General features: G+C 47.2%; 17 protein-coding genes and 1 long non-coding RNA gene across 47 annotated transcripts in view; 7 read left to right on the top strand and 11 right to left on the bottom strand.

Annotated features, from left to right (window-relative positions):
* Positions 1-1,139, top strand: part of LOC133489926 (stanniocalcin-like) — a 3,008-nt gene extending 1,869 nt beyond the window's left edge. The window contains exon 4 of the mRNA XM_061799229.1: positions 695-1,139. Within this exon, the coding sequence (XP_061655213.1) occupies positions 695-992 (298 nt within the window). The 3' untranslated portion in view covers positions 993-1,139. The remainder of the gene's footprint in view (positions 1-694) is intronic.
* An 84-nt stretch (positions 1,140-1,223) lies between these two features.
* LOC133489921 (fibroblast growth factor receptor 1-A-like) lies at positions 1,224-10,394 on the bottom strand. 7 transcript variants are annotated; one of them, XM_061799213.1, is made up of 17 exons: positions 10,100-10,394; positions 9,691-9,793; positions 8,908-9,042; positions 8,423-8,607; positions 7,828-7,951; positions 7,223-7,410; positions 7,002-7,146; positions 6,722-6,906; positions 5,841-5,965; positions 5,402-5,523; positions 5,214-5,324; positions 4,790-4,980; positions 4,405-4,527; positions 3,710-3,780; positions 3,450-3,587; positions 2,568-2,673; positions 1,224-1,600 (listed from the first exon to the last, which is right to left on the bottom strand). In XM_061799213.1, exons 2-17 carry the CDS (start codon positions 9,773-9,775, stop codon positions 1,526-1,528), a joined length of 2,109 nt encoding a protein of 702 aa, XP_061655197.1. In that variant the 5' UTR covers positions 9,776-9,793; positions 10,100-10,394; the 3' UTR covers positions 1,224-1,525. The 7 variants fall into 7 exon arrangements, with proteins under 7 accessions (XP_061655197.1, XP_061655200.1, XP_061655195.1 ...); XM_061799216.1 differs by lacking the exon at positions 7,828-7,951 and having other exon boundaries at positions 7,223-7,381; positions 10,100-10,389; XM_061799211.1 differs by lacking the exons at positions 8,908-9,042; positions 9,691-9,793; positions 10,100-10,394 and having other exon boundaries at positions 7,223-7,460; positions 7,828-8,014; positions 8,423-8,901.
* Positions 10,395-16,017: 5,623 nt separating this feature from the next.
* On the bottom strand, positions 16,018-38,217 carry LOC133489918 (multidrug resistance-associated protein 1-like). 3 transcript variants are annotated; one of them, XM_061799206.1, is made up of 32 exons: positions 37,863-38,217; positions 36,902-37,081; positions 35,970-36,095; positions 35,755-35,892; positions 34,189-34,308; positions 34,049-34,110; positions 33,059-33,193; positions 32,429-32,620; positions 30,890-31,067; positions 30,173-30,334; positions 29,960-30,052; positions 29,692-29,895; positions 29,259-29,405; positions 29,105-29,192; positions 28,948-29,030; positions 25,907-26,020; positions 25,480-25,656; positions 25,248-25,415; positions 24,222-24,408; positions 24,065-24,137; positions 23,885-23,990; positions 23,385-23,592; positions 21,824-22,134; positions 21,555-21,754; positions 20,849-20,975; positions 20,499-20,600; positions 20,287-20,433; positions 19,313-19,471; positions 18,786-18,952; positions 17,635-17,829; positions 16,678-16,818; positions 16,018-16,575 (listed from the first exon to the last, which is right to left on the bottom strand). In XM_061799206.1, exons 1-31 carry the CDS (start codon positions 38,001-38,003, stop codon positions 16,710-16,712), a joined length of 4,599 nt encoding a protein of 1,532 aa, XP_061655190.1. In that variant the 5' UTR covers positions 38,004-38,217; the 3' UTR covers positions 16,018-16,575; positions 16,678-16,709. The 3 variants fall into 3 exon arrangements, with proteins under 3 accessions (XP_061655190.1, XP_061655189.1, XP_061655191.1); XM_061799205.1 differs by lacking the exon at positions 16,018-16,575 and having other exon boundaries at positions 16,605-16,818; XM_061799207.1 differs by lacking the exon at positions 16,018-16,575 and having other exon boundaries at positions 16,605-16,818; positions 34,073-34,110.
* Positions 38,218-38,354: 137 nt separating this feature from the next.
* On the bottom strand, positions 38,355-47,761 carry ythdc1 (YTH N6-methyladenosine RNA binding protein C1). Of its 3 annotated transcripts, none has more exons than XM_061799219.1 (16): positions 47,538-47,761; positions 46,414-46,515; positions 46,029-46,324; positions 44,775-45,189; positions 44,651-44,698; positions 44,486-44,580; positions 44,170-44,278; positions 43,979-44,096; positions 43,831-43,915; positions 42,459-42,613; positions 40,334-40,473; positions 40,227-40,263; positions 40,097-40,136; positions 39,379-39,444; positions 39,115-39,306; positions 38,355-39,039 (listed from the first exon to the last, which is right to left on the bottom strand). In XM_061799219.1, the coding sequence occupies exons 1-16, from the start codon at positions 47,563-47,565 to the stop codon at positions 38,869-38,871; spliced, it is 2,097 nt and encodes a 698-aa protein (XP_061655203.1). In that variant the 5' UTR covers positions 47,566-47,761; the 3' UTR covers positions 38,355-38,868. The 3 variants fall into 3 exon arrangements, with proteins under 3 accessions (XP_061655203.1, XP_061655206.1, XP_061655204.1); XM_061799222.1 differs by having other exon boundaries at positions 40,397-40,473; XM_061799220.1 differs by having other exon boundaries at positions 44,775-45,186; positions 47,538-47,760.
* Positions 47,762-48,785: 1,024 nt separating this feature from the next.
* Positions 48,786-49,839, top strand: ufc1 (ubiquitin-fold modifier conjugating enzyme 1). Its single transcript, XM_061799230.1, has one exon. The coding sequence runs from the start codon at positions 49,290-49,292 to the stop codon at positions 49,791-49,793; it is 504 nt and encodes a 167-aa protein (XP_061655214.1). The 5' UTR covers positions 48,786-49,289; the 3' UTR covers positions 49,794-49,839.
* Positions 49,840-51,371: 1,532 nt separating this feature from the next.
* Positions 51,372-59,769, bottom strand: prpf4 (PRP4 pre-mRNA processing factor 4 homolog (yeast)). 3 transcript variants are annotated; one of them, XM_061799225.1, is made up of 15 exons: positions 59,677-59,769; positions 58,393-58,574; positions 58,141-58,327; positions 57,902-57,989; positions 57,735-57,814; positions 57,549-57,642; positions 57,371-57,465; positions 57,237-57,295; positions 56,128-56,251; positions 55,968-56,057; positions 55,766-55,888; positions 54,243-54,350; positions 53,941-54,059; positions 53,212-53,318; positions 51,372-51,527 (listed from the first exon to the last, which is right to left on the bottom strand). In XM_061799225.1, exons 2-15 carry the CDS (start codon positions 58,562-58,564, stop codon positions 51,441-51,443), a joined length of 1,533 nt encoding a protein of 510 aa, XP_061655209.1. In that variant the 5' UTR covers positions 58,565-58,574; positions 59,677-59,769; the 3' UTR covers positions 51,372-51,440. The 3 variants fall into 3 exon arrangements, with proteins under 3 accessions (XP_061655209.1, XP_061655208.1, XP_061655207.1); XM_061799224.1 differs by having other exon boundaries at positions 59,570-59,716; XM_061799223.1 differs by lacking the exon at positions 59,677-59,769 and adding an exon at positions 59,271-59,383.
* Positions 59,346-61,258, top strand: cdc26 (cell division cycle 26 homolog). Its single transcript, XM_061799231.1, has 3 exons — positions 59,346-59,487; positions 60,836-60,931; positions 61,045-61,258. Exons 2-3 carry the CDS (start codon positions 60,851-60,853, stop codon positions 61,237-61,239), a joined length of 276 nt encoding a protein of 91 aa, XP_061655215.1. The 5' UTR covers positions 59,346-59,487; positions 60,836-60,850; the 3' UTR covers positions 61,240-61,258.
* Positions 61,259-61,403: 145 nt separating this feature from the next.
* On the bottom strand, positions 61,404-71,267 carry fer (fer (fps/fes related) tyrosine kinase). Of its 4 annotated transcripts, none has more exons than XM_061799209.1 (21): positions 70,762-71,257; positions 70,132-70,254; positions 68,219-68,350; positions 67,984-68,157; positions 66,916-67,009; positions 66,648-66,831; positions 65,737-65,874; positions 65,545-65,664; positions 65,058-65,180; positions 64,783-64,981; positions 64,599-64,697; positions 64,053-64,259; positions 63,846-63,968; positions 63,715-63,771; positions 63,521-63,639; positions 63,209-63,303; positions 63,011-63,134; positions 62,768-62,922; positions 62,513-62,656; positions 62,125-62,247; positions 61,404-62,048 (listed from the first exon to the last, which is right to left on the bottom strand). In XM_061799209.1, exons 2-21 carry the CDS (start codon positions 70,201-70,203, stop codon positions 61,912-61,914), a joined length of 2,619 nt encoding a protein of 872 aa, XP_061655193.1. In that variant the 5' UTR covers positions 70,204-70,254; positions 70,762-71,257; the 3' UTR covers positions 61,404-61,911. The 4 variants fall into 4 exon arrangements, 3 of the variants coding, with proteins under 3 accessions (XP_061655193.1, XP_061655192.1, XP_061655194.1); XM_061799208.1 differs by having other exon boundaries at positions 66,910-67,009; positions 70,762-71,252; XM_061799210.1 differs by lacking the exon at positions 62,513-62,656 and having other exon boundaries at positions 66,910-67,009; positions 70,762-71,214.
* A 1,175-nt stretch (positions 71,268-72,442) lies between these two features.
* si:ch211-202f5.3 (uncharacterized) lies at positions 72,443-75,068 on the top strand. 3 transcript variants are annotated; one of them, XM_061800185.1, is made up of 2 exons: positions 72,443-72,597; positions 74,131-75,068. In XM_061800185.1, exons 1-2 carry the CDS (start codon positions 72,497-72,499, stop codon positions 74,375-74,377), a joined length of 348 nt encoding a protein of 115 aa, XP_061656169.1. In that variant the 5' UTR covers positions 72,443-72,496; the 3' UTR covers positions 74,378-75,068. The 3 variants fall into 3 exon arrangements, with proteins under 3 accessions (XP_061656169.1, XP_061656171.1, XP_061656170.1); XM_061800187.1 differs by lacking the exon at positions 72,443-72,597 and adding an exon at positions 72,698-72,803; XM_061800186.1 differs by lacking the exon at positions 72,443-72,597 and adding an exon at positions 72,830-73,437.
* A 1,347-nt stretch (positions 75,069-76,415) lies between these two features.
* On the top strand, positions 76,416-80,790 carry rnf224 (ring finger protein 224). Of its 2 annotated transcripts, XM_061800182.1 has the most exons (4): positions 76,416-77,109; positions 77,438-77,625; positions 78,163-78,336; positions 80,321-80,790. In XM_061800182.1, exons 2-4 carry the CDS (start codon positions 77,572-77,574, stop codon positions 80,654-80,656), a joined length of 564 nt encoding a protein of 187 aa, XP_061656166.1. In that variant the 5' UTR covers positions 76,416-77,109; positions 77,438-77,571; the 3' UTR covers positions 80,657-80,790. The 2 variants fall into 2 exon arrangements, with proteins under 2 accessions (XP_061656166.1, XP_061656168.1); XM_061800184.1 differs by lacking the exon at positions 77,438-77,625 and having other exon boundaries at positions 76,422-77,109.
* pisd (phosphatidylserine decarboxylase) lies at positions 80,514-88,036 on the bottom strand. Of its 7 annotated transcripts, none has more exons than XR_009792153.1 (10): positions 86,624-86,840; positions 85,477-85,618; positions 85,259-85,393; positions 84,655-84,756; positions 84,364-84,487; positions 83,652-83,861; positions 83,379-83,539; positions 81,881-82,081; positions 80,751-81,025; positions 80,514-80,652 (listed from the first exon to the last, which is right to left on the bottom strand). XR_009792153.1 is itself a non-coding variant. In XM_061800180.1 (10 exons), exons 1-10 carry the CDS (start codon positions 87,972-87,974, stop codon positions 80,957-80,959), a joined length of 1,224 nt encoding a protein of 407 aa, XP_061656164.1. In that variant the 5' UTR covers positions 87,975-88,036; the 3' UTR covers positions 80,645-80,956. The 7 variants fall into 7 exon arrangements, 6 of the variants coding, with proteins under 6 accessions (XP_061656159.1, XP_061656164.1, XP_061656162.1 ...); XM_061800180.1 differs by lacking the exons at positions 85,477-85,618; positions 86,624-86,840 and adding exons at positions 86,847-86,980; positions 87,066-87,109; positions 87,931-88,036 and having other exon boundaries at positions 80,645-81,025; XM_061800175.1 differs by having other exon boundaries at positions 80,643-81,025.
* Positions 88,037-88,683: 647 nt separating this feature from the next.
* wdr36 (WD repeat domain 36) lies at positions 88,684-96,751 on the bottom strand. The gene is made up of 22 exons (XM_061747296.1): positions 96,451-96,751; positions 96,278-96,305; positions 96,098-96,198; positions 95,901-96,018; positions 95,587-95,719; positions 95,349-95,403; positions 94,422-94,554; positions 94,023-94,195; positions 93,820-93,940; positions 93,684-93,749; positions 93,416-93,505; positions 93,190-93,332; positions 92,995-93,112; positions 92,753-92,918; positions 92,000-92,108; positions 90,865-90,944; positions 90,681-90,788; positions 90,369-90,606; positions 89,905-90,015; positions 89,744-89,828; positions 89,475-89,662; positions 88,684-88,910 (listed from the first exon to the last, which is right to left on the bottom strand). Exons 1-22 carry the CDS (start codon positions 96,598-96,600, stop codon positions 88,761-88,763), a joined length of 2,664 nt encoding a protein of 887 aa, XP_061603280.1. The 5' UTR covers positions 96,601-96,751; the 3' UTR covers positions 88,684-88,760.
* An 898-nt stretch (positions 96,752-97,649) lies between these two features.
* Positions 97,650-102,978, bottom strand: slc25a46 (solute carrier family 25 member 46). Of its 2 annotated transcripts, XM_061800281.1 has the most exons (8): positions 102,492-102,971; positions 101,476-101,518; positions 101,348-101,405; positions 101,198-101,275; positions 100,339-100,439; positions 100,202-100,258; positions 99,354-99,411; positions 97,650-98,718 (listed from the first exon to the last, which is right to left on the bottom strand). In XM_061800281.1, the coding sequence occupies exons 1-8, from the start codon at positions 102,757-102,759 to the stop codon at positions 98,107-98,109; spliced, it is 1,275 nt and encodes a 424-aa protein (XP_061656265.1). In that variant the 5' UTR covers positions 102,760-102,971; the 3' UTR covers positions 97,650-98,106. The 2 variants fall into 2 exon arrangements, with proteins under 2 accessions (XP_061656265.1, XP_061656264.1); XM_061800280.1 differs by having other exon boundaries at positions 101,198-101,405; positions 102,492-102,978.
* A 1,610-nt stretch (positions 102,979-104,588) lies between these two features.
* slc31a1 (solute carrier family 31 member 1) lies at positions 104,589-109,372 on the bottom strand. 2 transcript variants are annotated; one of them, XM_061800282.1, is made up of 5 exons: positions 109,143-109,372; positions 106,462-106,595; positions 106,313-106,385; positions 106,062-106,230; positions 104,589-105,428 (listed from the first exon to the last, which is right to left on the bottom strand). In XM_061800282.1, exons 2-5 carry the CDS (start codon positions 106,591-106,593, stop codon positions 105,227-105,229), a joined length of 576 nt encoding a protein of 191 aa, XP_061656266.1. In that variant the 5' UTR covers positions 106,594-106,595; positions 109,143-109,372; the 3' UTR covers positions 104,589-105,226. The 2 variants fall into 2 exon arrangements, with proteins under 2 accessions (XP_061656266.1, XP_061656268.1); XM_061800284.1 differs by lacking the exon at positions 109,143-109,372 and adding an exon at positions 108,218-108,351.
* A 1,518-nt stretch (positions 109,373-110,890) lies between these two features.
* Positions 110,891-113,115, bottom strand: atp6v1g1 (ATPase H+ transporting V1 subunit G1). Its single transcript, XM_061800285.1, has 3 exons — positions 112,976-113,115; positions 112,546-112,646; positions 110,891-111,312 (listed from the first exon to the last, which is right to left on the bottom strand). The coding sequence occupies exons 1-3, from the start codon at positions 113,055-113,057 to the stop codon at positions 111,139-111,141; spliced, it is 357 nt and encodes a 118-aa protein (XP_061656269.1). The 5' UTR covers positions 113,058-113,115; the 3' UTR covers positions 110,891-111,138.
* Positions 112,974-119,862, bottom strand: fktn (fukutin). Of its 3 annotated transcripts, none has more exons than XR_009792169.1 (11): positions 119,624-119,862; positions 117,915-117,974; positions 117,668-117,850; positions 117,447-117,593; positions 116,243-116,373; positions 116,030-116,162; positions 115,837-115,966; positions 114,643-114,776; positions 114,416-114,540; positions 113,632-114,342; positions 112,974-113,229 (listed from the first exon to the last, which is right to left on the bottom strand). XR_009792169.1 is itself a non-coding variant. In XM_061800279.1 (10 exons), exons 1-10 carry the CDS (start codon positions 119,723-119,725, stop codon positions 114,126-114,128), a joined length of 1,362 nt encoding a protein of 453 aa, XP_061656263.1. In that variant the 5' UTR covers positions 119,726-119,862; the 3' UTR covers positions 112,974-114,125. The 3 variants fall into 3 exon arrangements, 1 of the variants encoding a protein (XP_061656263.1); XR_009792170.1 differs by having other exon boundaries at positions 112,974-113,215; XM_061800279.1 differs by having other exon boundaries at positions 112,974-114,342.
* A 1,815-nt stretch (positions 119,863-121,677) lies between these two features.
* apc (APC regulator of WNT signaling pathway) overlaps positions 121,678-133,541 on the top strand; it is a 20,968-nt gene continuing 9,104 nt past the window's right edge. The window contains exons 1-8 of one of the 2 annotated variants that reach the window (XM_061800277.1): positions 121,678-121,889; positions 125,767-125,925; positions 128,809-128,896; positions 129,972-130,167; positions 130,256-130,364; positions 130,740-130,853; positions 130,941-131,003; positions 131,083-131,139. In XM_061800277.1, coding sequence (XP_061656261.1) covers positions 125,788-125,925; positions 128,809-128,896; positions 129,972-130,167; positions 130,256-130,364; positions 130,740-130,853; positions 130,941-131,003; positions 131,083-131,139 — 765 coding nt within the window. In that variant the 5' untranslated portion in view covers positions 121,678-121,889; positions 125,767-125,787. Of the gene's footprint in view, positions 121,890-123,184; positions 123,520-125,766; positions 125,926-128,808; positions 128,897-129,971; positions 130,168-130,255; positions 130,365-130,739; positions 130,854-130,940; positions 131,004-131,082; positions 131,140-133,541 lie in introns of those variants that run through there. The other variant, XM_061800278.1, reaches the window with a different exon arrangement.
* On the top strand, positions 131,150-133,027 carry LOC133490339 (uncharacterized). Its single transcript, XR_009792171.1, has 3 exons — positions 131,150-132,749; positions 132,834-132,878; positions 132,969-133,027. It is a non-coding gene; the product is annotated as an uncharacterized LOC133490339 (long non-coding RNA).

Raw genomic sequence — 133,541 nt, 5'->3', positions numbered from 1 at the left:
TATCTGTTATGTCAGGGTCCGTTTCGTCAAGGTTCCACTGGACTTGTAACGTGACTTGTGAGATGTTACAAGTGACTTGAGAGGTTTGGGGACCCTTAACATGTGACACGGAATGTTACTTGTGAGAGTTGTAACATTCAGTGTTGGGGAGTAACCAATTACAAGTAACGAGATTTTGTCATTTAATTAAAAATGTCCGAAAGAATGATCTATTGTTTAAATCCACTTTTTAAGGAAACATGCAAGGGCCCTGTTGATATATTCATTGAAATGTAATTAGTTATACATATTACTTTGAGGACGTGACTATTGCGACATTTTTAACAGCCTAACTAGTAATTGTAACCAAATACAATCCCAAAATCATCTTCCTACACTGGTCACGTTACTCGTAACATGTTAATGTGCTACTTATAACACATTACACGCTACTTGTGACTTTTAACATGCGACTTATGACATTACTTGTAATACGTCATAAGTCACAGGTAACGTTATTCATGACACAACGTACGCAACAAGTTCATTGTGACGTTGTCATGACAAATAAGGAGTGTCGCCTCCTGCTGGTGTGGAGCTTCCATGTTTGTTCAAGTGCAACGTTCTTTTTTATTTTTTTTATTTTTTTTTTTTTTATAGCTAGTAGTATACCGTATACGTAGCGCGTACATCGCTGTATTTGTTCGCGGCGCAGGTACTACAGCACGCTGCTGCAGACGCTGCAGGCGTGCGACGAGCAGACGGTGGCGGCGGTGCGTTCGGGCCTGCTGGGACGTTTGGGCCCCGACATGGAGACCTTCCTGCAGATGGTCCAGAACAAAGAGTGCGACGCGGGCCAGGCCGCCGCCCCCTTCGACGACCCGTCCAGCTGGAGGAACGTGCCCGTCTTCAACATCCAGCCCGGCTTCCGGGGTCGCGACCCCACCCACCTCTTCGCCCGCAAGCGCTCGCTGGATGAAAAGGAGGCGGGGCCCGCCGGCCCGCGCCAGTAGACCCCAGATCGCACCCGAGATTTCCTTTCTTCTCTCCACTAATTTATGCGACAGCAGCCGACGACGTGCCGGACGACACTTCGCGCTGGCCGCGAAGTGTCGCCCGCGACAACATTTGGCAACGTAATAAAAAGTTTGATGCATCCAGATGGGCTTCATGTGATCCATTTGCAACTCCCACACCAGCCACCAGAGGACGACAAAACACTCAAAAAAACCACTCCACCATGATCACGTTGACAAACCAAGAAATCTTCTATTATAATGATTGTCATTCTGCTGAGCTGGAGTGACTCGTTGACAGCCAATGTCAGAGCGCATAATCAAAAATAGTGGAACTAAAAAGATGAAATGATTATTTTCACTGTTACAAACTCTTCAAAACACTTTTTTGGGGGTTCCTTTTCACAATTATCAACAATATTTACACGCGTTATAAACAACAAACACAACGGACCGAGACGCCTCATGTACTTCCTGCTTTGAAGCTCCTCCTCCTGGATGATGATGATGATGACGATCCAGGAGCGCGTCTACGTGGAGCCGGTTGAGGGGCTGGAGCCCAGCGGAGGATTCTGGATGAGGGGGTTGGACAAGTCCAGGTAGTCCTGGGGGAGGCAAAACAATGACCCTGCTAAACGCTAACAAGCTAACAATGCTACAAGCGGTAGGAAATGAGACCATACGTTCGCAATGCGATCATCATTAGCTGTTGCTAAGCAATGTTAGCCGTTAGCTCGTGGTGGGCAAGTGAAGCCTCATGAAGCGCTGAGGCTTTCGTAACAATTGTGCCGAAAACACAATTGTGCCGAAAAAGATTCAATAAATGATGATATCGTCATGACAATAAAATATGCAGATGCTCTCCCCCATATTCTAAAACACATTCCAGATGAACCCAAATAATTAATGCTAATTATATTAAGGCTTACATGTTGGTTGGTTGTCATTGGCTCAGAATGCGTTGAAACGCCATGAGCCAATGAAACGTTTCGAAACAATTTGAAGGAATGAAACGCGAAGCGAAACAGCGACCATCTGTCACGTGACACTGGTGTTTTGATACAAGCTTTTCGAATCGTTTCGTTTCGAATCGCTCCGCTTCAGGAAGAGTGACACGAGCTCCAAAGCCTCGGTATAATTTGCCCAGCACTACCGTTAGCAATGCTAGTATGATTATATGTTAATCAGCAATGCTAGCATTAGCAAAGCTATCATCATTAGCTGTTGGCAATGCTAGCATTAGCTCATGGATAATGATGTTAGCCATTAGCAACGCTATCATCATGAGCTGTTGCTTAGCAATGTTAGCCATTAGCAATACTAGCTTTAGCTCTTGTATAGTGATGCTAGCCGTTAGCAATACTAGCAGTATTAGCTATTGGAAAGCAATGTTATCCATTCCTAATGCTAGCAGCTTTAGCTGTTGCTTGACAATGCTAGCAGCATTAGCAGTTGCTTAGCTATGCTAGCTATTAGCAATGCTAGCAGCATTAGCTGTTGCCTAACAATGTTAGCCTTTAGCAATGCCAGCTGTTAGCAATGTTAGCAGCATTAGCCGGCGACCGCAACTACCTGGTTGGCGAGCGCGGTGAGCATTGCGTCCAACCGCCGGACGAGCGTCGGGAAGGTGGGCCGGCGGGACGGGACGTCGTGCCAGCAGTCTCGCATCATCACGTAGCTGACAAACCACAGCAAGGTAGATTGAGCAACTCATTTATAGACAATACAGAGCTACTATATGTGTGAGAGGCTGTCAGGAATACACGGTAATTCAGGCTTACCGCTCACACTCAACGCAAATGTTCTCATTCTCTACTGAAACGTTCTCACAGCCACAATGGAATTTTTTTTTCAGTCACACATGCTGCTGAAATGCTCTCTCACATACAAATGAAAACACTCTCTAACACACTACTGAAACACGTACACTTGAAAACGTTTTGCTCACACCTCTTGAAACGTTCTCTTAAACACAACTGAAACACTCTCACACTACTGAAACACACACAAAGTGAGATGCTCTCTCACACACGACTGACATGCTCCCTTAACCACACTTAACAATCTCACACAGACAACGGAAATTATTTCACTCATAATATTGAAATGCTCTCTCACACACCGAAACGCTCACACGCACAACTGGAAATATTTTCACTTGCTCTCTCAGTACTCAAACACACATGCATTTAACTCTAACACTCTCACGCCCTACTGAAACACTCAGGCATGACTCAAACGCTGACACACATCATATTGAAATTCTCTCACACATTTAAAACTGAATGGCTCTCACACGCACGCAACTGAAAAGTTATTCAGTCACACATACTCACACGGGACTGAAATGCTCTCATATAATATACAGAAGCGCTCTCACATCCCACACGTGTGTGAGAGCATTTCAACAGAGTGTGAGAGCGTGTCAGTTGCGACTTGATTCATGCTACTCACAGCTGTTGCGTGGAGGCGTAAGGTTTGTCCAGGCGGTGACCTTCCTTCAGAAGTTTGAAGAGATCCTCCACGGGGACGCCGGGATACGGAGACGCTCCCAGCGTGAAGATTTCCCACAGCAGGATGCCGAAAGACCACCTGAGCCCACAACAAAAACCCTTGGACACGTTCCACTAGTGGGCGCTAGCTCCGAGCGTTTGAATTCTCACGTGTGCTCGCCGGTTAGCGTACGTTAACGTTATGACAACAAAGAGACTCACACGTCACTTTGGTGCGTGTAGACGCGGTCAAACAAAGCTTCAGGCGCCATCCACTTGACGGGCAAAGGACCCTGAACCACACAAACACCACAAGGTTACCAAGGAACACATCTCATCCACTTACAGCTTCTTTTCTGGTCTGGACTGGTTTACTGATTCTGGTCTTGTCGTTTTGTTAGGACTGTTCTCAAGTAATCTGATCTCTTCCACACTGTTTTACTCTTGTCTGGACTGTTCCGGTCTCTTCTGGACTATTCTGGAGTATTCCAATCTGCACCGCTCTGGACTCTTCTGGAGTGTTCTAATCGTTTCCAGATTATCTGTTATGTTATTGTCTGGACTGTTCATGTTTGTACTGTACTTGTCTGGTCTGCACTAGACTTGACTGGACTGGTCTGTTTTGTACTGAGAATAGTTCTATTTTGGTTTGATCTGTTTAGGTCTGGAGCATTCTGTTCTGTTCTGAACTGCACTGCTCCAGTTTGGACCCATCCGGTCTGTGATAATCTCATGTAGCCTGTCCCAGTTAGGACTGTTCAGGTCTGTTCTGGACTGGTCTGATTTGGACTGGACTGTTTGGGTCTGGACTGTTTTGCATTGTGCTGGAATGCCCCATTTAGTATTATTCTGATCTGTTGTAGTTTGTGTGTTCTGGTTTTTGATTGGACTGTTTGGATTGTTGTGGTGCTTCTCACATTGGTAGTTTTCTTGTAGTAGTCCACGTGGTGCACGTCTCTGGCCAGGCCAAAGTCTGCGATCTTCATGACGAGGTCGTGCGTGACCAGAACATTACGGGCCGCCAAGTCTCTGTGGACGCACTGAACACAGAAGAGCAGACAGCAACACCGGGTGAACAATCACTCACTCGTTCCGTTTTTTTTCTTTGGGGTTGGTCAAAAGGAGAAAGTCTTCTGGATCAAACCAAAGACTTTGGAAGAACTTGAAGGCCAAACGCGAGAAGTTGGCTTCTCTCCCCCGAGGGTTCCTGGTGAAATCAGTTAACGCCATTGCTCGCCGGCTCGAGAACCTGCTAGCAAACTTCGGTGCCCGTAGCCAATGTTGACGATGTCATCAAATCACCTTCTTCGATGCCAGGTACGCCATTCCTCGGCCCACCTGGTACGCCGCCGACACCAGCTCTTGGAGATCCACGCCGCCTGGCGGCCCCTCAGCCGAGCGGCCCCAGTACTCTGAGTCGGGCGGGCGACGCGCACGGAGGTGCTCCCTGAGGTTCCCCCGGGAGGCGTACTCCACCACCACGTACAGGGGCCCTGCGGAACACCGTCAACGACACAGATGGGATCGAGTCTCAAGTAAGACCCACGTCGTTGTCTTGGGCAAGCAAGGGTCACGTTGACAGTGGTGGGACGTAGCAAGTGTATTTTTCTGGTATCTGCACTTCACGTGTGATTCCTTTTGCCAGGTTATTTGCAGGAGAGATGGGGACTTAATGCTTCAAATCCTCATCTATGGCAAACACTGTTCAGCCTGAGGACTGGCTCACCGTCGCGCGTGCAGGCGCCAATCAGGTTGATGATGTTCTTGTGGCGACCGACCATCTTCATCATCTCCATCTCCGAGACGAGGTCCATCAGGTCCTTCTCGCCGGCGTCGGCTGCTCGCCACACGAAGCCCCGCGTCAGCGTCGGACAACGAGGAAGGAACTGAAGTGTACGGCGGGCGGCCGCTCACCTTTCACCGTCTTCACCGCCACCTCGGTGACGCACGCCGGACGCTCCTTGTCCAGGCCGACGACCTCCGCCAAGGCCACCTGCCCGAAGCAGCCCTCGCCCAGCGGCTTGCCCAACGTCAGCCTAAAAACACAAACGCGCCGTGAGACCACCGAACGCGGAGCGAGGCGGCGAAACCGGACGGACCTGGACCACCGCAAACAAATTCCACTCGGGGACTGACTTTCACACACATACTGATCATTTCTCATCGGGAAAGTGGCCGGAGTCTATCCCAGCTGACTTTGGGCGGGAGGCATGGTGGTGCCTCGCCAATTGCAGGCAACATATAGACAAACAAACATTCACACCTAGAGAAAATGTAGAGTCTTCAATGAAGCTAACACGGTAACAGGTTTTTGGAATGTGGCAGGAAGCGGGAGTACCCGTAGAAAACTCACCTTTCACGAGGAAGTTCCCACCGAGGATCGTACGGCAGCGCGCAGTCGGCAGACACGGCGGAGGGACGAGACGGACACACGGAAGACAAATTGGACCGGCCGGACCACGACGACCCCAGAGACACCTGTGGGGACGCTGCCGGCTGTTAGCGTGGCGGGCTACGTGGCAATTAGCCACAGGTCAAGTCAGACGTAAGTGGCCCATCTTAGGACTTGAGACTTGCTTGGCTAACTAAAACTGCTGAAAGACTCTACTTGACTTCGACTTGAACTACATGACCGGACGAGTCTTACCCGTTTACATTTTAACATTTCAATGTAGTGTAGCATTTTTTGTGAAGCTGACAATGCAGTACGCTATGATGCGGCGTGCAGAGGCCACCTCATGAAGCCAGAATTGCGGAGGGGGATCCAAACCTTAGTCCATTTGGATCCAAGGATTGTTTTTGATCAAATGGGGAAAAAGACGATGGCAACGTGCGAGGCTTGCAACTCAGAGATGAGAGACACAACAACTACGACGTCCAACTTTCATCTGTTACTATAAAAGCCACAAAGACAGGTCAACTCAGTTAACCTGAGCAAACATCAAGTAAGACAATGACGAGACAGTAACAGAACATTGAAAAAAATGTGATTGTGAAAGTGTTTGTACAGCTAACGCAACACAAGTGCAACGCCAACATGTGACTCTAAGTTGTGATTCAGCAAAATTGCATCACTTGACTTACAACTTGCTTGAAAATTATTAGGGACTTCACTTCCCTTGCTTGATTTTTACCACAGTAACTTGCTTGAAACTTTTCAGTTGGGACTTGAGACTTACACGTGACTCCCTCCCACCTGCGCTATTAGCTACTATTGCTAACGCCGGCAATCACCTGTTTCTTCAGCGCGACGCTCTTGGCGAGTTTGTGGACGGCCGGCGGGCTCCCGGGAGCGACGCCCTTCCTGGGGGCGGAGCACAGCTTACAGATGATGGCGGTGAAGGTCAGCGTGACCGCGATGAAGAAGCCGAGGCAGTAGAAGAAGATGTGAGCGTAGCTGCGGGAAAGGGGCGGGTCTGCTGGGGGGACGGTGACAAATCAAAACACCAAGGCGCTAACAGAGAGGAAAGGGCAAGAGCAGGAAGGTGTGGAAGCTAAACGCAGCTTTGCTTACCCTCCAGCACGGTGAGCCAGGCCGATTGGTGCGAGACGCCGATGGAGTTGGCGGCCACACACGCATACTCGCCGGCGTCTGCGGCGCTAACGTTGGTCAACGTGAGGCTCGCCAGGTCGTCTTCCGACGTGTTGACGCTCCCCTCCTGAACGCAAACACGAGTGACCTGCAGCTGGCTGGCGGTAGAGCAAAGCACTCGGGGGCGCCATCGCACGTCGCACCTTGACGACGAGGCCGCCGGGGCGCCCGTCGGGTCCGACGGGCTGGCCGGCGTAGTCGGCCTTGATCCACTGCACGTGAGGCTGCAAGTCGCTGTACACGCGACACGCGAAGCGCACCTCGTCGCCCGCCACGGCCGTCTGATTGGCCGGAAGGCCCGCCTGGAGGATGGGCCTGTGAGTGGGGCGCTCTGCCCACCGCCACGTCCATGTTACTTGCATAGCCTCGTCATTATGTGGGCTTCGTGCGATGTGATCAATTTAGTCATAGTTTAGCTCACCGATAGCTTATCGAACACGGACATCGGTTATGTGTTTAATTGTCAAGACAATGTAGAGCAAAGGGCCTATCTCGCCGGCGGAGACCTCGCCGCGGAGACCAAAGAATTGCTTGCGGAGACGCGGCGACGTCTGCCCGGCCGAGACTCGAAAAAGTCTCCAGAAGGTCTTGGAAAAAAAAATCCAACATGTTTGAATTTAGCGCGACTCCCTGGCAACCCGGGCGGGGAGACTCGAGTCGCCGTCGGGTCGCCAACTCGTCTCCAGGCCAGTGAGCTAGGCCCTCGATAGACCGACGGATTCGGGATGTGGCGGTCATGTGATCTTACCGACGACGTCGAGCGTGAAGCGGTGTTGAATGCGCCCGTGCGTGTTGTGTGCGACACACGTGTAGTTTCCTTTGTCCGAGGGCAGCACCGTCGCCAGGGCGAGCGTCCACGCGTGTTCTCGGATCTGAAGTCGGTCCGCACCACAGACGACATGCAGACTTGTTTTCAATTGAAGATCTCAGGTCAACTGTTTGCATGTGACGTGATCTATTACGATCTGGTAATAGATCGCTACGCCGCTACGTTTAATCAGAGCAGCCGATTCACAGAGCCGGACATTTTCCTTTCCCGGAGTGTTTTTTCCCCCCTCGGAGTCCGCCTCCAGGCCCCGGAGCGCGCGAGCGCCCCGAGGCGAGCGCCGAGTGGGCAAACGACGACGTCGGCGGGCATTTACGTCGAGACACAACGCGGCCTCACAACATTCCGATTCATCGTTGACATGACAAAAAAATACTTTTTGCTGGTCTGTGAAACCAAATCCGATTTTCGGCCTGTTTATCCTGATTGAGGTGTTTACACGGAGCATTTTCATTGGCTTTGAATATGAGGATCCACGTGAACCCGGCTAACGTACGTACAGTATGAATCTTCTGACCTTGTAGCCGCCGATCCGTTGCTGTCGTGTCACGTAATTTCCGTCCTTGTACCAGTCGAGCGTGGGGGCGGGGCTTCCCGTCGCCGGGCAACGGAACTTGACCGTTCCGCTGGCGGGGACAGCGTACAGCGTCCGCCTCATTTTGTCCGGAGACGACCAGCGAGGAGGCGACGCCAGCGACAACGCTAACCAGGAGAGACCGCGGCGGTTGAACGAGCGTCTTGGTTTCAGGGCGCCGGGAGGGACGGAGAGAAACAGCGGGAAGAGGAAGAAGGTGAGGAAGAGAACGGCAAGGGGAAGAGAAAGAGGGAGAGAGGGGAAAAGGAACAAACGGCAAGAGGAAGTGCATGAAGAGGGACAGGAAAGAGGAAGAGGAGAGGAAGAATAGAAGAAGAAGAGAAAGAGAGGAGGTGAAAGAAGGGGGAGGACAGGAAGACGAGTGGAAGAGGAAGAAAAGAAGACGAAGAGCACGGTTGTCGACTCACGTCGTTGCCGTGGTGGTCGTCGTTTGCTTTCGTTGCTCTTCGTCACGTCGTCATCCTCGTGCTTGCTTTCCTCCGATGACGACTCGACTTCATCTTCATCCTCCTCATCCTCAGACGACACGGTCGCCGGAGCGACTGAAACGAGAACGCGACCTTTCAACTCTGCCGTTCTCTTCCGCTTTTTACGTTCCGGTCGGTGCTTTGGATGACCTTTGAAGGACTTTTCTTCCTTTTTGGATGTTTCCTCGAAAAAGGCCATTGACGCCATTATTTCCAATAATAAAGTGATAAGGAAAAATGTTTGTGTTGCATTATTCGTGCACAGCGTGCGGGGAACACGAGGCCATGCTGACCTCGTGACAAATGTGCACAATTTATTTAGACAACAAGTTCGACCAAAAAGTACAAAAGGATCACGATGAAACTGCTCCAAAGTCGCTCCGAATAACTCTTTGATATTCATATGATTTCTATGTACATGCATATCATAATATAATCTTATATAATGATGAATACTTAATGACCTAGCTGTTTTCTATCTGTCTCGGAGTGCAACAATACACGTATGTGTGTGGAAGTCCCATTTGACTGCGCACACATTGTGAAGGCGCGTGTACAGGAAGTTGAAGAAGGCTGGGTTTGTCTTCTCGGGGGAATTCGCCGGGTGGCGACCTATCCCGGCTAACTCGAGCGTTAGCTACAAATGTCGCGTCGCTCAAACGCCTCAACGCCAAACGAGAATAGGACTGAGGAACCCTAGCGACCAGTCCGGGGCGGTCTCACCTGCGTCCGAGCGGTCGCCGCGGGCGGAGGGGCGTGACCCGGCGACTGGAAGTAGCAACATGAGGACCAATGGCAGCAGCGGCATCTTGCGGGAAGTCGCAATCTAAATGTCGTCCGAAAAAAAACAGAATGGACTCAATTCGAGTTGGAAGCCTTACGTCAGGCCCCCCCACACACCGCGGAGTGGGCGGGGCCATCCGCAGAAAGATTTCCTCCGTGCCGGCCGACACACTTCAAACTTTTGACAGTCGGGGTTTAGTGCACGTGTGACGTCATCACGACTGACCAACGCGCGCTTGTGTGTCGCCACGTGACGTGTACTGGCGACACGCGACAAAGTCCAACAAACAAAAACACACAAAACCTCTTTGTCGGAACCGGACGGGAGTCAAAACGTTCGGAGTCGTACCGCAACCTCGTCGTCCAATCAGCTGCGAGGAGCACGCGAGGAGCACTCGTCCACGTCTTCTTTCAGTCCTGCGCCGCACAGATCGTAGTCTTCGTCATCTTCATCATCAGCAGCTCGACTGTCAGGGGAGAGAGCGCGGGCATGCGCTCTGTGGCGTGCACGAGCACCTCCCTGGGGGAGGGGCTAACTTTCTCTCAGTCTCAAATTTATCCATCCATCTATCTATCCGTGGTGTTGCCTTCAGGGACAGTCTGAATTTGCAGATGTTTCCCAAACAGAGCGATTCTGTCTAATCCAATCGTATCTTGGATATGAGATGTCAGTGACGCGTGCAGACGCACAGAGGACGATTGTGGGAATTCCGAGTACACCAAAGACGCCGGGAAGAGGACACGGCAATCATTGTGACGTCATCAAGCGGCGACTGTTGTTTTCCTGATGGTCGACATTTCAACAAAACACATTTGACATGTTAATAGTCCATATTCACATTGTCTCATATGTCACTCGGTCTGTGGATGATGTGCCGGGGACACACACACACACACGCACGCGCGCTGTGGGTGGGTCGGTCCCAGACCGGAATGCGGCGCATCTGGAACATTCCAGCGCACCAATCCCTGACCCACACTTCCTGTTTGCTTCCCCTACGAGGTCACAGTGCGGCTAGCGTCATGTACCAGTATGCTTTGTTCTCACCAATAATTAACACATTCGCTGCCATTGACGGCTTTAGAAGTCAAATATCCATGTTAACTGGGAAGACTGGCAGCGAACGAGTTAAGCGCACTTGGAGTCAGGCAAAACTGCACTAGTTGACACCTGCGTGCCACTAGTGGCATTACAAAATTCGACTTGTTCAAATCGAGCACTTCACTGGTAGCACTAGTCAACTTTTAGCTCTAGTTCAGCTTTTTCACACACACTATTTGTTTCTAGTATGTTGGAAGATAATTGCTGAAAACGTACAAAAGACCGAGAACTATATTCCACTCAATTGTGACGATCTAACTTGCAACTGTTTTTCAGTATTTCAGTTTTTAGGGCGTGGCTAAACAGCTCGGCCGCTTCAGAGCGCCTCGTTGTCGGCCGCGAGTGTCACGTGGTGAAAGACGAGGGGGAAATTTCGACATCCGGCGCGGGACTTCGGGCCTTTTATGTGTATGGGTCTTTTACATATAATTTGATCAACAACTTGTAATTTAGCAATTTTTTGATGCCGCCTTGGTTTTGGACGGCGGCCACGCTTAAAGTCCTACTTGCAAAACGTTCTTGATGATTTCCGAATTTGAGGCATCTAGTCAAAGCAATTCTTATTGACAAAGCAAATGGTGCCGGCCCGCTGAAACGCGGTTCTTTTTATAACGGTAAAGACATCAAAATGGAGCGAGTTGCACAATTTCCATACGTTGCCTTTCAAACTCTGTGGATCTTCTTCATACAATGCTGATAACGGTAAAGACATGCAATAGTTGCGACATGTTCAAATTCATTCCTGTTAAATATATTGTAGAAGTTATCATTTATTTGCTTAGCTTGCATTAGTATTATGGACCATTTTGAGAAAGGAAGATGTCTCGCCTTCAAGAAGACGACTCAGCAGGAATCATCAGAGAGAAGGACGTGGCCGGGACGTGGCAGGTGTTGGTCCCATGTCTTCACCTTGAAACCCTACCCTTAGCGTGTTGTGTCTTGTAAAACCTCCCTATTTTCAAATAAATACAGGAGCGACGGGAGAGATTGTTTCGAGCGTGTTGAGAGGCTGTCATCTGAACAATCTCCCGTACGCCCTCCTCATGAGAAAAAGAAACCAGCGTCTTCATTCCTTTTGTGCATTTTTATAACGTTGGGTAAGATCAATCCAACATTTAATTGGTCCTTCGAGCCGGATGTCAATGCAACCGAGGATTCCAGTTGTGGAGCCCACATCCAGTGAAGAGACCGTGGCCACGGCAATTGAGACCCTTTCCGGGACTGGTCTTCGTTCTCCTCAAACCGGGATCTGAAGGTTGACGACAATCCACAGGATTGAAGACGACTCTGGTGAGTTCAATTTGACATTTTTTATTTTTTTTTTAGGAAAAAGGCAAGTAAAAGAGGACGGCGGCGTCCGACAAATTCCGCGAGGACGGCGGAGTCCTGTACGTACTTAAATTCCGTGTTTTCGTGTGTTTGTAAAAATTGTACTCGTATCGTGTGAATGTGTAAAAGTATGAATGTATAAGACTGGATTGTAAGTGACAACTGGGTTTGGAAGCAGAGGCAAGAATCCTCCGCCCCGTGTGGGTAGAAGCTTGAGGGTTACCGAAACTCAGACATTCATTGTCACCCTGTCATTTTGAATAAAGTCAGTATTTAGGTCACTCTCGGTGCAAATAAACTGACTTCCAAATTCACAAAATAGGAAAAAAATAACAGTAAAACGGATCCAAAAGAACGCCTAACGTGTAAAGATTGGAAATATGTTCAACTCCAAAACCCTTCCAAAATAGAACATTTAAACACGTGGATAACCAAATACGGTTTCGCTGGCCAGCTAAATTCGCAAAAATTAGGTCAACTTTGAAACTATTTTGGTCTATAGGACCTGGACTAATGAGGATGTGAAAAAGGCCGTAGCCGGCATCACACCCTACCAAGTAGACATTGTCCAGTTTGTTGAGGAAATGGAAAATCTTAGACAGTCCTATCATTGAAATGGAACAGAAACTCAACAAATGAGGAAATGGAAAATCTTAAGACAGTCCTATCATTGAAATGGAACAGAAACTCAACAAATTTGGATGAAGCAAATCTTGCGGAATGCCCATCTTCGAAGTCCCGGAGTGCCCTGTGAATTTGTTGGGAAGAGTTGCCTTATTCCAACTAGGACTTGTACTCATTCCATCATCAAATGGAAATATTGTAGTGAAACCAAAACATGAATTAAAAAGAGAGGACCTCTATGTGACACCGGAAAGCAGAGAAATCACATGCTATTACACGATCGATATCCCAGACAAACCACCGTTAAACATGGGAAAAGCCCTGTTGTCTGCAGCCTTGCAGCTTATCACGGAGGTAGAAGATAATAAATAAAAAAAGGTGATGAGCTGCATATAACTCTGTGGTACAAAAAACGCACCAGGGCCAGACCCAGGATATTCTGCATCATCTAGCAGAAGAGGGAGATAAAATAAATTGCAATGGTGTCAAAGGCAAGTCAAATATCTAGGCCATCATTTCAGTGGAGGAGGAAGGACTATATTAGAAGACAGGAAAGCTATAGTCTTAAAAAATCCTAAACCACAGACGAAGAAACATATAATAATCATATTGTAGAGCATGGATTCCAAACGATGCAGAAATTGTTGCATCATTCTCAAAATGAATGTTTGAAGACAACCTTCAAATGACATCACCTGTTTCATGGAGTACAGAGGCGGAAAAGGCCTTCTGCGACATTCAACAACATTTGGTGTCCAGTGCTGCGCTGGGCCTTCCCAAATTTAATGAGAAAACATTCATTCAAATGGTAGATTGTGAAATCTCCCGTACGCCCTCCTCATGAGAAAAAGAAACCGGCGTCTTCATTCCTTTTGTGCATTTTTATAATGTTGGGTAAGATCAATCCAAACATTCCTATCTCAGGAATACCAGCATTTATTTTGCTGTCTGCCACATCGCCGCTCCCTCCGGTGGCGTTAACGCAAAAAAAAAGGAACAAAGTTTGTCAGAGAAGTCAAAAAAAACGAAGGAACTCTTTGGACACCAACACGAACGAACGCCTTTGTGTGCGTTTTCGTGGAAAAGGAGAACAAGGCGATGTAGCCAAAAACGTCGTCTTCATTTCCGACAACCTAACGGTAAAGACGTGTCGGCATCAACAGTTTGAAAAATGAATATTTTTGTCTTGGAAACAATGATGACCTTTTTGATGGATACCAACTGCCGATCATTCCAATACTCCTATCGATAAAATGAATTGATTTGCCAAAGGAAATCGAGTGTCTTCACCGCTCTTGATCAAGTAATAGCAACATGAGCCATATGTTGTCAGCCGCCATCGGGCGAAATCGGTCGGATTTCATTCGTGTGTTGTGTGTCGCGTGAACTTTTCACAGTTTTTCCCCGAAACAACGAAAACACTCATCAAAAAACACGAGTTGACTCCCACTCAATCACTCCTTACTGTGGACGGCCTTTGTGTGCGCGCGCGCGTGTGGGCGAGTCCCAAAAAAGCCGGCGCGCGTGTGCACGTGGACATTCCGGGACTTGCGGTGCGTGCGTGCGCGCGCGTGCGTGCGTGCGCTTTCCTGACAAACACATGATGTCGCTTGACACATCGCCACGCGCACTTTGTGATTTATTGCGAAATGATAAACGTCAACGCTGGATTTGGACGAACAAATGCACATTTTCCCTTTTGTGTCACGTGACCTCTCGGCTGCGGGTGTGCTGGTTAAAGCACGTTGTCATGGTAACCAAGGACGCGCCGCAGTTGTATTTTTAGCTCCGAATTTTACACGACGGAAGTCGACTCTTGTTTTTGGTACGCACGATTTCAAGTCTCACGTCAACACACACGCGTACACACACACAGACGTTCTCCACTTGAGGTTTGTCCTCTCATGAGCCCGTAGGATGCAACGAGACCGCCCTCTGCCGCCCCCTGCTGCCCCTTAACGGTACCGCATGCAGCAAAAGCACTGGGGGAGTTTGACTTCCGAACTCTTTTCAGTAGTTCAAATGACGTCATCAATGCGGATTGTTATGCATGAGCACGACATGACTAAAATGGTCCAGATAATATGCGTTCATGTAAGAGACGTTAGCATCATAAGAATTTGAATAAACGTTAGACGAGGAAGCGCAACAAACTTTTGACTGGGCTGGACATCATAAACTTGTCACGTGTGTAAAAATACAACAGTCACCACATTGGAACACATCCGTCAATCAGCCCTCAGGGGGGGGAGTCACGTGCACAGCCCGCCAGCCAATCATAGCACAGCTTTTTGTTAGGAAACAATGCTATGCAAGCTTATTGCTGACAGAGCAATTTCTCTCCATATAGCGTAATAAATATTTCCTTGAACACAAGTTCACAATGAATTTCACATTCAAAAGTGATTAATTTCCCCTTTTAACATGATAGGTTTCACGTTATAACACATTTCAGGTGAACGTGAAACTTATCACATTAAAAGGTGAAATATATAACTTGTTTTTTTCCTCGTTTGGTTCTACGAGGGGCAGGACACAAATGTGGCGTAACGAATGTTTCTCAAAAGATCAAGTGAATGTTTGTAAACTTTTCATCTCATTTAGTCAAGTGTGACCAATCAACGTATGTTTTTTGGGGGGCAACAATACGACGATAAACAGTGGCGAGCGCCAAGTCGAGCGGAGGAGTGTCATACACGTGTTGTCCCGCAGGGGGGCGGTGTTGACGACGTTAGCATCTCCTCGAAGATGGCGCCCTTCACGTCGGAGCCGCGTAGGTTGGCCTCCTGAAGGTCGCGTCCTGAAAGGTCGCAGTTCACTACACACGCACATGCGCACACATGATTGTGTGTGCGTGCTTGTGGGACACAAACACAAAGGAAAACACACAAACAAAAATACGTACAAACACAAACGATCACACATCGGGGGTTACGCAGGCACCTTAATTGAACTGGTAACGTAAACGTGTGTGGGCAGGTTGAAGGTGTGCGAGCAGTAATCCGCCATTAGTGAGTCCGCAAAGAGTCACTTGGAGTTCGCAGGTTCTCGCGTGAGTTCGATGTGTCCCGATAACTCAGAAAAAAATATGTCCGAAAAACAGGAGTTGTCTCTTTTTATCCAAGTGAATGCAATACGCTTCCGTAAATATGCACATACAATTGATGGATGACTAGTTTTGAAATCAGAAGTAAAAATTAAAACGTAAAAGGTTTGTTTGTGCAAACATTATTCAGTTTATTTTGCAAAGGGAGAACGGTTCCAAAAAACGATTGCAATATCAACGTTATTAAAAGTGAAGACAATTTACAATTTTGGTACTTTAGCAGGAAACGAAGTTGACGCGCATTATTTGCTTTTGCGGGCCACATTAAAGGATGCGGTGGGCCCGATCTGGCCCCCGGGTCTCGAGTTTGACACCTGTGACATACATGTATGCGCATGCAAACACACACACACACACACACACACACACCAACCCAAAAACAAATAAATTGTGTTTGCATTTATGTGCGCTGTAAAAAAACAACTGGGGTGCAGCATAACCATCGGACCGATATCGGGAAATGAATGACATCACGCAGACGGGTCCGATATCGCAAAACCGGACCGAGAACAACGACCGCCTCGTGTGGCGGCGCCGCATTGGCTCAGGACATTCGTGGATATTTTGGACACAATTCTTCGCCTACCACACCAAATGAGTCAATATCCGCAGTACGTGAGCATACGGTCGCCAGCACTTGCCGAAATTGTCATCAGTCGAACTCCTACAAAATCAAACGAGAGCCTTAAGAGGTTTACTGCACACTCAATTTAATGTAAATACTTCCCAAAAGCGGTATTCCTTGAAGCGCTACGTTCACGCGTACGTCGTGTCCGTCCGCGTTGGGCTGGCGTGCGCTCAAACTAATCCGGCCTGCTGGCACATTTGGTAGAAGGCGCCTCGCTGCTGGATGAGGCGAGCGGGCGCGTCCATCTCCACGATGGCGCCGCGCTCCATCACCGCGATCCTGACGGGACGCAAGATGCAACATTCAATGGTTCCGCACGCCGACGGGCCGCAAAAGTGCGCTACCTTGACTCACCGCTTCCGAGCTTGCAACTAAACATCGATTTCGATCCCGAATAAGCGGCGATAAACAACCAATAAGGGTTTTCGGGAGTGCATGCTGTCATTTTTTGGGGTGCTAAAATAAACCCTTCCTAGCCTAAAACATTAAAACTGCAAAAAAAAAAATAAAAAAATATGAACACACATTACAATGAATAAAATGCACATCGTATACGGTGTACTACTGTTGAGCAGCAAAATGTGCATTCAATTGTGACAAAAACGGTTTCATGCTTTTGAATTCAATTTCATTATTTCACGACTGTATGTTTGTATGAAGTATAATATTGTACATTTTTTTTTATCATGAAATAAAAACCTTGCCATATTTAGCCTCATATTCTTCCAAATATGAAGATATTTTCCCCACTTTTAGCTTCTCTCAGCCATCGTTTGCAAGTTGGACCATCGAAAGACGTTCCTTTCGGTGGAGAAGAGCCAAAAAGGTCTTCAAGGAGAGGCCGAGTCGCTATGAAGCCTTCCGGCCTCGCGAGCGTCTGCAGGCCCGCGGGGGAATTTGCTCATTTGAATGAGCTTGCGTCTTCAGTCCAAAGTTGAAGCAAACAAACCCTTTTGTATTCTTTCGTTCCCTCACGCTACGAGAGAATCGACGCACGACGAATCGGATCGATAAGCGCTATCGGTATTGGAATCGGAACGGCTCGATTCTTCCCGTAGCGCGAAGTCAAGGTAGAGTGCGCTTGGGGAACCTGACCTGTCGCAGTCCAGGACAGTGTTGAGTCGGTGCGCGATGGTGAGGACGGTGCAGTGGTCGAAGTGAGTCCGGATGGTGGACTGGATCAGCCGGTCCAGCTCCACGTCCACCGCCGCCGTGGCTTCGTCCAGGAGGAGGATTTTGCTTTTCCTCAGCAGAGCTCTCGCTAAGCACAACAGCTGCCGTTGGCCCACGCTGCACGCACGCACGCACACACGCACTTAGAAAAAGGGTTTTTTTGCACCCGAGTCGGGCGCCAGTTGCACAAGGCAGATGATAACTGCCTCCAAATGCGCGTGCATCCCGGATGAGAACGAGGCACAAACTACCACACTAAAGAAAACGGCCAATCATTTCTGCTGTTTCTTTCTTTTTTTCCTTCCCATTTTTTCTCATGATATTGCAACTTTCTTGGGGAGAAAAAAAAAAAAAAAAAAAAAGTTTGCCTCATAATATTCAGTGTTATTTCTAGTCATGTTAATTTTCTTCTAAATATTTGCAATTAAATTTTCTAAAAAAATTTTTTTTTCTCATATTTTGTAAATGTATTCTTATAAAAATGACAACCATTTCATGGGATATTGTGATGAAATTGGAAAATTGCAACTTTTTTCCTCGTAATATTCCAATGTATTTCTGGTAATATATATATATATAAATAGCAAAATAATCCTCATTCTATTGCAACTTAATAAAAACAATCTAAACAATTTCCCATAATATTTTAACTTTACTCTCATAAAATATTGATTTTTTCTCCGTGTGATATTGTGATGTTATTAGAAAACAAATGTTTTCTCATATTTCAATGTTACTCTCATAACAAGAGTACCTTTTTTTTTTACCCCCTGGAATAGTTTCATCTTATTAGAAAATGACAACGTCGTCCTCGTAATTCCTGAAATGGTCGAAGGACACGCTCGGGTTTGTTTCCTGACGGTGCCATAAAAGGTTTTGCCACCCGGAACTCGTGTAGGTCGGTCTCCCTCTAGTGGTATGCAAAAGAGTCACTGCCTAAGTGCAGTTCCGTCGTATAAAACTTTGAAGTTGAATACATTTGGATTTTATCTTTCCGAACGCCTTTCTTCAGGTCAAATCTAGCGCCTATGATCAGCTGCAGCGCCGTCGGCGTCGTCGTTTTGGCGGCGTACCTGAGGTTCTCGCCTCCTTCGCAGCATTGATGCCGCAGCTTGTCGGGCAGCGCGGACACGAAGCCGCCGAGATGAGCGAGTTCCAGCGCTCGCCACAGATCGTCGTCGGAGCAGTCGTCAAGCGGGTCCAGGTTCATCCGGAGAGAGCCTGAAAACAGCACCGGATCCTGGAGGGCCAAAGGTCAGCGGTCACTTATCATACTGCCCCCCAGATGGCCAAGGCACGCACACCAGAAGGAGCAGCACAATGGCCATTACATTCCAAAACTGTTTCATTTCTTTACAATTCTATTTAATTAGGTCATTACGGTAAGTTTTTATTAAGTACAATATTACAGTGTGTTATTTTTCTTATGAATAAAAAACACTACAAACTTACCTCTTGTTATTAGTGTGGTATAAAATGATTAGAATATTGCTTGATAGCTTGTAATGTTCACATTCATTTACAACTTTAAATTTAAATTTAATTTTGTACATTTTCAACATTTAACTGTTGAATCAACTTGATCGTCGACGATTGTCACCTGAGGAATGATGGTGATCCTGGAGCGAAGGTCCCGAAGGCCGACCTGAGCAATATCCACTTCATCGATGTAGATCCGCCCGGTGGCTGCTTCCAGAATACGAAAAATTGCCAAAGCTAAGGACGACTTCCCGGCTCCCGTCCTTCCAACGATCCCTACCTGTCGACGACAGTGCCGATAGCGCGAGCATTAGCATGAGCGCTTGAGCCAGGATAGGACGCAGAATGCAGTACGTTTAGTTGAAAAGACGCTAGGTCCCGCTAACCCTTCCCGAGGCTGCGGTTCTTTAAAGTTGGGTCCTATTTTGCCACCTTTTGTCATGGTTCTCACTTAAAGTGTCCGGGAGCCGTTTTGTTGACGATTTACAGGCCTGCGTTCTACGACCTTCTGGCACGGCACTTTCGGTCTGGGAAGCAGTTTGAAGCCGAGCACAGCAAGGGAGCTTCATTCGAGACTGCCGAGGCCACAAACGTGCTCCAAAACTGCCCCGTGTCCATATTTCTTCCGTAGAAAGCCTTGACAGACCTTGATCTAAACAAGAGAAATGTGAGAGAGCCCATCTAAACCTAGAGGGGCAGACTGGCATCCGAGGTAGACCGCAGCCCGCACAGTATTGCTCCTTTGAGCCTCCGGAACTCGGCAGCCCTGCCCCCAACCACATAGACCGTGAGAAAACCTTGCAAGAACTGAATACAGGGGCTGGGAAATCCCGGTGCGCCACTGCGTTTCAGGTCAACGGGGCTGCTGTGGTCGCAAGGATCGTAGCGCCAACCTAGCAAGGCATGCTACGTACTGCTTCCCCTCAGCCAGTCGTGGCAAAAACCGAGATACAATCTGACACTGGATAATCTTTAATGGAGAGTGAAGGACCAGCATTGAATGTTCTTTCATGGGTTGAATGTTAAAGATGACATTGAGCATATTTGACAAATGGTGACGAATCAAGCCAATCCAAAAGTTTCCCACTTCGTCACCTTCTCTTTTTCTTGGATGCTGATGGAGATCCCCTTCAAGGCCCAGTCCAGACCTTTCCGATACTGCAGCCCGTAGTCCACGAACCGGATGCTTCCTTTCGTCGGCCAATCCGCTGCGAGATGAGTGTTCTCCGTTAGCCAAGCTGCCTGAAGAAGAGATGCAAGTCGGTCGGAGAAAGCAACCAACACAACACCTCATGCCACAAGCAAACCTCTTTGGGCGTGTTGGCGTACTCCTTCACTCTTTCCACCGACACAATGTTGTTCTCCACGTCAGTCCAGGATCGAACAATCCAGCTCAGGATCCCCGTCACCTGCGTCACAAAAAGCAGATGTGATTGCGGCCTCGGTAATAAAACAGCAATGTGACTGGAACGTTAAAAGTGGCGGTGAAACCAAACGCTTTCTACTGCTGATTACTAAAAAAAACCGGAAAAAGCGAGAAACGAACACGATATTCTGAGGGTCTTGAAAGATCAGTCAAAATGCTCTAAAACGGTTGCTGGCAGTCAATGAGTTAAATGTTTGTCTAGGTGACTTATCAGTGGATGTGTGTTTAAACCTGGAGCGAGTGGGACAGCGCCAAACCCACGACACCCGGACTGAGCTCGTCCCGACTTCGCACCGACAAGACAGCAGCAGCCAGAACCAGAAGATTCCCCAGAAACTCCAGATTGACCGCCAACCATCTGGTAGACCGGTAGAAGCTCCGTTTAGGAATGTAATCTAAAAGAATAGACTTTTTCCATCATGTTTGGAAACAACAGACGCTTGCAGGGAACTTCTGGGTGGCAGAGATGTGATCGCTACCAGCCTACCACTGACCTGAACTGAAACCATGACCAAAACTTGCTGTTTTTGAGGTTTCACCTCCGGCAGCTGGTAAAGCTGAAGCTTTTTTTTTTTTTTTTTTTTTTTCTCCACAAGAGCACTTTGAAGCGGTAATCTAGGCCGTCATCACATCAAGGCTGCATTCATGTAATGCACTTTACTTTGGAGTCAGCCAGTCCTCCCTCCAATGCCGCAGCTCGTCCCCTAATTGGAACACATAACTCCTGTCCTGGCCTCCTTCCGTTGGCTGCCTGTTCACTTACGAATCCATTTCAAGATCTGGCTATTTGTGGCCTTGGTCAAATGCCACTTTTTTGTTTGGTTTGTTTACTGTGAGAATTCTTGAGTTTTTGCCACCCAGAAGTATGTGTGATTAAACTAAAGATGTAAATGTGAAAAGAGTAACTAGACTTGGTACGATTTTGTGTTCAATGCACCTGGTAGCCACAAATCGTGGGAAATAAGCTTCCTGGTTCTTGTCAATGCGAAGATGGGCCTGCCGTACAAAACGTTTCTGTTCGCCGAAGGCCCGAATGACGCAGACGCCCTGCACCGTCTCGTTGAAGTGACTGTAGAGGGGAGAGCGACTGACCGCCTCCAGTCGCCGGAGTTGACACGACGCCGCCACGTAGAAGCTCTGCACAGCGACACAATGACAAGGGCGCTCTCCTGAAGAGGGCGGCGACAAGGACTAAAACAAGGTCACCTGTATGAAGATGTAGAGGCAGGCGAGCGGGAGCAGCACCAGGCCACTGAAGGGAGTGGCCACCAAAACGATGATGCACACTTCCAGGAGCTTGAACAGGTAGCCCAGCATCATCTTGAGGCCTTCGGGTATCATGCAATCAATGGCGTCGATCTCCTTGGAGAAGCGGTTCAGGAGGTTTCCGCTGGGCGTGGCCTCGAAAAACGACATTGGCGAGCGCAGGACGTTGCAGAGCAGATCGGCGTGAAGGTGGCGCGAGGCTACGATCCCGCCCAGAGCCACGGTCAGAGTGGTTCCAAACATGGCCAGACCTGATCAAGCGTCGAGTCGTTGACCGTCAAACTTTTGAATTGGAATTTATTTCGTGACATTCTTGACAGGACACTTTTTGGGACGGATTTGCTGAAGTTTTGCAACGTAGTTTTGGAGCTTGTGAATGATCTAGCAGGGGTGTTAAACTCTTTTTTTTGTCACGGGCCACATCCGACTTATGGTTTACCGCAAAGGGCCGTTATGACGGTAAACTAGAGATGGGCGAGTACCGATACCAGGTATTGGTATCGGAGCGATCCCTTATACCAGGTATTGGTATCGGAGCGATCCCTTATTTCACGGTATCGGGTATTCGTGAAGGCTGCCGATACCAGCTGCCAAAAAAAAAATCTTCCATCGAGTAAGTCCACCTCGCCAATAGTTGCAGCTATACTGCGGTTTGACACATCATGTGGGTCAGTAAGAAAGAGAGGGTTTCCTTCAACATGATCTGTTATTGTGTTCATGTCAATTTTATGTATCAAGAGTAAGGCCCAACCGATTAATCGGCCAGCCAATTAAATCGGCCGATATTAGCCTTTTTCAAGTAGGCCAATTTTTTTGCTCACTGTGGTGTCACTGTCGCTGTGGCGGGCTGGATCTGGCCCCCGGGCCATGAGTTTGACACCTGTGATCTAAAGGAGTCATGCCATATCAGCTCTGACAAAACTCTGCATCAACTTTCATTTCCTTGCACTCTGACAATTGGTTCTGGTCGCTCCTCGAGCAGTTTTCCGAATGTGCTGATGCAAGTTTTCCAGATGGGCAACATGCGCTCCATCTAATTCCCATAAAAATTGAAAAGGCAATTTTTTTGTGCTTTCTGGCTCCCCCAAAATGATCGTAACTCAGTAAGGGTTAGTTTGTCTTCCACTAGCACCTTCAATTCCAGCACTTCAAACTTCATTTTACGCTTTCGGCGCTCTTTCAAAATTTCCCATGGTGAAAACCATCAGAGCTACCTAAAGCGCAAAACTGGCTTTTGAATACGCCGCTCTCCACCAGTTTTACACCTATTGCCAACAGCGCACAAATGTTAGTGAGTCAAACGCAATTTAGCGCAATCTGCTCTTTAGGATCTGAGTAAATCAGGCCCTCTGTCTGTTCCTAGGACTTCAAGGGTCTTCCCCACATTGACACTCAAGACAGAAAATGTGAAAAAGAGATTTTGTCCTATGCTAAGATCTTGCGATTTTTGTTCCTATGCCGCCACTGTTGATCAGGTGACAAATTCAAGAAGCCTTCAGACCTTGAGTCAAGCCCAGAGCTCCGAACACGCCGAGTCTGAGCACATGGTCGATCTGGGTGCCGTTGACGGGACGGTCGTCGGCCCAGAGGCTGAGCCAGTAGCTGTAGGCTAACGAGGCGGCCTGCTGGAAGGCGCACAGGAAGACGATGGTCACGATGAAGGTCAGGCCCACGGTTCGGAAGTATTCGCCGTATACTTGCAGCTTTACCTGACAACGAAAGACGCGGGTCAGTGTTAATGTTTTCAATGTTAACTCCCCGTCTGCGCCTCAGTGTTTTCATGCTGATTCTTGAGGGTCTAGCACCAAGTCAAGGCAATTCTCACAAGCTTTTAGCAGTTTAGCTCTAAGCTCCAGTGAACTCCCGTCTATTTCCACAAGTTTGCTGAGCTGCTGTTCTAATTTCCAAGCGTGTGAGTTTTCAACTTTGCTCATGAAGCCACGTCTCCTGTTTTTAAAGGCACAGACATTGTAGTTTTGCAGTGAATCCAAAAGGACTCACTCTCCCAACGTGAGCCTTGTCGGGCTGAGTGAGTTTGCCAGAAAAATCCGAAGGCAAGTCTTCATGGAGCCCCACGACCTGAATGCTCGCGCCACTCATGTCGCAGCTGAAACGAGGGAAGCGTGACGAGTTAGGATGCGCGTGCCATGCTACGTGAGTCAAACAAATGCGCGTTGTTACCTGATGAGCTGCTCCTGAGAAAGATCAATCGAGAAGTCAGCGAAAGTCAGGCGGGACAACGATTTCCTGCTGACTGCGAAGACAAAACAACGTGACATATTTCAGCGAAGCCGTGTTCTCAGATGTTTTGGTGCACCGTGCCGTTGTTCTTGGTTACCACGTTTGTAGGCGGAGCTTTCGCTGGGCTGGTTTCCACTAAAGTTCTGAATCAATTTGGCAAAAGCTGCTTTGCGGTCTAACAGTTGCGAGTACGATCCCATCTCGGAGACACGACCCTCCTCCATCACCAGCACCAAGTCGACCCTGGACAACAGGCTGAGGCTGTGGGTGACCAGCACTCGCGTCTAGACAAAACAAAACAAAGCGTATGCTCTTATGCGATGGCTCAGAGGAACCACAACACTTTGGGCCTGATTTACTTAAGGTTAGCTTGAGCAAAAACACGTGCAAACGAATGTAGAAGCCAATCTATGAACCAGGCACACCCAAGATTGCCTCGGTCAAATGTGCAAATAGCAACGCAGTCCATTTTGCAATTAGATCCATTTAGGAAGCGCAATGCGATTCATCAAACCTGAGACCAATTGCGCCGGCTGATTTTGCGCTTTTGAAAAGTGCAATCCGGCAGCGCTGTGCATCGCCGTGCCTGCGGAAATGCCAGAACCAAAAACGATTGTGACATGATAAAAGCTATTCAGCAATGTAACTTTGGAGCTTTCGAATGATCTATGTGGCTGACCTCTTGGGAGTCCGTCACAAGAAGGTGTCATGTCATATCACCTGTGGCAAAATTCTGCATCAAGTTTGCATTTTCCTTGCGTCGGGTCTTAGCGCAGTGAAAATCGGTCCTGGCCGCTCCCAGAGCAGTCTTCCGGGCGTGCCGTCCCAAGTTTTAAATGCAATGTTAGACGGGATGGGCACAATCAAACGAAACATGGCTTTCATACGCTTGCCCACTTCTCTGAAATTATTGTCACGGTAGTTTCGATGGGTTTGTTACCAGTCACCTTTTTTGCTTGTGGTTCTCTCCCAAATTTTCCATGTTGTAAACAATGAGAGCTACCTAAAGCGCAAAACCTACTTTTAAATACGGCCGTCTCCACCACTTTTCCACCTGTTGCGTTCTGTTAGAGTGAACATGCATTTTCGGATCTTGGTAAATGATCAAAGATGACTTCCCCACCTTGTTCTTCAGAAGTCCTTTGGGTCCAATGACTCGGTCAAAGATGTGTTGGCCAACATGCGTGTCGACGGCGGACAGCGGGTCATCCAGCAGGTAAACGTCAGACTTCCTGTACACAGCTCGAGCCAAGCTTATCCTCTGCTTCTGACCTCCGGACAGGTTCAAGCCCTGCGGCCAGTCGACGCGTCATTCCTCCTTATTCCTCCTGGTCTCACACGACGCGGCTTTGTACCTTTTCCCCAATCTCGGTGGCGTCTCCAGCCGGGAGGACTTCCAGATCCGGCCACATAGCGCAGGCTTCGAGTACGCGATGATACCAGCTCGCCTTCCTCTCCAGCCCGAACAAAATGTTCTCCTCCAGTGTGGCATTCTGAATCCAGGCCTGCTGAGGAACATATGCTACGGAACCCTGTGGAAGTCGGCGCAAACCGGAGGAGAATCACTTGGACCTTTAGGCAAACTAAGTGCCCTGCATTGAATAGCCAAATCCGCGAGTAATTGATAACTCCCAAAAAAGGTTTGTAATTGCCGGAAAACAATTTGTGAATAGCGAACCACAAATATGCAGCGATTCACTGTATTATCAAAGAGTCCGTTTCTAGTCCTGAAGACTGGAGCGGGCCCAGACAAGATCCGGCACCTTTTTGCGTCAAACTCACCCCGACCAGGACCGAGCCGCTCCTCCTCGTCATCTCTCCCAAAATGGCCGACAGCAGGGAAGACTTTCCTGATCCGACGTGGCCGACCACGGCCACCAGTGTTCCGCTCTTCACCTTTGAAAAACATTCAAATATTTGCATTGAGTGAGTTCAGGGTGCTTTCGGTGACCTGATGTCACTTGTGTACCTGTTGACGCATGAGCGTGGATATTACGCACATTGCATACGTTCTTTACATTAGGATTAAATCAGAAGTAAGTTGACGGAGATTCTCTACGGCAGACTTCGCTAAATTGCTTGTGAGCTAAGGAGCTAACAGATTGCACGTGCTGTTGGTAACAGGTGTCAAAGTGGCGGAGGCTGCCATATTTTAGGGAGGATTGTTACGCTTGAAGTCGCTCTGACGATTTTAACCACGGAACATTTGGGAGGACATCGCAAGTGGAAAATTCAATTTGAAGGAATAGAACTGAAAGTGCAAGCGGAAGACAAAAAAAAAAAACATATGACTGAGTTACAGAAAGGAAATCAATCGCTCTGATCATTTTGGTGATGCCAGCATGCGCAGAAAAGCCATCTTTTGCTTTATTTAATTCACTCAGAGTACGTGGGATCTGGTTGTATATGCCCATCCTGCGTAATATATTTGGGACAGTAGATGTAATCGAAGAAGTGCTCTGGGAGCGATGACCCGGAGACACGGATACGCAGAGTTATATCACAGGTTATATAACCCACCTCAAGAGCGTCACAGGTCCCCTGCTGGACCCCCTCCAGTTTGCCTACCGAGCCAACAGGTCTGCGGATGATGCAGTCAACATGGGACTGCACTTCATCCTAGAACACCTCGACGGCGCGGGGACCTACGCGAGGATCCTCTTCGTGGACTTCAGCTCAGCGTTCAACGCCATCATCCCTGAACTCCTTTCCTCCAAGCTTCTCCAGCTCAGCGTCTCGCCTGCCATCTGCCAGTGGATTGACGGGCAGGACACAGCAGGTGAGGCTGGGAGAGACCACCTCATCCACACACGCAGCATCAGCACTGGGGCGCCCCAAGGTTGTGTCCTCTCTCCGCTGCTCTTCTCTCTCTCTCCACAAACGACTGCACCTCAACGCACTCGACTGTCAAACTCCTGAAGTTCGCAGATGACACCACTGTCATCGGCCTCATCAAGCATGGTGACGAGTCTGCATACCAACAGGAAGCGGAGCGGCCGGAGCTGCGGTGCGGCCGACACAACCTGGAGCTGAACACGCTCAAGACTGTAGAGATGATCGTGGACTTCAGGAGGCATCCTTCGCCACAGCTGCCCCTCACGCTGTCCAGCTGCCTTGTGTCAACCGTCGAGACCTTCAAGTTCCTGGGAATTACAGTCTCTCAGGACCTGAAGTGGGCGATCAACATCAACTCCGTCCTCAAAAAGGCCCAGCAGATGTACTTCCTGCGGCTTCTGAGGAAGCACGGGCTGCTGAGGCAGTTCTACACAGCGGTCATCGAATCAGTACTGTGTTCTTCCATCACAGTCTGGTTTGGTGCTGCTACAAAAAAGGACAAACTCCGACTGCAACGGACAGTCAAAACTGCTAAAAAGATTGTCGGTACCCCTCTACCCGCACTTGAGGACTTGCACGCTGCCAGAACTAAGACAAGAGCGTGCAAAATCCTCTCGGACCCTCCGCATCCCGGTCACCGGCTCCTTCCCTCAGGTAGGCGCAACCGATCAATGCAAACTAGAACTAGCAGACATTCCAACAGCTTCTTCCCTCTTGCCATCAGCGTCTTACAATTCCATTACAACATGCTGCCAATTTTTTTGTCCGAGTTTGTTGTCATATTTCTGTGGGGCCAATTATACATTACTCGTGCACTCACTGTAGTTGTCTCGCCACGCTGCACTATTTGCATATCTGTTGTTGACCAATACTGGCTACTCATGCCAGAGTAGCATCTGCCCCACTTGCACACTGACTGAGGAGTATCTGCGCCATTTGCACAATCGTCATTGTCCCAGATGATCGCGCTACTCGCTTGAAGTCTCGGCGCCCTTCGCACAATGCTCATTGCACCGGACTATTGCTATATTAGTCATTCGAACTGCTCTAAGTGCTAGAGGAATCTGCATCTTTTGCGCAATTGTCCAATTTTTTTTTTTTTAAATGTACCGGCATAACCTTTTATTGCTCAGTGACTGTTTTTTCTCAATGTCTTTACGTCTCCAAGTGTTCTCTGTCAATTGACCGTCTGTTGTCGTACTCGAGCGGCTCCGACTACCGGAGACAAATTCCTTGTGTGTATTTTTGGACATACTTGGCAAATAAATAAAGATGATTCTGATTCTGAAGGTGATATGGCATGACTCCTTCTTACGACTGGCTCCAAGTCCGCCCTTAGATCATTCACAATCTCCAAAATTGCATTGCGGAAGAGACCACGTCAACATCCGTTTTGTTTCTGGTGTTTCAAAAAGGTTGACCCAAAGGGAAACGTTCTCCTCGCTGCCCCTCATTCTTCACCGCTCTGAGGCCGGTTCAGATGCGGTATTTGAAGACGCAAAATGAACCACGGCAATTGGGCTCAAGTTTGATAAATGACTTTGCGTGCGCGAAATTCATCTATTTGCATAAACTCCCCTGCAATTTTCTCATTTCTGCTTTAGCCTTTTCAGAATATCAGCTTCCACATCTGATTGTGTACACCTTAGTTAGGCAGAAGTGTGACAAGGAGATTCCAGGACTTGTTGCCCTTAAAAGAAGAGGCTAACGAGGAAGGTAACACGGACGAGACGACAACATCAACAACGTCGGACTCATTGTGGAATACAGACGGGGACAAAGACGACTTTGAATCCTACTCGGAAAGGTCGGACGTGGATGATTGCAATTGGCGACCCGGACGACGGAAAGGTAAATAATGAGCCTTCCTAATAGTAATAGGGGCCGATGCAGACAGAGTTTTGAAAAACTTGACGAACCCGACTCGAAAACATATCAGCAACACTAACCGCGAAGGGTTCGGCTTTGAGAAAAGATTGTATTCCAACCTTCAAGTTGATTCCCTGCAAGCACGGCGCGCCGTCTTGGGACCAAGCAAAATGTCCGTCCTGGATCAGAACTCCGTCGCCGTCTGAAGAGGACAAAGTGCTTTTGTGTGTCGCCCAGGACCTTTGAGAACCGGCGAGCGAGCGAGCTGCTTTGTACCGACGGAAGGGGGAAGTTTTTCCACGTTGTCCGACTTCAGCTCATCTTGGCACAGGAAGTTTCCCAAACGTCTGAGTGAAACAAAAGCCTGATCGGCCCAGACAGTCAGGCATGACTTGTTCTTTGGACAAGCGTTTTGTGACCTGCGACTTGCCTGCAATGTGGTGTTCATGGCAAAAGGAAGCTGACTCAAAGGAGTCTTCAGGATGTTGATGAGCGCGACGGACACGAAGATTTTCTGCGCATCCAGAACGTTCTGCTCGTCAATCAACACGTAAACCGCAAACACGGCAAAGGCGATCTGAGAAGAGAAGTCGCAAGACAAAGGATGAACAATGACAAGATTCAACATCAAACGTGTAGATTGTTTTCTCCCACATTGCAAAAACATGTTAGCACGTGAGCTTCACCCACGACTCCAAATTGTCCGTTGGTGGGAATGAGAGTGTGAATGCTTGCGGTCTATGTGGCCCGCGACCAGTCCGGCACGTACCCCGCCTCTCGCCCAAAGTCAGCCGTGATAGGCTCCACAACACCTGAAGGAAATGGATGAATAAATGACGAATAAGCTGGAAGCGAGGTCTCACCAGGAAGGAGGAGGAGTTGAAGGAGGCCAGCGAGACCGAGTAGAGGACTTGAGACTTCTTCAGGGCGTCCAGTTCGCCGTCTCTCAGGACGCCAATGCGACGCAGGAAGGCGTCCTCCCAGGCGTAGAACTTGAGGATCTTCACTCCGCTCACGATCTCGTTCATCAGCTTGATGCGACCGTCCATGAAGTCCATCTGCACTTCCTGGGGGAAGCGTTTTCCGGTCGGACAGTGTCGCCGGAGCAATGACGGCGCCCGGCAACCTCACCTGCAGCTTGCTCCTCAGCTTTGCGATGAGACCGTTCAGAGGGAAGATCAGGACGACGGCGCTGACGCCGGCCGACGCCGACAGACCGAGCAGCTGCCGATCAGCCGGCATCTCATTGGTTACTTGCATCGTGACTTCAGGCTAGGAGAAGCTTTTTTGGGGCTTCTCCATATACTGTACAACAACAACAACAACAAGACGGGTTTCTCTTACATTAGACAGGAAGTAGAAGCACAGCGCAATCTCGATGGGCGCCACCCACACGCTGTTGACGTAAACCACAAAGTCCATCATCTTCTGGGTGTCCACGGAAATCAGGTTGATGATTTCTCCCACCGTGCACTGACGGCGAGCGGCACTGCTCATCACCAGACACTGCGCCAAATGCAAAGGTCCAACAAATAACAAAAGAGCATTTGAAGACCCGCAGAAAACGCAAACGGCGGACAAAAACAGAGTCACCGCGCCGACTCGCAGACCGCTCGGAACAGCATCGTTCGATGGTGTGTAGGCCCGGTACACGCATGAAGGATTTTTCCTTTCGTAAGAGATTGTTCATCTGTGACAGACCCCACACATAAAGATGGAAACAAATCTGGCATTTAACAGTTTTGGCGGCGTTGCGTGTGGTGTGCTCCGGTAAGCTCGACACGGGACACCACGCGCATCGAGATTCTGCTTCTCCGGCAGTCTCAAAGCCTGCCGTGATCTCACAGAAAGGAAGACGAGCAGGAACGGAACGGATTAAGGACATTTTCATTCATTTCAACGGGGAAAGATGATTTGGAGTTACAATCTTGGTTGACGAGCAACTTCATCTCGTAAGCCAAGGCACGAGAGGTGCTTTTTCTCTCGATTCGGACGGCGGTCCCGCCGACAACTCCAACAAAGCCCGCAGAAAAGGACAGGGAAGAAGAAGCGTGCGCGTACCTTGCGGTAGACGAGGGCCACGACGGCGCTCTTGAGCCTCATGCCGAGCGTGAAGCATCGGTACATGTACTGATGGTTGAGCAGCGACTGCAGGCAAGAGAGCAGGAAGAGCAGGCCGGCGAACAGGAAGCCTTTCCACGGGGCCGCGTCCTCGTCCCGCATGAAGCCCAGCAGGAGGCTGCGCACAAATAGCCTTAGCCTTAGCCTTAGCGTGTGAATGCCATTCACGCATACCGTGTGGCACATTATTGGACAACAACAAGCGGAATTATTATTATTATTATTGGGGCCCGACTGATATGGATTTTTTTTTAAGGCTGATTCTGATATTTGGCTGAATACAATTACAAAGAAGGATTAAAAAAAATATATCACGAATAACATAATTCAGCGGGCCGTTAGTCGACGGAGGGACTCGTCAGACGCGGCGAGTCGCCGTGAGGGCGGGGCATCATCCGTGGCGCACGCGGGCCCGTATTATAAAATGTATAAAATGGAACGTTTTTTTTCCATTTGCCTCTATACCTATGTATAATGTGCACTATAGACTTTTAACAATTTGGGGGGGGGGGGGTAAGAATGCGCAATATACACGAGAAACTAGGGTACTTAACTTTATCAGAGGGGGAAAAATTAAATCTTTTTTTATTTTTATTTGAATGTAATTATCTTTGTCTTATGTTGTAAAGTGTTCAAGTGTAAAATTTGTCCAACGTTGAATTATTGTGCCAATATTTTGGTCCTTCCACATTTCTCCACCGATTCAAACTATTCCAACCTCAAAATATTCCTCTCATTCGCGACATTTACTGAACAATTTATCACATTCCCAAGATTCCAACATTTAAAAATACAATTCCCAAATTGAGAGAGAGATTTTCCACATTTTTGGAGCGATTCCAATCATTCCACGTCTCAGTCACCATTTCGACAACCAATTAATAACATAGCATTTCAGATTCACACGCAATTTTGACACAAATTGCATTCTTTACTTTGGTTTTGTTAGGCCGAGACTGTATTTATTTACTTTTTTTGAAAGTTTTTATTCCACGATATTTTCTGGCTTCTCACACCTGACAAATGCCCATATAACCCCCCCCCCCCAAAAAAAATAATGAACTAAAAAAATGAGCATTAAAAAAGAAAAACTACTCAAAGTAGAAAACCTCTTCTAAAACCTGATTGAAACGAAGTGAATTAGACAAAAAAAAATAAAACAATTTTTTTTTAAAAATCGATCGTCAAAATGAAATAAAAAGTAAATAAAACAAACCAACAATCCAGACTAACTCTTGGTGGGGGTTTGGGGCCCAGCCAAAATTCCACCAGTAAGTCAGTGACGACCCCCAAAAAACTGTAATTGCCTGTATATGCCACAAGGTGGAAGAAAGGACTACTTTTGTCCAAATGACGCAACTCAATTCAGCGCAGACATGCCACTAGATGGCGCCAGAGCAATTCTGTTCTTACTCGAGCGTGCGCACAAAAACAGCAAAGGTAAATCGATCGGTGAATTTGTGAGCGCCGGTGACACACCTGAGCACCTGCGGGACGGCGAACATGACGGCGTCGTGCAGGAGCAGGCACAGCGTCCCCGTCAGGAAGTAGGGTCCGAAGCTCCGCCCCAGAGCGCGCAGCAGGAACCCCACGTGGTTCCGCCTTTTGGGGGGCTTCGTCAGCAGCTGCGTTTTTTCCTCTGAGAAACGCTCGAACGCCGCAGACGTCGTCCTGCGCAAACATCCCGTCGGCCATTAGCGTGGGAAAAGAGCTCAGGATGACGACCCCTCCCTTTAATTTGAATGCTCTCCGCATCCAATTAGGCTGAATTACAATAAATGATTGGTCCCAAAATTGTGAATTTAATAACGCGGTGTATTAGTGGGATGTCTCCTTACAAAGGTTTGATTTTGCTTAAGTAAAAAAAAAAATAATAATAATGCTTGATATCTTGTAAAAAAATAAAAAAAAAATGTAAAAATTAAAAACCCAGTGTACTGGGACTATTTATCAATGTACGTTTGTTCAACAATCCGCGTCAGCGACGTAGATCGTCTCGCGACGGGCCGAGCGATGAAACGCTCTTCCGCTAGATGGCAGAAGGCCGACCTGTGAATTCCCAACGCAAACTACGCAGCTTAAAGCGCGTTTCAAGCATTTGTTTCTCACCGCCGCTCCGGCCACTTTTGCTTTTGCGTCCAGGCGGCTTCCAGCTCGGACGCGATCCGCTCGGACGAGTCCCGGTCCCGCAGCGTCCACAAGTCGGCCGCCCGCAGGGGGCGCCGGAAGCCCCGAATCGCCAAGCTGGTCGGCGGAAAAAGTTCAGTGGCAACCGCACGTTCTGACTAGCGTTTCCTCATCCAAATGTTTAGCATAAGTCGAGAAGAACAACACTTACAAATTGTGGAAGAATGCTGAAGAGCGCAAACGAAACACTGAAATGTTGAAATGGGATTTTAATACAGACGTCAGTGTGCAAAGATCTTTGGCGACGGTGATCGTCGTCCAGACGTCTTGAAGGAGCAAAACATTTTTGCGTGACTTGAATCGCCGAAGAAACGTGGACGGACCGGGTCGATGTGTAGTACAAATCTTTTTGTATTAAAAACAGTTGAGGAATTGGGGGAAGCGGTTCGTTCCACGATGTGGTGAAGTCGAAATCGTTTGAATCGGCGAAGTAATGTTGGAAGGAAGAGGTCAACGTGTAAAAGTCTCTTCATTTGGGAATTTGACTGTGGAAAATAGTTCCGAGATCTTCTGAAAGAGTTTCAATTTGGAATGGGAAAGCTGTGGAATTTCTTCAATGAACTTGATTTGTTTGGTGTGCAAAATTGTGAAATTCGGAGAAAAGTGGGAAATAATGCCCAACAGGTCTCCAATGTTTGGGAAATGTTGAAGTTGGAATCGTTTGAGTCGGTGGAGAAATGTGGAACGAGTAGAATTGCGAAAATCGGCAGCACCTTCAATAACGATTTTTTTATTTTTTTTTTATTTATTTATTTTTTTTTAAATGGGTGGTGACTAAGTTGCTGTTCAGCATTCTCACAATTGTGAGTTTCCAACTGCGTTCGCTCGGTGAAAAGTGCGACGCATTCCGACCGGCGTCCAAATTTGAGTTTCCGGAGCGAAGCGCGAGCGTCCCGACGACGGCCGTCGTACCCGCTGAACCAGAAGAAGAAAAACCTGGACAGGAAGGAGGCGTCTTCCTCGGGACACGTGTTCTGAAGAGACAAACGGCAAGCGCACGTCTGAGAGCGAAGCCGCGACAACGAGCGGCGGCGCCGCCGGGTTGCGGGTACCTCGGCGCGGCGCCCGGCGAGCGGCCGGCGCTCCGAGAAGCCGCTCAGCACCACTTGGGCCGCTTGCAGGGAAAAAGTCAGGAAAAAGGCCACGAAAGCGACGGCGTCCGAGGAAAAGCCCTGAAATGGGAAAGCAGAAAGACAGAAAAGAGCGGCTCAAAAGCCTTCTCCTCCTTTTCATTTGCATGTCACGGCAACGCCGCGTATGATATGATATTCCCAATCCAAATCAGAATCAAATGCTCGATTGCGTGACAGAAAAAATAGGCTAGTCTGCATTTTTATTTATGAACTCAAATATTGACGAGATAAGCTGAAAAATCTTTCGGGCTGGCATATTTGTGAACGAGCCCGGCAGCGATTCATCGATGAATCGACAACGAGTCAATTGGCAAATGAATCGACATCGATGAATCGTTTCGAGACCTCGTTGCGCTCCAAAACTGTCCCATTTCTTTTGTCCCTCACATTTGCAGACCAACGATCTTTTATGTTTAGTCAATATCAAACATTTGGCCGATTTTCTGCCGGATGTTACGGACCAAATCATAAATCGTAAATCGTACTATCGACTTCATCATAATCAATTTATGTTTCGGAATTTTCTGCACTGTCAATTGGAAATAATGTCCTGTTTTTCAATAAAGAGATGGAAGCAGAAAAAAGCTTCTATTCTGACACGTGGATGAATCCAAAATGTCTTCCATCGTTCCCACCGACATGAATGTAATCCCGTTAACGCCTTCCAGCCTCCGACAAAACGAACGAAAACCCATTTTGTGGCTCTTGGAATCCTTTGAACGGCCTTTGTGCCGCTCCTTGTGGTGTGCCTGCCTCGGCCACCCGGGGGCAGTACAAGACAAACTGTTCAGGCTCCTCGCAAAGGGTCAAGAACGTGTGTGTGTGTGTGTGTGTGTATACACACACACACAAGCTAAATGATGCAGTTAGTCATGCCGGGTGGCGACTAATCGCGCACGGGCCGCGGAGACGTGCCGGACTTGGCGGCGACGTGTCAAGAGCCCGAAAAAACCTTTGGCAGCCCCACGTGAAACCAAAGCCGCAAATTGCTCATCTGCCCGTGACTTTTGGCAGCTGACAGAAGAGGAACACGCCACCGCGAAAAACGCCTCGACAGCGAGCTCGGGGTCACGCGGCGGCGGCTGTTGCCTACCGCGAGCCTCGTGCTAACACACGACGCAAAACGAGATAGGCGTGCTACCAAACTCGCGTCGACGTCGCGGGAGCTAGAACTCTTCAAGCGACCGAGAGTCAAACTGAAAGCGGACAGATAATATAACAATATTCTCTCGCGTACATTCTTTATCCTCTGCAAAAAAAACAAAAAACTAATATCACTGCAGCTTACTGCCGAGTTGCGACCGTCTCCACGTACGTCTGTGTTATATTGCCCCACGGTGGCCAAGGTGTGCACAGCGGAAGGAGCAGCACAATGTCCACTGGATTCAAGCAAAAAAGCTTTCATTCTTTGCATTTGATTTCATCATGTCATTACTGCATGATTTCATAAAGTTTCAAATAGTTTTACGAGGCCAGCCCAAGTACCTGATGCCGGATCTGCTCCGCGACCGCCTTGAGGGGGACGACGGCGCAGAGGAGCACGAGCGTCCAGAAGACGAAGAGCACGACGGACGAGCGGCTGCCTTTCCTCCTCTCCGCGTGGACCACGAGCGCGGCCAGAACCTACAGGAGGAGGACATTTGCCAGAAAGCGTCTCCGGACCGAGCGAGCGACTCCGAGGCGTCCGAGCGGCGACGTACGAGAGTGAAAGCTCGGACGAGCGGGCCGAGCAGGAAGACGGCGCGGCTGCCGAGCTCCTCGCTCTTCTTCAGCAGGACGGAGAACATCTCCAGGAGGCTCAACGACGCCAGGCTCAAAGTGAGAAGCTGCCGACGACATCGACGCCATCGTCGTCAGTACAGCGGACCCCCGAATATTCACAAATTCGCCTGCTTGCGAATTTGTGGAAACGTATTGACGGGTTGTTTTTTCATTTGTGTGTTGACAAAATCGTCCGCTTCTTCACATTTTGGGGGGATTATTTGTATTTTTGTGCAAAAGAATAAATAAGTACGTTTTTCAGAGGAGGTCAATGATTCATAGATTTTTCGTTATTCGTGTTTTTCTGAGCGGTTAGCACGTCCGCCTCACAGTTGAGAGGTTGCGGGTTGAAGTCCGGCCGCGCCTTTGTGGAGTTTGCGTGTCGTCGCCGCGCCCGCGCGGCTTTCCTCCCACGTCCCCCAAAACACGCACGGTGGCTTGATTGAGGACTCTAAATTGCCCGTAGGTGTGAATGGTCTGTTTGTTCCTCTGCGATCGGCCGGCGACCAGTCGAGGGCGTACCCCGCCTCTCGCCCGCGACCCACATGAGGAGAAGCGGATGGATGGCCGCTTTTTCGCTTCTTTGTTGTTGTTTTTTCCGTACAATTCTTTCCGTGTTTGTTTGTTTGTTTTAACATGTGGCGATGACGAGAGAGCATCAATCGTCCCCAGTTTTTCACGTCTACAAGAGTGTCGATTGTTTTTTTTTTTGTTTTTTTACTCGGTACCGTGCTTGTTGACACATATTGTTCGACGGAATAACCTTTACATGACAGTCATCAGTTGTTCGCAGATTTGTGCCATTTTCCTTGACGAAAGGCTCGCAAAGGGCTGGCCCGTTTACGGTTTACGGTTTGCGGTCAATGCTTACCGTCTTGGCGCAGCACAGCCAGGAGAGCGGCAGGGGCCGCCGCGGGGGGCGCACGTGCAGGTAGAGCAGGTAGACCGGGCAGCAAGTCCACAGGAAGACGCACGGCGAGCAGACCAGGACGGTGCGCTGGAAGCAGCGCGTCAGGTCCGGATCGCGGGTGAACCACGTCACGTTCCAGTCCTGGAAGCCACGCGAGTCAGTCGTGCACGGACAACGTCGGGAAATCGAACAAGCTCAGCTGCAACTGCGCGAACGCCGAAATCCGACATCCGACATCCGACGCAACGTCGCACCTTTTAGCCTTTGCAAAAGTTTTTGAGGACATATTTTCACGCTGTATAAGTTCCGTCTGGGGCTCGCTTGATTTTGCCCTTTTCTGCTCACTTTTTGGCTTTCGACTTGTTCCACATTTCCGTTTCCCCTTTGGAAATATATAACGACTGCACAACTTGAATTGATTCTGTGGCCCAAATCGGTCGCATCTCAAATCATCTTTCCCCATTGAAATGAACGTAGATGCCAATAATCTGTTTTTCTCATGAGGAAAATCGAAAACGTGGTAATAATGCAAATGCATGCAAACACAAACGAAGAAGTTCCGCAACGACTGCAAATGACTCGAAGCTGCACTAATAGCAGTCGTTCTTCGCAGACGATGCATGCGATACTTGCATTCCGCTATTGTTACGTTGTGCGTTCACGCGTGTTGATGCAGCATTTGTGTTCTGTGCTAGAAGCTACTTTTGTTAGCCCATTAGTGGCGTTTTCCATTATGTGTTAGCATGAAGCTATCGAGGCAAAGTGACGTTTTGTCTCAAACACAACACGTCATTGGAAAAACTGTCAAGTTGCTGACAGACGCTCGGAATTTCCTTTCCAAATCACTTTTTGCTCATTTGAGCCGCATGGAAACAAAACCCCAAATTCCGGCACGCGAACCCCGAAACTGCGCTCAACTCACCCACAAAGGGTCCAAACCGCCGAGTCGGCACAAATCCTCCATGGTCTCTCCAGCGCACTCGGGAACTGCGGCGGCGCGTCTTTTCATCACTTGCGCTTTCTCACGCCGGGGTGGCAAAGGACGGGCACGCGTGTGGCACATACGTGACACACGGAACAAGGAGGCGGCAAACTACGCGGCCATGAGATGAGTAGTATTTAGACAAAAATAGGGCTTTGACGCCATCTCGGGGAATCTGGGTGTCAAGGAACTATGTTGAAGTAAGTTCAGATGTTTCATTAAGACAAAACTAGTGCTTTGATGTCGCAAAGGAACCATGTTGATGTGAAATGAGGAGGTTCATTTGGACAAAAACAGTGCTTTGCAGCCATCTTGAGGGAACTTGATGTCATGGAACTATGTTGAAATGACTTTAGTTGTTTCATTTAGAAGGAAAAAAAAATAAAAAAATGGTACTTTGCCACATGTTAAGGAATCGTGACGCCACGCAACTCTGTTCAAGCAAGTTGAGGAGTGTTTGGACAAAAGCAGTGCTTGGCCACCAGGCACGCGACACGTTAGCCAGAGTTGAACGTCCCCTTTGACCGACTGACGGGAAAACGCGCCAACCGTGCCGGTGTCATTCCCAGCATGCGCTTTTGCATCCCACAACTCATTTTTCATTTTATCTGGAAACCAAACATATAAACTGTACAACAATCACGTGGGACAGAAAGGAGCAGAGTCCAAACAAAACGTGTTTTTTCAAGCGACATTTCACAATCAAAGAAGCACAGGCTAATAATCTATTTTCCTGTTGGCCTGAAATACTGACATATACATGTTCCTGTGGAGCGCCGCACACACGATTGTGGGGCATGAACACGCCTCTTTTTCTTTTCCTTCCGCGACGTCGTGTCTCCTCATCGGATGCTCAAAATAAAATGGGGGGGGGGGGGGGAATCACGCTCTGTTCCACAGTAAAAGGCAAAGCAAGACGGGAGCGCGCAGGAAATGACGCGCCGACTCATCTGCGGTAGCGGCCCCTCTCTTTGTCCCGGTCTCGGTCCCGGGGGCGCTCTCGCTCTCGTCTCGGCGCCACCCGCTCACGCTCGCGCTGCCGCTCGCGTTCTCGCCGACTGCTCACGACCGCCTGCGTCCGTCGCAGGAAGTCGTCCACGCGCATGTCATAGTCGTGCTGCACAAAAAAAGAAACCTTCTGAGCCCGAGCCCGGTCCCGCCTCGCGACCGTCACGCTCGAAGGAAGACTCACCGGACTGGACGCGAAGGCGCGATGCGGCGGCACCGCTCGCTGTTTGTCCCTGAAGCGAGGGGGCGGGGCCTCGTGCTGCGGCACGGGGTGGTGGTGATGGTGGTACGCCTGGTGAGGGGGCGGCGGGGGGTGGTTGTGATGGTAGTAGGGAGGGTGGTGGGGGGCGGGCGGCTCCACGCCGGGGTACGTCGCCTGATCACATCGCAACGAGGTCGGTCAAAGGCAAAGATGGAAAAAGGAGCCCGAGAACCGAACGAGGCCTACCAAAGTCTGCCAAGGAGGCGGCGGCCCCACGTTGTGATGGTAGTCTCTCATGTAGTCGGTGTAAGACTGGCGGGAAACAGGAAGTGAGGTTACAAGCGACGGTGAAAAGGAATTAGTCGGAATGACGACGACCGATGAGCCCGGGCACGCGGTTTGTGTGCCTTCATTCGTTCAACGACTGAACGATGTTGATCGTTAGCTTCAATTCACTCCCTTCCAGTTGCAATAGCAATCAAACCGCAAGGTCACTGACCCCGAAAGGGGCAAACTATGGTAGAAGGAACATTGCGAGAGGGGGTCAGGTCAGACAAGGAGCATCTTGTCATTGTTTCCATTGGCCGCACAGTTCCAACAATGCAAGCGGGTTTCAAGCAAGGCTGTTGACGATGTATCAATACCGTGCGCCATTGTCACCTCCCAACTTTTCCGATGCAGCTCGTGAGTCACAACAGTTTCTGTGCCAATTCCAGGTCATCAAGGCAACTGGACTCCTTTTATTTCTTTACATGTTTGTTTTTCCGCGTAAAAAGACTTGTGCAATTATGCTATTAGGCTAACGGTACGTCACATGGGTGACATGCTGGATGCATGGTGTTGATGCTTTACTGATTATTATTATTATTATTCTTATTCAAATTGGAAACTTGTTCAACTCATGAAAACCAGCTGCAGAACATCGTCAACGCCGTGCGGGGGTCTTTCCCAGCGGAACACTCACCCCGTTGAGGAAAACATCCCGTCTCACGTTGGAGAAACGCCTGCGAAAGTCCCAAGAAGAGAAATGACACGGAACCACAAGCTTTTCACGCTCATCATTCGCTACTTTGGCTGCTTTTTGGGGGTCTCACCTGTCCACCGGCTGGTTGCGCAGGTCCGGGATGAAGCCTGAAAGGGAAATAAGATTGCTCCGTAAATGGGACTACGGAACGGCGGGCGTCCCATAAGACACTCTTACGGTCGCTGGAAAAACCACAAGACAACATTTGAGGCTTCTTCTCTTGGACTCTCATTTCACAACCTGGTCGCTGGTTGAAGTCTGGACACTCGGCTCGAGGTCGCTTCCTGCCGTGGAGGTCGTACTCTTCGAGACGACGCCTACGTGGACAAGTTGACACGTAAGACAAACGCGTGCTCGCTAGTACACGCGAGGCCGATAGTACAGTCACACAAAAATAAATACATACTCGACCTTCAAACCACCTCAACAAGCCTCTGCACAATAAAGACTTTGTCCAACTGGTCCGCAGGTCTACCCAGTGGGTCCCCGAGTCTTCCCAGTTTATCCCATAGGAGCTAAAGACTACTCAGTTGGTCAACAAGTCTTCCTGGTTTGTCTTGCTAGGTTTTTTTTTTTTTTTTTTTGGGTCTCAAAGTCTTCCCAGTTTATCCCGCTAGTCCTCAAGTCTACCCAGTTTGTCCCACAGGTGCTAAAGTCGACTTAGTGGGTCCCTGAGTCTTCCTGGGCTGCCTTACTGGTCCTAAAGTCAACTTAGTTTGACCCAAAGTCTTCCTGGTATGTCTCACTGCTCCTCAAATTTCCTGAGTTGGTCCCCGATTCTACCTGGTTTGTCCCGCTGTTTTTTGACTTGGTCTCACGGTCTTCCCGGTTTGCAAAGCCGAGTTAGTTTGTCCCGCATTCTTCCCTGGCTGTCCCACCGGTCGTCTAATCTACTTAGTTGGTCCCAGAGACTTTCTGGGCCCTCCCACGGGGTCCTGAAGACAAATTAATTGAACTAGTCCCCCCGTTTTTTTTTTTTTTGCTCTTGCTCGGTCTCGGAGTCTTCCCAGTTTGTCCCTCTGGTCGTCGAGGCTAATTAGTTTGTCCCTCGGTCTACCCACTGTCCCACTGGTCCTGTCCTGAAATCAGTCACTCAGTTGGCCCGAGTCTTCCCGGTTTGTCCCGATGGTTCAAACGTCAACACAGTTGGTCCCCAAATCTTCCCGGTTAGTCCCACAAGTTAACGTTGTCGGCTCCTGCCTCCAACCAGTCCGTCTCCCTAATTAGCTCCAGAATCTTCCAAGTCTGCCCCACTGTTGCTAAAGTCTACTAAGTTTGTCCTTCAGTCTTTTCAGGCTGTCCCACTGGTCCTGATATCTACTCAGTTGACTGAAGAGTCTTTCCCGTTTTTTTTTTTTTTTGCTTGGTCCTAAAGTCTACAAGGTTGGTCCCTCAGTCTTGAGTCCTGTGTGTGTTAGTGCTTCAAAAGCAAAGTAGCAATAATAATCATAATAATCATAATAATAATAATAAGAATGTGACTTACACACTTTGAAAGAAATCAAAGGTTGGGGGTCAACATACCGCTTGTGATGTAAAAGTGGACTTTGGATTCTACAAAGTTTGTTTCCACATCTGCGTCCATGATAAAGGATTTTTAAAACAAACCCTCTTACTTTGAAAGGGTGGCGGGGTCGTGATGGTGTTGGTGATGCGGTCCTGTCAGTCACCAAACGAAAGCCCCACCCCTTCAGATTTTTTTTAGTCCATCGAACACACGCACACGCCACAACAAAACGTCCTCATTTGCTGCGTGTGTCAAGATTTTTTTAAGTGTTCTCTCATCGGGTGGGGATGAGGTCATTTTATCAGTTCCATCTTTTACCTGATTGGACAATGTGTCCTCCCTTCCTTGGATAGTCCAGTGACCCCCCCCCCGCCCCTCACTCAACCAACCTGCACCACCTTGAAAAAGCAAGAGTCCATGTGGAGATCACAGTCCCCATCTCCCCCTCTCCCCCCGCCCCCATTTCCTCTCAAGCTCCCTCGACCCTTCCCGCTTCCATCAGTCCAGCCAACGCTTTTATTCTGAAAAGTCCATCTAGATTTGGCTAGCTTCAATTTGCTACGAGTGAAACTCCTGCAAAGAGAGAAAGTCAAACAAACATGAAAGCATTTCAACTTCCCGCCTCACTGAGCAACCTCCGAGGCGTCCCTCCGGCGGGAAAACTCCAGAGCGAGCGGCAGAGCGACGACGAGCCCGAGCGGATTAGCCGCGGCGCTCGCCGTCTCCGACGTCCGACGGCAGGCGGGAGCGGAAGAACGACAGGAAGTGGGAGGAGGAGCTTGGCGATTGGCTAACCTTCCCGGCTCGCGCAGCGGCGGGCGGCCGCGGGGTCGCGTTTCCGAAGGGGTCTCACGCTTGTGTCGAACGCGCCGCGCCACCTGGTGGATGTCCACGCTCTCGTCCAACGGGAACAGCGCGCACAGCTGAGCGCCCACGTCCGGCTGGATTTCCTGACAAAAGGACGAATTCCATGAACATCTGTAAAGAGTCACAGTTCAAGTCCGAGACGAGTCTGTGCTAATTTGTGATTTAGCCTAGTGTGCTAGCTAACACTCGTGATGCGTTTGTGTTGAACAATTAAACCACTGAATGCAGTGCTTATGTAACTTGTGTACATTCTAGATGTATGATGTTGCTGATGATGATTTTTTTGCTACACACCACTGCAAAAAAAACTAAAACAAAAAAATCTATGTACACGGAATACCAGTCTCAGTTTTGAAGTACGTTGTGGCAACTAGGCAATAACAACCCCCGTCAAATACTGCCACGACAATGACTGTCGACATCCATCCATCCGTTCTCAACCGCGCTTACCTGTTCAGGGTCGCTGGAGCCGAGCCCAGCGGACTTCGGGCCAAAAGCGGACTACACCCTAAACTGGTCGCCGGTCAGTCGCAGGGCACATCCATATATCGTTCGCTAAATAAAATGGACACTACTTTTACAGTACTTGATAAATTCTCATTTACGTGCGTGTTCGTTTACGGAAATTCTGTCGCGCTACTTGTTCCCCTCTCCGCGGTGACACACACACACACACAGACGTGTGGACAACGTTGATGCAGACAGAAAGAATTAGCGTTCTCAAAGCCGTTTTCTGATGGGCAGCCGGTGGCTGAAAGTTGAGCGGCATAAATGGAATTCGTTCCGATGTTAATGCCACAGCGGCATTGTGGGAACATTTTGGATTCAAGCCAGATGAAGGTGGCCAATAGCGATCCCGCTACCATCGACGAGCCGGTACGTCGAATTCGTATCGACTTAAATATTTAAAAGACATCAATCCCGCCAGATTTCTTCTACAGCGCAAAATTTCTCTTAAAAATGATGCGCTTGAATTATTAGGCTCTAATAAAAAACATCAACAATACGATGGTTTATCACTTGTACGCGTGAATAGAGTTGTATTTGTAACATGGCTCCGTGATTGTGTACACGCGAGATGCTTTTGTGGTTATTCTTTGTACACGTTTTTACACAACACAGTAAAATCAATCAATCCAAATGGAATACGAGTCTACTTTTTCGGGCTTCGCCGCCATCTCACAAATGCCGCTATCGGCGAGGGTGCACCGTCCGACTAAACCGAGCTCGGTCACAGAACGAATTAAAGTTCAGAAATTCAGAAACGAAAAGAAAATTGAAGGAGTCAAGTGGATCTTACTTGTCCGTCCCGTCCGATCTTGACGGGCTTGTGCTCGTTCCAGGGGTTGGAAAGGTGAGCCGTCTTGGTGAAGGGAAGCTCCCGCCTGCGGAGAGCCAGCAAAGAGGTGAGGCGGCCGACGTCGCGCACGGCGCCGCCGACGGCTCACCTGCACAGCCAGTCGATCTTAAAAACTCCGCCCAACATCTTGGTGTTCATGCCGGCGGGAAGCACCCAGTGGATGGGGGAGCCGCCGTGAAGAGACTCGGAAGCCAAGCGGGCAAAACCTGCCGGACCGGATGTCATTCTGAATACTTTCAAGTTGTCGGGCAGACGGCGCCGCATCGGCCTCGGTCTCACCTTGGAATTTTCCGCTCTCCCGGACGGAGAAGACCAGGATGACGCTGCGAGCCGAGCGGAAGGCCGCGTTCAGCTTCTTCTCGTTGACGGGCAGCGTGGACCACACGCCCTGAACGACGGCGGCGGCGAGCACACCACACGGAGTTCAGCTCGGAGAAAGGAAAACAGGAAAGGAAAGAACGAACGAAAAAAAGGAAGGAAAGAAAGGGCGCGGAGAGGGAACGACGGAAGGAACACAAGGAAGGAAAGAAAGAAACAAAGGAAGGAAGAAAAGAAAGAAAGAAAGAAAGACAGCTTGCGGACGCGCCGCTCGTACTTTAGCTTTGGCCAGCGAGACGTTCTCGTGGTTGTTGCTCTTGATGACGAAGTAGCGCGACTCGCGCAGGATGTAGCGAAGGTTGCTGGTGGGATCTGCAAGGAAACAGGAAGTCAGGCGGGCGGCTTGCGGCGCCCGGACGGCGGACGGGGCCGGCCCACTTACTGACGGCCCGCACCGACGACGAGAGCTTCTCCCGCTTCTTCTCGGAACCTTTCCGGCGCAACGACAGCGAGCGGTCACACATACGTCTGAAGCGTCAGCGTTAACGCGCCGTCACCGCGGTTACCTGAGGCGTCGGAGGCCGAGGCCGAGCGCGCCGACTCGCCGTCGTCGGAGAAACTGACGGAGGAGGCGGAGCGCGAATCGCCCGCCTCGCTGCGCGTGTCGTAGTCGTTGCCCTCGCCGCGGCGCTCGTACTCCTCTTCCTCCTCACCTTCGTCCTCCTTCTCGCCTTCCTCCTCTTCTTCCTCCTCCTCCTCCTCATCTTCCTCCTCGTCCTCCTCCTCCTCTTCTTCCCCCTCTTCCTCTTCTCCGACTTCATCCTCCTCCTCTTGTTCCTCTTCCTCTTCGTGAGAAGCGGCGGCGGCGGCGACGACGGGGGAGGAGCTTCCGGACCGTTGCTCCGACACGTACTCTGGCACCGCGTCCTCCTCTGATTGGTTGTCGTCCCGATGGTGGGAGGGGCTGCTGTGCCGCTTCTGCTGGCGGGAATTGACAATTTGGAAGGTTAGCTCTTGTAGGAACGTATTCTATCCATTACCGATGAATTGGCTCCAAATGGATTTTGCATTCGCCAAACACAATAAGCTCCATCTGTGAGGTACAGGTATTCTGTTTGTCGCCATCTTCAGGTTCCTCATTATCGTATCTGTGACTTTTGAGTGTGTATGCCTTTAGAAGGCGGGGCCTGCTCTGGTGAGTGACGTGGGCGTCGGCAAACGAGAGGGTAGACTAAGCCGGCGTTGTCTATTTTGACCACTTTCGATGGCTTTGCTAGAGGTGCGTCGATTCATCAATGAATCGACAACTCATTGATCATCAAATTCATCGACAAACATTTTAACAATCAATTCGTTTAGAGACTTTGTTTCACTTAAAACTGTCCAAATCTCTCCAAATTTCAGCCTCTCAACAATAAATATTTTCCAATTTCTGTCATCCTCCACGAAAGCAAGCCAAGTATCTTTTCAAATAAGACATTTGGAAGCATCTGCTTTCACTCGGGAAAACAATCAACACTTTTGCTGATTTTCTCAGCGATGTTACAGACCCAACCAGGAACTGAATCATCATCAATTTATGTTGGTGCATTTTCTGCAGCGCCAATTTGAAATGGTGTCCTGTTTTTCAATAGAAGGATACAAACAAAAAAATGTTTTTTTTTAATCCGGCTGACTGATAAATGGAAACAATAGTTGACATATTCACGGGTTCTCAAACCAATATTGAGTTGCAGCCCCACTTGTGACAAAGCCAATTGTTGCTGTTCGAGCACATTTCCCCTTTTGCGGTCACACGAACAACAAGTCGGCGTCGGCACCTGCTTGGCGGCGTCCCCGTCTCTGGGAGACCGTCTGCGTCTGGCTCGTTCGCCTCCGCGGCTCCGGCCGCCGTCTCTCGTTCCTCGCCGGCTCTTCCGCTCGTCGTAGTCGCCGCGGTAGCTGCCCGCGTGGCGTCTGTGAGGGCTGCTCGCCGACCTCTTGTGGGAGGACGACGAGAGGGGCGCGCCCGAGCCTCTCTTATTGGCCAAAGACGACGCGGAGGGAGCGTGGCCGGAGGAGCCCCGGAGACGCTTCCGGTCGTGGCACTCCGAATGAACGCTCTTCCGTTTTGTTCCTACGAGACAAGCCGTGTCAATGCGCTTTGAACGAGGTTAGCGTGATGGCGAGGAAAGGAAGTCGGGGACAGGACGGCACGCGCGCTACCTTTCTTGTCTGCGACGTGTCGCTCCGTTTGAGGATTGTACAGCTCGTCGTCCTGATCCGGGGCTTCTGTCAAAATGTCTTCCAGAACGTTGAGCTCGCCGTCTACCGTGTTGCAAAAGTCAACATGAGCAACGAGCGAACCTAAACGCTAATCTTCCCCCGAAAACCCGCGAGCCCTGAGCCGTCTTCCACTTGCATTCTTTTGGCTGTTTTCGTTTCATTTCTTTGTAATATTCTTTCACGTTGACCAAAAACAAGCAATTCTATTTGTAGACCTGAGAACGGAGCAAATCGCAGGAGGGTCGACGTAACTGCCGGAGCAGCTCGGACAGCTCTCGGGGTCGCCGCGGTGATTTTTGGAGATACTTTTATCTTTAGGCCACATTCTGTTTTATTGGATGTCAAACTGACTCGTCAAAGTCAAGGCAGATCTTTCAAAAATGTGAACATTCCTTCTCATAAGAAGATTTTTGTATTTATTTGTTTTATTAGACAGTCGGGAAAAGAAAAGGATTAGACCACCACCGCCACCATTTCTTCAGTGTTTTGTTCATTTTTAATGCCTGGTCCAACTAAAGGTGCATTTGTTTGGACAAATAGAACGATGCCAACAAAAAGAGTTGAAATGAGGAGCTGCTTTTCTGGATAGTGACCAAAATCGATGGGAATACAATTGTAAAACAGCAGCTGCATTTTTGGCACACCAACACATTCCAATCAACAGGAATTTGAAGTAAGATTCGAAAGTATTTGGGTATTTGTGGGCGGGGGGGCAATTGAGTGATTCTCGTGGTTCAATCTGGAATTTTCCTCTGAATATAATAAAGCATCTGTCATGATCTCTTTTCTGACTTTTGAGCAAATGTCGACGCGACGGCACAAATCGCTTCCAATGTTAGCAGGCGTGCTGCGTCTTCAATCGGGTCGCGTTATCGTTCGCTCGAACGCGCCCGCTTGGAGTTTCGAAGACACACAAGACAAAACTCAAAATGCGCCGCTGCGGTTGACGCGACCGCGATGAGGCAGCAATACGAGATCGATAAGCCGATTGGCGACATCGGCCGCACGAGAGCTGCCGCGCACAAAGACCAGCTAACGATGCTAACGATGCTAACAACACTCACCTCTGTCTTCGCGGCGGTCGGCCGCCATTTTCGCGCCGAGGCGAGCAGCTTGCGGTCGGCGGAAGAAAAACGATTTGGGTTGTTGCCGATGATTATCGCGTTTGTGATCGATTACCAAACACAAAGGAGAGAAACGACGACAGAGACGAGATGCTAGCTAAGATGCTCGTCGGCAGCGGAAGTCGCTCGCCTCCACGCTTGTGACTTCCGCTAAAACGGTGACGTCATCAACAGTTTACGGCGATGACAGCTATTTGGTCAAGTGGAATCTTTAATAACTAAATCCTGAAATGTAGATGTAACTTGACTTTTTCAATTGTTTTTATTGATAGTAAATGCAAAACAGTACAAATTAAGCATACGAGAAAAAATTCATAATTAACAAAGGACAAACCAGTCAGGGGTACATGAATGTACATGAATGTACATTAATGACGGAATAGAATAATATCATTTTGCACACTTGCTTCTCCTCAGCGGGTCGCGGGCGTGCTGGAGCCCATCCCGGCTGATTGCGGGCCAGAGGCGGGAAGCACCCGAACTGCATTTATATTCAAAGGAGTTACATTATAGCCTTTTTGTTAGTGGTCTCTAATTAACGTTCAATATTCTTCAACATCGTTAAAAAAAAAACATGTATTTTTTTAAATCAAATATTTTGCCAAACGTATAAGTGGGTTTATTAGGAAATAACATTTTCTCTTAGGACAACAAATGCCAAATAATACATTTTGGCAAGACACGCGGAACACTTTACACAGAGGATTTTTATTGCTTTATTTAACCTTTATTTGTTCAGGTAGGACAAATGAGAACGGATTCTCAAAGTCAAACGAGGCAAAATAGAAGCAAATAAATGACTTCATAAGGACATATACTACATACTTAAATAATCCATTCTATTACATCATAGCATTTGATTAATTTGATTAATACAAGGTCCATAACAGGTGCAACAATCACACTCAACAATCACACTCAAGAATAAACCTTATATATATATATATATATATATATATAAGGGCTGCACAATACTGGGAACAAAATGACACGATACTTTTTTTTAAACCTACAGTATATATTTTATTCATATATATATATAAATTATGTATATTTATTTTTTTTAATGAGGAATTAAAACAAAAACAGGACTTTTGGCCTTAATGTGCAACCAAAGTATGACGGGAACGACGGGGAAAGGACATTGACCCTAACCCTAACTTTGGATTCCTCGCAGCTGTGGCTGACTATATTAAAAAAAAAAAAACATTGGATCTTATCTATTCCTATATTACAAAAGAAAATAAATTCCATATTATCACAGTGTTTTAACCAAAGCGTTGTGCTACCAATCATTTTGAAGGAGCACATTGACGTCGACGTATGCACTAGTATCCGCAGAGTTTGACGGTCGACACGCGCCGATTGTTGTTTATGCAGGAAGTCATTTGCATTTGCTCTGCCTTTACTATGATGACGCTTTTGTAATGATGCGGAATGTGGAATTTGTGCTGGTCGCACCCATTTGACGTCCAATTGGGGCCAACGCGGTAGCGTTTGATGCCCGAAGACGACCCGGACCTGCGCTCCGCTCCGCTCCGCTAGGTGGCGGCGATGCGCCTGAAGGCTTGAAGGAGGAAGCGCGACGAGCGACTCTCGCACACTCAGCTCAGCGGCACGTCGACAGCCGACAAGCCGACAAGCGAGACACTCGCCGGCAAAAAGTCCGCTTCGTCCGTTGGTTCTTCGCAGATGGCGGACGAGAGCACGCGCGCGGCGGTGTCTCAGATCCCGCTGCTCAAGACGCACGCTGGCCCGCGGGAGCGCGCGCTGTGGCCGCAGCGCCTCAAGGAGGAGTACCAGGCCCTCATCCGCTTCGTGGAGAACAACAAGGCGGCCGACAACGACTGGTTCCGGCTCGAGTCCAACGCGGACGGCACGCGCTGGACCGGCACGTGCTGGTTCGTGCACGAGCTGCTGCGCTACGACTTCCGCCTGGAGTTCGACATCCCCGTCACGTACCCGGACACGGCGCCGGAAGTGGCGCTGCCGGAGCTGGACGGCAAGACGGCCAAGATGTACCGCGGCGGCAAGATCTGCCTGACGGACCACTTCGCGCCGCTGTGGGCCCGCAACGCGCCGCGCTTCGGGCTGGCCCACCTGGTGGCGCTCGGACTCGGGCCGTGGCTCGCCGTCGAGGTCCCGGACCTGATCGCCAAGGGGCTCGTGGTGCACAAGGAGCGGCCGCCGAAGTGACGTCACAATTCCTACCTGGCGTCATCGAATAAAACCAGCAACTGCACCCAACTGTCGTCGCGTTCATTTGTCCGAAAGTAGACTTTGGGGGTTTCGACCGCTGACCTACTCAATCAACACAAAGTTGGAATAGCGCAACCGCACAACAATCAACATTTTGTGACCTTGTTAAAGACCAAACTCAATCACCAATTGGAATATAGCGTTGGACATTTGAAAATGTTTTTTTTCCCCATTTATCCAATTCATTAACATTATCAACAGATTACTCAATGATTGAAATAAACATCAGTCGCAGCTTTTAGGATTTGAAAAAAAGCATTCATCAATGGAAATGCAAATGGGAGCTGAAATCAGAATTCAAAATTCAAATATAGCGGCAACGCGAATTCATGTAATAGTGTTCCCTCGCTATATTGCAGATGTTTTTTCTCATTTTCCTATCACGCATAATTTGCCGTCACTTTTTTTGTGGCAAAATAAACACTTGCGAGCCTAAAACAACAACAAACTCATTTAGACATTCCAAAGAATAAAATGTACATAGTGTACAGTACTACTGTGCATTACTGTATGTTTGAAAGTATACAAAGTGTTTTCTAAGAGTATGGCCGAGGTTAATAGGCGCGCGGTGGCCCTTTCAAATATGTATAAATAATCCCTGCAAAATACGTGGTCGCGACTTGGCACAATAAAACGATTCCTGAACAACTATTGCCCAATTTACGTCGAGGCGGAAACAAATGCTGAAAGTCAACATTCTGCGGCGAACACCAGAACAACAACAACAAAAGTGACGCAGTCGCACTGGAGTGCGTCACTTCCGGGCGCAGAGTTGGTCACGTGTTCCGCCCGGATCAGAGCGCAAGACAAATTCGGTCGCCGTGTCAGACGACGGCCACCAAATCTTGCCACATCTGCGCCGTCTTTTACCATCGCTCGTCAAATCAAACATGCCGGGGAGGCGCAACCGGAAAAGGCGAACGGATAAGCCCCCCAAAATAAAAACGGAAGAGAAAAAAACCAAAACATTTTCCGCGACTTGAAAGCAGACACGCGATGGCTTTCGTCATCGTGGTCGCTCAACCAATGAGAGGTCGCGAAGAGCGGGAACGCTCCGTCTGATTGGCCGCCTGCGTGCCCACGAGCTGCAGTTCCAGAAAGTTGAGCGACCTCACGCAGCCAGATGATCGAATCTGTATGAAGTCGCAACAGAGACGACACAAGTGACAAAAGCCCTTCGAAACAAGCGTCGCGGCCAACTTCTGCGGCCGGGAACGAGCTCTCCTTCCCGTCGGCGACCCTGCGACCCTTCGCCCAACAAACGGGAATACGGCGCACACGAGTTCTACAGCGTAGCGTTACTCACTATTGCAAAGTGACGGAGCCGTTGGACATGTTGCAGCGAGGCGGCAGACTTTTAAAAGGCAGCACGCATCATGAACCAAGACAGGTTGCTTCCGTCTCTGGGTTTTTCGGAACCGGCTGGAAACTCGATTGGCAGCATATCTACCGTATTTGTATTCAAGTTGCTCTTCAGCAACTCAAGTCGACATTTACGGAGATGCTAACATGACAAACATTGCTAAATGAAAACTTTATTGAATAATAAAAACAATTACAAAAAACCAAAAGAAACAAACCGTGTCATTCCGACACCCAAAGTTTAAAGGTTCTGTCGTATGAGCACGTGGCGATGAGTTTGCCGTCGGGGGACACGTCCACGCCCATCACCTGACAAACAAACGGAGATACAGTCAACCGATATATCGGCATTTTTACATTGTTCCTAAAAATCATCTTGTAGTGATTGGGACGAGTGAAGAATTCTGAATCACTTGCTCATTGCACACGACCCAAAAGACTCCAAAAGGATTTTCGGGCAGGGGTGTCAAAGTCAAATTGACAGTGGGCCAAAATACAAAATTGGGACAACGGCGCGGGCCCAACTCAATATTTCATGAAAAATCACTGCGATGTGCACGTTTCCCTTCTCTGCAGGAATGTAGCGTTAAAGTTTATCATATGACAACAAACTAACATTTTGCTTCAACACTGAATCTGGAATAAACAAACTTTAATATTATAACATTTGCGATAAAAAGACATTTATTGGTATTTGTTTGTTGTTTTGCATTTAAAGAGAGAACATGAATTCTTCTGTCTCTCCATCTTCTATTTATCTACCTCCAACTACCTTTCTTTTTGATGTGAATCTTTTTTCAAAGGCCAACAACAAAACCACCCCCAAAAAATAATGCCCTTCAATAAAAATCCAAACTTCAAACTATGAACAGTCCATGCCTAGGAGTTGACAAAGAGCATTCAAAAAAAAAAAAAAAAAAAAAATGAATTCAATGATGTTGTATTCTTTGTTGTGTGTCTTTGACTTCAGTGAACAGATCATCTGCCTCCCACCTGTCTTGGAAGTTCACCGTTTTCCAATTTTCGTTTGGCCAATTTTTGGGAAGTGGAAGTGTAAATTTGCTCCAGGAGACCGGGAGCATAGTCGCTAACGACTGCAACAGGAAGGGAAGGGGGCCAACACACTAGCAAAGCATTCTGGGATTTGTAATATCGGTGGTGGGCCACCACTATATACTGGTGGGCCAGCTCTAATGCACATTTGATAGGGTCTCGCGGGCCAAATATAATTACCTGACGTTGACATATATGTTTTAGGGACTAACTAGACCTGCGGGATAAAAATCCCTTTGTTTACTCAGTTCGGAATCATTCACTCACTAGCGACTCCCTGATCACTATATGGGTCATATTCATCATTTGAGCAATCACAGTAAAGACGCAGAATTCTAAATTCAGCATTTGTTTTGACGCCGCCTTGGTTCTTGGATGGCTTAATGTCTCCCATGCTGACGCGGCCGCGTTGAAAGTCCAATTTTGGAAAAGTTCTTGATGATTCCAGATTTTGCTCAAGGCAATCCTTCTTGACAGAGCAAATGGTGCTGCCCCACGGAAATGCAGTTCTTTTTATAGCAGTGCAAACATGCAATATAGTTCATACACTTTCATAAATTTGGTGTATGCTGTATTATTGATTGATTTTTCCAACAAAAACCCCAAAATAATGAAAACACATTACGAGGCATAGAATGTAGTATAGAGTTCTACTGTGCATTGCTCTATGGGTAAGAGTTTCAAAGGTGGGTGTCGAAGACAATAGAAAGAGTTTATAAATAAAGTATAGTATAGGTTAATCGAATATTAGAGCCTGGGGAGGTTTTCATACGGCTTTCAAATGCGTACAAATCATCCATAAAATACGCGGTCGCCACTTTTTGGATTTCACCTTGCGGGGGTGGTCCGGAAACTAACCCCCTGCGACAAACGAGGGATTATTGCACTCCCGCAGCAAATACTATTGGAGGGAACAAATGAAGAAGATCAAAATATGTACCTTCCCCTCGTGGCCGGCGAGCGTCTTCAGCGGCATCCAGCCGGGGTGACTCCAGACCTTCGCCATGTTGTCGTACGCGCACGTCAACAGGAAGTGGCCGTCTGTGGCTGCACGCGCATGGAATCGAGTACAAATGCTTCAGTCCAATTTTCACATCTCTCTAACTTGACTTTGTTGTTGATATTTCTGGCAACTCTCATTTCTTGAATAAAATGTATACTTTGACACCAATACATCTCCCCAAACAATCTTTGTTCTTTGTTAATGACAAGATTATGAGTTTGATACTCAAGTACAGTAAATGTCAGATTTTTTAAAATCTTTTACTCAAAGCATCGCTTTCAGATACTTGATCCAAGACAAAAAAAAACATATTTCTTCTTTTTGAGCTGAGACCAAAGCTTGGTCTAAATCATCCATCCGGAGAGTCTCCAAGTATGCTACGAGAACCACTATTGATGTGCGCTTCACATGGCGCTTTGCTGCCATCGTGTGGCATCTATGGGCAATTACAAACCTTTGTGGGGGGGCATTAATTAGGGGGTCCCTATACCATGCGATTCTGTTGTTTTAATACGCACCTATTCGTGCGTATTGATATTATTCAGAGCGCATCGACAAGTTACTGTTGATCCTAATCTCGCTAACTCTAGTGTATTAGCATCTAGGCTAACCAGAACAGAGTAAAGCGGTGAAATATATATTTAAAAAAAGGAAATGCCCGCTTACGCTGGAATCTGACACCCGACAACAGGTTTTGGTGGGCGGGGATTGTGTAAAGACACTTCCTGTTCCTCAGCTCCCACACCTTGCAGGTGTTGTCTCCACTTCCCGTCGCCAGGTGGTAGCTAAGCGAGAAAAGAAAGGAATTACTCTAGCGGGATTTTTATATAGTGGACCTGACAGTTCCTTAAAAATCCTTTTGCGGTGACTGGGGAGTTGGGAATGCGCAAACGATTCCGAACGCAGTCATTCACGACTCCCCAATCACTACGAAGTCAAGTCTCTGTGCTCTTGTGTGATTGGCTGACCCGTTAGGTGAGAAGTGCACGCTGTAGATCTCCTTCAGGTGACCTTCCAGGAAGACCACGCAGCGTCCTGTGCGAAGATCCCAAACTCTTCCAAAGGCATCCAGTCCGCTGTCAGGGAACAGAGAGTATACTGCACTCCAGTCGTACTTTATACACGCTATACCGCAGCGGAACCGCAGTTCACAAACTTAATCCGTTCTGGGACTTTGTTCGCGAGCCAAAGCGATTTTCCCCATTGAAATGAATGGAAATAGAATGAATCTGTTCAGGTAGCAGAACCCGGTTATGTTTACCTTGTTTTTATTAGTGTGTTATTTATAATCAATACAGTATAGAAACAAGTGGAAACACGCAATGAAGAAATAACGCAATCTAAGCTAGCAAATCACTGAGCAACGTTTTAGCCTTGTCAAAATAAAGAAACCAATGCTCTTTTTCCATTTATCCATAGCAACAATTTAGAGGTGTTACAACTAATTTGATAATCGATTAATCGTTTGGGACCTCGTTTAACCTAAAACTGTCCAAATCCTCAGAATTTCAGCCAGTAAATTTTCTCTGCTTTCTGTACCGCTCCATGAAAGCAGAGCGATTCTCTTTGGTTTGGTCAAAACAAGGCATTTGCAAACATCTGTTTTTACTTTGGAAAACAATTATCAACAGATTCAACATCTTTGCCAATTTTCTGACAGATGTTACAGACTAGAGCAGGAACTCAATCATTTTTTATGTTTTTGCATTTTCTGCACTGTCAATTTGTAATCATGTCCTGTTGTCAATGAAGAGATGGAAATTTTTAAATATGGCTGTTTTTAGCCGATTCCTCGATTAATAGAAAAAAAAAATTGCCAGATTAATGAATGAAACCCGTACGTTTTGACTCTTAACTCATCATTTGACACCCGCCCGGGTGAGCAAAGTTCTGCAGTCATGTTTCTCACCCAGCAGAAGACGTACCTAGATAAAATCACTGCTCCGCCTCGCCGCCTTGACAGGGGGCTCGCTCGTTCCATGATGACACAAACGCAAATGAAGCGATATCACACCAGACCTTTTTCAGTCAACCTACTAGTTCGACACGCACTTCTGAGGCTGCTTCACGTTCAACTACCTCAGTTACACGTTATTCATAATACTACCGCAAATAACCATTATTTCCGTAATAGATCAGACCGTTTTTTTCATCCCCTCCGTAAATTGACTTTGATTCAGTTCCTGGTCTGGGTCGTAAGATCCATCAGAAAAACGGCAAAATCGGTAAAAGCAGATGTTTGCAAATGTCTTATTTTGAAAAAACAAAAGACAACAGAGGACAACATAAATCCAAGAATATTTCCTATTTAGAAGGGGGAGCATTTGTACAATTTTCAATTAAACAAGGTCTCTAAATGATCAATCAATGATCAAAACAGCAGACGATTAATATGACTGATTAGTTGTCAATCAATCGCTGAATTGTGACGCCTGTAGTATAGTATTCCAGTGTAGCAGTACGTGGCGTAATGTAGTATAGTAGTGGTTACCCGGTAGCAGCCAGTGATCCATCAGGATGGAAGTGGAGATCATGAACTCCTTTGCTGTGACCTTCTTGATGGAGAATCTCCTCCTGCACCTCCATGTCCCAAAGGCGCCACGAATGATCGTAGCTACACAGGATGGCACGGCATCATTAGCATCATTAGCATGTGGGCTAGCTGCGTGTCATTAGCGTGGGTGCCGGTTTACCACGTGGTTCCCAGGAACCTTCCGGACGGATGCCAGCACGCTCGCGAGACTCGCTCGCTGTGGTCCTCGATGCTCAACACCGGCTCGTCGCTGCGGCGACCGCAAAGGGGATGAGTTACTCTCCACTTCCGTCTCCTTGCCCCCGCCTCTTCCCGTTTACCTGAGCAGGTTCCACAGCTTGACGGAGCCGTCCGCGGCGCACGAGGCCAAACTGACGTCCGATTGGTCGAGAGACACGCCGGCCTGCGGGCGGAAGACCACCGCGCCCACGTTGGTGTTGTGGCCTGTGGCCAGTACGACAAGAGAAAGAACATCAAATAACTCAATATTCAACAAGTGAATTTTGTTTTTCTGGTTAATTCAATTGGATTTAGTGTTTAAAAAAAAAAAAAATCATTATCACTTTAAAGAGTCAATTTCCCTATTGATATGAATGGGAATGCCATTAATCCTTTCCATAGTCCCCCCCCCCCCCCAAAAAAAACTAAACATTTCGTATGGGGTTTTAAATAACAAAAATAGCACTCTATAATCCCGTATTTTATTAAAAGAAAAACAAACACTAATGACATGAGAATTAAATCGATCTAAACAGGTTTTGCTTCAATTCACTGGATATTGCGCTGTTCCTTCTGCTGTGCGTGCTTTGGCCACCAGGGGGCAATATAATACAGCCATACAAATAAATATGGACACGGTCAAAACTCAGTAAACTGCAGTAAATAGTTGTTCTTCGGAGGATAAAGAATATATGCTTGAGTATTGTTATATTATTTGTCAACGTGTCGTGCCAACATTCATGTTCAAATATTCGTTGCTTAAAGAGTTATAGCTCCTGCGACGTCAATGCAACAATAGCCGTATCCATAGCAACAGCCGTGACGTGATTATAGGTTTGTTGGCCGATGGCGTGTTCCTCTTTTGTCAGCCGCCAAAAGTCTCAGCCGCCTGAGTGTTATAACACTGTAACATAGATGCTATTTGTTAGCCTGTCTATGGTCTTTCTCATTATTTGTTACCAGTAAGCTAGCAGAATGGACGGCAAAGTAATTGTTTTACATAGAAAATGTTTGAGAGTAAACTTCAACCAGGAGTGGCATTAAACCGCTTGAAACTTCTTTTTTGAACAATTTTATCTACTTGCTGTGAAGTGAAGTGAGTCACAACGCCCCCCCCCCCCCAAAAAAAAGCCCAAAAAAACGATTGGTGATAACTTCAAAAACTCCTAAGTCAAGGCACCACTGTACGAAAAACCAAGGCTGCGCCCACCTCTCAGTGTGCGAATCAGGTTGCAGTCGGGAACGGACCATAGCTTACACAATCCGCTCCTGTAGGGAACACGACACGTTAGCAATAGCATGAGCTCCTTGCGCACGCGTGTATGTTTGCATGCGAGCGTTTACCAGGAGGCGGTGGCCAGCATTTTGGAGTCGGGACTGAAGTGGCAAAAGCTGATTGGTCGATCGTCGCCGATCTGACTGCAGAAGTTGTTCAAGTTCTGAAGAGAAGGATGGAAACTTCTGTTTACATCATTTTAAAACATTCTGCCCAGTAGCGCTGCTAAAGCTAACGTCCGCTCACTCTGAGGCTCTTGTTGAGCTCCTGTTGGCGGATGGTTCTGGCCGCCTCGCACATTTCCTTTTGGGCCCGGGCCACCTCCAGGCGCTTCATCGACCTGACGGACCAATCACAGCACATGGCGCGCACGCTTCCTGTGTTTCCTGGGTTTTCATGTTGGACTCATTGGTCCAGTCGCTGGCCACTCACCTGGGCAGGGAGTAACGGGCCAACCAGAGACGTGCGTTCTTGAGCGAGGCGGGGCCTTCGTGGTACCACGTCTGCTGGCACTGTGATTGTTCAAGAAAACATATTTTCATACCTAATAACACAACACACTCCTCTGTGTGTGTGTGTGTGTGTGTTGTCATGCCAACCTCCTCCTGTGATCGCTTGGCTCTGTCTTCATCTCTCCTGGACTTTTTCAGGGCATCTGGACCCACCACAGACAAAACGCCACGCAGCCTAAAAGGTGCATGAGATGGAGGGAAAAGTGAACAAAATGAAAGTAAAAGTGGAAGAGATGGCAGTAAAAGTGGACGAAATGAAAGTAAAAGTGGACGAAATGAAGGTAAAAGTGGAAGAGATGGAGGTCAACGTAAAGGGCATGGCTTACCTCTCCCGCCGATCCGCCGGCCCCTCCCCGAACAAGGTGATTGGTTCCCCGAGCGCTCGCAGCCCCGCCTTGACTTCGGTGTCGTCGGTAGAGACGGTGATCTGTCGCGCTCGCCGCCTCCTCTCAAACTCGGCGAGTGCTTCCTGTTGCCTGACGTTCACGTGCTCCTCCAGTTCCAGCGTTTCGGCTGAAAATCATCACGGGAAATCAACAGCGGTCGCGCGCGGGCCGTCTTAAAAAGTTGTCACCCACAAGACGAAATGTTGATGTGCCCCGCCTCGATTCCGGCCTTGACGCCATCGCTTCCTGTCACCGAGCCGCTGGCGAGCTCTGCGTTCAGGCGCTCGCGCTCTTTTTCCTCCAGGCTTCCGTAGAACACGCGACCTTTCTTCGGGGCCGGAGCAGAGTCCTCGTCGTCTGACATCCTGTGGCACCTGGGACAACAGGAAGTACTTCACAATAAAAGAATCTGAGCGACCTAGGACACCTGTGACATCAGGAAACATGCCACAGTAAAAAGAGGATCGCATGCACAATCTTGATCACAAACAAGGCGAGATTTTGTTTATGATATTTTTTCTTTGACCAGGAAAACTACACTACAAACTACAGGGAACCATTTCGCACGGTACGACGCTGAAGTTGGCTCCACAGTCGCGCCCCCGTGGAATCCACTCTGCCTTCCACCTTAATAGATTGCAACTGCGCGGTTTTTTAAATTCCACTGTTTAGCGGTTTTTTTCCATTCAAATACTTGAAATTCTGACTTGCTGCGGAAGTAATAGACTACGGCGCGTTCTGATAACGTACGCGTTACGTCGGAAGTCAAACCGAGGACACCTGTACGCGCAACCACGTTAATAATTCGTTTAGACACGTTACGACATGAATAATAATAATAATAATGAAGATATATTTTTGGTTAACAAACGCGCAAGAAAAGTCCGCAAAATAAACGTGCCGCCGCGAGTGTTAGCAGCTAGCGTTAGCATTAGCCACTTTCAGTCACTTTGGAGACGCCTAAGTAGACTTTTTACATTATAAATAACGTAACGTTTCTTTGGAATAGTACCCACTAAACTACTAGACAATAACCGCTACAATCGCCATTGAAACGCTAAGAAACTCACTTGTACAAAAGCAAGTCGGCGCCGGACAAATGCGATGTGACCCGGATGTTAAAAATAAACAGACATCCTTTTCCGGGTTAAGAGGTTGCACTTCCTGTAGGCGCAGCGACGGTTCCAAAATACAAATAAAAAACTACTAAACTTCAACCCACAAAACGGTCACAAGAAGGCAAGACAAATTCCCAAGAACACAACGGAACGTGAATACAATTGTCCGGTAATTTTTCTTTATGTTTGTTGTTATTAAAGGCGGGCACGCAGATATAAACAACATCGCCAAATTGTAGTTAGCCGAATACCTTGGCGTTCACTTTCTCACTCGCTCAAGGACTGCAAAATGCGTTTTTGTTAAATATGTCTAAAGTTAGGCGGAACGGTGGATGACTGGTTGGAGCGTCTGTCTCACAGTTCTGAGGACCAGGGGTTCAATCCCGGCCCCAACTGCGTGGCTTTTCTCCGGGCACTCCGCTTTCCTCCCACATCCCAAAAGCATGCGTGCTAGGTTAATTGACAAGTCTAAATTGCCCGTAGGTGCGAATGGTTGTTTGTTTGTATGTGCCCTGCGATTGGCTGGCAACCGGTTCAGGGTGTCCCCCGCCTCCTGCCCGATGATTGCTGGGATGGGCTCCAGCACGCCCGCCCGCGACCCGCGTGAGGAGAAGCAGCTCAGAAAATGGATGGATGGATGTCTAAAGTTACTTTATCAACCATTTGCCATCAGTCCTCAAATATGTTGATTGTAGTGGGGTACTCAAGTACTAACAGCAATTAAGTACAGATTACACAGCAAATATTGTACTCCCAATTTCCATCAAGTACTCCCACATTTCTGATTAGTTTGCCCTTCCAGACTTAATCGTGAATCTTTCAAAGTGTAAAGTCAAAAAATAAGTAAAATGTATACTACTGTATCCAAAAGTATCACATGAGACAAACAAGATATATTTCCCCTGAAGGGATTCTTTAATAGGTATATGAAATTGTTTTTTTTTTAAATAAGTTTTGTGTTTTTGTAAATCTGTATACCTCCAAGAAAAGTTTGTGCAGATTATTTTTAGTGTCTTGACTAGGGCTGCTACTCACGATATTAATAATTGATTAATCTGTCGATTTATTTTTTAATTAATTGATGAATCAGTAAAAGAACGTTTTAATTTCCATTCTTTTATTCAAAAACAGGATACTATTTCCAAATGAACAGTGCAGAAAATGCAAAAACAAATTATGATTCATTTCCTGGTTTGGTCCGTCAGAAAATCATGAAAAAAAAGCAGATGTTTGCAAATGTCTTATTTGGAATAAGCACAAAGATAATCAGTCTGCTTTCATGGACGACAACAGAAATCGGAGAATTCTTACTGTCGAGAGTCTGAAATCAAGGTTTTGGACAATATAAGTTGAACAAATCCATTATCAAAACTTGTAAAAACTTACATTGAAAAGGAACGTCACTGTAACAAGATTGTGTATTTTTTAAGTCCGTTTACTTTTGGATTTGTGTCCAGTTTGTTCAGATTTCAATTTGTGTGCATGTCGACATTTGCTGATATGGTGGACGTTTTCAGCGCGGCTGAGAGAAGATGTTGCGGAGGAAACCGACTCGTCTAGAACTGAAGATTGATGACACTGAGGAGTTTGAGAGCATCAAAAAGGAGCTTGAGGTCCTTCTTATTGTATTTTGGTTATTCTGAGAAGGAAAAAAAAAAATCTAGTTTTTGTCATTGGTTAAATCTTGAGCTCCTTTAAAGAACTATTTCCTTGTTCTTGCTTTCAGGCACGGAAACGTCAACGAGAAGAGGCGGAGTCAACGGGTGGAGTCGGCGGGGACTCTGTGGCCGGTGGGCCCGAAACTCCACCCTCATCTTCAACTGCGGCTTCGCGGACGGAGCTCATCAACGAGCGCATCGGCTTCAAGCCACACCCAAAACCCACCACCCTGCCTACCCTCTTCGGAAGTTTACAGTTTTAATAAATTCAGTTGGCTCGTGCATGTATGATGTTGGGATCATTATATTAGTGAAGCGTGCCGATTAATTTGAGTTTGCCAGGATGTTTTTATTTTTTTTTTATTTTTTAAGCAGCTTCTGTAGTTGAAAACCAAGCAGTCAACACAGTCATCATAACACAAACAAATGTTGTTGGTGGTGTTTTATTTTCATTAGAAATGCATGAATTATCTTATAAAAGGGGTCATCAATGGTACTTATCAATGTGACCTATGTACAAAAAGGAACCAGAAGATGGCGCTAAAAGATAATCAGCACCCTCTCAGGACACAAGTAAACTTTGACCTGTGACGCCATCTGTTCACAAATAAATAAGTTAATGTCTTAAAAAAAAAAAAAAGTGTTTCAAGAGGCTGGATTTGTTGAGAAATAAAAAGTATAAATACAATTAAAAAGTCAAAGATATAATGTACATATATGTTAGTCTTGTCGCTATGGTTACAGGATAAGATATGAAATTTTTCTTTTTATTGAAGTGAACGCACTCATTTCCTATTTGACCAACAAGCTTCCTGGTCTCCGACACACTAAGGCAGCTAGTGACGTCCATGCTAACGCGGCGGCGACACGCAACGACGTCGGACCCGCCCGTTAACATTTTTAGTGTTTAAAGAAAAACCCGGCCGCGCTTCCCGTCACTTCTTCTTGACGGCGGCGAGGTCCCGCTGCAGTTCCGAGAACTTGGGTCGCTCGTCCGGGCTGTACTGCCAACAGCGCTGCATCACCTTGTACACGTCGTCCGGGCAACGCTGAGGGCACGCCATGCGGTAACCTAGCGACCGCAGCATCAGTGGCCGAACGACAAGTGCGGACGGACGCGAGGTGCGAGTGTACGTGGGCGCGCTCACCTTTCTCCACCTGCTCACGAGCTTGCTGATTGGTCATCCCCGGGTAAGGACACACCCCCAGACTGAAGGTTTCCCACAGGAGGATGCCGTAACTCCACACGTCGCTCTCCGAAGTGTAACGGCCTGGACGGGAGAAAGTGCACGGCGGCACCTTAACTTAGTGGCGGACTTCATTTGACATTTTCCACGTTGAAATGAATTTGAATAAATGAATACATAAATCACATAGGGTAAAAAAAATAAAAATAAAATAAATAAATCACGTGACCCGCGCGGCCTCTCTGCGTCACTTGACGCGCACACGGCAAAAAATGTTGCTGCGCGTAGAATGCCGCGGACATCATCTCTCGTGATTGGTCCGTTTTAGTCACATGTCGCGATGACGTACTCAGCGTTCCTCTCGGTTCCACATAGCACCTACGCCGCCGCCTTCTCGATCGATTTTGCAGCAAAATTAAACGCATCATCTGGTCAACTAGGTCCTTTTGTTCTAGCAGACGCTGTTCCAGTCGCCATTGTTGTTGCTTTGTTCCTTGTTACAGAAAGGAAAGTAAAAACAGCTACCGGAAATGGCCACAAAATGCAGAGGACCGCCCGCGCGAGTATAAAGAGGCCTTTAAATAGCAGCTGCCGTAGTCGTTACCGTAGTTGAGAGCTTCCGGTGCGGTCCACTTAATGGGAATCTGCTTGAGTCCGGACGAGGAATAAACGCCGTCGTCTTCCTGACGACTCATCCCGAAATCGCTGATCTTCAACAGGCTGCCTTCGCCCACCAGGCAGTTCCTTGCCGCCAGGTCCCTGGCGCACACGTGCAGAGCGCCGCGCGCGTGAGCGAGCGCCACCACGTTGCCGCGGCGCTCGCTGACGCGCGCGGCGCACGACTCACCTGTGGATGCAGTTCTTACTCTCCAAGTACGCCATGCCGGCGGCCGCGTCCGCGGCAAAGCGCAGCAGCTGCTTGGTCTTGAGCTCGTCCCTCTTCTTCCTCAGGAAGGACAGGAAGTCGCCGCCTGCCGGACACGAGGCGGGCTCAGGGAGGCCGCGGTTGGCGGCGGGTCGAAACGGGCGCGGCGGCGCCACCTACCGGGAACCAGCTCCATGACGATGTAAATGGGCTGCCTCTGAGTACACACGCCGATCAGCTTGACGATGTTGGGGTGGTCGTACTGTTTCAGGATCCTGAACATGGGGAGCACATGTCACGGAGGCGAAAAAAACTTACGGCAACCTTCAAACTTTCCGTGGAAGTTAAACTCGACTTGAACCTTGGCAATTTTACCGTTGCGACCCTAAGCAAACATGTATTGTACATAGTACACGAGTGCCAGCCTCACAAGCTCACCATCTTTCGAGGCATCGCCGACAACCGGGCGCAAAGACGGCAGCCGGCGCTCACCTGGCCTCCGACAAGAAGCGGATCTTCAGTTCCGGCGGCAAATCTTCTTTGCAGGTTTTGACGGCCACCGGCGTTTTGTCGCGCAGCAACGTCCCCTTGAACACCTCGCCGAAGTTCCCCTGGAGGGGGAGGAGCCAGCGGAGCGTGACCAAAGACAGAAAGGACAGGAAGTCTCAAACAGGAAGTGAGGTCACCTTGCCCAGCAGTTCGCCCAGCGCCACGTCCTCGTGGTTGAGGATCCACTTTTTGTCCTGCGCACAAGAACACAGTAACACGTGAGACACGGGCAAGCTCGGCGACGTCAGAGGCGTTTGCGTGCGGTTGCCTTGACGACGGGGTTGAGGAGCACCACGCCGGACTTTTTGGTGATGAGCTGCTTGGTGGTGAAGTGGTGCTCGATGAGCTGAGGGATGGTGGCGAAGCCCGTCCCTTCGAAGCGGTACTGACTCTACCGGAGAGAGAGAGAGAGAGTGAGAGACGGTGCTCGTCAAACGCGCGCTAGCGTGTGCGTGCGTGCAGAGGCGGCACGTACGTCGGCAAACTGGATGATGAAGTGTCGCCGCTGCTCGTCCGAGAAGACGGACAGGACGTACTCGCCCGGTTTGCCGTGGCTCTCCCTCACCAGGAAGTCGCCCTGCTGCCGGAGCAGCTCCTGGGCCTCCGTGCGGGGGATGGCGCCGTGGTACCACTCCTGCTCCGCCAGGGGGCGCTCCGACGACGGGATGACGTCGAAGAAGTGCTGTCACGCAAAAGGGAAAACTTTTTGGGGAGCTGCAGATGACGTGTCTATGCCGTTTTTCAAAGCGTAGTGGTACACGTTGTATTTCATTTTTTCCAGAACAATCTATTTGCAATCACTCTAGTGTTTGTTTTTAAGCTTGTACGAACAATATTTATGTAACTTTCATGTGCAAATCTATTTGAATTGAATTATTATTGAAGTACATTTTTCCCCTTTATTTAAGCACAGTGTTAATGTCCGAATTGAGAATTTGTTACAATGGCTAACAATACGGAATATACTTCCGCGGTACTTGGTGCGAGAACGCGGACAAACAACGAGGAAGCGTTTTCTCACCGAGGACGAGGAGCCCAACACGGCTTTGGGCGAGCGGATCATCCCGGCCAGCGAGTGGCGCAGCGTGTCCAAGCGGGAGCTCTTCTCCTTGCCTTTATCCTGAAGACACGAGACAGGAAAGCAGGCGCTCTTATTGCGGAAAAAAGCTCGGCGCGGCCCGAGGACCCCCGGCGGCCGTTTTTACGGTGGAGCCCACGGAGCGGGCGTCGTCCTCGTAGGGCAGAGCCGGCGGAGGCGGCGGCGGCGGCGGCGACGGGGCGGCCGCCATCTTGGCGTCCAACAAGGCCTTCTGCGAGGAGAGGCGGGCCTCCGAGCCGCGCAGCGATTGGACGGTTTGACGCAGCTCCAGGAGGGACAGTTTCTGGCCGAGCAGGAGCACGCAGCTGAGGGCAGAGGGACGGACAGACTTCGGTCAGCGAGACGGACGGCGCTCGCGGCGGAGGAGACGGAGACACCGACTCGGACTTCCTGTCGGCGTTCTGCTGACTGGTGTTGATCTTGGCGTCCAGGTCGTCCACCAGGGCCTCTTTGGTCCTCAGGTTCTCCTGAGTCAGCGCCAACTCCTCCGTGGCCGACGACAGCCTGAACACGACACGTTTGACGATGGATAATAGATCAATCGTGCTCAAAAAGTCCACCGAAAATCGATTTTTGCATAATGGACTGAGTAGGTGACTTGAGGATCTGAAACGATGAATCAAATACTCCCTAATCACTCTACAGGGATTTTGAGATCGTGGACTAGATAAATCAGGCGACGCTAATGATGTCATTGCCATCACAAGATTACAACCCAGAATCGTGCTTTTTGCTGTCATGTGATACAACACGTTAGACCTGCGCCATTGAGACGCCGTACACCGGCGACTCAAATCGGTAATGGCGGCAGAAATCTCGCCGGGTGTGCGTCTGCGGGCTTTGGTGAGATCGGGGGGCGTGTCCTCACATGGCCCGAAGACTGTCGGCCGTCAGCGTGTTCCAGAGGATCTCGTTGGCCGACAGGTTGTCCGTCTCGTCCAAGAGGGACGTGTCAAACTCCACGCTGGGCTCGGGGGTCTCCGGAGATCTGTTTCACACACACGCGTAAAGTAAGCGGCGCAAACGGGAAGCGGAACGCGCCGGCTGTCACCACGGCGACCTGTAGGCGTCGATGAAGTGCTGGTACTCCACGAGCGGGTCGATCTGCTGAACCGCCGCAGAAATCTCTTGATGGACCTTGACGACCTCCTCAGTCAGCAGACTGCTGATCTCGCAGTACTCCTCCAGAATGTTCTTCCTGTACAAGCATGCACAGTGAGCGCGTGCCGAACACTCGAGGGGTTGAAAAATTACGGCAACTTTCAGTGTGAATGATCAGGAGTTGATGGGACTAATCCAGGAAAATTAACTTATTGACAACCGCGGACGTTTCTATTGGTCAACAGGAATCCAAGCGTTGCAGGCCACCGACGCATATTTATGTGGAAGAGGCTGAGGTGGGAGTAAGTCACATTTGTGCAAGTCACAAGCAAGTCTCAAGTCAAATCAAGCAAATCAAGTCGTGACTTGGTTTAAGCAAGTCAAGTCCTCCACTCTTGCTCTCGTCGCAACATATATTGGCGTGGCTATTATACGCTTTTTGCAAACCATCACACTAAAAAGTATTCGCACCTTATGAAAGTCAAATGGACAACAACTGAGATTTGGATCGATTGGATTTTTTGCACTGAATGGTTTTCAAGTTGCGTTTCAAACGCAATTCAAGTGGACTTTATTCCTGAACAAAGTATATCGTGTACTTTGTGGTGACAGCGGTTCTTACGAGAACACCATTAAACGAAAGCCAAGACTGTTTTCTATTGCACAAATGATGCAGCCGCCATCTTCTAGTGCACACTCTTTTCGTCAAGCCCGCTAATGTGTCTTTGTCGTAAATATCACGCTTTCAACTGTATCGCTTCGCATCAATGTTTTCGTGCGACAAAATAAAACGTTTCATTCTTTCCTCAATTCCCCAGTGTAGCTTCCACGGGAATTTTCCCGGAAACTCGTCCGGCAAAGGTTACTCACAGAGCGAGCGTCATGTCCTCCTGCATTCTTTGGAGCGCGTCGAGCAGCGCGGGCGCGGCGCGGCGCCGATGTTCTTCCTGCTGCGTTTGCGCGCCGCACACGGTCACCACGTACTGGTTGTGCAGGTTGTGTAGCTTGGCCGTGGCTTTGTCGTAACGCTCGTGCGCTCGCTCCGCCTCGCGGCCTGTCGCCCGCAGGGAAACTTGGTCAGTTTATTGTGTGCGCGCGCACACGTTTCAAAATAAGAGCGTGGGGGCGAAACCTTTACTGAGAGCTTCTCGGTATTTGTCTTTGGCGTTGTTGGCGTCTCGGCTCAGCTGGCGGTACGTCGACTTCAGCTTGTCCAGGTCATTCCTGGTCACCTAGCGACGACGACCGCAAGGTCATAATAATAATAATAATAATAATACGGGGAAACCTCGAGTTAACAGACCCCGATTTAAGGGATATCGTATGCAAATTAGCCATGTGCTCGCTGCGTGCTTGAAAACGGCAGCGCAAGTTTCTTTACACTCATTTTGTACGGTATTGTGTGTTTTTATTGTGCCATGAAAAAGTGCCACGATTGACCCAACTGTTGCCCCGAGCAGTTCCTATTTTTGTTATTTGTTCTACATGCAGTAATCCCTCGCTCATCGTGGGGGTTACATTCCAGACCACCCCTTCAATCGACAAAATCCACAAAGTACTATCAATATATATTTTAAAGCTTCGTTCACCCACTTTCTCACCCAACCACCAGTACTTGCATGTGAGGTTGTTTTCTCCTTTTTTTTTTATGCTTGCACACCCTCAAGATGCGCCGACTGTCCCGCAATGACATCCGCTCATTTGCGCGTACCAGCTTGAGAGGCGGGACTCGTGGAAGTCCGAGGGACGAAAGATTGCCCGGGATACGGAATTTTCCTGAGACGTGCTAATGCCGTTGAAAATGCGAATACGTTCGATAGCTTTCCGGAAGACTCTTTCACGTTGTACGGCGGCGAACATTGTGACTGCCTGTGAACTTCAAGCGCAATACGATGTGGCGCTGGACCTACGACATCCTCCGAAGCGCGGAGAAGGAAAGGTGGCCGAGTCGGCCGCGTTCCGGGGGGGCGCCGCCCACGGCGTGCAGTATATGACGGGAGGACCTGCGCAGCCAGAGAAGCGTGACGTTGCACGCTTTTTCTGACTGAAGCGCACGGGAGAATATGCCCCCCAAGTGAAAAGGCACCGAAGCGTTGCCCAAAAATGAGGTCGGGACCGGACCGCGGGTACCAGCAGCGGCCGAGCCCAATTTTTTTCAGCTTGCAAGGCGGCCGCAAACGAGTGCGCGTGCGTGTGTCAGGCACACCTTGTGCTTCTGGCTCTCCAGCTGCTGATGAAGACTCTGGTAGCTCTTCTTCACCTGCTGCTTGTCTCTGATGAGCGTGGCGAGGCGGTGCAGCGGACCAGAGTTGAGGTCGTCGGCGTGACCCCTCATGACGCGACCCAGCGCCTCCGTCTGACGCACCACCTGCGACCACGACTGACACGCACGCACGCACGCCGTCAGTGACGGGAAGCCACGCCGACGCCACGGCGCTCACCTTGCTGACGGTGCTGACGTAGTCGGCCGCTTCCTGTTTCTCCATCTGCTGGGTCATGCTGAGCAGCAGGGCGGCGTACTCCTTGTCGCTCTTCACGCGCAGAGTCATGAAACGCTTGACCGTCTCCAGCAGCTGCCAGAGAAAGCGCCACGCTCCATTATTCATCCAGACATCCATTTTTCGTACCGCTTATCGTCACGCGGGTCGCCGGGGTGCCGGCGCCTAACCCAGCTGACTTCGGGCGAGAGGCGGGGTACACCCTGAACTGGTCGCCAGCCAATCGCAGGGCACATCCAAACAAACAACCATCCGCACTCACATTCACACCTACGGGCAATTTAGAGTCTTCAATTAACCTAGCGCGCATGTTTTTTGGGATGTGGGAGGAAACCGGCGCGCCCGGAGAAAAGCCACGCGGGCACGGGGAGAACGTGCAAACTCCACACAGGCCAGGCCGGGATTTGAACCCGCAGCCTCACAACTCTGAGACAGATGTGCTAACCGGTCGGTCGCCGTGCCACCTTGTCATTATATTTGTCTAAGAAAACATCCTCTCATTATTCTAGCATTCAACAAACAGAAATATTTTTTGTCATCCTAACTGACCTAAAACAGGAAAAGTTTAGTTTGATTTCACATCACAGTCAGGAGAAAAAAAATAAAATAAAAATAAAATAAAATTAAATAAGAAAAGCATGTATTTTTCTACAGCCAAGGACTAGCTGCTGTTCCTGCTGTGCACACCTTGGCTTCTTAGGGGCAGTGTGGTGCGAAGCATGCACAGAGCTACTCATTTTCTGTAAATACGAAGATTACGAAGAATATATGCTCGTGAGTATTGTTATATTACCGGTCTTTGTGTGTTAGATATTATTTGTGGCTACTTGGGGTCGTTATCTGTGACTTGTAATTTGAGGTGCGACAATGAATCGATTGATCCAAAACTAATTATCTAACTATTTTGATAATTGGTTAACCGTTTAGATACCTTGCTGAACTTCAAATGTTCCAAATCCTCTGAGTTTCAGCCTCTCAACATTAGCAAATATTCTCCAATTCCTGTTGTCATTCAAGAAAGCAGACTGATTCTCTTTGTTTCTTCAAAATAAGACATTTGCAAACATCTGCTTTTACTTTAGAAAACAGTCAATGATCACCTTTTATTGATTTAGCGACAAATGTTACAGACTAACCAGTTATCTGAATGATAATCACTTTTATGTTTGTGCATTTTCTTCACCCTCACGTTGAAATAATGTCATGTTTTTGAAGAAAGGGAAATTTAAAAAGTGTATTTTATTTATTTATTTTTTTAAATCCAATTCATCGACAAAAATAATTGACGGATTAACCGATTATTAAAATAATCGTTAGCTGCAGCCCTAGCTGGGGCATTCCAATATTTTTAGAATTGATTATTCTACTGATCATCCCATCGATTCTTCGAATAATCAGATACATTCTTTGATACAATAATAGAAGTGACTTTCGGCTTGACCAATACAACTTGCGAAGGTCTTATTTTTGTCCACTTGGTGTCTGGACTGGTGAGCGAGCCAATGAGAGTCTGTCGTTAGCGACGGGCTGATATTTCGTTTGTCAATTTAGCTTTGTTAAGGGACGACACTTATTAGCTTTGATTTGTTCAATATATTCATTCCAGAGAAAAACGCAGTTTACATGAAAAGAAGCAGAGAGAATAAATCTCGCACTTTCTGCCCTTTCGACAGGAAATATTTACATTTCACATTGAAATAACCCATTCCGAAACACTGACCACGACCATGTTTTATACAAGTTTTTCAACTTTTTTTTTTTTTTTTTTTTGGTAATCGAATTATGCAAGTTGAATAACATCAAACACTCGTCGCAGCACAAATTCCCGGTTTCAAGGAGAAGAGCAGAAGGCGGACCTTTAATTCCCAATCCTGCAGTTTGAGTAATCCCTCGTGGGAATTCCTCAGATCCCGACCGAAGCCCATCATGTGTCAGGCGGCGTCACGTCGAGGTCGAGAGAGGAAAGTTCGCATGATCCACTGTGGCCACACACACACACACACACAACAAGAAAACAATCCACTTGATTTTTCACTGGCATTTGTTTTGCATCATTCAGACATGATTACAAGCATCGTTCTTCATTACGTCGAACCGTGCATTTGTGTTCAAGGCCTAACCAATCAAGTCGAATCCTAAAAAGAGAGTTGTACACCACCAGACAAGCGCACAGTAACTGCAACTGACGTGTAAAAAAAAAAATAATAATAAATAAGTGATGCTAACGTAAAGCTAGCCGCAGCCCATTCGAGTGAATGGGATTTTCAAGCTAGCGATTTTCAAAACGACCTCCAGCGGGCCAAAACGCCGCAAACTGCGGTGCGACCGCCGGGAACGTTTTATCCGCGTGTCGGCCCTTCTCTCGGAAATGCAGACGTGAGGAGGCAGCGGAGTCCCGGGGAACGACCGACTGAGTCAGTCTTCAGTCTGGGAGGCTTGGAGGATTAACGACGTCTTTTGCCTATTTTTACGCCGCACTAACGCACCTGGGAGGCGGCTAGTGAGGGCGACACGCTCGGTGTCCGATCACCGCAGTCCTCTGCTGTCCCCCTCCGCGCTCATTTCGTCTTTTTCGTCTCCGTTTTCCAATTTCGCTCGAACCCGTCCCCCGTGGAGCTAATCGCTAAAGCTAACAGGGAGGGGCTTCCGCCGGAAACGGAAGCACAGCCGACGGGAAGGGTAGGGAAGGGAAGACGCCATTTTACTTGGGTACAAACATGAAGAAATCCCTCGTTTGGCACTCACAACTTTTCTCCTCATAATTCAACTGTATGGAGCAACAGAGTAATTGAACTAAACTGAATTAACATTTTGAAGGTGTTGGTCTTGTCCCGGAGCGACTCCCAAAAGTCTTGGTCTTGTTTAAGTCTTGGCACTGGCAGGAGTAAAGGCTTTTCCATTGGGACCGGTGGAGAGCAGCACTCATCTGCTGTTCTTCAACTTGATTGGTGTGATAATTAAAAGCACAAATCCCTTCAATTCCTGCGTTACCGACCGCGCCCTCGGCCCGCCCACTAGTGCTGTGGTCTCTTCTCTTTCATAATTGCAACCGAGCTCTTCTTTAAATCTTCATTTTTTAAAATATATACAAGGCTTTTTTTTTTTTTTGCAATCATTTATTTGGAAAGAGTTTTAATGTTTGATATGTTTGCATGTTGTGCTTTGAAAGAGTTGCAAACACGACCGTGTTTGTGGCTGTCAAATGTATTGAAAAGAAAATTAAAATGACTTTTAACTGTTCGACCTTGTCATGTTTTTTTAAAATAGATTTTTACGGTCTCGGTCTCAGTCTGGACTCTGTCTCAATTCCCGAGCCTGACTTTGGCCAAATGTTGGTCTCCGGTAGTGTGGTCTTGAGCGCAACACTATTTAAAAGTAATTGGTTTGAATGAGGCGTTATATTTCTGATTTAATGGACAGTAAAGGGATCCTTGTAAGATACACAGTATTTATTGATAAAATATAGCATATGAATTGTTCTCAAAGAGAATACAACTAAATCTTTGGTGTAATCCCTTTCATTTGGTACAGAACGTATTAGTGTATAAATAACGCTTCAGTCTTTTGATCGAAAAAGGTATACTGACTCATTCACTTTCTTAGTAATGTGAAAATCGCTTTGTGAAGTTCAGCTCGCAGACTTGCATGAGCTTATGGGGCAGAGCTGCCCCATCCAATATGGCGGCCACACTGCCGTTGAGCGGCAACTGGCCAACGCACGAGATGAGACTTCCGTTTATGTATGTCTACGAGCAGGAATGCAGTCATGGATTGGTAGGGGAATTCCCTTTAAAAAGCACAATTTCTCTTCAATGAATATTGGAACAAATAAAAAGCTCAGCACAAATTTCAACAAAAAAGGAAATCAATAAATACACATTTCTCCAGAAATGTCAACAAAATATAAATCAATAAAAATCGCAGCAGAAATGTCAACAAGACAAAAAACAATAAATACATAAAAAGCAGAAAAGTCACCAAATCAAATCACAACACAAAAACTGCCACTGATTGCTCGTCGGACTTTTGGACATAAAAGACTTCCGCAAGTCCAGGATGAAACGGCAACACAATCACACAACCACCGAGTGCCGATTGAAGCGTATTATATATTTCGTGCATTTTGTCAACATTCCACCTGTTGAGCGCGAGGGAGCGTGGCTGCACGGCAAAGAGGGCGTGTCATCCAGTTGAACAGGTTTGGGCGGTCGAGCGAGATTCATGCATACTGAACAAAAAGAGAGCGAGAGGGACTGCGTTTCCATTGTTTTCAGCAAAAGCAAAGCTCAACTTTTGTCTCGGAGGCCCGTCAGCTTCAACAGGCAAGTCGCACTTTTCGCCTCCAAATCCCAAACTCCCATTTTGTCCTTTTTGTCCCGTTTGCCATCTATTTGGGTTTGTCTGTCGGCAGGCTGCTTCCCGCTTGACGAGAGTAACATTTCAAGGATGAATTGATTTGCACGAGAGCGGCATTATCAGGCAGAGCTAATCAAGAGAAGATCTTTCATTTTCCTGTCATAAAAATCAAGCAAGTTGTGAATGGGAGCCAAGATTTTCCGGCGTGACCTTTTTTGTTAAATTTCAGATTCAAACTCCCATGACTTCCTTCAAGGAACTAAAGCGTCCAGACGAACAACTTCTGTTTCTTTTTAGATAAACAGGATAAATTGTATATCGTTAATGATGAGTTGTTCCGTTTATTGCTGTCGTGTGATTTTGTGACGCATTTGGGGAGGCCAAATCTTTACTCATTGACTCTGGTGCAAAGTTTCACTTTAGAGGGGGTCCGGTTTGGGGGCCTCAGTATGGCATCTCAGCTTTTTGCAGACGATGTGGTTCTGTTGGCTTCGTCAGGCTGTGATCTCCAACCCTCACTGGAGCGGTTCGCAGCAGAGTGTGTGAAGCGGGCGGGATGAGAATCGGCACCTCCAAATCTGAGATCGTGGTCCTCAGTCGGAAAAGGGCGGAGTGCCCTCTCCGGGTCGGGGATGAGATCCCGCCCCATTCGGAGGGCGGTTTTGTTCACGAGGGAGGGAAGAATCCGACGGGAGATCGACAGGCGGATCGGTGCAGTGTGCAGTGATGCAGACTTTATATCGGTTTGTCATGGTGAAGGATTCTCGATTGAGCGGTGAATCTTCGTTCCCTCTGCAATTTTGAAGGCAAGTTTGCTAACTTGGCTGCTCGCTTACTCTCATGATGACTTGGTGTGGTTGCGCTTACTTCAAAATAAAAGCACGTGTTGGGAAAATTGAAGAGTCAAGTTTGTTGCAACAAATGTTTATTGAGATACAAACAAACAAGTGTTTGACATTTTCTGTATCGGTGATTCTCAAAGTGTGGTATGCAAAAGAAGGACTTCCTGAGTACAGTTCTGTTGTATTTAACTTTTGAGTACATCACATTGGCATTTCATCTTGAAGAATTGTTTGTTTAGGTACAAATGTCTTTAATAGGGCTCGACCGATAAATCGGCCGGACGATGTAATCAAGTTTTTTTCTGACCCATTCCAACATAAGACAAAGATAACGACATTCAAACAAACATTCCCACCCAAAAATCTGCAAAAACTTTTCTGTTGTTGTAAAGTTAAACAAATACTAAAGGACAAATGTTCTGTCCGTAATTGGTAGCGATAAGGGACCGAAAAAGACGTTATTTTCCTCATTATAATTCATGGGCCGATTCATCGGTTATGGGAATTTGATTCTGTCAATTATCAGAATCAGCATCAGCTTCGAAAAATCCATTTCGCTCGGGCCGCAGTATTTCACCTATGTCAATTTCCTTTCGGGGACAAGAAGTGGACAAAGCCGTGACTTTTGTTTGTGTCTCTTTTCCAATTGGCCATCAGCTCGCTCGGCGCCATGTCGTCCAAGATCCACGTGTCCCTGGACAACCCGTACGGGCGGGTGACCATCCCTCGCGCCAAACTGCGCACGTCCGCCGACGCCGCCACAGTCATCGCCAATCCGGCGGCGCTCAACGGGAACGACCCCGACCCCTACGTGGCCCCGGCGCCGCCGTATTTGGTGAAGGACGCCGAGGAGGACGGCGGCGGGCGCAACACCTGTTGCTACCGATGCCGGAGGAGGAAGTGATGTCACAGCCGGACGCCGCGAGATCGCTTGCCTACGTTAACGAAAGACGTCGACTGAAGTGAAGTGAGATGGCCGCTAGGTTGCTAGCAGCTAACAGCTAGCCTCGCACAACTGACAAACCTCCCGTTGAACTCTTGGAAAACTCTGAAAATGAAAGACTGACGGCGTCATTGTTTAAAAAAAAAAAAAAAAAAAAAGGAATAAACTCGTTATCTGTTGATATTATTCAAATGTTCATTTTATGGTTTTGAGTGTTCAAATGTGAGCGTTTTTATCCTTCAAGATGTTGAAACTTTTGTCAAACTATGACCTAACCTGGAACTGAATGAAGGGCAACCAAGGTCAACCGAAGTTAACGATGGCTGAGAAGCTGGAGGAGGCCACGCCCGCCACAGGGGCAAATATTCGCGTTGTCGTGGCAACTACTAACAATTATAAAATTTGTTGGCTCATTCATTTATCAAATGTGTTTTCCTGTTTTTCAGATCAAATATTTTCTTGTAGTCAGTGTAGAAAATGACAATGGATGAATTGTACATTAATATACTTTTTTTATGAAGCATTTTGAATTGTATTTCTTTTTAATAACTTCTTCTAACACACATTTGGGGTTATTGAATGTTGCCCTTGCTGTATTATCACCAGTAGAAAGATATCACACTATTTTTTCATTAAAAATGTATTTGAAAAATGTTTGTTTTAGTTTGAAATTCATCACATGATTTAAAATTGTAAAAAAAAAAAAAACGAACATTAATATAGCATTCAAAACTTTTTTAATTAAATGTTAAATGTAATAGAAATTACTCGCATGATTTTTTTTGAATGAATGGTAATATCAAAACCTTTCACTTTTAAAGTTAAATGTCAAATGAAATTATTATTTTGTTTCATTTAAAACAATCAAATGTTAGAAGACATTACAGTACGTAACATATTCACTGAACTTTTAAAATAAACATTGAAATAAAAAAACAAATGATTAGATTTCGGCGGCACGGTGAACGACTGGTTAGAGCATCCGCCTCACAGTTCTGAGGACCGGGGTTCAATCCCCGGCCCCGCCTGTGTGGAGTTTGCATGTTCTCCCCGCTTTCCTCCCACATCCCAAAAACATGCATGCTAGGTTCATTGAAGACTTTGAATTGCCCGTAGGTGTGAATGTGAGTGCCAATGGTTGTTTGCCCCGCCTCCTGCCCGATGACAGCCGGGATAGGCTCCGGCACGCCCACGACCTGCGTGAGGAGAAGCGGCTTGGAAAATGGATGGATGGATGATTAGATTAGATGACATTTATTTATTTAATGATATATTTAGTCAGTTCATACTTATTTAATTTTGGCACCCTTGGTCGTCCACACCAGTGTTGTAATAATTTTGGATTTTTCATTATAGTTAGTTTTTTTTTTCGTTTTGGCTTTTTTAGTTTCAAATGCAGTTAGTTTTAATTAGTTTTTAGAGCAACTTTGTTACTTTTTATATTTTCAAAAATGCTTCATTTTTGTTTCGTTTTTATTAATTTTAGTATTAGTTTTTTTTTTGTCGAGTGTGAAATGTAAATTAAAAAAATAATAATACAGGTACTGTCCAACAGTCCACAAAATGGGAAGTACAGTAAGTGCAGTGCATACATAATACTGCTTCCAAGGTTAACAGTGAATGCATCACAACGTACGTAAAACCATTCATCAGACACAGTGTGGCCTTTTTATATTTCTGTTCATTCTTGTAAAAAAATTCAAGTACTTATTTGCATGATTTCCACCCCTTGCTGCTAAACTGCGAACTGCGCAAGTAGACTTTGAGATTTGTGTGACGGTCGTCGTCAAAATGAAATACAGACATTATTTATTTAGCGGAAACTTATGGCCGATTGCACTATTTACTATTTGTTCATTTTTGAACCAAAAAATGAGAGCACTTGTTTATTACCTCGCGTGGCGTTTCGGGCTGAGTTGACCGACACACGAAGGGGGTCCACATCAAAACTTACATGAAATATTAAAAATTGGGGGGGGGGGGGCGGGCACAGCAAAACATAAATGAAATCTTACAAATCTGTCAACTCAACTTGCCAGCTGGAGCGCCGAGTCCGTCGCCTAGAATTACGTCATCGGGAAGCGCCTCTTTTATTGACCGCTGCCCGATGACGTAGCTAAAAGAACTCCAAACCCTTTGTTTGTTCGGGTTAGGTTAGGTGGTTAAAAAGCGGTTCAAACCACTAAACCACGTGAGCCACGTGATTGGGCCAACCGATAGAGTGTGGACCAATGCGCTGCTGTATTGGCGGGGGGGGTTTCCGCGTGGTCCTAGTGCTTGCCCATCAATTCTTATCGTCTTACATCGTTTTGGGACGGTAAAGAACTCCAGGGGACCAAAACTGCCCTCTGAAAAAGTGCAGGGGACACATTTATGGGGTCCCCCCCGTGACCCCATAAATTACGCCTTTGGGGGCCGCGTGACGTGACATTAAACGAGTGCGTCCAATCAGAAGAGCCATAATAACAGCGTGAAGACCAGTTGCTAGGCAACCACTGCGCAGTGGTGAAACCTGATAAGCGTCCGCAGCAGCCAATAGAAAACGGCTTCTTGAATATTTCATCCAAATAAAAAAAAAGTCTTTCGAAGGGCGAGCAGGAAAACGAAGGCGACCAAAACGAAGAGCAAGCGAGACGCCGCCGAGGAATAAAAAAACATCCAAATCCAAAACAGACAGGATGTGACATCATCAAGTAGGTTTTTCGCAGTCCTTAAGCCCCGCCCTCAATGCAGTTTGTTTTATTGATGTGCTTCATTTTCCAAATGTTGTCCTATGAAGTCATTCGACCATTTATAGTCAACGTCGGAAACATTTTGGATACTTTTACTCCTCCTCGATACTTCAAACAAATGAAATCATATTTGAGCATACTTTTTAAACACATTGTAAATGTATTGAAACCCCAAACAACAAATTTAAAATTGTATTGTAGTGTGTGTGGGACTGGCTTTTTACTGTAAATTGCATAAAACAAAAGACAACCATTTTATATTTAAAATGTTCAAGCAACCCATTTTCAGGCCGCCGTGTCCCAACGGTTAAGAACGTCGCCTGCCAACATGGGGATCTAGGTTCAAGACCCCGACCGGACCATCCGCCGACATCCCCGGACTCACGGCTGCGGTGTCCTTGAGCGAGACGCCGATACCCCGAAATGCTCCCCGGGCGCTTCGACCGCCCCCTGCTCCGGCGTGTTCCGCTAACATGCGTATGTGTTCACCCCGACGGGTTAAATCCAGAGAACCAAGTTCGGGTGCATGCATGTTCATGACAATAAAAAGGTCATTCTATTCTATTTACAAAGTCCACTAGCTTAATGCTAACATCTAATGCGAAACACCATAGACAGGCTAATGGAAATAAGCATCAATGTTATGCTAATTCTTGCAACTTGAGCACACGAGGAGCAGCGGGATCACAATGTGAAGTTTTCTTGAAAATTAATGTGAATAATCGTCGTCACCCGTGGCGCAACTCGCACAACTATTCCATTTTCAATCGGAGGACGGGAAAACGGCAACGTCACTCAAAGCCTGCTTGAAGGCCAAGAGTGGCCAATCGGAAATTTGATCGGTTAAAAAAAGAGCCATCGCTAACCGTGTGCACGTGTCCCATGGCGGCACTCGGGAGTCTGAAGGCCTTCATTGGGCAAATTCTCTTCAAACGTGTAGAATGTATTTAGAAACAAATCTCTCGATTCACAAATCCATTCTCCGTATGATGACGTAACCTTGTGTGCGTTTAGATGAAAATGTCCGAAGAAGCAGAAGAGGCGCGTGGCGGCTCGGCGGCGGCCCTGCGCTGCATCGTGTGCTTCGGCCGCTACGATCTGGCCGCACGGTTGCCGCGGCGACTGCACTGCGGCCACACCTTCTGCCAGGCGTGCGTGAAGCGACTGGACGCCGTCATCAACGAGCAGGTGACTTCCCGGTCACGCCCGTAACCTTCGTGAACCCCCGCATAGCGGGACGTGATGTCATCATATAGCCCCTCCCCCAAGTCAAGTCCGTAAAGAAAAACAACACGGTCGTCAGCACAGCATCAACAGCGTGCATCTAGCATGTACACAATCATGAACGCACGTTACATAAACGACTGCAGTCGCTCGTAAAACAATCGACGCAAATAAAACACCGTTTTTCCCATGATTGCATATATATTATATAATATATATATATATTATATAATATAAAAAAAAAATATATATATATATATATATATATATATATAATATTATACTTGATGAAAACATACAGCAACAACATAATTCAGTCAAATGAATGCTCCTTCCTTGGCCACCTGGGGAGATGTCGGCACAACTCCTTAGCAGTAACATTAGTTAGTAGTTAGTAATATCAGTTGTTGTCTTCGCAGAGGATAAAGAAAATAGTAGTGCATTGTTTGTTTATCAGTTTATTTTTGAAAGGGGACAATGCAATTTCATAAAACACATGAAGTACACATGGTTAAAAAAGCCAGAATTAGCCAGAAGGCTAGTTTTCATCTGTAGTCCCCTGGCCATACGATTGCGATATAAGTTTAATTCGTTCCGTGATCACGCCCGTATCTCAAATTGTCTTTCCCCATTGAAAGCAATTCAAATGCAATGAATCCGTTCTACAAAAAAATATCCCCCAATTTTTTTATTTTTTAAACATTTTTTCATAGCATTTCAATTAACAGTATTGTAATAAACACAATAATACAAATGTTGCCCCTCGCCTAACCTGCGAGCAGGCACAAAACACGACATCAGCATCATTCGGTACAGTCATGTTTTGGGCATGTTGTCCTTCTTCTTTGGCAGTTGACAAACCAGCTTAATGGCGCATTAGCGTCACCAATTGGTATTTTTCTTCCACTGCAATGAGCCCAACGTGTCAACTTGGTTGCCGCCATCTAGTGGGCGGGGTCTGAAGGTAGGGGCGACCGATGGGGATTGTATTGAGGCCGATTCAGACATTTGGTTGAATTTAACAATACTGTAAATACTTTGTCCTTTAGTAGTTATTAACTTTACGAGACAGAAAAATTGGCAAAAACTGGCTGATTTTTGTTTGTTTTCTTTGAATATCGCGTCTGCCTCACAGTTCTGAGGACCCGGGTTCAATCCCCGGCCCCGCCTGTGAGGAGTTTGCATGTTCTCCCCGTGCCTGCGTGGCTTTTCTCCGGGCACTCCGCTTTCCTCCCGCATCCCAAAAACTTGGAGACTCTAAATTGCCCGTAGGTGTGAATGTGAGTGCGAATGGTTGTTTGTTTCTATGCGCCCTGCGATTGGCTGGCGACCGGTTCAGGGTGTACCCCTGCCTCTCGCCCGAAGATAGCTGAGAAAGGCTCCGGCACGCCCGCGACCCTACTGAGGAGAAGCGGGACAGAAAATGGATGGATGGATGTTTGATTATCGTTATTTTTGTTAATGTGTAAAAAAATCCATCCATCCATTTTCTGTCTGTAAAAAAATCATTTGAAAAGGGTTAATATCGGGTGATATTAAATTTGCTGGCCGATCGGGCCCTAATCTACACTACGCTCTCCCTCAAATGTATTGAGACCACACCCCCTACATTGACATTACACAAGACAGCTAGTTTGTAGCTAGATTTGAATGAAGCTAGCAAGCTAGCCAGAGATATATGGATTTGTAGCGGGCTTGCTAGGTAGATTTGTTGCTGTTTAAATAGGTTTCCTGCTCACAAGCTAAATAGCTAGACTTGTAGCTAGCAGCCAGCTAGATTTGTAGTTAGCTAGCTACCTAGCTAAAGAGTTGTAGTTGGCTAGTGAGAAAGCTAGATACATCAGATACATTATTATTTTTTTAAAATCTTAAAAATAGATTTTTACCCTTTCGCGGCTTCCATAACCTGTTGCGGCGCACTCCGATTCAATCGTGCTGCAATCGTCAGGTGTGGATCCCGTGTCCTCAGTGCCGGCAGAACACACCTCGTCCGCGCGGGGGCGCCGCCGCACTGGACCTGGACTTGACCTCTTTCCTGGCACTCAAGACGCACGCCGGCTCTGCCCCTTGTAGCGGCGAGGGGGCGTCGACCGGCGAGGGGGCGTCGACCGGCAAGGCGGCGGCGGTGGCCCGGGACGGGAAGACCACGTGGGCGTCCAAGGACGTCGGCGGCGCCGATGCGTGGTCGCACGGCGGACTCGCCCAACCGCGCTTTCACTGCCACGGCGACTGCTGCAAGCCTCTCTCCTATTGGTTGTGCTGCTGCTGCCTGTGGCGAGGCTAAACAGCAAATATTTCACATACTAATTCTTCTGTTAACAAAGATAAATATCACCGCTGGTATAAAACATTAAAGAATTTAAAGAAATAAACTGTACCTTTAAGGGGCGTGGCCTCGAGCGTGAAGTCAGTATCTGGAGTCTTAAGTGGCCAGTTAGTCTGTGCGAGCGTCTGGGTGTGAGTTGTGGTCTACAGCGACTTCTTGCGAGTGTGTTCATTTTGTATTTGCGTTGAAATGTTTGTTCTGTTCAATAAGTGACGACCGTAGCGCTCCTTGCCAACATGCCAGGGCATCGCGGTGCCTTCACTCCACGAGGTCCATGAATAAATGACACCCGGAATAAACGCTGTGATGTTTCTTCACCCCCAAAATCTGTGAATAATTGACACTTGTTGTAATTGCCTTGAGAAAAATATTTTTTAACCCAATTATGAAAACGCTGATGTAAGCGAGGGATTGCGTCAAAAAACGTCAGTGAGGCTCGTGCAAAAATGTTTGACTATGCGAATAACGGGGGTTAGGTTCACTGACGCTTATGATTTGCCTTGTAAAAAAATCTTAAAAGACAAAAAGAAAATCAGGGCAGCCAGTCCCTAAAAAGCACGAATAAGGGTGACAATCTGAAAGTAAAATGACACTCATTATAATTGCCATTAGCTTACAAAAAAAATGAATAAATGAATAAATGAGGATTGGGCGAAAATTACAGTGAAAAACTGGACAGGTTTAAAAACTAAAATCGGTAAATAATTGATATTAATTTCTATGAATTAAAAAAAAATATTGAAAAAAAATGTGACTACTACTACTAAAAATAATGATAATAGCGCAAAGAATAGGTAATAGGCAAAAAAACCCAATTTAAATCAGCGATTGCCGAACCACAAATATGCGTGGTCGTAAGTGCAGGTACGACTATATTTATTCATATCATATAAAAATTTGAATGGCATCGTTTTAAGGGCCGGGCTTAAATCAGAATGTTTGACAAAAAAAAAAAAAAAATCTTCCTCTTAAATAAAAAAAAATATTTTAATGTGCATGATCTTATTATTTGGAATATTTATGACAATGAGAATGTTTTCACGTGAAGAGAATCCAACAAGAAGTCTCGAAGGCAGGACAGCTGCAAGGCATCGTCGGAAAAGTCCTCAAAATTTCATGTTTGGAAGCCCCTCCCCCCTGAGTTCGATCAGCCAATCAGAGGCTGCCCAGCCCCTCGCCCACCCGCACGGTTTGTCCCGGCTTGACGCTGAAGGCGAAACTTTTGGGGGCTTCGAAGAGGACCACCACGGTGGAGCCCAAGTTGAACTCGCCGACCGCCTCGCCCCGCTGCAGCGCCACGCCCCCTTCGGCTGGCTCCGCCCCCGCATACCGGAGGTCATGGAAACGACCTTTCTTGTCGTGAGGCGCGTTCGTCTGCAGCTCCTGAAAGCGGCACATATGACGCCATTTACTCACACACCAAATCCGCCGGGGGACGGCGGATTTGGTGTGCTCAAATCAAATCAAATCAATCGAAATATAATAAAGGAAAAAGAGTTGAAAAGAGTCACCACAGGAATCAATACTGGAGAAACTTCCAGAGTCACTACAGGAGGCACTACACTACTTGCGCACTTTGGGAGTCCTTTCAAGAACCACTTTGAGAATCACGACTTGAGTCACTTTGGAAGCCACTTCAGGAGTCACTACGAGAGTCACTTCAGGCGAACTGAGAGTGAGCGTCTGCTTGATGCTCCTTGCAAGTGTGTTCATTTTGTATCTGTGTTTCAATAAGCGTGTGCAAGCGCATCGGCGGCTGTGGCCTCCTGGCTGCCCCTCCTGAATCTGAGATTCGACTTCCCGGGGGACCCTCCTCTCCAGCACCCCTGAATAGAACTTACCAGGGAGGTTGAGGAGTGGGATCCCCCTGCAGTTGGAATTATCGATGATAATCAAGTATCAAAATCAATTGTAGCACCTCTAGTCGAAATTGGGCCTGACTGATGAATTAGCCAGCTGACTTGACTGGCTGATATTAGCCATTTTCCATCCATCCATCCATTTTCTGAGCCGCTTCTCCTCACGCGGGTCGCGGGCGTGCCGGAGCCTATCCCAGCGGGGCACACCTTGAACTGGTCGCCAGCCAATCGCAGGGCACACACAATACAAACAAACAACCATCCGCACTCACATTCACACCTACGGGCAATTTAGAGTCTCCAATTCATGCATGTTTTGGGGATGTGGGAGGAAAGCGGAGTGCCCGGAGAAAAGCCACGCAGGCACAGGGAGAACATGCAAACTCCACACAGGCGGGGCCGGGGATGGAACCCGGGTCCTCAGAACTGTGAGGCAGACGCTCTAACCAGTCGGGCACCGTGCCGCACCTGTCAAATGTTCTCCCTGGAATTCAGATCTTTATTAATGTAAGCATTAAGGGACCCAAAAACAAGTAATGTTATTAATTCTATATTTTGTTTAAATAATTCAGCCGATGAAATGGTTATCGTAACGTTCCTCCGCCAAGTATCAGAATCGGCCTAAAAAAAATCTTGATCGGTCCGGCCCGAGTTAAAAGTGAAAAATTGCAATTCGGGTTGAGATTTTCGCACGACACGCACGAGTTTTGCTTCAGTGGCCCACGAAAACCAGTCGCACCGGGCTGCGAGTTCGACACCCGTTTACGACCCCACGTGACGATATTCACGACGGTCGGGCGCGGCGGGCGGGCGGCACTGACCTGGTCGAAGTAGATGCGTATGGAGCCCACGTTGGTGGCGCCCACGGCCGTGAAGGAGAAGAAGCCGTGCCGCCATCGGCCGCTGAGAGCCACGCGCTCGTTCAGGCAGAACAACTCCTTCACCCGGCCCGCCACGCCTGGACTCACCGACAGCAGAGAACCTGACACACACACACACACACATTACATTAACAAACCTGACGCACACAGTTGACACGCGCACACGTTACAACAACAAATGTGACACACGCAATACACGTTACATGAGCGGACCTGGCGACACCAAACAGCAAACAGGAAGCGGCCGTGCACTCTGACCTGTGAAGTGCCGCCTGAGCGCCACCGTCCAGTCGGCAGGCGAGTGGAAGCGATGATAGTCGCCGGGCGCCAAGTACACGACCACATGGAACAGCTCGTTGTCGTGACTCGTCAGGAGGCGGTCCCGGAACGACAAAGACGAGTCCGCACGGGTGGCCGGAAACGCTGAGGAAGTCACAGTCGAGGTCAATGAGGGAGTCATTTTGGGAGTCACAAAGGGAGTCGCTTGGAGAGTCACTTCAATAGTCACTTTTAGTGTCACTACACGACTCACTACTGGTGACAATTAGGAAGTGGCATCATAAACCAGAGTCAATTCGGACGTTGGGGTTCACTCTCTGAATCACTTCAGGACTCACTGCGGGAATCAAATTGTGAGTCAATTTAGGAATCACCTCAGGAGTCACTACGAGAGTCAAGTAAAGTTTAGTTTCGCCCTTAATCACAGAAGAGTCTCAAAGGGCTTCACAGGCCCACAGTTGGCAATGATTGACGACATTTCCTTATCTAAACCTCACAATCGAGCAAGGAAAAACTCAAAACCCATTTGGAGAAAAACGAAACCTTGAGAAGGGACCTCAGATGGATTTGGGAGTCACTCATGGAGTTGCTTGAGGAGTCTCTTGGAGTCTCAAGTGTGCTGTCGTTTCAGTGTTGTTTCTCTTACCGTCGCTGCGCCCATCTTGCGGCCCGAGGAAGTGTTCGAGACTGTACGTGACGCCCTTCACTTGCTCCACCTCAGAACTCAACACACGACCAAGGTGAACGATCCTGCCATCTGCTGGACACACCTGGCAGCAAACAATGTCGTCATCATCATACATACGTCAATTCATAACCTGGCGATTTTATCAATTAACTCAAGTTTATTTGCCAGAACAATTTTTTGGTGAATATTTTTTTATGGATTACATAATTGAAAGTTCAGTAGAGGGAGGAGCTCGATGAGCTTGCTTACCAGGCAGGAGGCGGAGCAAAGCGGACGCGCCGACTCTTTGAGACCCCGCCGGAAAAACTCGCCGAGATTCCGATAGTGACGCAAGTCCTCCACTGCGGCTTCCTATTGGACAACACCGCACGCTGACCACAAGGGGGCTCTGTTTCAGCACTTGACGTAAACACTTACTCCAGGTATTTGCTAACACAACCTAACGAATGCTAACATCACCACCATCAAAACATCATCCTAACTGCAAACTATGTTGACGGGGGAATTGTGGTTTGGGTGCGCTTTTCTCCCTCATGGCCTGGGTGCATTGGAATCATTGATGGAAAAATGTATTTTACAGCTCATTCCAAACTATTTTTTCTTGCAACTATGTGTATATTAATTAGAACTTATCAGTGAAAAGGTATAATAACATGTTTACAAAGGGTGTGCTCACCTTTGTTTATAAGGGTGTGCTCACCTTTGTTGCAGGGGTTTAGACATTGTCTGTGTCTTGACTTATTTTGAGTGGAATAATTTTCACTGTTAGAAAAGCTGTACAAGGCCTACTTTGTATAGTAGCAAAATGTCATTTCTTCAGTGTGTGTGTGTGTGAGATATTTGTGTGCGCGACCTGCATGTTGACTCCAAAGGTCCTGATGTAGAGCGAGTAGACGGGTTTGCGCAACCACGCGGGAAGCTCCACGTCGTTGACACGCCCCCACGCCCGAGACAGCAGGCGAGTCGGGAAGGAGCGATATAGCGCCACCTGCGGGACCAACACAATAGTGCACGTGACGAGGAGGAGGAGAGTTCGGACGCGTCTCGGTGCGACCGGAGCAGAGCTCTCACCCGATTGGCCGGCGGCCGCAACGTGTGCACGGGCAGGAAGTAGCAGATGAATGCGATAGGCCAGCGACACCAGGGGGCGGAGCCGCGCACGCGCGCTATGAGCACGCTCAAATGACGACGAGCCAAATACGGAAGCTGCAGTCTGATTGGTCCGTTCGACATTTGATGAGGAAGAGGAAGAATAGGAAGGGAGCCACTTCGGAAGCATTACAAAACGACAGCCGTCCCTCACCAGGTCCCGGCTAGCTTTCCGCGGTCGCACTGTATCGCGGCTTTTAACACTTTTGCATCGCAGATTTTACAGTCAAGTCTGCACCCTCATTGGCCGACGCCCAAGACACTTACCAGGCCAGGCCCCGCCTTTTCAAGTCACACACATTCAAAGTCTATATAGTGACCCCGAGTGGACAAAAATAACAGGTGCTCCTCACGTGCGTATTTTGCATTAGGATTATGCATAGAGCTTTAAAATACTGTGTGTGTGTGTGTATATACGTATATATATATATATATATATATATATATATACACACACAAACACGAATTATAACACAAAAATATGGCCACAATTTAGCGGCATTTTGTCTAATAAATGAGGGACTACTGTACTTATATTATTTTCTTAAAACTAAATCATCAACCGGTCTCTCTCACACTCACACACACACACACACACGACAGAAGATACAATTCTGTGTGCACATGTGAACTAAGTAGGTTAGGACAGGATCAAGCGGAATTAGCATCATCTCAAGCTACAACTGCGCGCACACACACACACACACACACAAATCTCACACACACATGCAACAAACACCTCACACATACAACAGGCACACAAACATAATCACACACCTGACACACAACAAACATATCTTACGCACACACCAAGCATACACACACCACAGACACACACACAAAAACAAACACTACCAACACTCACTTTAAAAATGCATACACAAACACAACTAACAATCACATCTCACACACAACACTCACACCAAGAATCCACATGTGCACACACAAAAATGCACACACACTACTAACACACACATCACACACAGACACACATACAACAAAAACACACATACAACCAATGCTGACAGCAAAAACACTCATGCGCATACACACACACACTTTGTGTTACCCAAGTCGTGCGGCTGCTCGCTTCAACCTTCCTCCTCCTCCTCTTCCTCCCCCCTCCCTCGTTCTCCTAACATGTCGCTTACGACATGTGCCATCGCCGTAGCGACAGGCCCCATCGCCGTGGCGACACATCTCACCGCCGCTCACCATGCGTGCTCTTGGCCGTCGTTCAAGTCCCGCACGGCCCCGGCCCCTTAGACTGCGCATCGACAACATCCCCTTACCTGAGTAGGCGTGGCCAGAGCAGGCGGGGCTCCATCCTCGCGGTCCCGCCTCTTGTAATGCTGGTAACCATAGTAACCGCCTCCCGTCACCACTAGGAGCGGGAGGGGCCGGGGACGGAAGAAGAAACCGTGACCTAACGAGACAGGAGACAGCTAATTGGCCTACAGTCTGCTCCGCCTCCTTTTTATTGATTTAAAATAAAAAATGTTTAAACTTGCCAGAATTGAAGAAGCGTCGCTGGCCGCAGCTCACAGGGTGAAATCTGAAACAGAAGCATTAGCATAGGGAAACCCCATTTGATGTGTTAGCGTTCTATGGCATTTCACATTGTATGTTAGCATTAGGCTTGTACAGGAAGATTATTGCTCTATTAGTCATGTCAAACTGCTCTAAATTGTAAGAGGACGCCGCATCATTTGCACAATTGTCCTAAAAATATGTACCGGCATTACCACATTACCGGTAACCTTTCGTTGCTCAGCGACTCTGCGTACTGTGTTTTTATGTCTCAAAATTATTTATTTGTCTGTTGTCATACAAGAGCGGCTCCAACTACAAACAACAAACACATTCCTTGTGTGTTTTTGACATGCTTGGTGAATAAAGATGATTCTGATTCGTTAATACACCTCAAACGGACCGAGCACACATGTACACACAAAATATCTCTAACACAACACACACAAACCTAAACAGAAATAGCTCACACCCATCCAAACATCTCGTGACGTTAAATAAGTCATTAATATTAGTCTTTTTTCTATTTTGTACGTTTTTCCACAGAATATTGATTGACAACTTGACCATATGTCTGACGTCACACGAAATCTCAAGACATTCGAGTGAATCAAAGGAAATATTTGTTTGAAAAAAAAGACAAAAGTGAAAGCTTGTTTCCCTAACAGTGAGCACACGTCACGTGCACTCCGTGTGTGTGTGTGCGCGTGTGTCACGCGTCCCTCCACCACACACACTTGCTGCGTCGCGTGTTGGAGACGTCACAACTTAAGTGGCCTGTTGCATATTATCGTATCTTGTCTAAAGGATTTAAAATAACTAAAATAGCCCCAAAAATCCTAATACCTGAAAAGCTTCCGGCCACACACCATCCACAAGGGCGCCGCCATCTTGGGTGTACGGAAGTGACGTAATATGACGCATACCTTCGTTGCGTAAATTGGTAAAAAAACTAAGATAACAATTGCTTTACAAGAACTGACAGGAAGCTCGTTAACGTGATTAAATTGTAAATTCAATAAATTTCCATGCTAATCAGTACTGTGGCGTTAAGTGTTAAGAATATTGACATGACACCTGTTTGTGCTGATGGAGCTTGCTAACAACTGCGAAATGTTTAAACGAGTAAACACAAAGTTCGTCAATGACATCGAAATCATGACTCAATTTCCATGCCTATCAGTATTATTTTTGTAAAGACATTGGGGACTCTTTAAATGTAAAACTCTTGACATTGACACCTGTTCTTGCTCATGCAAATTAAGCTAACGTCACTAATGATGCTAACGTTGGTGAAGATAAAAATGTTGAATCAGTCTAACCTAATACTTCCACAAACTGAACTTATTCTTTATACAAACAAATGAAAAAAATCTAATTTAAAACAACTATTGCTTGTCTTTTTTCACTTTGTGCCTCAAAACACAAACATTGTGCCTCAAAACACAAACATAAGTATTTTTGCTGTCTTCCGATTGGCTGCTCGTCAAGTCAGTCAAAGTGCCCTCCACACTTTAAACCTTTTATTTTATGACAACGTTGTTCATGAAAATTTTGATGAGCATAAAGTCATTTTTCATAGGAATTTATGGAACAAAATTCAAGTCACAAAAACAAGCTTTTTATTGTAAACAAAGCAGCACAATGACATGTACAAAGGCTGCACGTGTAAGCATTCACAAAAGTGCACTCTTGGCGTACGCCAACAAACAAAGCGATTGAGTGAAGGACGCCCGGAGCTCCGCCCATCCAGCCTCAAGCCGTGAGGAGAGGCGGAGCAACGCTTCCATGGCAACGGCATCCTGCGCCAGTGAATGGAGGTGAAGCTGTCAACAGGATGCAATGCGTTAGACTCACAATAAAAAGCTGTGTTGGAAATCGGGAGTAGAAATCGTTTCTGCCCTAGTGTCAACTACTGTATATAATCTAATATATAAATATCCCTGTGTAGTGAGTATTCGATTAATTGTTTCAGTCTTGGAGTCAACTATATAGTCCACTATATGAAAAAAAGTATAAAATGCTAAATGATTCCTCATTCTTTTCTGCTCCCTAATCACATTGAGATTTTTCGTGGCCTTTTTAGGTAGGAACTATCAAGGTCCACTGTATAAATGTATTCATTTCAAAAGGGACAGTGCATATTAATGAACATTTGCATGTAAATATGCCAGATTATAGCCATTGTCTAGTTTCCATCTGTAGTCCCTGGCAGGTTGATGTAAAATTTTAAGTATAAATACAATGAAAATAGGGTGAGAAAAGTCAAGACATATGCAATACACATTAGAAGTACACAGATCATTCATTCATTCAGTGGTAGGCGAGATTGTGTGCAAAAGAAAGATTTGGCAATGAGTGAACGATTCCAAACGCAGTCACGGCGTTACCTTGAGGAACAGCGATAGGTAAGCGTGAGCCAGATCAAAGTCCCGCCCACTGGCCAGCATGCTGTCAATCATGCGAATGAAGGCAAACATGAGGCTGCTGGCTCCGCCCCCCTCAGGCGACAGACCGGCAAGCTCGACTGAGACGGCAGACGGACCGAAAGACTTCAACAGCTCCACGGGAACGACGACTGGACGGACAAAAAAATAAAAAACACCACACGTTCATCCTCGAACCATAACACGCAGTCAAGTTTTGTCAATGAACTCACATGATGACTCCGTGACAAGACACGCCTCCAGAGCACAACTGAACTTTGACCTCTGTGATGGTAGACTGCAGCTCAACACCTTTGACTGATACACGCACACACACGATTATTATGATGATTATTGAGAAGATTAACGAATGTGTCAATAGTAAGATGTTGACCTGTGCTTCCTGTGGCGGCACGGAGAAGCGCGGCATCAGCCCTGGCACTGTGGGCAGGAAGAAGGGCGCGGGTGCTCCAGACACGGGCGGCATCACCGCTTTGTTCCTCCTCTGAAAACACTCACCGTCATGCCACCTTCACGGCTTACGTGTCACGTGACCATCATGTGTTATGTTGTGTGTCTGTCACGTGACCTCGTCATGACACATTTGTCATGTGACCATCGTGTCACATGTCGTGTGACACTGTGTTCTGTGTGTCGTGTCATGTACGACCATCATGTTGCGTGTCATGTCATATGTTGTTTCATGTAACAATCGTCCCTTGTGTGTCATGTGTATGTCATGTGACCATCACGTGTCGCATCATGTCACGCAACGGTCATGCTACGTGGGTATTATTTGTCACTTGACCATCACGTCATGTGATAATCGTGTGTTCCATCACGTGACGTTGCGTGTACCTTGATGGTGTCGAGGCACAGCAGATGTTTCCATCTCGACTCGGGGAGCTGCGACAGCGTCACGAGCTCCGCCCCCAACTGCTCCGCCGAGCCGTACGCCTCGGCAGGCTCCTCCTCCTCTGATGTCACTTCCCGCTCGGCCCCCGGCGGCCCGGCCCCCGGCAGGGTCTCCTCCTCTGGCCGGTAGTCGGCCGGGAGCGGGCGGAGCCCCACGGGACCGCAAAGGCTCTTATTGGTCCTAAGGAGGAGAGACGGTCTGTGATTGGTTGCTGTCATTTGCACCGCCAGGAAGTGAAAAACTTGGCCGCTGACCACAAGTAAACGCCAAGGCTGTCCACGTGCGACGTCGCCAAGTAGTCGCCAGTTGGGGACATGGACACGCCCACTGGTGCCATGGACACCAGGAAGCAGTCCACCAGGCTGTACACACAACACAATTTTCTCAAGGCATTTTTCTGCATTTTGAAAAATGCTTTTAAACGAGGGAAGAACTCACTTTCCCGAGGGGACGTCCCACGTGCGAATGGTGCAGTCCATCCCGGCGGTGATCAACCAGCGACCGTCTGGACTGAAAGTCTGAAGAAAAAAAGAAAAAGTCACACCTAAAAACAAAAGGCAGCTTAGTGCCTTTTTCTTACTTTTTCCTGGATTTGTAATCGCGGGACAATGTAAGTTCATGAACATTTCCTGAAATTTGCAAGTGTGAATTTGAGGAGTTTTGCTCACTTTGTCAAAATGATGTTTAAAAGTGAGACTGCGGTCAAACATCATGCCGAGATATTTGTAGGGGACGACGGATTAATGGGCCAGCAGATTTAATTGGCATTAGGATGGTTTTTGCAGCTTTTTACAACAAGACAAAGACATTAACAAACATTAAAATGGAAAAATAAATAAATAAAAATAAAAAATAAAATTAAAAAAATCGGCACATTTTGGCAAAATTTTCTCTCTGTTTAAAGTTAAACTAATACTAAAGTACAAAGTTTTTTAAAACAGTTAAATGTTCTGTCTGTAATGCACATCTTTATTACGTGTATTATTTAAGTGTTAAGGGACCCCGATTTATTTATTTGTAAAAGTTATTTTACTCATTATATATTTATTTTAATTGGTTTTGGAATTTTATTCTGCAAAATATCAGAATCGGTATCAGACTAAAAAAATAATACTATCCATCCATTTTCTGAGCCGCTTCTCCTCACGCGGGTCGTGGGCGTGCTGAAGCCCATCCCAGCTATCATCGGGCAGGAGGCGGGGTACACCCTGAACCGGTTGCCAGCCAATCGCAGGGCACATACAAACAAACAACCGTTCACACTCACAGTCACACCGACGGGCAATTTAGAGTCTCCAATTGATGCATGTTTTTGGGATGTGGGAGGAAACCGAAGTGCCCGGAGAAAACCCACGCAGGCGCAGATGGTAGATAGTTTATATAAAGACTAAAAAGGATTGGACCCAAGATTGAACCTAGTGGGACACCTGTGACAAGATCGTGTTGCGTAAGATATAGATGTCGACCACAGTTGAGATGACAAAATTAGTTTGTCTGCCGCTACTTTTTCAATAACCTTGGACATGACAGAAAGGATGCTTACTGGTCTATAATTTGATACTGAGTCACTCACCATGTCGTTGGTGTTGCCGTGGTGACCCGCAAACTTGCGGACAACTCGCTTGGTTTCAATGTCGACGACCAGCAGAGTGAAGTCATCCAGAGCAACTGCTAGCATGCCGCTAACAGGAAGACAGGACGTTGTTAGTTACATCACAACATACTTACGAGTGGAGAAAAATGCTAACTGTTAGCAGGCTCTTGGGGTGCGTACACACAGGACGTGAACTGAACCATTCATGTGACGTGATTACATATGAAGTCAATGCAAATAGGCGCAAATTCGTGCCGAGCGACGTGAGTGGTGCAAAATTTGCTTCTTCGACTGAAATTCTCGTGACTCTGTGTCATGGCAGCCAATTGACAAGGCTCTCAACGCTGCGGTCATGCGGGCCAATCAGGGTATTTCTTTAGACCTACACACACGGTCACATGGCTTACGCGTCCAATTACACTCAAACGAGGAAGTGAAACGCGGCTCGGCTTCGCAAAGACGGCACAAAACTACATTTTAAGCACAACGGCTCATTATTTTATGCCGAGATAAGGCCACGACGATATGGAGGCACTTTTAATTTCGCAATATCGTGAATAGTGTGACATTTCAGGCGGTCAGAGACGGCACCACTATCCTGTTTGAATTGGAATGAGAGACGCTAGCTTTTTGTGTCATGTGCATGTGTTCATACGAAAGCTTGAAGTGCTTTGGAGCTCAACACTCCTAAACCTCCCACTCTGCAACCGCCCCCGACAGGTCGCTAGCTACCTGTCTCTGTGTAGCTTCATGCTAGCCGGCGCCGCATTTAGCTTGATCTGGTCTTCCTGTTTGCGGCTCTTGAAGCGCCAGAACTTGAGGAGGCAATCGGACGCGGCGGTGAGCGTCAGCTGATTGAGCGTGTCGGTGGCCACGCCTCGCACGGTGCCGCTGTGGGCTTTTGGGAAAAAGGGGCGGAGTTAATAAGAGACGGCGGGCGAAGCGAACGATCGCAGAGGAGTTGTGGGTTCAACCTTTCTGCTCGTCTCCATAGCAACCGCGATGAAATCCGGACTGCAGGTTGTAAACGTCGACGCGACCGCACGAAGAGCCCACCAGCGTAAAGTTTCCACAGGAAGTGATGTCAACAGCCTGCGAGAGGACACAGGAAGTCAAGTCAGTGTGTATGTGGGGATGGGGGGGGGGGGGGGGCGCAGTGCTATGGTTACCGTGGCGACAGCAGTGCCGCTGCCCCCCGGTGGTCGCAAGTGGTGTGCCCCCATTGAGCAGCGCTGGTAGTTCCAGGTGGTGGTTGCTAGGCGACCACGGTGACACGCCACGATACCGTCCCAGTCGGCTTGGCGGGCCGCCGCTGTCAATCAACACGGACATTTGCATCTTGCCATGACGTGTGTATGCGCGCATGTGGATATGTGCGTGTGTTTGAGCGCCAACCAGAGGCGAATGCAGTGATTGCAGGTAGGCGGAGCTCTTCATAGGACAGCCCCTTCTTCTTCTTCTGCTCTTTCTTTTTATTGATGGAGCCTAAACACGCACACACACACACAAATCTCACACAAATACAGACAAACGTACATCAAAAATGCACACAAAAACACACACAACACCATTCATACAAAAACACACACAAAAAGGTCACACACGTTAAAGAACTAATGCGTTGGCGAGCGTAAAAGCGAGGTGCAGGTGGGCGGAGTCGGACCATGTCCGAGGTTCTTGTTGAGTCGTTCGTGTACGCTGGAGAAAGACTGCAGTGTGCCGTCCTGACCTGCAGGGGGAGACATTTTCCCCCCAACGTTTGAATAGGAAAGAAAGTCGCCGTCATCGTCGTTGTTTACCAGCGCTGAGGATGTTTTTCCCGTCGTTGCCGTGGTGACAGATGGTAGCGGGCGGGGCGCTGTGACCCTGCCGATTTCTCAGCAACCTAGCTCCGCCCCCTTCCTGGTCTAGGATCCAGACCTGGGGAAAAAAGAGAAAAAAAAAAACGTATGAGACAGTTGGCGGTCCAACTGGCGCTTACCCCGACGACGGCGTCCTCGACCTTGATGGCGTTGTCGCCGGCGTTGGTGACGAGGAGCGGCTCGCCGTGCACGAAGCTGGCGCTCACCGCCGTCTGGTGGGCGTGTCTCAGCTGAGCCGCCGGGTGCCGCCGCTCCAGGTCCCACAAGGTTACGTGACCTTGAGGACTGCCCGTCGCCAGCGTGGGTGGCCCGTCTGCCGCAGGGTCAAAGGTCACACACACATACCTCATGCGTGCACACACCCCATAGACACACACAAAAAGCAAGCGCAGGAATGGATGCACACTTCTCACACACAAACATATCTTACACACACACACAAACCAAGCATGCGCACTCATGCACACACACACTAAGCTCACGCAAACATACACAGGAACACACGTACGCACGCACATGCACACACCACAGCAGGTCACCTGTTCGGAAAGCCAGCGACGTGATTGGCCCCCAGTCCTGCGTGAAGGTCATCAGCGTCTCGTCCAATCGGATGTTGTGAATGATGATGCGGCCCGTTGCGGTGCCGACGCCCACCACGTCCACCGCCGGGCTCTGTCCGGGTTACTTCAAGTCATTAGTTCATACCGTAGTCGCCAAAACTGAGCGACAAATATTGTTTTTCTGCGGGGGGGTCGGTGTAATACCACGTTGTGCCACTGAGCTTTTCTGGAAGATGTGCAACATAATAATGTGTGCGCGAAAGTGGCAGTTGTTTGAAGGGTTTTAATTACTGCAAAATCGATGCTAATTTCCCTTTGCCCGTCTATGCCATTTTGCATTATATGTTAGCACTGAACTAGTTAGATGAAATGATATAGTTGGTTCAACATTTTTGAGGGAGGGGGAAAATAAGTTTTTAAGTTGTTTTTTTACGCCCATTTTTTGCTGAATTATAGTTTTTTCTTTTACACAGTAACACATTATTTTGTAATAACACAAACAATGTCATTCAAACACCCCCCTCCAAAAAAAATTTGCAAAAAAATACTTATTTTTTGCCAATTTTAAAATTTTTGAACACATATCAATTTCCATCGTAAGACAAAAACAATGACATTCAACTAACAGACAAAAAATTCTGTTGTAAAGTTAAATACTAAAGGACAAAGTCTTGTAAAACAGTCTAATGTTCTGTTTGTAATTCGGAAGTATTAAGTCAGTAATTTTATTCATTATATACCTGTTCTAATTCATTGGCCAATTAATCGGTTAATGGTATTTTACTCTGTGGATTATTGGAACGGGCCTCCAAAATCCAGGTGGGTCGGGTCCTAGTGTTTCTCTGTGGCAGCCTTTTTGGTTGGCGTGGAACGCGCTGACGGGCCAGCGAGCCACGCGGCACTCACCTGCTGCAGCACGCTGACGCCCGCTGACCAGCCCGCAAACGTGTACAACAACTTGCTGGACGCCACACGAACAACACGCAGACACAAAAACAACAAAATAACAACTTAGTGTCATGATTATTCGTCAATTCGGGGTCATTCATCAATTTGATCGATCAATTCAAGTTACTTTTTTTTTTGTATTGTAGGAAAATTGTTTAAATGTGAAAAAAGATTGGCTGTTAGCGGGCGTGCTAACCTGGTCTTTAGGTTCCAGAGCTGCAATGCACCCTGGGAACTCCCCAGCAGGACTTTATTCAGGTACGTGCTGGGATGCATCATTGCCGACACGTCGAAGGTCACGGGGTCCAAGTTCAGTTGTAGGTACGCGTCTAAGGGAGGACACGGAGGACTGTTACGCAAGCATGCATGCATACGTAAAATTCAACATGCATACATACGAAAACAAACACACACACACGGATATACAGTCACACGCAGACACGCGTGTACATACACACACGGACACACTGATACACTTGCACACAGCGTGGCCCTAAGCTCCGCCCTCACCACCGCCTCGGACGTCCCACACAACGACGAGCCCGCCGCCGTCGGCCGAGATCAGTTGATCACCGAAAGGAAGCAGCGAGCGCACTTCTTGTTTGTGTCCACGGTAACACATCACCACCTGCACGCGTGCACAAAAACACTCTCAGCCCCGCCCATCTCAAGCGCTCAGCCCCGCCCCTCAGAAAAGGCCACGCGACCTCTTTGTTCCTGGCGAAGGCGTAGACGAGCGAGCCGGCGGCGGCAAACACCAACATCCTGTCGGCCGCCAAGCAAGTGATGTCGTCCGGCAGGCTGTTACCTAGGCGACCGCATCACACAGCATCAGCCCATCGGGCATCATTTCATCGTCGCGGCGACCGACGCAAACAAATACTCACTGACGGCGACGATGCCCAAGCGGTTGACCTGGAACAAAAAAAAAAAAAGAGAACATGACGTCACACCTTCGACGATATCGTAAACTTGACACGTTGAACCATAAATTCATGTCAACTACTTCAATGTCAATTGAATCACCTTCCACATTCAAACAAACACTGACTGTCCTTACGTTGTACGTGTGCAAACATTTCCCTACTGACGTCACCAGGTAGAACTCCCGATGTTTGCGGTGGTATCGTAGCACATGCGGCACGTGGTTGCAGTAAAGTCCCAAAAGCCGGAAGCCGCTAAATAAACAACTTCCGCCTCCCGCCGCCATCAACGCCAACAAAGCGAAGAACCAACCCGAAGAAGCAAAAAGTAACAAAAAGACGACAAGAAGACGACAAGAAGACGAGCAATCAGGAGAGACGAGCAAGAAAGCTTCTCGGGAGGAAACGGATGCAGCGAGCGGCAACAAAAAAAGAGTCCGTGTGGAAAAGGTTCCTTCCTACGAAGGTTCCGCTCACGAAAAGAAAAAGGAAACAGCAAACGAGGCTACATTAACATGAACATGTCTTTCATGGGGGGGGGGCCCCATGCGTTTATGCCGATGAAATGGCAACTGCTCCCATGGCAGTTTTGTGAACAATTTATGGAAAGTGATTTGTTTTCGGGTCGAAGCTTACAAAAAACTTGCTGGAGAAAGGCAGGAAAAAGGAACTTTTAATAATTGACTATGACGACAAATAAATACCAATATTACCACAGTTGTGCCTTGAGATAAAAGTTTAATGTTCTCCTAATTCTTATCTTACATCATCTTTCCCGAAGGCAAACACCATTAATCCCAAAAAGTCAACAAAGATTTGTGTCATGTTTTTTATAATACTGTACTTTTTAAAAGCATACAATAATGACATCATTAAACAGAATGTCAAGAATTGAAATTGTTTCAATTCAATGGATTTTGTGCTGCTCCGTTTGGTGTGCGCACCTTGGCCACATGGGGGCAGTATACAACAGCCAGACAGAGAAACTCCACACGGAGACGGTCACGGCATCTCAGTAAACTGCAGTAATATTAGTGGCTCAATATAAAGAATACAGTAGACGCCTGTCAGCATCATTGTATTGTCGGGCTCCTGTTTGTGTTCAAACATCCGTTGCCGAGAACACCAATGCTCTTAGTTAGCCTGTGTATGGCGTTTTTGCAGTTTGTTCACAATAAGCTAAATGGGCTTCTTTAAGGCTAAGCTATGCGGTCGATTAAATACTGATACATACATTTAACATACGACACATTATTTACTGTTACTTAATGACTGCACGAGCACTTAAGCTAACAGGCACACTATCAATTCATGATCAATGATTAAAGAAGAAACGTAATTTCATTTCAATTTTAATGTTTGACAAAAAAAAATCCTTTGGACCACAATAATTTATTCTTTGTTGTTTTACACTTTGGTTGATGACAACTTTATACAAACAAACAGGTTATTGGCTTCATGCGTGCACACACACACACGAGACAGGAAGTGATGTCATCGTGACGTATGAAGCACCGTAACCTTAGCTCATGTGATCAGCCGCCTATTTACAACTAACATACAACCCTGGAAAAATTAAGAGACCAAAATGTTTTTTGTATCTGGGAGCTACGTTGTCAGTGGTTCATACAATCAAACAAAAATGTTCCATTTACACAAACGTAAACCTATAAACGTGCGGCACCATTGATGGATCGATCCACCTTCTAGTTCTATACCAATAAGTAGCAAAATCAATGCAGTGGTTTTAAACAGAGCAGAATATTAAGATCTTCTTGTTTCCACGGCGACACCTAGCTGACCTTGCCCTCCAGCAGCAGCAGCCTCAGAAGCGTCCTGGCGGCAGCCAGCAAGGCGCCGTGCAGCGCGAACTGGGCCGCCAGCGCCCCGAAGCCGCGGTAAAAGCCGGCCCAGCCCTCCTTGCGGCGGATGGCGTGGACGCAGTCAGCCAGGCCGTCGTACTGCGTGTTGACGGGCAGCACCAGCGGACTCCCGCCGTTCCCCGCGCCGGTCGCCGCCGGCACCGCGCCGTCCGTCGCGTCGATGATGGTGCGCGTGCCCTGCAGGCTGAGGCGGTGCAGCGTCGTCTCCAGCGGGTACGCCAGCGCGTCCGCCGCCAGCGTGCCTAACCAGGCCGCCGCCAGCTCAGGGAAGTGGGCCTCCAGCGGGTCCGCCGCCGGGCCGCGGCGTCGCTTCTCAGCGCGCCGGTGCAGCCACAGCGCCGCGCGCTGCACGGCGGTGGCCACGGCGTAGCGGAGGATGGCGTGGCACGCGGCGGGCAGCAGCAGGCTGCTGAGAGGGAGCAGGCGGTGGCTATGAGGGGCGCCCACGCCCAGCAGGCGGGCCAGGCCTTCGCGAACGCAATCCAGCAGCCCCGAAGACGACTCGTCGCGCGCGATTTCGCTCTGCGGAGGCACGGGAAGGCTCGTCAGCAACCCTTTGACTAACCACTCAATCACGACAGCACAATAAGCAATTAATCAGTTTGAACTCATTTAGCCCCAAAGATGTATTAATATATCTTTTAGAATCCCAACGTTAAGTGCCAACAAGGTATTGTACATTCGTTTTTTTCCGAGGGAAGGAATGCTGCTCTCCTGTCATTGTTCAGCTTGCAGATAATGTTAATGAGGCACTTTAAATATGAATCATTTGCATTAGATCTGCCCAAAGCAAATACTAAATGCTAACTTGCTTGTATTGTTGTTTAAAAAGGGCTAGCGCAAATGTATTGTGATAATGTATATTGAGTTAGGGGAATATTTTTCTTGCAGTTTGGGGCTTGTCCCATCAGGGGTCACTAGTGAGTCACCGCGTGATTCCTGTGGCGACGACCTTTACGCCCCAACATTTTTAGAGAGCCATCTATTTTGCACAGATGTCTGCTTAGGACATTAAAAAAAAAAAAAACTCCCACGGAACGTTTCCAACGAGGAATATTTCCCAAACTCCTAATTTCAACTCGCCATGGAACTTCACCAGAAACTTTTCAGAATTTTCTGCCCACTTTGCAACAAGCGACGAAAGACCGGGCGCTCACCTGCACAGTCTCGATGAGGCTGGAGCAGTAGAAAGGAAGTGCCACCGCCGCCGTCAAACTGTCAACAGGAAGTCAAAAGAAAAGTCTCGCTCAAGAAGGGAACGTGCTGACTGCTGACGGGCGTTGAGAGACAACAATCCAATGATGAAAAACAATAATAATAATCACGTGGCTTGACATTGTTCTGGTCATTTTCCCTGAGACAAAACAACTTCTTTTTTTCAGATATGTACATGAAACCTATGAAATGTGATGCGAATTCAATTCAACTCCAATTTGGAGTTCATTTGCCTTCCTTTTTAATTAATCTTGATTAATTCATTGCAACACCTTCTGGTGTGTGCGACTTTTGCCCACGGGGGTCGTACAATACAGTCATGCAGACGCAAACATAGAAGAGTTTCACAACTACTGTCAGTGACTTAGTAACTGCAGTAATATGAGTTTGTAATGTAATGTTATATTGTCTGCCTACATGCGCGCAGGCACCCTTTGTGTTCAAATAGCCGTCGCTTTCGGGGTTAGAACACTGTGACCCCGCTTCTTTGTTAGCATCAAGTTAAGCATAACTTTTTGGGTACGAATTGTTGACAGTCTGCCAAACTGCCGCCCCATTGTCAAGTGAGTCGAGTTCACTTCCACCGTGCAGCACTTGTATCTCAAATTTTTGCTTTCAAGTCAAAGCAAAAAAAAAAAAAATGGTCAGAACAATGGGTCAAACGCTACTGTTGGGCAATTTGGTGTGTAAAATGTGGTACAGGGTGAAAGAACGTTTGTGACATGGAAACAGCGATATTTTGCTCCCCCCACCCAAAAAAATCTCTCACAGGAGGTTTGAGCAAACTGACCCTTTGAGCAGGAAGTGCCCGGCCAACTGTTTGACGCTCCAGCGGTGAGGAATCTCCCTACGACCAGAAACGCAGCGTGTTAAGACCGTGACCCCGCCTCCTCCCTGCTTCCCAAAACCGTGCGTGCCGCTGGTTACCGTGGCAACGGCGTAAACTCGCTGATGATGCCCTCAGCTCCCAGCGTGACGCCGTGCACGATGAAGGTGCTGCCCATCCCCTTCCACAGCGCCCGCGGGCCCTGGACAGCGACGCCGGCGCTCAGCACATTTTGCCAACGGCGGCAATTTGGCAACATTTTCGCGGGAATTCACAGGAAGTGAGGAGAATGGATGTTAACCTTTTTTTTTTTTTTGCTGCCAATTAGCCCTCAATACGACTCCTGATAAAGTGAAAAGTAGGGCTGCAAAATTCTGGTCATTTTGAAAGTTGTCAACTTTCAAAATGGGAATTTATGGGATGAAACTTGAAAGTTGGAATATATTTGGGAGAAATATTTTGAGCATAATTCCGACTAAGTACAGCTGAATATCTGAAGCAGGCGCCGACAGATTGTGATTTGGTGAAGGCCACGCCCACTCCAATATTTGACAGCATAAAATTCCGATAATTATTCATTTTAAAAATAGATCATGAATCAAATAACGCATAGGACAATAAAGATATGAATTACAGGCAGAACATTGGACTGTTTTACAAAACTGTAACATTTGTTTAACTGCACAACAGAGAAAACTCAAAAATGGGCTCCTTCGCTGATGTTTGCCAATTTTCTTTGGAATGTTTGTTTGATCGTCGTCATCTTTGTCTTATGTTGTTGTAATGTGTCAAAAATATATATATGTGCCGATGAATCTGTTAGGCCCAAATACTAAAGTTTGAATCTGACACATCCCCATTCAATTCCTTTAAATTCCAGCGAAAAGATTTCCACAGTTGCCCATCTTCGTTTCCATATCAACTCAGGTGAAATTTTGCACGCGCCCGCCGCCCGCATACCTGAGCCTTGCTGATGGCGTACATGACGGCGAGGGCGCTGAACGGCGTCAGGTGGTCGCATCGCGCGTGGTAGTTGACCTGCGGGACGAACAAACACAAAAGGTCGCGGGCGAGCGGGCGCGGCCGGAGGTCAGCGCGGAGGAGGCTCACCTGACACTGGCGGCGGAAGACCACGCAGGGATGAGTCAGCACGTTCTCTGCAAAAAGACTGCACGCGCGCGCGTGTTATAACGGCTGTCCGTCACCCTGACAACGTGACAGCGCGGTCACACGATCACCTGACGAGTCCGATCCCGAAACCCGTGAGGCGATTCAGCTGCTCTGGAACCACAAACGCACCAATAAACAACAAATCACCTCAACGTGACGCCGTTATTTGGCCCATTAATCGAAGAATGCGATTCTTAAAAACTGTTTTCAATTTGCATCCCTTTATTTATTCACAACATTCTAGTATTATTTGCAACTGACAGTGCAGAAAATCCATGACGATTCAGTACGAAAATCGGCAAAAATGTTGATCATTCAGATGTATTTGAAGACGTCTTATTTTGAAAACAAAGACAATCAGTCTGGAAAAATGGACGATGACGGAATTCGGAGACATTTGACTGTTAATCCGGGGATTTGGATTTTAAATTAAACAAGGGTCCTAAGCGATTATCCAAATAGTTGTCAATTACGATCATCGATCAGTTGTCGATGAATTGTTACGCCTCCACGACTAACCTAATCTTGCCAAGTTAACCTCGTTAATTTAACCACGCTTGCCTGACATGGTTTACGATAACCAAACTAACTTAACCAACCCACTACCCTCCCCAATTGTTTTTCTTCTATCAATTTGTATAAACTTCTGATTAAATCCTGAACTGTTTTGATCCCCTCTATTTATGTCCTGTTTTCCCCTTTAAACGAGGAGAAAGGAAAACCGAGGGGTGACCCGTCCCGGTTCCACTTTTTTAGTTCCAATATGGGGCCTCGCCCTTTGACCTTACCTACAGCGAGCCGAACTTCATTTAACTAAGCCTACTGTTGCTACCCTAACCTGAATACATAAAAACCTCACTAAAACCTTTTTATTGACAAGGACACATTGACTGCTAATATCATAGCAATCTGTGTATTTTGTTGCATATTAGCCGTTTAACATGCAGCACTTAGAGATGCAATGACGGAAAGTGCTTTAGCAATCTAATTAACTGTGACCATCATCATCGTTGTTATTATTAGGATCCCAACAACCCCAAGCTAAGCTACGCTAAGATGAGCTAAGCTAAGCTAAGGTCCTCACCAGGCGGAGGCGGAGGCGGCGGGCCGCCGGCCTGCGCCGTCGCGTCCCAGTCGCGCTCCCCTGCGGCTCCGCCGGGCATCTCGTCGTAGAGCGGCGTCCGCTCCCCGGAGTGCAGGTTGCGGCTGCCGGGGATGTCCGGCGGCGTGGTGACCCAGTGGAGGTGCTGCGGCGGCTCCGCGGGGCCGCTCCGCAGCGAGTAGTGAGGAGGCTCGTCCCGGCCGCCGCGGTACGCGAGCCCGTCGAAGGTGTCCGGTCGCCTGGACGCCATGAGGAGGAGGAGGAGGAGGAGGACCACCGCGGCGGGACGCAGCTCGTCACAACGCCAACATGGACGAACGACGGCAATCAGTCAGCTGTCAACTCCCACCCGGAAGTTGAGGGCTTCAAGTTCTTTCTTGATGGCGGCAAAGGCGATTACCGCCACCTACCGGACTGGAGTGTGGCAAACGGGGGACCCTCTTTTTCCAGGCAACTCTCGTCGTCACGAAGACTCGTTGCCACCTTTGTATTTTCCAAATAAATATGAAAAAACATATTCATATTCGCCTTGACTGACATGTGAACTGAAGTGACATCCCATTCCTCATCGGTACGGTTGAATGTGACGTCGGGCCGCCCTTTGCAGCTCCGTCCGCGAGGCTTCTGGGAATTGATGAGCATTCTTCCAGAAGCGCATTTGTGGCGTCACACGCCCGTCTTGGACCACTGAAAATCAACCCAAACGTGTCAAGTTCATCCACCCTGCTTTGTTGTGTTGGAAGAGGAAAGTATTCCCATGCCGAAGCATTCAGAGTTCCTTCCACTGGAACTAACCCTGACCCTGACAAACGGGCCCGCAGCGCAATCCCCACTACGGTCAAGCCAGCGGACCCTAATTTTGCTCGTACTCGGCATTACGGTAATAAGCTGCGAAAGCCACCGTCAAAATAAAAGTCTACAAATAATACATGGAAGTCAAGGCGTACTGATTTAAAAAAAAAAAAAAGATTAGAAATGACCATTGCAAGAGCAGTCCACTTCGAGGGTCTCCACCAAGAGGTCCCATCCAAATCTGGTGTTGCATTTTAAAATAGTCCCCAGAAGGCGGTACAGTGAACGACTGGTTAGAGAGTCTGCCTCACAGTTCTGAGGACCCGGGTTCAATCCCCGTCCCCGACTGTGTGGAGTTTGCATGTTCTCCCCGTGCCTGCGTGGCTTTTCTCCGGGCACTCCGCTTTCCTCCCACATCCCAAAGACATGCGTGCTAGGTTCATAGAAGACTCTAAATTGCCCGTAGGTGTGACCTTGACTGAGTGCGAATGGTTGTTTGTTTGTATGTGCTCTGCAATAGGCTGGCGTCCAGTTCAGGGTGTACCCCGCCTCCTGCCCGATGATAGCTGGGATGGGCTCCAGCACACCCGCGACCCGCGACCCGCGTGAGGAGAAGCGGCTCAGACAATGGATGGATGGACGGAAGTCCCCAGAATTCTGCATATTTGGCAGTCATCAAAAAAAGTAAGTGTAGTGTCCCCCAGAACTGGACTAGTGTTGCAAAACCGAAATGATTTTTATTTTTTTTTAAATCAGGGGTAGTGACAGCGAAATATGCCGATTTCAGGGGACTTTTATTTTGAAATGCAATTATCAGATCTTTTGTCAAAGCTCTTGTCGTGCAGTCCTTGGTTGGCCTTACGTCCCGCAGATCTGGACTGGTCTTGCCATCCCAATGGGATTATGTTTTTATCATTTTTGGAACTAAATTATACTTGCAGTCATGTATACAGATTTTAAATCAACGATTTTTTTGGACTGCATCTCAAGGTTTGAATTGCAACCCTGGGACAATGTACCTTCTCTCGGAAGTGGACTGGTTGCATTATAACAGAGTTTATTTCAAAGAATCCTATGCAATGGGAAGCCTTGAGGCCCCCGTAGGCCTGCTATCGGCAGGCTTTTATTTTGAGCAATGTTGGTAAACAGCCTGCGCCACGGACACCTGACACCCAGGATTGGGATGGCTCAAGTATGCATGACAGATAGGAAGAAAATATTTGTGGAATTCTGATTTCAAGGTTATTTGAGGTTTGATGAAATGTGGGAAAAAGAAGACTGACGGGGTTGACGCATACAAACTTTAATGATTCCGGCATACGTAACGCTTTCTTTTCACATCACCAATCAGATTGGTCACTCAACAACAACAAGAAGACAATTTGCGGCATTTGTCGAACGACGACGTTGAACGTAAATGAGATGCCCTCGTTAAGGCAACGTGTGTTTAAGGCCCGTTTAACCTTCCGAGACCTCCCCCAAAAAGTAAACATTTTGGTTTCACATCTTTTCATTACATCACTAAAAAACCCAAACAAGACAAATTAGTCAGTCTGATTGTATCAAAGATGCTAAACAGATAGATAAAATGTGTAATCGTCGCTTGCTATGCTAACATTTACACTAGGAGCAGCTAGTTACTGTTAGCCTCTGTTGTCATGGCACAAAGAGCAAACACAATAAACGCTCTGAATTAACCTAATTAACCACTAACACAATGACATAAGAATGTACGCTTCTCTACAAAACGTTCACCAAGTAGCCACTAACTCGGCCGCTCAAATCTACGACTTGCTACGTGATCGCGTCGGTTCGACCTCCCTTCCAATTTTCCAGAGGTTTGCGCGCTCCCCTCGCAACGTTTGTTAGCGCCGGCTAAACAATCCGACGACGGCAAGCGCTAACGACAGGGAAGTGTTAATGACCTAATGACAGTGCTCTGTGATGTCCACCACCACCGCCTTGCGCCAGCTGAACAGGAAGTAGCCGGCGCCCGCGCCCGCCGCCACCGCCATGCACAAGTACGCGTTGTACGTCATGAAGACCAACATGAGGAGGTAGCTGACCACCACCTGGACGACGTGCAGCACGGTCTGCAGGAAGTGGGCGGGGCTTAGCATCCTCTGCCTGACAACACAGGATAGCATTAGCATTAGTCTTAGAATCAGTCTCAGCATTAGTGTTAACATTAAAGTTAGCATGAGTCCTAGTTAGTAGTATTAGTTTTACCATTACTTTTAGCATGTAGCATGAGTGTCCACATTCATCTTTGCATGTAGTATTACATTTAGCATTAGTTTTAGTGCAGAGCATTTGTCTTAGCATGCAGTATTGGTGTTAGCATCTATCTTAGCATTAGTGTTACCATTACTCTGAGCGTGTAGTATTAATGTTAGCATTATCCTTAGCATGTACTATTAGTGTTAGCATTGATGTTATGATTATTAGCATGTATTAATAGTGTTAGCATTAGTCTTAGCTTGTATCTACACATGTAAGAACAACAAAATTGTCAAGTAATGTAAACGCATGACAAGTGCTGACCTGTCAGTCAAATGAAATGCGCGCAACTCGATGCCACCTGATCAGCTCACACAAAATGTGCTGCGTGGTTCCCACTTAAGTTGGAAATGGCCTGATATTAAGTCAGTAACTAGATTGAGGTGAATGGTGGAATTTCATTTAGACAAAACTAGTGCTTTACCGCCGTCTTGTCGAGTGTTACGCTCCTAGCATTAGCGTGTGTTTGTTGTTGCCTACCCGACAGTCTTGTGCGTCTCCATGAGTACAGTGCCGTCGGCGCCGGGCAGCGGCATGCAGTTGTAGCGCACGTTGACCTGACTTCGACGCAGTAGCGCCTCCCGGCCCATCTTCAGACCCTCGTACAGGACGGCCAACAGGAAGACGCCAATGCACGCACCCACCATTTCTGATTGGAAGGCACAAAAGGAGGAGGCGGGGTCAAGTCAAATGAGGCGGAGTCGCAGGAGTCAAGGTGGCGTAAAGGTCACCTCCGGCAGAGTTGATGAGGAGACCGCTGAAGAGCAGCGCCACGTTCTGGTAGCCAAAGTAAAAGGTCATCGCCTAGGCGACCGAGTTAGCGTTAGCATCTGACGAGCGTGCTACACATTAGCGTGTTAGCCCGTGTGAGACCCCCTACCATGCCTCCGTGTCCCCCTCCGCTGGATCCGCCCCCGTGGTCATGTCCGCCCCCGTTGGTGGGCATGGGCGTGGCCATCATGGCGTGATCATGGTGGTGGGAGTGGTCCATCTCCATCGAGGTGTGGTTCATCACTAACACACACACACACACACACACACACACCTTTAACAGTGCAGTCCAGTCTTGTCCCATTTAGTAGTCCAGTTGAGTAAAGACTGGTCCAGTCCAGTCTAGTCTTAGACCTTAAAGCAGTCCAATCCGGTCTCGTCAAGTCTAAACGATTTTAATCCAGTCCAATCTAGTCTTTGACCTTTAAGCGGTCCCGTCTAGTAAAGTCTAGTCCAGTCCAGTTGAGTACACTCCAGTGCAGTTTAATATGTTCTAGTCCAGTCCAATCTAGTCTTTGATATTTAAGATCTCCAGTCCAGTCTAGTCCGGTTTGGTGCAGCATAGTTTAGTCCATTCTAGTCCAGTTTAGTAGGATGTAATCCATTCAGGTTAAATCTAGTCTGGTCCAGTCCAGTCTTGTCTAATCTAGTCTTTTGACTTTTAAGCAGTCCAATCCAGGCTATCTAAAACTAGTCCTCTCCAGTCTATTCTACCCCAGTCTTGTTCAGTCCAGTCTGAACTAGTATAGTCCTGTCCTAGTCCTATTTGATCTTTAAGCGTTCCAGTCAAGTCTAGTCCAATTCAGTCTAATCGCGTCTTTGACCTTCAAGCAGTCCAATCAAATCTAGTCTCGTCTTGTCCAGTGTAGTAATCTAGTCCAGTCCAGTTGAGTCTAATCCGGTCCAGTCTAGTCTAATCTAATCTTTGACCTTCAAGTGGTCAAATACAGTACAGCCAAACCTAGCTCAGTCTACCCTACTGTAGTGTAGCATAGTCTAGCCTAGTCCTGTCCAGTCTAGTCTTTAACATTTAATCGGTCCAATCAGGTCAAGACTATTCCAATTTATTACAGTACCATCTGGTCTCGCCTTTGACCTTTAAGCAATCCAGTCAACACCAGTCAAGTCCTGCCCAGTCCAATCCTGTCCCCTCTGGTGTTTGACCTTTAAGCGGTCCAATCCAGTCTGGCCAAGACCACTGTAGTCTAGTTTAGAATAGTCATCTAGTCTAGTCCAGTTCAGTCCGGTCCAATCTTGGAAAGTCTAGTCTGGACAAGTCCAGTCTAGCACAGTCCAGTCTGGCCTAGTCTAGTCCAGTTTAGATCAGCAGCCAGCTGAGTGTTTAGCTGCTTCGTTGTCCTCGAGAAAAACAAAAAAACACAAACAAACTCATTGGAAAATTCAACGTCCAAAACTCATCAAATTCTAGTAGCTGTCACGTCACTGTTTGTGCTTCATCAGCCAATCGGAGCCCCTGCATCGTCGTCGTCATGACGATGAAGATGAAGCCTCATTTCGCTGACAGCGAGCAGGCGCTCGTACGTAATCCGATTGGCCGTGGGGCCTCGGGCAAAAAGAGGGCGGCGGCCAATCAAATCAGAGCTCGTTAAGAGAAGCTTTGTGAGCACACGTTGTCCTAAGAGCGAAAACTTTGGCTATTTGGAGAAACATCCACTCATTCTCTACTCACGATAGAGCGATTTTTATACACTGGACATACGTAGTTTCTCAAAATCATTTTGTAGTCGACGCCGAACGCAATCAGTGATCATTACCGCCGACATAGCGGACTAAGGTCGCCCTTAAAATGTCCACTCAACGTCCCTTTGTTGTGATTCAGGAGTCGGGAATGAGTCCCAACTCACCATATGTTGATTTTTAATTAGTGCCTAAAACGTCCTGGAAATAAAAAATCCCGACTCCCTATGCGGTCATTATATAGTTGAGTCACACTCCCACAGCGCAACAAAATGAGACTTTAACCTGTCATCTGCGCTTCGTGCAACCTTTGATCGCCACCAAAGCTTATTGTGCGTGCGTCAGGTGACAGGAAGTGATGTCAATCAGTCAGCGCCTCCTTTCATGCTATAATACAATGTAACAATGGCTATAACAACATCAACACATCAAAGTCTTACATACATTACATTATATATATATATATATATATTTATATATATATATATATATATATATGACTGAGAATTACAACGTCTTTGTAATAAATATTTTGTTGATATTCTTGCTCTATGTGGGACGAAATACTTTGCTCAGTCCCCCCCAAAAATCCATCCATCCATCCATTTTCTGAGCCGCTTCTCCTCACGCGGGTCGCGGGCCTGCTGGAGCCCATCCCAGCTATCATCGGGCAGGAGGCGGGGTACACCCTGAACTGGTTGCCAGCCAATCGCAGGGCACATACAAACAAACAACCATTCACACCTAGGGGCAATTTAGAGTCTCCAATTCAGGCATGTTTTTGGGATGTGGGAGGAAAGCGGAGTGTGCCCGGAGAAAAGCCACCCAGGCACGGGGAGAACATGCAAACTCCACACAGGCGGGGCCGGGGATTGAACCCTGGTCCTCAGATCTGTGAGGCAGACGCTCGAACCAGCTTTTTTAAGCGCTCTATAAATAAAATTTAGCTGAGTTTCTTACGTTTTTATGCAATAAACTCATAAAATAATCCATAAGTGAAGTCATTAATCTGAAGTCAGTAGACTTCTCACTAGTTAATCACAACAAGGTAAGCCTGCAGAGGTCACTGACACGAAAAGAAACTTCACTGACCTGGACGACTTCTGCGAATTCTTCTTCGCGGCTTTAACTGTGGCGCCAACACACGAAGCAGACCAAAACAAACAAAAAACACGTTTTTGAAAGATGACAAAGCAAAAGTGGTGAAAAGGATGTCAACTAGTCGCGGGTTGCTGGTCGCCGTCTCGTCGTCTGAGGACCGAGGGTCCACTTCCGCCAGTGACGTCACCACGCATGGCCGACGGGAGGAGCGTGACACAGAAATGGACCAATCGGACGCGGCTTGAGCGCAGCCACGTCGCCGTGTTGCTTAGGCGAAATCACGTGACCTCGGTTCCAGCCACGAATGGGAAACTGACGCCTACTGTTACCTTGGAGACCTTTGGAGTTATTGCATCATCGCTGCCATCCATTTTCGCTGACTGCGGGTCGCGGGCTGCTGGAGCCGATCCCAGCTATCTTCGGGCGAGTGGCGGGCTACACCCTGAGCCGGTCGCCGGCCAATCGCAGGGCACATAGTAACAACCAATATATATAACAACATTCACAATCGCAATTGAGAGTCTCCAATCAACCGAGCACGCATGTTTTGGGGAGGGAGAAAAGCCCCCCAATGCAAATTCCACACAGGCGGGCCCGGGATTTGAACCCGGCTCCCCACAACTGTGAGGCAGACGTGCTAACCAGTCGGCGTTATTCCATCCCTTGTCACTAAATTAAAACGCAACCAACCAAACGAAAAAAAAACGATTTAAGATGTTGCACCTTGGTATGTTGTAAGTCATAATTAAGCCACAGTAATATTTAACAAAAATATTTAAAACGATATACGATATGATTCATTATAACACACCCAATATGGAGTGTAGTGTTAATATGCGCAAGATCCATATTATAAACTGACTACTAATTAAGCAATACGTTTTAATATGGATAATACTGGTTTTACATACTTTATATCCAACACAGCGAAGAATATGGCATCTGGGGCGAGTACCAAGGGGTCAGGTACTCGTGAAAGCTGCCAATACCCGGCCACTGATATTGACAACTCGAACAAGTCCTCCTCGCCAGTAGTCCGCGCTCCGCTGCGGGGGTTGACACGTTCGTGCACGTCGGAAAGAAAGGTTGTTCACAATTATCTGTCAACGTGTTCATTCAAATTGCATGTCTCGCAGCTCCGAGCGATATCGCTTGCGGCGAACATCCGTCGTCTTTTTACAGGCGCAAAGAACAATAACCTAGTTCTGCTTGACCCTTGATTCAAGAGTTATGCTCACTTTCTTCTTTCTGTAGCTTTGCTCTGTCCTGGATGCTGTCTTGAGATTCAGGACTTCTGAAGCCCCCTCTCCCCCCCAAAAAAACAACAATCTGTTCACCAGCGCAAACATGAATGCACTCATACTCCTAGCCCCCGCTGGCAACTAAAGCGAGTACACCTCTCGGTGAAAACGTCCACATTTGGCCAAATTCGTAATCCCTCCCTGGTGTCATGTGACTCATTAGACGTTAGTACGTCACAGGTGTGAATGGGGAGCCGGTGAGTTCAATTTGGTGTTCTGTCATTTTCACAGGGGTGTGCTCACTATTGTTGCCAGTGGTTACAAAAATAATGGCTGTGGGTTGGTATTTTGATTCAATTAGCAAATTTTCAGTAATTTCTTCAGTGTCACCCCTTTAAAAAACCATGTAAGGGGTGTGCTCACTTTTGTGAGATACACTTTAATTTCTCTGTATTACATTTTGTTTTGACATCACAATCATCATTACTAGTGACCCGATTCATATTTATAGACATTTATCAACATCAGCACCACTAACACAAACAGGAAGTCACACTCAGCTGGGGAGAAGTTTCAAAAGAAAAGCCTCCACTCAGCTGCCAATCAGAGGACAGCAGAGACTAAAAGAAGAATAACTTAATAGGACACGTTCAGGAAATACAACCAAAATGAACACAATTTCTACATTTCCAAACAACAACAAACACAGGAAGTAGCGCTACACTAGCAATGCTAACGCTAGCCAGTTAGCCAGCCACACGATAGTTTGCGTGAAACTCGGGCTGGATGTCGCACACGCGGCGCAGGAGGTCACCCAGCACCACGTCCCGGTTGCCACGGTAACTGGCCTGGATGCGACCCATGCGCTCGGCCGTGTCGCGGTCCACCTCCACCGCGCTGTTGCCGTGGGAACCCAGTGCCTGAACACAATAGCATACGCATAGCACACACAAGTATTACAGCATATTACTGCCGTACTAGCAAACTGGCAGCAGTAGTTTGTACTAGTACATTTGCAATAGGAGTAGTGGTGGTCATTATCAGGAGTACTATAAAGTAGTGGTATATGATCTATACTTAGCAGTAGTAGTATTTCAATAGTAGTGGTACTAGTGGTATATTTTCAGTCATAGTACTAGTTTTTTGAGAACCTATCCCGTTATTTGCTGCAAAACTGGTGTGCTCAGGCCAAAGCAATAAGAGTAGTACTTTGGCGCTAGTGACCATGTTGAAGTGAATGGAGGAGCTTCACTGGGACAGAAGTAGTGCTTTGCCACCATTTTGAGGAATCTTCATGCCAGAGAAATATGTCAAAGTGAGTTAAGGAGTTTCATTAAGACCAAATTAGTGCTTTGCCACTATCTTGGTACCAGAGAACTCGTGAGTTGAGGAGTTTCATGAAGACAAATAACGCTTTGCCGCAATCTTGAGGCATCTTGGTGCCAGGGAGCCATGTTAAAGTGAGTTGAGAGGTTTCATTTGGAAGGGGGAAAAAAATCATTGTGCTTTTCCACTATCTTGATGCCGGGAAACTATGTTAAAGTGAGTTGGAGTTTCATTTAGATAGTAGCACTTTGTTTTCTTCATGAGGAATCTTTCAGCGAACTACGTCGAGTTGAAGAGTTTCATTTTGACAGAAGTAGTGCTTTTCCGCCATCTTGTGGCATTCACATGCAATCGGACCGAAACCTGCCTTGAAGCGCAAAATACTGTGAGGACTTGACCACAGAATGCCACAGAATGGCAGCAAAGCACGAGACGAAGCGCTTCAGCGGGCTCCCACAGTTCCATGACACGTCCAGAGAAGAAATAGTGAGTATATTGGTAGAAGGACGATGAGGATGAAGCTGCCAGGCAAGAGAGCGAGAGGAAGACCAGAGAGAAGGTTGATGGATGTCGTGAGGGAAGACATGAGGGCAGCCGGTGTTGGAGAGGAGGATGCAGCAGATGGAAAAGGAGGACGCGCTGTGGCGACCCTCAACGTGACAAGCACAAAGGAAAAGATGAATGTGCCACTAGATGGCGACGACACTATTATTTATTGATTATTATTATTTTGTATATTTATTATCAGAGGCTTTGACCTGAGCACAAAAATGGCACAATTAGTAAATGAGCTTATGTGGAAGCGGTGCCGGTGGACGCGTCCTCACCGCCGCCTCTTTGGTTTTAAACTCTTTGTCCCTCTGCAGTCGGTATTGTTCAATCTCAGCTTGAGCTTCTTCTTTGGCTTGCTTCAGACGCCGGTTTTTACCTGCAACGTCGTCATCATCATCATCATCATCATCATACCCCTTGACGATGGCATGATATTATGCAACGACAGGGTTGCATTCAAATCAAGCAAATGGTCACTTCGCGGACAATGTCACGTGACGTGACGGCACCGACTCTCAGAGAGAAGTAGTTGCACGTGACCCCCCAAAATGTCGACGAGTACGAAGGTCGATGAAATGTGCAGTTCCGTCGGGCGCCGTGGCCGCTCGTCGCTGGGATGGCGGCTCACGAGATGGAACGCAATTGAGAGGATGAAGAGCGAGGCCTCGCGGCCTCGGATTTGCGGTTTTCGACGGTTCGACTCACGTTTGCGGGCTTCGGCCACCTTCTCCGCGGCTCTCTTCTCGGCCTGCAGCAGCTGCTGGATGCCCTGAGACTGACTCGCCATCGTGGACCAAAGACGACCTCGAGAAGCTCAACGTCGGTCGTCTTTCAGTCTCCCGTGCCTCAATGATGTGGGGCGTATTTCCGTCTACGCCACGGCCTGGACGTCTCTCAATGGCGCGGCGCAGTCAGCTGACACCATCCGACGTCACGTCACATGACCTGTCAGGAGAATACTACCCGGATGTTTGCTAGCCCCGCCTCGTTTCCGCATACGCTCGTGAAACTCGCGAAAATTCGATGAGAACGTTGCTACTAATAACGAGTTTACATACACGACATAACGACTTCATCAACGCAATACAAAATAATATAATTATGATATATGAATATCTCCAGTTCTTCCCCAATCCATAGGATCGTATTCTCAACTCGAGGGGGGGAAGGGGAGGGGGGCTCTTCCCTCCTTCGTTTCCGCCGTGAGCGTCGCGGACGAGCTTCTGCCACTTTCCAGCGTCATCTTTCCTTTTCCACTGTGCTCTGCCGTCGTCATCCATCAGAGATGACTACCCCTTTTTATTTGCTTCGTCAGCTGTCTGTATGTCTAGATTTTGACATTTTTTCCCCACGTTTCTCACCTCTTTTACGCCGTTTGAGCACGACTCTGCCTCACTTCCTGTTTCCGATATTGACTGATCGCTCATCCGAGGCGCTGCTGCCATCTGCTGGTGATTTGTATGGCAGAAAAAAAGGATTCCACTCTTCAAAGTCCCAGTGGAGCTGCGCCAGGCCCTTCTCAGCCCCGCAATTGAAAAACAAAACGTAGTTGACGTGTTTTTCGTCATTGACGAATTTGTCCATGGCAGGAAAAGAGTTTTTTTTTTTTTTTTTTTAAAACGTCATTTAATTCAATATTCTTTATCATACCACTAGAGGGCGCCCACACAACGCACTTTGACCCCCCCTGGTTTAGAGCGTCTACTGTATTTGCAAAAAATGATCAAAATACCAACAAACGATCCTTTACAATCTATTTGGTCTCAGTTTTTTTCTAGAGCCGAATATTGGCCCAATGGTGAATTCATCTCCCTATTACTTGAAAAACAGGAGCATGTTTTTTTTCCATTAGTGTTCAATACACTTGAATAAGTTCGTCCCAGCGCTCGAGCGGCCACACCCCGTTTTCTTGGACGTTGCTGGGCGACGACTTCCAGTCCCACGCCCTCTGCGGGACGCGCCACGCGGCGGCGCCGTAATTGGCCGTCACGTAGTCCAGCGTCTCGCACGGAACTCCCACTCGGACCTCGGCCAGCTCGGCCCAGCACAGCGAGAAGCGCGGGAACGTGTACCTGCGGCGCCAGAGGAACGGACGCGTTCACAAACACCGCCGCTGCCGCCGTCGTCGTCGTCAGGGCCACCTACTTGAACTTTCTGCCACTCTTGGCCTGCGTGCCGCCGTTCCAGCTCAGGTGGCCGTCCCGATAGAAGAAGAAGACGTCCAGCTTGACGCCGTCCCTCACGAAGGACAACTCCAGACTGTCCTCCACCTGACCGCCAAAATCAAACACCAGACGGGAGACGTTCTAAAATAAAACTCATCAAACGAATGAAGTTTAAAAGGTTAAAACACTAATGAAATCGACGGTCACCTTGCCGAACTTGTGTTTGAGTGACAGGCCAACGTCCTGGAAGGCCGTGATGACGTCGGGGCGGAAGTCGCCGATGAAGATCCCGATGTCCACGTCGCGGCTGTACGAGATGAAGCCGCATTGCCGGAACCAGCCTGCGGGCGGCCACGGCTGCGATATGAGCTGCTTCTGCCGCCGTCAGCGATTCTTTCATCACTTATTTCTTTTTCTTTTTTTTCATGAATTTTCTTTCAGCAATAAGTAACTCACAAAAAGTTAGTGAGGGGGAACTCATGCAATGAGAAATCAAATGCAGCCATTGTCCTTATTATCTGTTAGTGATGGCAGCGTCCCCGTTTTCTATGTTCAGTCCATCCATCCATCTTCTTTACCGCTTCTCCTCACACGGGTCGCGGGAGCGCTGGAGCCTATGTCAGCCATCTTCGGGCGGGAGGCGGGGCTACACCCCGAACCGGTCGCCAGCCAATCGCAGGGCACATAGAAACAAACAACCATTCGCACCTACGGGCAATTTAGAGTCTTCAAATCAACCTAGCACGCATGTTTTTGGGATTTGGGAGGAAACCGGAGAAAAGCCACGCAGGCATGGGGAGAACATGCAAACGCCACACAGGCGGGGCCGGGATTTGAACACCGGTCCCCAGAACTGTGAGGCAGATGTGCTAATCAGTCGCCCGCCGTGCCGCCTATATTCAGTCCACTTTTCTCATTCCTTTTCAAATTGTGTCTGTTTTCCTTCTTCCACCGCTCCTCGGTCAGGCTTCCACTTCGTACCGTAATCTCGTCATGACTTTTTGCTAACTGATGGCCGCACTTAAACAAGACACTCGTCCTCTTTTTGTATTGTGGCTCACGATCAATTCCCCAAGTAAAGTATCTGATCGTAACCTGATTTAATGCTACGCAGTGTTAGCCTGCTGAAATAATAATACATTTGATTGATTTAGCGCTTTGCAATCATAGTAATTTTAGCCTGCTCTGTCTAAGTTTTTGACCAAAATAAAAAACCTAAAATTGAAAAATTGGTTACGTTTATGAGAAGTGGAAGTTTGGTCACGTGCGTTAGTAAAACTACGTTAGCTTATTCACCGCTACAATCGGTCCGGACCACGACCGCCATCCATAAACCCGAATAATGAAATATTAAAATCTAACTCAGTTCTGGGGCCTGGGTTTCAATTCGGCGGCTTTTACCCAGGCAGGTTCCGCTGCTGATCCAGAAGGGGACGTCCAGACGTGCGAGCGTTTTGGCGGCCAACCGAAGCAAAGACTTGGCTTTGTTACGAAAGTCCAGCGCCTCGGGAGACGAGTCGTCAGGGTAGAGCTGCGCAAACGCAAACGCGTCAGTCGCCGTCATGTGACCAAAATAAGAGGTTAAAGGTCAAACCTGCAGGAAGCGCCGCGCGTCCCGGTAGCGGCACTCCAGGAAGCGAGCGCGCCGATGCTGAGCCAGGAAGTCGGAGATGTTCCGAGGGACGGCGACGTCCAGGCCGTCCACCGCCGTCAGTACCAGCCGCGGCCTGAGGGGGGGGGGGGCGTGGCAGAATGGAGGCATTAACTCGTTTCACGCCATCGCCACGCCACGGCGTCGTGACGTCACCTGTCGTAGGCGCCGGCGTGGCGCCCGAACTCCATCAGCGCGAAGGGCGCAAAGCCGCGGTCGGCGTCGGCTTTGAGGCGCAGCGGGCCGTGCCACAAGTAGTCGCCGCTACGCTCGTACAGGATCACCAGCTAAAAACAAGACAAAGCCACAAACGGGGCCTAACCACTCCGAAAAAGCGACATCGCTCGCTGTCATCCGTGTGTGCCGAAAAATATCCGCATTTCGCCCTCCAAGAACCGCGCTTCAAACTTAGCAAAGGAAGTTCATTTTCTTGTTGCTTCGTCTGTCTACGTTTAAGTGATTTCGCACAGGTTGCATTTGTTGTTGTTTAGTTCAAGTTATACAGGTGCATGGCGATTCGTTGCAGCTGAATTTAGTTCGGTGGTTCAATTCCAAAAGCAAAACTCTATCGAGAGACATACACGACACGTGCTCCCGGTGAAATATTGATTTTGTTCAATAGCTGTAGAACTTTGATGATTATAGCCGACAGAAAATGAAAGCCCCAAATGCACCATTGCTAGACACGAGAATATTACGGAACAAACAATGAAGAGGATTTCCAATGTAGGAATTTGCCCTCTGAAAAGCGCTTCATGAAGCAAGATCAAACTCAAGGCCCGGGGGCCAGATGCGGCCCGCCACATCGTTTCATGTGGCCCGCAAAAGCAAAACATGCTCGCCAACTTTTTGCTCAAATCTGCACCCAAATTCCAAATTGTCATCATAATCAACAATAATGTTGAGATAGTGCATTTTTATGTGACCAAACCCTTCTTTTGTGTAATGGTAATAATATGATTTGGTGATTAAACATTTATATGGTTACTCTGAGGGAAATCATAACTACAATGCGGTCCGAGACAAAACTGAGTTTGACACCCCTGATTTTCGAGATGATGTATACGTACTGAAAGAAATGGACTTTTCTGCTGTACCTGTGCACATTTCCATTTCATTTTTTGGTCAACTTGACATTCATGCTCTTACTAAGAAAAGAACGAAAGTTACTCACCAGTTACGCATTAGTTGAGTATTTTATTCACTGAATACTTACCGATTCAAGTCATTATTTGGAGGATATATTTTGACTTTAGTCCTACGAATCTAGTCAACTCTGACTTGAGTCCAATTTGCGGCGACGAGCCACCCGGTCAACGACTAGTTCGAAAGCCCTGACGCAACGTTTGGCCCCGCCCACCTGGATGAAGTAACCATGGAGGCGGAGCACAAGATGCAGGGGGATGTCCTCCCCGGACAGTAGGTCTAAGCTGGCCAATCGGGGGTCTTCTCCTCGCACCTCCAGCACCTCGAAACCTTTCTCCTCGGCGGCCAATCGGAAGGCGGCCTGCCGAGAAAGCGACTGTGGCAAACGGAGCGGACGAGCGGACGCCGCGACCGCCGGACTCCCGTCGTACTCACGTCGTACGTCCGCGCGCCGGCCAGCAGCCCGAAGGACGTGACGGCTCGCCCGCCGCACAGGAAGCCGCAGCGAGCCTCCGTCGGCGGCCGCTCGCGCTCCAGCGGCCCGAGAACGGCGGGGTCGGCCAGGAACAGCGGCAGGCGGAAACGCCGCGACAGGCGCAGGAACGTCTTCACGCTTTGCTGAGGACACGCGGCGTCGCTCATTATGCGCAAAGGAAGGCGGCATCTATCTTTCGGGACTCACCCATTGGAGGTGGCTGGCGGTCACGTGACCCGGCGTGCGTCCCGGGATGCGCGGGCCAGCCTGCAGAAGACATCGCCGGTCACAACAGTCATTGTCTGTGAAATTCAGCGTGGTAAAAGCACCGCAATGGCCGACAGACGCCAGTAGACGGCCGTGAATCTCGGCTTGTCGTGTGCCGGATGAGGGAGAGAAATGGCACGAGATTGGAGGTCGATATGTGCCACGTAAACAAGTACGTGTCGCGGGAAGAAGTCGAACTCGTGAGAAAAGTGGACGCAGCTCGTGGAGTGGATGGCCAACGGCAACTGACGTTCAACTCCAGCCATGCAGCGTCGCCTACCACGCCTTTCTTAGTTGGATATCTGTCAATAAATCGCCTTTTACCGCCTTGTTTCTGTGGTTTGTGGTGTCACAAAAGCAGCAAATATTAAGGGTCAAAGTCAGCGTTGCGCTTGACACGTTTCTGTAAAAGACAAAACACAAAGCTGCTTTTTTGGGTTTTGGTGAAACCGAGCTATGTTCGACTGCTGATTGCGAAGGAACAAAACACTTTATTTTTCAAGATGCTCTTTCTTTCTTTGTCACACAACACAAGAAATAATCTGGAAAGATCTGGAAAACAGCCGGTCATATGGCCAAGGTGGGTCAATTCAAACGCCACACCGCGGTCCGCACGTGTTACAACAGCTAGACTGGCCTGCCTGCAGTCCAGACCGGTCTCCCGTTGAAAATGCGTGGTGCATTATGAAGCGTCAAATACGACAACGGAGACCCCGGACTGTTGAACAGCTGAAGCTGAGAATAAGCAAGAATGGGAAAGAATTCCACCTACAAAGCTTCAACAATTAGTGTCCTCATTTCCCAAATGTTTATTGAATGTCGTTCAAAGAAAAGGTGATGTAACACCGTGGTAAACATGACCCTGTCCCAGCTTTTTGGGAACGTGTTGCAGCCATCAAATTCTAAGTTCATGATTATTTTGCTAAAAACAATCAAGTTGATCAGTTTGAACATGAAATATCTTGTCTTTGTAGTGTATTCAATTAAATATAGGTTGAACGTGATTTTCAAATCATTGTATTCTGTTTTTCTTTATGTTTAACACAATGTCCCGACTTCATTGGAATTGGGGTTGTAATCGGAAAGGCACAAATCGGGGAGAGGGGATTTGGAAAACTTGTTTTTGAATCAATAACTCCGCATGAAGAAGGATAAAGTTAATGGAATATTCTAAATGATTTGAATCATTTGGCTTACTGTAGTAACAAGTAAGATCTTTCATCGCGAGGGGAGGGTATAGGGGCCTTTATGGAGTCCAAGCGCCAAAGAAATAAGCCACTAGATCAGAACAAAATTGCTTTGTGAAAAATGGAACAATTGTTTCGGAGTCATTTCCACAGAAAGGGCAAACAGCATTCATGTTGATACATTTGGAAATCTAATAATTAGCCCAAATTTTTAGGGTCAAGGTGCATCTCCTCAATCTGAGAATTGCAGAAAAACTTTCCTTTTGGAATCCGTTACGATTACAAATCCATCCCATTTGACATAAGAATGGGTTCTATTCGAGCATTTTCACCACACTTAGTTGAAATGTTTGTTCACGAGTCGAACCAGACCATTGGCGAGAGCACGAATGACTAATTAGAATGTTTCCAAACTGTGTACATGTAGGCAGTGGAATTACGTCACAGGGAAGGGCAGCTGACCTTGGTGACGTAGTTCCGGTAGTAACGGAGCTGAAAGAGCAGGAAGACGCAGCTGCTCGCCACCAGCAGCGCCAGCAGCGCCGTCCGGTTCACGCGAGGCATCCGCGCCTCGTGTCCGCCGAACGGCAGCTCGGCTTCGGCTGTGACTGTGAGCGCGAGTCGGACACGAGCCCAGAGTCAGCCGGCCGCCATCTTGGACGCTCGGGCCACTCAGGGGGCGGGGCTGCCACTTCCGCTTCCGCCTTTCAAATTCAAAGGGTTTGCATATGCTGTATTTTGTTCAAACCCTATTTTCAAATCAGCCTGAACAAAACAAACAACGTGTTTGTTGCATTATGTAAGCCGCCCCCCCCCCCCACGCCCCCCTAAAATTGGTTAACTAAAATGTATGAGTTCATTTTAGTCATTTATTTATTGTCAATCTTTTACAGAATATTAGTTAAATATTTCTTACTTTACTAAAACATTGTTAAATGAATTGCACAAAGTATTTTAAAATGGACACCATTGATTTTTATTAAAATAACCAATTTTAATCATTTATTCCTAAAATGAGTTAATTAAAATATGCAATTATTCTTATTCATTTAGCACACGTTAAATCATGTGCTAGTTGATTTCTTGTATATAAAGAAAATATATTACTATAATGTTTTACTTTTTTATTTCATTAAACTATTGTTTAATCGATAACTAATGTTATTTGAAAACGAGCTTCAATTATTTTCTTATTAAAATACATTTCATTGCATTGATTTAGCCGTGTTTTTCTGCTTAAATTGCTTAATTAAAATATTATACTTATTCATTTATCTCCTGTTGTTCATTGCCATCCCAGCAATCTTCGGGCCAGAGTTCATTCATTCATTTTAAATGATAGAATATTAGTTAAAATACTTCCTGATTTGATCAAATAATTAGTTACTGTTGAAAAAATGAGCACACGTGTTATTATAAAAAAAAATAAACTGTCTTACATGAAATGTTTTTTTGCTCTGCAAATGACCTGGCACGTCTAAAATAAAGTATTTAGCATCCATTTCATCAAGTCAAATACAGTATGTGCTGACTTCATCGACTAAATAAGCAACCTTCAAAGTATCTAACTGTATATAAAACGCATTTCAAGCAGATAACGTTACAACGCGATGTTATTTTTGGACATTTACTGTATGCAAACACTGCGATTGGCCGGCGACCAGTCCAGGGCGTACCCCGCCTCTCGCCCGAAGACAGCCGGGATGGGCTCCGGCACGCCCGCGAAATCTGATTCAAATCATTTTTATTGACCAAGGAATTTGTCTCCGAACCAGCCACCGTGACAAAATATACCAGTGATGTGGAAATGCTGCTTGTACAAAAGACAAATTTCGCAAATGAAGCAATTGAAAGTGACGACAACACTTATGCAAATAACGCTGAGTGAAGAAGCTACAATGGATACAGTAATCAGGTCACAACAGAGATGTGCAAAATTGCCCAAAAATTGGCAAAATGTCACTATGGATGTACAAGTCAACTATTTAAGACGTTCATGTAAAAATGTCTTGCTTGCTTTATACAATAATGGTAGCAAGAAAACTAAACAAGTCTTTGTTATAAATTTAATGATTATTCTTGCCAAATTACAGATCCACAAATCCAAATATAGTCATTCAAAACTTCTTTTTCTTTTTTTGGGGGAAGGAAACCAGACAATACACAGTGCAAAATTCCATCCATCCATCCATTGTCTGAGCTGCTTCTCCTCACGCGGGTCGCGGGCGTGCCGGAGCCTTTCCCAGCTATCATCGGGCAGGAGGCGGGGCACACCCTGAACCGGTTGCCAGCCAATCGCAGGGCACATACATACAAACAACCGTTTGAGTACAAAATTGAATTCTAAAAACAACAACAAAAAAAACATTTAAACGGGCTACTCTTTTATTTTATTATCTTATGTATTAACGACTATATTGTCTGTTTCTGTTTTCCTGTAAATTGAATATGTTCAAAAAAGATTGTTTACAAACAGACACACGCACACGAGCGGGCGCGCGCACAGCTCTCCACGCACGCGCAGAAAAACAAGATGGCGGGCCGCCTCCGGAACGAGAGGCCGAGTTAAAAAGTGAAAAGTTCCGAGCGAAAAGTTAGTCTAAGGAGCACTTTGGTTCGGTGCCGACGTGACATGTCGCCGCCGCCGCCGCTTCGCTCGCTTCCCGTCCACACTTTCGTCTCGTGCCGCTGAGCAACAATTTGATGCTTTTTCACAGCACACGACAAGGTAAGAAGAAGCAACACGGCTCTTAGCTTAGCTTAGCATTAGCTTAGCTGCGGGCTAATGTAGCGGTTCGGATGGGTTGGAGAAACAAACCCCGCCACACTCTTCTACCGACTCGCACGTTTAAGAGACTCCGATTGAGTTCTTGCTAGCTGCTCGTCGTTAGCAGCAATCCTTTCAGCCAGTTAGCAGCACCGCTGCTGAGTGCTCGTCGTCGTCGCACAACTGAAGTCGAAGCAGTGCTTCTTAATGTCTGTCAAAGGTGACAAGAATGGCGGTGTTATGACGTAAGCGTGTGAGTGGATGAATTGTTTTTTGTCAGTTTGATTTGTGTTAGAAGCGCACTGACCCTCTTGAAGTACTATCGGGACGTTTTTGCGGCGCCAAGCAACATGGCTACAACACAACACAATACAACATTACACGATACGACACATGATAGAACACAACACAACACGACACAGTCCAGTACTACATAACGCGAAACAATACAACATATCGCAACACCTTACAATACAATACAACAGTACAATACTATACAACGCAATTCAATACGACGCAACCACGATACAACACAGCACCAGAGTACAGAAATCAACATTACACCATACAGTACGACTCGACATTATAATACGAGACATGATTTTTAAAAAATGACACAGTACTACACAATTAAACATCGGACGATACAACACATGACGCAATGCAACACAACGTGACGCGAAACTGGACAATATAGCAGTACAAAATGACACGATATAAAATGGCATAACACGATGCAATGCTACAATATTACACAACAGAACAATACGACACAACGTAATACATTACAACATAATACAATACAACACAATATGATCCAATGTAAGACAACATGACACAATATTGGACAATACAACAGTACAAAATTACATGACACAATATGACGTAACACGGTAAAATATAACTCAATACAACATATTACGACATAACATGATGTGATACAATACAATTAAACGGCTCATGAAGCTCCAAGGTAAAATGATATTAAATTGGCCCCAAAAATTGGATGAATTTTTGGGGCCAATTTTTGTAGATTTCCTTTTTAACACATTACAGCACAAAACAACAATGACATTCAAACAAAATGTTCTCCCAAAATTGGAGAAAATCGGCCAATTTGTGTCTTTTGCACATTACATCAAACAAACAACATACCATGTTTTCGGTAAGTTTCAGTTTATATATATATATATATATATATATATATATACTGTCTATCTATCTATCCATCCATTTTCTGACCCGCTTATCTTATATTTGTTAAACTAATCAGCTGAATAATCGGTTATCGGAAATGTATTCCGCCAAATATTGGAATCAGGTCTGAGTTATCCATCCACTTTCACCAACACTGAGTTGTCACTTCACTCACGCACGGCGCAACAACCCTCGGCTAGCGTCAGCCGTCCGTAACCCGGTCAGTGTTCTCGCTGCGGCTCAGGCAAAGCATGCTGGGAGAAGCGGCAATGGGGGGGGAGTAGCCCCTCCCTCCCTCCTCCCGGGGAGTGAGGCTGCCGATTGGTCGGCGCTGCGCCCAGCTGCCGCTTGTGTCGGACACGGCGGAGGAGCTGATGGAGGCGACAGCGATGGGGTGAGCTGCCATTTTCTCTCTTAATTCCTTTTTTATACATTACTGCGCCCCGCCGCCCGCTCTTCTTTAGCGCTTTGATCTTGGGGCGATCCGCCAGGAGGAAGCAGGAAGTGTGTGCGTGCGTGTGTCTGTGTGTGTGAGTGGGGGGCGGGCGGGCGACCTCCTGTCATTGTCCCGGCTCGTCGCCGCTTTTTCTCCTTCTCTCTGTGTTGTGTGCGCCACCACAGAGGGGAGCAGAAGGGTGGGGTGGGCGATTAGGTGAGGGGGCTGCAAGATGGAGGGAGACAAAATGGCCGACCACTAATGGAGGATGAGGACAACGATGAAGAGGAGGAGGAGGTTCTTGTCATCACCAGATCACTGCAGCCTAGTGTGTGTGCTCGTGTATGCGCGCGTGCAAGACATTGCAGTAGCGTACACCTAGCAAAAAAATTACCAATCACATATGCAATTATCTCTTGTGCTTTAGATTTATTCCATATAGTCAATTGCTTTATCGCCGTTGCATATTTCAGTTGATCTCTGTAGCACACACAGACAAGCTGTCAAAGTTGATTTGAACGTGCTTATTTCTTTTCTGTGGGGAAATACAGGGTGGGGCGGGAAGGACGGACGTATGTGAAAAACAAATAGTGATGCACCGAAATGAAAATTCTTGACTGAAACCAAACACCAAAACTGGGGGGCGCAGGGCCAGAAACCGAAAGACCGAACGAAATTAGCAATGAAACTGACTTTGTAAATGCTTTTCATACAAAAAAATGCAACGCAAAGAACTTTACTTTAATTCAAATCTAAACATATCAAACCTGCCAATTATGAATTGTAAAACTATGCCAATTACTAGTTAAATTGCATTTATGGGAGGGCTCTACACTAACTTTGCACTAGTAGCACTGGTGTGACCAACCTTTTCAGTTGGTGGCACCAGCACATAATTTGGTGGCGCCATTTTTGAGGCAGTACGCCATGACCGCGGCAAACTATAGTTTCCATTGACAGTGACTCCAGATATGATATTTGAAAAATATGCAATAAAAAAAAACCAACAACTTGACTTTTATTTGATCATTTATCTGACTGAGAGGGGCCACCATATAAAAGTAGCGTTCATGATTATTCACACTATTTTGCAAAGTATTGACTAGCAAAACAAACCAATGTACCTATTTGAAGTCATAGTCCCAAATAGAACATGGATAAATCATTACTACTGCAATTATGGTTCTACATTTTAATGACAGTTCATTTTCCTATACAGTCCTCTGTAGCTCAGTACAACAGTAGTTTGTCTTTTTCAGGACATTCCAAATTGTTGTATTGGCTGCGCCCAGTGGTTGTGCAATATCTCTGATGGATTTTGCCTCTTCTCTCAGCTTCAAAATGCTTTGCTTTTCTTCCATAGACAGGTCTCTGGTCTTCATGTTTGCTGAACAGCAAATGCAGTTTTCAGAGGTGAAACCCAAAGCCAAAAACAAGTACGATCTAATGTTTAAGCAATCAACCTAAAATGCAACACCTGAGCAACTAGAAAGACCCATCAGTCACGTGTTCCAATACATTTGCTCACTTGAAAAGTGGGTGTCTTCCAACAAATGGTGCTCTGTCCTGAGTTGTTTCACACATCTAGATTTAAATACCGTGAAATAAAAGTTGGAATTCTGAACTTGTGTCTCATACTCGTCTTTTGATCTGAAACCCAAATGTCTCCAGTATACAACAAAAACAAAGGAATTGACCTTGCCGTTCCAATACATTTGGAGGGGACTGGAGCTCTCCAAGTACCACCATAATGACAGTGTTAAAATACAGTAGCGTAGTAGGCCCAGGTGGTCTTGAAAAAGGAGACGAGATTTTATTACTAAAAATTTGTATTTAGTATTATTGCAAGCCACGTAACATTGGAGTTTGAACATTAGCACAGCGCTTAAACATTACAGCTTAAATACAACTGAACTGTACTTAGGCAGTGATTCTTTCATATACCACTAGAGGTGACCGTTTTACTACTTGTTTGAGAATAACTCTTGTAATATGTGTGTGTGTGTGGGGAAAATAAAAAATCGACAAATATCTGCAAAAAAACCCATCCGATTTCCGTGTTTACCCCTGGTGTAAGAAGTAACAACAATTAATTGATGATGTAATTCACATGTTGACCTCTTTGCTGAGCTCGTAGTTACCCTTTTATTCTTCTTGGCATGTTTTTATACCTGCTAAATGTTGTTGTTGATGTCATCGCGTCAGGTCAGAGGCCAGCGGTACAAGATGGCGGCGGGTGCATCGTACGACCAGCTGCTAAGGCAGGTGGAGGTTCTGAAGATGGAGAACTCCAACCTGCGACAGGAGCTGCAGGACAACTCCAATCACCTCACCAAACTCGAGACTGAGGCTTCCAACATGAAGGTCTGTGTGCGTGTGTGTGTGTGTGTGTGTGTGTGTATATATATATATATATATATATATACACACACACACACACAAAGTGCTACTTTGACTTTTTAAAAACACTTTTCTTACTGTCGTGGATCAATTAGATGACTCCAATAAGACACGGACAGATAATTGGAAGTGACGAGCTGATCTTTTTTTTCCAAGCACCCGGGACACAAACAATTCCAGGATGTCCGTTCCCATTCTTGGACGAGAATGGGACAATCAAAACAATAGGCCTCGTTCACTCATAAATGCGTAGAAATGTTCTCACTCTGCGCACAAGTTGAGCATATATGCAAAGTCACCATCAGATTCCTGACACGTGCGTCAGGAATCTTCACGCCACCGTGCGTGCATTATCGAAGCAGTATTCATTCTAAATGAGGAAAACGTTCCCGTGACCTGCGAGCCGTCAGCTGCGCCCCTATTCCCTCACAAAAGGGGGACTCTGACACATCTCAGCCAATGCGCGGAGCTTTCAAGTCACAAGATGGCCCCAAAACTTTAATAGCTGTCCTAATCTTTATCCTACTTTCAAAAGATTGCTATCATCGGAAAGCTTGCTAAACAGACAAACTGACAACATACAAAAATCATGACATCATTTTTAATAGTGAAATTAGACAATGTGGCTGTAAAACATACATAAAAGCATTGAAGAGCTCAGAATGAGCAAACACTGCATACTAAGGACGCGCGGTATAAACGGTATACTCAGTAGAAGGTATAGATTTGGACTCGACCAAGCAATCGTGGTAGCGCCTCCTGATGCCGTCATCATATCTGCCCCAGTGTAAAAATGCATGCTAGACCTTCCACGATCAGGATTTTTGGGGCCGATCAGCAAGTTTAAAAAAAAAACGATAACCGATGGCAAGATGAAGCAATGTGTCCATTTACATGACTAGCTCATTGATTGTATATGCTTGCGTACTGTATACTGAGTCCTGTATCCATCCGTCCATTTTCTGTAGCGCTTATCCTTACCAGGGTCCCGGGGGTGCTGGGGCCCACCCAGCCCAGCTCAAAATGATTCTCTAGCATTTTAGACAAAAAGTTAAAACATCAATGACCTCTCGGGGCCATTCAAGGATTGGCCACTGACGTAAGTTGAGGTCAGATCAACATTACAACATGACAGAAATAATGGGGGCGAAATTACTTTAATAAATACTTATTAATAAATATTACCGTTCTCACTGTCACTATACTGACGGGTGTTGTCCAGAGTTTGAGTCAGTTTTGACTTTTTTTTGTCCCCCCCACCCCCCCAACCTCACGCTACGTTGCTTGAACGCGGCACGCTCCTCCTCGTGTACATTCTTCAGGTGCTCGATCAAATTTGTTGTGTTGAAGCATTTCGCTGACGTTCCCCACGACGTACTTCAGTTGTGCATGTACTGCAAATAACGTGTTGTTTGTCTGAGACAGCGCAAAATAGTCCCACACCGAAGACGTGTTTTTTCACCGACAAGATTGAAAAAACTTTATTGGCCGTCAGATAGTTACAGTACTGCGCCACAAGACACGTGCCAAGGCTAAAAATAAACTAGCTTTTGGATTTATACGCGATGGCGACGCGGAGTTAAATGACCTGTGCGGATCGGCGAATGATGACATGAAAGCCGATCTGTATAAAATGCTAATTATCGGCCGATACCGATCACACCGATCAGATCGGCGTCAAGTCTAATGCATACGAATCGTGCGCCGCACCAGCTCACTCCGAGGTGCGGCCATGGGTGTGAACAATTGGGAGATACGACACGCCTCTTTGAGCTGTGTGCCTTCGGCGGAGAGAGAGCGCGGAGAGAGAAAACAAGTTGGGAGGGAAATAAATAAAGAAGTAACATTTGATTCTTTTTATTTATGTATTTTTAATTTGAGTAATCACAAAGCTAATCAGTCTGCTTTCATGAAGGACTACAGAAATCTGAGAATATTTTCTGGTGAGAGGATGAAATTACCAGAATTTGCACAATTTTAAGTTAAACAAGCTGTTATTCTAATTATTGTTTTCATAATGCAAAATCTATTTTATTCCGATTCCTCGAATAATCGATGCCCTAATAATTGGCCGATTAATTGATTTTTAAAATCCATGATCGCGCTCATATGATGTAAATAATATCCAAGCTATAAAATAAGTGAGGCCAGTTGCGGCGTTGTCAAGTGACATTCACACATTCTTCATGACTTTTATTTTGCTACTTTTGTCCGTTGCTGCCTGGTGTTTTTTTTCCACTTTCTGCTCTGACACACACATGCACGCTCCCTCTCCACGGCCCGTTTCCTGTTCCTGTTTCCTGTCTGCTGGGCGACGCTGCCCTCACGTGTGCCGCTGTCCTTGCGTTGTTGTCGTTGTTGTTGCTCGGCATCATGACGCTGTATAAACGCTGTTGCTTCATCGTGATGAGTGAGTGCGTCTCCTCGCTTTTGTTTATTATCTCAACGTACTGCACGTATGCAGCTATTTCTTTACTCTTTTGAACTAAATTCATGCGCTTCTTAACCATGCAGTATCGTAGTGGCCAGTGAGCCTGCTGTTGTTGTTGCTGTGAGCAGTCAGCTGATGTAGGAACAAATAAGACTTTTCTATGTGCTCTTTTGTTCCATCTATCACATGAATCCATCTCGGAGTGCGACGCCCCCTGGTGGACTGAACACCCATACACAACAATGCATAAACGACAACAGAATGAGGAAGTAGCGAGTGAACGTCGATGTTCAGTCAGAATGTCACATGTTCATCGGGCGCTGCTAAATCTAACGGATGCGGACCTTCATTGTTGTGCCGGTCGTGGCCATGATTTTCATACAGGAAGTCGGTTTGTTTCTCTACCTCCCAAACAGGAAGTGCTGAAGCAGCTTCAGGGCACCATAGAAGAAGACTCTGAGGAGGCGTCTGGATCTCAGCTGGAACTCATCGTGAGACTCAAGGGTGAGCAGCACACCCACCCACCCACCAGCGCGCGCACACACACACAAATGCCTCATGTAAGTGGGAAATTTTCCTTGGGGATTAATGTGAATTATCGTGAATAAACCAGGAAGTTACAAAATTGAAGGTTGGCTTTTAATAGTGATCTTAAATGCAGTTGTGGACATACGTTTTAATATAATCCTGAGTAGATTAATTGGTTAATCAATAGCTAATCAGTTATCAAATATTTTCATAATCGATTAATCATTTAGAGACCTTGTTTAACTTAAAATTGTCAAAATCTCATCCTCGCAACAGTAAATATTCTCCTATTTCTGTAGATCTCCGTGAAAGCACACTGATAATCTTTGTTTAATCAAAATAAGAACTTTGGGAAACAATCAACATTTTTGCCGATTTTCTGACGGTTGTTACAGACCCAACCAGGAACTGAATCATCATCAATTTATGTTTGTGCATTTTCTGCACTGCCAGTTTGAAATAGTCCAGTTTTTCAATAAAGGGATGGAAAGTTTTTTAAAAATCTGATTAATCGAAAACATAATAAACCGATTAAGTGATGATTAAACTAATCGTTAGTTGTAGCCCCTAATCCTGACTAAAACAAATAGATTTCATGCAAGTACAGTTGTTTTGGGGCTTTTTTCATTTAACGTTTTTAGATGGGACTTTGTTGGTATTGTTCTATGGTGGAGGGAACAAAATGAACACACAAACCCTAACCCTCCCAAAAAAACCAAGCTGCTACGGCCATAACAGATGGCCAGGCACTCACCGGTACGCAGACTGGCTAACAGTTAGCCAGTTAACAGCCAACCCCTAACCTGAGCTCACAAGAGCCAAGTCCAGATTCTAATTGGCTGGCACCCACGTCACTCACCAGGCCAGGCCGCACCCCACATTTTTAAAGCCACACACATTTAAAGTCACAGATAGTACAGTGTGGAACGCGAGGATGGTGATTTGAAATATTTTCAAAACTCAATTGATTAACTTCTAATGGAAATTGACCAGAACTGTCTGGAAGTTTAACGGAAACTTTGGACTTTGATGTCAACTCGCTATCCCGCAGAGATGAGCCTGGACCCTGCCGGATTTAAGGCCAGGCAGCGGGCTCCGGCGGCGCCCTCCTCCTCATCCAGCTCCTCCTCGTCCGGCGGAGCGGCCGGAGGTTCCGCCGGTTCCGCCGCGTCGGCGACCCGGAGAGGTCTGCCGCCTGTGTCCAGAGATGGCCACGAGCGCTGTCTGGAGGAGCTGGAGAAGGAGAGGTAGGTAGTAGCGCTCTGTAAGCGCTGCCACCGTAGCATACTTTACCAGTACTCTTACTGTTCTTTGATTGGCTGTGGCTGCTGGAAGAGCTCTCCTATTGGCTGAGCTGGAGAAGGAGGAAAAGGAGAAAGGCTGGTACTACGCGCAACTTCTCAATCTGACCAAGAGGATTGACAGTCTTCCTCTCAGCGAAAATGTAAGCGCTACGCTTCATTTTGTATTAAAAAAACTACAATGTCACTTTTAATGTGTGAATGCTTGAAGCATCGATCGTGTCAATTCATTCCAACTTTAACATTTTCCACCAAATTCAACATTTTTCTACAGTATAAGCCACATTATTCCCTCCTCCTTCAACATTTCTTGACAGATTCAAACCATTCCAACTTCAACACTCTCAGCACAGCTACAGAACTATTCCCATTCCCCAAATTCCCAGTATTTTCAAAATAGTCTCAAATAAGACATTCTTACATATTTCTAGCGACCTTGCACATTTGTTGACTGTTTGAAAGCGTTCCAACTTCAAACTGTTTGAACAGTAACAGTTTTTCCGTGCGTGTTGCATCAGTTCACGCTCCAGACGGACATGAGTCGTCGTCAGCTTGAGTTTGAGGCTCGTCAGATCCACGCCGCAATGGAGCAGCAGCTGGGTTCCCGTCAGGAAATGGAGAAGCGAGCCGAGGTCCGTTGGCGCCATTCAACTGCTCGCTGGCGCGCTCATTTATTTATTTATTTTTGTGTGTGTGTGTCTAAACGTGCACGTTTGCAGGCTCGCACGTCTCGTATTCACCAGATCGAGAAGGAAATCGTGAAGCTGGGAGCGCGACTGCAGGTAGTTTTTTTTGAGTGAGGTTGTACTTTGGAGGAGCTGTGTGAGGATGCTGATGCTCCTCTTGTTCTGGTGTGTGCAGGTGGAAGCGTCTCATGGTTCCAATGAGAGCAGCGGTGGTGGTCTCGCGGCATCCCAGGTCAGTCCCCCCCCCCCCCCCCCCCCCAATTTTAACAAATTGAAATAGTCGGCTTTTCGTGAGCCGGAGGTTTGGTAACGAGCATTACTAAAACTGTCTTAGCTTGTTAGTCGCCCCGCACAGTCCAGAAAAACGTGCTTGAAACGTTATTGTCATCGGCTTCGTGCGTTAGGTCTGACACGGAACATAGGGTTGCACTGGTATACCGGTACCAGGAAAGTACAGTGGAACCTCGATAAAACCGACCCCGATTTAATGGATATCGGATAAAACGGACCATCAGGACTGAACAATGTGTCCAAAAATAGTTTCCATTTGTCACTTAAACTGCTGTTGACAAAGTCTGTTGACTAATGTTTACTGGCACTGTGGCACAATGCAGGCAGAGAATGGGATTGACGTATTTCTGAGTTACAGATATACAATATGACGAGATATGGTGGCCATGTTGAATGTGGCGCATTGACATGGCAGCCATGTGAAGATGGTTAGTGGTTTGAAAAAGTGTTTGCCCCCTTCCTGCTTTCTTTCTCTTTTTTGCCCATCATCAAAGAAATTTAAATACTAGTCAAAGACAACACAAGTAAACACAAAATGTAGTTTTTAAATGAATGTTTGTATTATTAAGGGAGAAATCACTTCCTATTGAAGGGATTTCTTGATTGAGAACAAGTGTCAGTGTCAGGGCTGGGTGTGGCTAGAGAAATTGAACTCGGCTATCATAAACCACAATTAAGTTTTAACAGGGTGGGGGAATCTCTTTTTCACACAGGGGTATGTAGGTTTGGATTTTTATTTTCGTCTCCCTTATCTCATTCCCTGCCAATGCTGTCCAAATCATCATTAAGAATCCATCTATTCCCTGCCAATGCCGTCTAAAGACGTCGATGGCGTTTTTTAATGGGGATGGGTGGGAGAGGGTCTTGTGCAGTTTGTGTGATCGTCAAGCCTCTGGATAACTACAATAAGGAATGGCACCCTGTAGAGGGCAACAATGCCTTGAGGTGAATGTCCCTTTCTCAGATTGAAGAAGAAGAAGAAGAAGGAGGGGGCGGGTCGGCGGGGTCCAACAGAAATGAGAAGAGACAAACATAATGGCGGAAAAGAGAGAAGACGAAAAAAAATCTAAAAAAGAAAGCTTTCGGTACTAGAAATGTATTGCGCCAAGAAAAATATTCCTGCGACCGACAGGAATGAATGATGCCTTTAGATCATGCGGGGGAATAAAGGATGACACGCCAAATGCCCGTACATATGGCGAGATGCTCTCGGCCCCTTGCCGGCTAATCGTCTGCCGGCCAGGATTTGAATAAATGGGATCCGAAATTGTCAGATGAGTGAACTCCCTTTTGGATGGCCAGCCGACCTTCATCCCGAGCTTCCTCCGATGAAGATCGACGAAGGCGAAGACGAAGGTAACTCGTTTGTAGCCTGCGTTAGCTACATTTAGCGAGCAAACACGCTCCTTCAAGCCTTGTTACATAATTTAGTCCCACTAGTTCACATTACAATGTAACATCTGTTGCCAGTACTGATGTGAATTTTCCATTTGGTCCAACTTGCAGGAATTCAACACCCGTGAGTCGAACGTCTTTTACTATTGCGACGAAGTAATGTTTTTTTTTACCCTTGCAAAATACATCATCCATAAAAAGTATTCCCTAGTGATGGTATATATTTTTTAAAATGTACAGATGATGCATCGACTCCCATTCCAGTACGCAGTGCAGACAAAAAAGGTAATTGAAAGCTTTTTTTCCTCCACGTCCCACGGCAGCAATTTCAACAATGTATTTTTATAGTAATAGTTATATTTTTCAACTGCACAGGTTGTGCTTCGAGCAGAAGGAATGACTGCTTTCAAGGAGAATGACAACCACACAAGATCCCATTCACTGCCAACAGAAGAATCAAATCTATATGTGGATAAAGTTTTGCGAGATTTTATGCGCAAGGTAATAAAAACCTGGACTATTGAGCAAATGGTAGATGAGGAGAATTTGGAGGAAAAAAGTAAAAGTGTGGGAGCCCCATTTGTTTATGTTTGTCTAATGTAAATTCTGTACATAGTTATACTTGTAAATAAATTATTTTTCTGTCCAAAGTACTTTCTCAGTGTTGTTTTATGTTCAGATGTTTGAGATTTTCACAAAAGCAAACAAATATTGGTGTCACAAAAAGAAACAGATTTGGCTGACAGTAGCCTATATTTGACTGCTGATTGATTACAAAAGAATGAAGATAGCTGGGATAGGCTCCAGCACGCCCGCGACGCGCGTGAGGATTAAGCGGTACAGAAAATGAATGGAACGAAATGCTATCAAGCGTTGATTCCTTTCCTTACCCACCGATGAGGCATATGGTTGAGTGTTTGCGATACTGTGAGACGTTTATGAGAATTT

Source organism: Phyllopteryx taeniolatus, chromosome 15, assembly GCF_024500385.1.
Source record: "Phyllopteryx taeniolatus isolate TA_2022b chromosome 15, UOR_Ptae_1.2, whole genome shotgun sequence".
NCBI lineage: Eukaryota > Metazoa > Chordata > Actinopteri > Syngnathiformes > Syngnathidae > Phyllopteryx > Phyllopteryx taeniolatus.
The sequence above is the reverse complement of the archived record's forward strand: the minus strand, read 5'-3'. Positions and strand labels throughout refer to the sequence as shown.

Coding starts and splice junctions, on each gene's coding strand:
- ufc1 (XM_061799230.1), top strand. CDS start 49,290: ATGGCGGACGAGAGCACGCGCGCGGCGGTGTCTCAGATCCCGCTGCTC.
- rnf224 (XM_061800182.1), top strand. CDS start 77,572: ATGCTCCCCGGGCGCTTCGACCGCCCCCTGCTCCGGCGTGTTCCGCTA. Junction 77,626..78,162: donor GGCGTGTTCCGCTAACATGC/GTATGTGTTCAC, acceptor GTGTGCGTTTAG/ATGAAAATGTCCGAAGAAGC. Junction 78,337..80,320: donor ACGCCGTCATCAACGAGCAG/GTGACTTCCCGG, acceptor TGCAATCGTCAG/GTGTGGATCCCGTGTCCTCA.
- cdc26 (XM_061799231.1), top strand. CDS start 60,851: ATGTTGCGGAGGAAACCGACTCGTCTAGAACTGAAGATTGATGACACT. Junction 60,932..61,044: donor GCATCAAAAAGGAGCTTGAG/GTCCTTCTTATT, acceptor TCTTGCTTTCAG/GCACGGAAACGTCAACGAGA.
- wdr36 (XM_061747296.1), bottom strand. CDS start 96,600: ATGGCGGCGGGAGGCGGAAGTTGTTTATTTAGCGGCTTCCGGCTTTTG. Junction 90,789..90,864: donor TGGGACGTCCCCTCGGGAAA/GTGAGTTCTTCC, acceptor TTGTGTGTACAG/CCTGGTGGACTGCTTCCTGG. Junction 89,829..89,904: donor TGCCGCCACAGGAAGCACAG/GTCAACATCTTA, acceptor TGCGTGTATCAG/TCAAAGGTGTTGAGCTGCAG.
- slc25a46 (XM_061800280.1), bottom strand. CDS start 102,759: ATGGCGTCCAGGCGACCGGACACCTTCGACGGGCTCGCGTACCGCGGC. Junction 100,259..100,338: donor GAGTTTACGCCGTTGCCACG/GTAACCAGCGGC, acceptor TTCTGGTCGTAG/GGAGATTCCTCACCGCTGGA. Junction 99,412..100,201: donor GGGCACTTCCTGCTCAAAGG/GTCAGTTTGCTC, acceptor TCCTGTTGACAG/TTTGACGGCGGCGGTGGCAC.
- fer (XM_061799208.1), bottom strand. CDS start 70,203: ATGATGGGCTTCGGTCGGGATCTGAGGAATTCCCACGAGGGATTACTC. Junction 64,698..64,782: donor CCCGCTCCGTGGGCTCCACC/GTAAAAACGGCC, acceptor TCGTGTCTTCAG/GATAAAGGCAAGGAGAAGAG. Junction 62,923..63,010: donor AGTAAGAACTGCATCCACAG/GTGAGTCGTGCG, acceptor CGTGTGCGCCAG/GGACCTGGCGGCAAGGAACT.
- si:ch211-202f5.3 (XM_061800185.1), top strand. CDS start 72,497: ATGCATACTGAACAAAAAGAGAGCGAGAGGGACTGCGTTTCCATTGTT. Junction 72,598..74,130: donor AGGCCCGTCAGCTTCAACAG/GCAAGTCGCACT, acceptor ATTGGCCATCAG/CTCGCTCGGCGCCATGTCGT.
- prpf4 (XM_061799225.1), bottom strand. CDS start 58,564: ATGTCAGACGACGAGGACTCTGCTCCGGCCCCGAAGAAAGGTCGCGTG. Junction 57,296..57,370: donor ATGCTGGCCACCGCCTCCTG/GTAAACGCTCGC, acceptor TGTTCCCTACAG/GAGCGGATTGTGTAAGCTAT. Junction 54,060..54,242: donor GTGCACTTCTCACCTAACGG/GTCAGCCAATCA, acceptor TTTCTCGCTTAG/CTACCACCTGGCGACGGGAA.
- ythdc1 (XM_061799219.1), bottom strand. CDS start 47,565: ATGGCGGCCGACCGCCGCGAAGACAGAG. Junction 44,279..44,485: donor TCTCGCTGGCCAAAGCTAAA/GTACGAGCGGCG, acceptor GCCGTCGTTCAG/GGCGTGTGGTCCACGCTGCC. Junction 44,097..44,169: donor GGAGAGCGGAAAATTCCAAG/GTGAGACCGAGG, acceptor CCGGTCCGGCAG/GTTTTGCCCGCTTGGCTTCC.
- fktn (XM_061800279.1), bottom strand. CDS start 119,725: ATGCCTCGCGTGAACCGGACGGCGCTGCTGGCGCTGCTGGTGGCGAGC. Junction 117,975..119,623: donor ACCGGAACTACGTCACCAAG/GTCAGCTGCCCT, acceptor TGTCTTCTGCAG/GCTGGCCCGCGCATCCCGGG. Junction 117,594..117,667: donor CCGGCGCGCGGACGTACGAC/GTGAGTACGACG, acceptor CTTTCTCGGCAG/GCCGCCTTCCGATTGGCCGC.
- atp6v1g1 (XM_061800285.1), bottom strand. CDS start 113,057: ATGGCGAGTCAGTCTCAGGGCATCCAGCAGCTGCTGCAGGCCGAGAAG. Junction 112,647..112,975: donor GGTGGCCGAAGCCCGCAAAC/GTGAGTCGAACC, acceptor ACGACGTTGCAG/GTAAAAACCGGCGTCTGAAG. Junction 111,313..112,545: donor TTAAAACCAAAGAGGCGGCG/GTGAGGACGCGT, acceptor TATTGTGTTCAG/GCACTGGGTTCCCACGGCAA.
- LOC133489921 (XM_061799211.1), bottom strand. CDS start 8,771: ATGCACTTCCTCTTGCCGTTTGTTCCTTTTCCCCTCTCTCCCTCTTTC. Junction 4,528..4,789: donor CGTACCTGGCATCGAAGAAG/GTGATTTGATGA, acceptor TTCTGTGTTCAG/TGCGTCCACAGAGACTTGGC. Junction 3,781..4,404: donor ACTACAAGAAAACTACCAAT/GTGAGAAGCACC, acceptor TGTGTGGTTCAG/GGTCCTTTGCCCGTCAAGTG.
- LOC133489918 (XM_061799206.1), bottom strand. CDS start 38,003: ATGTGCCACACGCGTGCCCGTCCTTTGCCACCCCGGCGTGAGAAAGCG. Junction 29,193..29,258: donor CCATGAACACCACATTGCAG/GCAAGTCGCAGG, acceptor TGGGCCGATCAG/GCTTTTGTTTCACTCAGACG. Junction 17,830..18,785: donor GAAGGAGGCGAGAACCTCAG/GTACGCCGCCAA, acceptor GCGTGCGTGCAG/CGTGGGCCAACGGCAGCTGT.
- slc31a1 (XM_061800282.1), bottom strand. CDS start 106,593: ATGAACCACACCTCGATGGAGATGGACCACTCCCACCACCATGATCAC. Junction 106,386..106,461: donor GAGGGGGACACGGAGGCATG/GTAGGGGGTCTC, acceptor TCGGTCGCCTAG/GCGATGACCTTTTACTTTGG. Junction 105,429..106,061: donor GAGACGCACAAGACTGTCGG/GTAGGCAACAAC, acceptor CTGTGTTGTCAG/GCAGAGGATGCTAAGCCCCG.
- pisd (XM_061800175.1), bottom strand. CDS start 86,838: ATGTTGTCGATGCGCAGTCTAAGGGGCCGGGGCCGTGCGGGACTTGAA. Junction 84,757..85,258: donor CCTTTGGAGTCAACATGCAG/GTCGCGCACACA, acceptor GTTGTCCAATAG/GAAGCCGCAGTGGAGGACTT. Junction 83,862..84,363: donor GCAAGATGGGCGCAGCGACG/GTAAGAGAAACA, acceptor TGACTTCCTCAG/CGTTTCCGGCCACCCGTGCG.